The following is a 111,448-nucleotide window of genomic DNA, read 5'->3' as shown; positions in this document are numbered from 1 at the left end:
GGCCTAAAAAAAAAAAAAAAAAAAAGACAAAAAAAAGAAAAGAAAAGAAAATCAGTGCTTTGACATACCTTCCCTCGTTGAAAACAAAAGCACCTAGCTTGTTAAATAAGCTAATCTGTGGGCACTCCTCAGTGATCTCCACTGGTGTGTGTGTGTGTGTGTGTGTGTGTGTGTGTGTGTGTGTGTGTGTTTTGTTTGTGTTTTTGTGTGTGTGTGTGTGTGTGTGTGTGTGTGTGTGTGTGTGTGTGTGTGTGTGTGTGTGTGGGTGTGTGTGTGGGTGTGTGTGTGGGTGTGTGTGTGGGTGTGTGTGTGTGTGTGTGTGTGTGTCCCTTTTAGCCTTTTCAATCAGCATGGCGTTAGTGGTTCCCCAGACTCTGGAAGTCTGCAGCAACGCCACTTTTGCCTTGAAAATAAGGCACACGCGTGTGTGTGTTTTGTGCACAACATTCACACATACAAATATGACTGACATACAATCACTTGTTTGCTAAATCATAAGGGCTGGTTTTATTTAGCCCTTATCAGTGTAGTTTCTTGTCCAAATGTTGGGACATCTATCCAAGCAGAGTATGCTTCAAATATGGAAATATGGAGGAAAATGCCCAGTGAAATTGTTTGAATGTGCCATGGAGGTGACTGGGTCAACCACACATGCTCTATGCATTTCCTTACATAGATCATTTGTCTTTTTGTGCGCTTTTTGGCTAGTGTACCACACTATTTTCATATTTCAGCTTAGATCTAAATGTGTTCTTTGCCTGGAACTGTTGGTTGACAGATTGACATATAAGACGTAGCTGAGAGAGGCAACAACTTGCCTTACTAATAGCCTGTGGGTGCAGGGAGGCACTGTGAAGCCAGCCTTAACACAGCCCTGGGGTCTGAGAGACGTACCTGAACACTTGATCTGGGCCTTTCGGTGGCCACTGGAATCCCTCTGGTTTTCACTTTGCCTTTCCAAAAAGGCTTGTTAACTCCCAGGGTGTGTTAGCATATATATTCCCAGTTATTTTGTCTATTCCACTTATGTTTGTTTTATTGTGTTTGCCTCAAAAATGAACAGGTTGCTGGTATAATAATTACATTTAAGCACTCCAGATAACCCCCCCCCCACACACACACACACAAGTATTCAAAATGTTTCTGAATACTTACTTCTAGTAGGATTTGCATGTAGATTTGCAACTGTTTTGGCCCCATTGTGTGCACTATTATCATCACGTGTGTGGATAAAAATTCCACAATGAAATGTTGACATTCCATAAAATTTTACTCCGTTTTTCACATCAGGTGACTTTTCGAATGTTAAACCTGATATATTAGAGATTAGTTACATTTAGGGCTTTTGACACATCACTGCTATTTTACATTTGCATTTAGTAGAATCCCCTGCACCAACATATAGATGGAGCTTTGAATTGCAGGACAGATACACTTCATCTATCATGACTTATGTCATGGAATTGCCCTTTAATAAAATACTGATGTCAGCTCCACTGAAATGAGTTAAATATAATCATGGGACATTTTCCCAGTACTTATCATTAAAGGAAGGGGATTCCTGGATATTGAAAACATTGTTTGAATGCTCTGCTCTTTGTAGAGCCCTGACTTTTTCCTCTGAGTATCTGCATTTGAGAGTCTTCTGCTGAATCCCAGAGCTGTTTTCTTTTCCATCTGTGTTTTGCACTCTTTTCTGTGTCTTAGGAAACGTAACGTGGACATATCAGATTGTCAGATAAGTGGGATGGGCCCGGGATCATTTAATGGCGTCAAGATTACAAAGCACTTACTGTACTATACTGGAGTCTGCCTCTTTGTTTCGTAAAAAGGGGCATCTCCTCAGCTGAAGCTCTTGAGGTTATGAGTAAAAGCCGCACAGCTGTGTATCCCCCTTTCCTTCCATGTCCAGTTCTCCTACAACTTGACCTGTTTGTCCCTCGCATCTTTTTTTTTTTTTTTTTTTGTTCTTTTGCAATCTTTTATGCTGTCTTTGTTTATCTATCGTCAGTATCTCTTGTCGCCCTTCACATTTTGCAACTCCCTCCTCTCCCTCTCTTTTTGTGTGTCCTCTGTACCTTTTTATGTTAGACCTGTCGGTGCATATGGTCATCAAGAAGCTATTTTTTTTTTCTTTTGTTTTGTTTTTTAAGAGAAATGTTTTGGGGATAAAGAGGCTTGTGCCTTTGTAAAGACAGAATAATAAAGTTTGTACTTTGTTTTTTACACATTGGGTTCTATGTGTGTGTCTTTTCTGTTTTTGTTTCTTCAAAATGAGGACTAAATATTGACTATTTAAACATCTGAGAAGTGTAGTACTAATAATGGCATAACCAACTGAATTAGTTCCCCCCCCCCAGATCTGGTTGGCTGTCACTCAAGCAGTACAGTTGATGCACAAGTGTCTTCTCCTGATTGGTGGATGAGACTTTGAAACCCCCCTCCCTCCCCAACTCTGCAGCTCATTGCTAAATTAAGATCGACCACCTCCTCTGTGACGGTTAAAATGTACACCAGGGACAGAAGGTGGCATCTCTTGCCATCATCTCCTGATGCGCATTCATTCACTCCAAGCCTCTTGTTCACACCCTCACACGTTGCTTCAGAAATACCTCTGGTTTTGGTGTCAACTGAGGCTCAGTCAGTCAGTATATTATGGCAAAGTGAGCTGATTCTTTAATAAGCAAATTCAAATGTGTTAACATAAGATAACTGTTATCTTAACTTTGGGAACACAAAATTAAAAAAAATCTCAAATGGGAACGAAAGGAAAAACTCACAACAGACTCATTATATTATTCTTTTGAGGAAGCTCAAGTTTCAAGGGAAGCTATGGTCTGGTTTTTGCACATCATGGATGTGGAAAGTGTGCCAACTTTCTCTGTCACAGTTTGGTTTTGTAGACTACTGTTGAAATAATCAGAAGAAATCAGAGAAAATAGTGAAGAATCAGAAATAGTGAAGACTGCATTATTACTTCCAGTCTGTCTCGTCTCTCATTTTTTAATAGTTTAACTTCACCAAAAGGCTCCAAACATCATAAGGGATGAGTTTCACCCACCATCTCCACTTTTTAAAGAAATGCTCTCCGTGTTGCTCTGTAGACTACACTGTTTTAGGCTAAAGTTGCTAAAAAAGAGCTACATTCCTAAAGCTATTTGCCTCTGGAATGGTAAACCCCTTTTCTTTTGAAATTATGTTATTTTGTGAATTTGACTATGTTTAATATTGATATGTTCAATATGCAGCCTCATATGGCCTAAACTAGAGCCCTATACATGAATTACATGGGTTAAAATAAAACAGCAACAATGCAACTGGCATTTTAAATTTCATGCACTAGAACATGCATTTGTTGAATTTATCAAAATATGATTCTTACTAAGCTGCAAAAATTGGAAGTGGAACCTTTCTTCAAACTCTGGCTTGAATACAGTCTCTACACGTCTGAATAAACTGGCTGAAGGCTTTATAAACTATCAGTCTGTCATTTATGTGCTGCTTTTCCATGGCTAGTGACAGCAGCATCAAAGCTGCAGCAAACATTTTAAAGGCACACTTGGCAAAAGACTGACTGATGCCAGGGTTTGCAATCTGTAATTAACAAAGAATTAATGTTCACTAGAATTCAGAAAAGCTCATCAAAAGCACAGATTTTCTCATAAACAAATCATCATGCCTCTCAAGTAGATCCCACCACCAGTGAAGTTCCTCAGGATTAAGGCAGTTGTATGCATCAAAATGAACATGCTGTATTGTTTGGACACGCTTTCCAAGTCATTTGGGATGGACATGCTTGAGTAAGAAACTCCTGCCATATTTGGGGATTAATTTACAGTTGAGATGTTGATTCTCGAGGAATTGTGAGATTATGTTCACCACAGTGTGTCTGCTTGGGTGTGATAAAGCAGTAATCCGCCTAGCGTTTTGCTGTGTTAGGGATTCTAGGTTGACTCAGGGGTCTTAATGTTGCAGACATACCCTCTCTGCTCTCATCCTTCACTCTCTTACACACACAGTCAGTGCCGGCAAACTGAGAGCCTGCTTAGGGCCACCATGGCCACCAGAGGGCCCCCAAGAGAACTCGAAATGTCCCACAACTCTTTACCAACATGGCTGCCTAGTGAGCACTGTGTCTATCCAGGCCCTCATTTACACTTGGCACATTTACTGCAAATAGTTTGCGGAGAGAAGGCTGTAAATAATTTTTCAGTCATTTGACCATCATTCTTTGTTTTTAATTGAAGTAACTGAATGTTAAAATGTATTTGGACATTTTGGAAATTATATTTATTTGCTTTCTTCCTGAGTATTAGATGAGAAGATTGATACCACTCTTATATTTCTCCTGTAAATATAAGACTACAGCTAGCAGCCGGTTAGCTTATCTTACAGCACATAAGCCATAGCAACAGTTGCCGGACACATTTATAATATTGGCAACAGCATGTCAGCTAACATTATCATGCTCACTGTAGCCGGTCACTATTGAAAACAGATGTAACATTATGTAGCCATCAAGTTGCTTACACATGAAGGAGAACAAAAGCCAGTTCTGAGTCAAGCTGGAGCCCTTTAGCAGCTCGGTAAGACCAGTATTGGCTCCAGGGTCGGACTGGGAAAGAAACTCAGCCATGGAGTTTTCCACCAGTTGCAGGAATGACACTGTCTGAGCCAGTAAAAACTTTATGGATGTTCTGATGGTCCACCTGCTGACTGGGATTTGAGCCGGTAGTCCCCATGGCCAGCTCGCCTGTGCTCTGGTCTGATCTCTTTCTTTGTCAGAGGCCTTTTTAGACAAAAAACATGATTTCTTCAGTGGAGACAGACATGACAGTGGCATCTGCGTTCTCCTCTGATTCTTGTCAAGAAAGAGACTAAGCACATTTCCCAAAATGTAGAACTATTCCTTTAAAGTTATATCCCCATTTACTTAGAAGCAGGCGATTGTCCTTGAACCTGCCTCCTATCATCCATTAATACTACTCCTCTCAGAGTTAAACTGCTAATGTCAAATCAGTTTGCCTTTTCACTATCTTACATCTTATATCTTATTATGGCTCATATATTGTTAGAGATGTTATTTCTTATAAAACCTATTTTCAGTCTTTTGTAAAATGTAAAACTTTTTTTATAAAATAAACACCTATGAGAAGTTGAGTGATTCAAAACTTAAAGAAAGAGCCCGGTCTTCATGGATTGATGCTGAGGCCCAAGCTGTGACCTCTCTGAATAGCAGGGTCAGCTGCTTGTACACGTAGAGTCGCTGTGGCATGCTATGAGTCCTGCAACACCTCAAACACACAGATCTCAGCCCCTCTACCAGCTGGCTCTGTCTGTGCCCCGCCTCTTCTCTTTGCATGCCCTTTAACCTTTCTGCCTTGGTATATATAGTCTGTGTGACTATCAGAGTTCTCCTGGCAGCCATCATGAAGGGTTCAGTCTCATTCTGCTGTTTCCTCTCCCTGCTGCTTTTGCAGGCCACAGCAGGTAAGAAGCATTTAAATCAAATATTGGGTGGCTTCCTCACGTTTTATGTGAGGTGGTGCACTGTGGGCACAAGGTATGTTTTTTTTTTTTTTTTTTTTTTTTTTTTTTACAAGTGGGCCCAACAAATGAAACGGTGACGTGGTGTAAGTTTAGAGGTTGGTTTAATGAATGTGCTGCTGCCAGACTTGCTCTGATGGTCTGATCATACGGTGACAGTACAGATTCAGAGGTTGTTCAGTTTTCATACTGTTAAAATGATAATTATGTTATTATTATTATTAGTCATGGGGACACCAGCCGAGGATAGACAGAGACAGAGATAGAAATGTTACCACGGTCTTTCTTTGCCACCAAGCAGGACTATTTAAAATCTGTCCCAGTTTATAATTAAACTGTTGTCACCCAATACAAAATGATGGATTTAACTGGCTCTTTCTCATCTTTTTAATTATTAAAATCCACAAAAAAAAATCCACACTGTAATGCCTAACACTTTTGATGTATGAGCACATGTCATTTTGATGAGCTTCCAAAAGGAAAGCAGTTGAGGATTATTCAAGCTAGAGTTCAGCCTCTCCTGTGACAGCATGTCAGCTGTCCTAACGCGTGGCACCAGCTGATGGAAAGTCTTAGTCTAACCACAGAGAGGAGAAAAACCACGCTGAAGCTTAAATGGACACTGAGCTTGTCCTCTCTTTAACTTCAGCATCCATTGATTTGGATGGAATGGAATTTTATCTCATACAACTTGGTTTGGAAGAGTTACTCCAGAGCCGAAATTCCTATATTTCCTGTGATGATAATCCATAGTATCATAAAGTACAGTGATAACGTCAATCTCTCAATGAATCTGATTACATGGCACCCATGGAGTTGACTGTCATAGTGACAACTTCTCCCAGACTGCCTGTTCTAAAAAATGTGGACTGGTCTGTGGTTCTGAACTGCAGCGGTTGCCGTTACCCTTGTCTGTCACCCTTGCCCGTCCTTGGGGTGGCGTTCAGCTCCACTGCCCGGGGCCAGGCCTCCATATTCCAGGCTACTGTCAGGTGTCTAAGATTGGAAGGCCTCCTGAAACCCAACACTGTCCACTACAGTTCCTCCCTCCATTCGACTCCCCTCCCCTCACGACTCCTCACCCCTCCCAGCCCCGTGCTTCCCTTTAGATACACGGCACAGCTGCTGTCACTCTGCACTGTCACAATCGCAATTTATTCCCAGCAGTTGGCCTTATAGGGACATGCATTCTCCAGGTAGGAGGGGCTGTGGCTGCAACTCATGCCTTTATAGACCTCTTCTGCGGGCCCATGCAGGTGTCTTTTGGTGGCCTCTGTCTTTAAATCTACTACATGTGCATAATATGTATTGATTCTTTTCCCCCATACAGCATGCAGGAGTTTTGGTTCCAACAACCTGCAAGTTATGGCTAATTATGAGAATCATGAACTCTTTGCCTCAGTGTGTAATTATTTGCGTTATTGATTGGTTCGATCTCTGTCAGGAACGCCACTGAAGAAGCTAATTCCGCAGAGTGGAACAAAAAGGGTAATCTTCTTCTAAAGGAAGGTGAAATCGATTTGATATCATTTCATCATAGCTTGTCTAACAGCCCTGGGCAGAGCAGATCTATATTTCGAAAAGCAGAGACATCAACACTGTATCCTAACACTGTTGCTTAGTAGATTTGATGTACATTTTGTGAGAGAAAAAAAGCAGCAGCAAAGCTTACACGACGACATGACAATCTTGATGTTGTGAAATCTTACACTCCCCTCTGACACGTGTCTCTATTCCAAACAAATTTGGAGACTGAAGCCAGTTGATTATGTTACAGTTAGTGCATTGCATTAATTGAATGTTTAGAACTGTTTACATTTGGAAACAAGTAAGGACACCTTGACTTTGGACATTGTAGGCAGGATAGAAGTAATCTTTTTATGAAATAATGCTCAGCAGTCATCACTGTATGATTTGACATCGTTAGACTCATCATTAGGTGTAGCGATGTGAATGCACCTGGAACACAGTCATTTCTTTTACAGTTATTTACCTGCAGGTGTTAAATAGCTTCCTTTTTCTAAGCCAAAGCAGTGAAGTGTGAATTGGTATTTTACATGACCAACCTGGCTCCACGACGACGCTCGCTTCCAGGGTTTTACATGGGTCGGACACCGCTCAGAGCTGGCGTGTAATGGTAAACATAGGTTACTATAGTAACTATAGGGTTATTATAAGGTTGCTAGAAACCCTACACTAACTAGGTCTTGTGTGAATGGCTCTGACTGACCAAATGGGGATTGAAGCTGCGTTCAGTATCCGATGTCATTCAGAGGGTTTGAATGTGAAAGGGGCTTAAGACAACTACTAATATAATATATTAAAAAAATGTCATTAGCGCATATGTAATTACAGCATATTTCTAAAATGAAAGCTCTGCTCTTAGCACAGAAAACAGTGCTGTGTGTTGAGAATTTTGTCCAACTCCAAACAGATTTGGACTTTCTTGATATACAAATGTATCACAGCTTCTGTCAGGCCTTGATTAGTTCTTCACACAAGTGTGATGATACTTGAGTGGTAATACTATTCATCCTCGATACAGTAAAAACATCTTTGGCGTCCTCACTTTGCAGGGGGGGAGACATGGAAAGTTAAAGGCGCACTGTCTCCACGTGATCTCCTCTGAAGGCATGAGGCATGTCTGGGACATCCCTCTGATGGCAGTAGTAGAAGGGACACATCAGTCATACTTAACTGCCTTACTACACACCCCTCCTTCCTTAAGACTGCCCTCCCCCCCCAGTCCCAAGGGCACCTGACGTCCTTTCCTGGCTTTCGAACAGGAGAGCAGGGATAGAGGCATCAGATCAACACCTCTGCGTAAAGTGCCTTTGCCCTTGTGCCTTTCTTTGAGCCTGTCACTCCACTTCATGTCCTAGCTGTCAGTGACCCCTTAGAGGACTGAGAATCTGAAAGTGTCTCACATAAGATGGTCTGTAAGGGCCAGTGATAGTGATAGTCAGTGGTGTTTTTTGCTTGTTGAGTTGTTTCACTGTAAAACAAAACACACCAGCATTCGGATCTAGAAGGTAGTCTGTCTTTTCATGTCTGTCTGAAATGCATACCCACATTTACCAGACATAGTGTGAAAGTGATGTAGACAAACAGAGAGAATTATACTTGTGACTGGGCAGGATTTCTTGTGTAAAAGGCCAAAGATACAAGTAAAAGGATCATGTATTGTACATGAGCGGTCCTAGTGCACACGGCTAAGCTGTATATTACCCAGTCAGCTCCGTGGGATGTGGATGTCTGTGAGTCTCCAGACTGACCAACAGTCAAAGCCTTAAAATAGGAGGCAGCCATGCTGCCCCCACCGCTGTCCATTTTCTGACCCATTGTGGGGCTATTCCTGACTTTGAGGGAGCACTAGTTCCACAAGCTGTGCCACCTGTTGCCATCTGTGGCCTCTTCTCACCACGCCCTGCACAAGTTCTGCTGACTGCTCTCATACCTCTTGCCCTTGCTAGAAGAAGAATCACATGCATTTTTATGGTTATGGGTTTATTATTTATTTAAAAATCATTAGGCTTCATTTTCATAGAGATATATATGTAATGTCTGTATGGAGAGAAAAAGAAAACTGTCTTCTGTGTGTTACTGGCAATTAACGTCCTGGGTATTTTACAAACCAGTGGTCATGTAAAAATCTCCTTCTAGTCTGTTTAAATTTGAATAAATTCGATGCCTCTCCGCGGATCTTTCCAGTGGAACCCCTTGGCCTTCAGTTAAGGTTGCCTCAATCCCCCCGTGCTCAGGATAAATCCTCTGACTGGGGGTTCCAGGCCTGCTGCCCTCATCATGTTCAGTTTAATTCAATTTACCTCCACTGTGCTGCAAGCAGAATATGATCCTTGGGTTTTACACATGCACCTAATATATACAGTGTAAATGCACATGACTGCAGATACACAACAGCACACATGTATACCTACATAATACATGGGTTATTCCCTGGTGGTGTGCTGTTGAGTAGAGTAAATAATATATCTTTTTAGCTCAGTATAGTAGCTCTTTCAGCTATGACACTGGTTGCGATTTGTGCCTATGATTTGCCAAACCGTGGTTGTTCAGTGAAATTGAAATATTTGGGGAAGTAAAACAGAGGGGAATCCTTAAACTTTAGCAGCATATTTGCACAATAGTTTCACACTTGCAGTTGTTGTTTGACATTATTTCTGATGTTTGAATCGCCACTGCATAAGAATCTATAGTTGAGGCATGACTTATCCAGACACTGAGGCCGTGGTGGGCTTAAATCGCCGACATTCCTACTGGATGTGCTTTTGCCACCAGAATGTTTCTCCAAACTGAGGGAGGGTTGTGTGGCAACGGGCTCAGTGAGGACACATGGTCCTGGGTGCAGATGTCCGGGGTTCAACTCCCCTGGCGCCTGCAGGGTTAATTTTGAGCGCTGATGCAAGGCCCGCCGTCCGTGGGCAACACTACCTCTCTGATCTTTGCGGAGCTCTGTCCCAGGGCCTCCATCAGGGATTGACTGGATTGGAAGGTGTTAACAAGTTCACAGCAGTTAAGGCCCACTCAAGAGGCTGGTGTTAAAAGACAAGACTCTCCTGAGTGATGAGTCAAGTTACAGAAGCTTGAGTAAGCTCTGGGTACTGCAGGGACAGGCCCGGTGCATTGAGAAGATAGTTTTGTTCCTCAAAAGCCACCTGAGCGCTCTAGTTTAATCCTCCTCTGTGTCCTCCGATGGGAGAGCTCTCTCACACTGACAAAAAAACTTCTCTTCCTCTTCCTTTCGTAATTAATCGCATCCATTGCCAGTGTTTCTCCTTGGCTCAATTTCTCCTTGGCCCAGTTTGATATTCAGCTAACCTGTCCTGAGTGCCAGATTTACAAAATGGCAGCCATGTAGATCACAGATGGTGCTACACGAAGATGTGGCTTATTGTTATTTCTACAGGTCAACAAAAGCTAGCTGTCTTAATTAATGTCGTAATAAGTTTATTATTTATATTATTGTATGTTGTACCACTGCCTCATTACACAATACACTGAGTAGAGTAATACAGCAGAGACATGCACATGAGGTCACATGCAAAACACCCATTTATTTTTGCATCATTATCCTTGCCTCTTTGGAAGGACCCTTCTTGTGTTTCTACCACATTCACTGTCGCCTTCTTGAGAATAAAAACAAAACGCGCAGCCTATTAGGCTACATATCCAAATAAGTAGCAACATACATAGCTATGTATGTAGACCTTTTTAGGCATTGCAGCATTACTCATAGCCTTCTTTTATTCTGGCTGCTAACCTTTTGCTTTCTTTTGCTCTCGCACCGTGCTGGGAGCAACATTACACAGGTTTATTTTTAGCAGGTTGACTCGGGGAGAATCATCAGTGCTGCGCTGCTCCTCGACCATCAGTGTGTGTCACTGCTGCCACACTGCAAACGGGCAACTGTTGGGGTATGAGCCATATAGTGTGAGTGTGTGAGTGTGTGAGAGTATGCGTGTGTGCCCGTGTATGGGGTGGGGGTAGGTGAGGGGCACAGTTTGGAATATTCCTTCGAGCTTTCTGTGGTGTGATTCACAAATCATTCAAATCATTTGATTGATGGAACGTTCACCCTGGATTTCTCAGTTGGCAGACACCTTTATTGACTTAAATCAATATAAACGAGTTTGCGTCATGCTTGTAAACAAACAGGCCTTCAGATGACTTTACGTGACATTTGATGCACCGTTGGTTTTGGCCAACGCAACGTGCCATTCAGACTCCTGGCCAGAAACACTACAAGTCATTGACCACATGGCCAGTGGCTGTACTCCAGGTTACGGTGCAGGATGCCATGACACTGCTGCCCTCTGACAGGTTGCAGTCTTTTCACAGTGATATACAGTTTATTATTATGTAGAAAACAATGTCACCATCCAGCACTACTTTGTTGTGATACAGTTCTGTTCTCAGAAGCCTACAGTATTTGGTTATGGCGCCCAAAAATGAAAAAGAGACAATTTTGTCAATTCCTTTTGTGAAAGAAGTTTTTTTCAGCCTCAGTTAAAGTAGATCAGTATACAAGTGGTAAAGACAGCTGAGATGGAAACAGTCAGTGACAATCATTTTGAACTGAATTCATTAGATTTTATTTTCATAGAATGAACTAATGTTTACAAGGACGTACATTTTACCTGAGTACTGAAGCGGAACAAAATTTGTCTTGATGCCAGACAGTGGGGTTATTGCGAGTATGGCTGAATCACTTCATGACCACTTCTTTTTCTCTCCAAGCAGAACCTGCTGCTAATCAATATTTATGTGGAGAACACCCTCCTGCAACAAAGCAAATAACAATGTCAATAGTGTTGTTAGACCTTATGCTACACCAGAGTGGAGATATGTTAAGAAATTGTCACATCTATTGGACTTGTTCCAGCTCAATATGGTGTGAGAAACTGACTGAGGCGAGGCTGTGCCTGCCAGCAGTGTACATTTTTGGTCCTCTGGCCTGAGACATCTGCAGTTGAAACCTAATAAAAAAATATTTTACCTTCCCCCAGCAGGTGCTTCTGCTTTACACCAGTCAGCGTTTGATTTGTGATGAGTATTGCACAAATGCCCAGACAATAACCTGGGCTCAGCAGGTTCCTTGCCAGTCACCAGCTGAGATCAGAGGGTTGTGCCCTGGGCTGCAGCTCCAGCTTTTCATGCTTTCTGATCCTCCATGCAGGTCTCTTCATCTGAACATGGTCTATTAGTTTTATAAGACTGCAGTGTTGAAATGTTGTCGTTTTTTTTTTTTTTTTTGGCAGATTTTTGTAAAGGATTGATTGATTTTGAATTATGTTATGTTTCCTGCGCTAGTAAATTGAATTTAATAAGTCTGTGATGACATAAAGTAGTTTATATAACAATATCAATATTCAGATTATGCCATGTGTTTTCCCCAATCTGATTTACAATTAAATGACTACAATTAATCACTCTACATCTTCTATGATATCAGATTCAGTTTACCACTAGCATGCTGTAAATACTGTTAAAATTCCCTAACAACTCTATTAGGGGAGTGTCTGGTAGCCTGGGTACTAAGGCCCATAACCCCCCAGGGTATGGAAGTGTGAACACGGAAGACTTCCCAACTGCTCCTATATATAGCTCATAGCCGTAGCAGGTTTGTCTGAAACCAGCAGGGCCGTGTGGGAGGTGTTACAGGGAGGCCTGTTCTGAGACCTGGGCACACAAGGACAGGCCTCACAGTGTGATAAGTCTGTGATAGGTGGATAAATATAGAAGAGAAAAGAAAGAGGATTGCACATCATTGTCTCATGTATATTACTGATGAGAACAGTCGCTGAATTCGCCGCCTAGCCCGTTGTGAAACCTGGGGAAGTCCCTCTCTCTATCTCTCTTATCTTTGCTGTTGTTGTAAGCCCAGGGTGATGTCGAACAAATGTCTTTGTCTGTTTATTTTCGGCGTTTGCTTTCTAAATTAAGAGCTGATTGTACTAGCAGCTGTGATCTAAGCAATTTGATATGTTCAAAAGTGGACATGACACACTGGTGAGCAGATATGTTCTCTTGGATTCTCGCTCTCTCTCTCTCTCTCTGTTGCACACACACACTCAAACACATGGGGGGTGAGAAGAGTCATCAAAATACCACGCACATGTACAGTGTAGGGTGCAAAAATGTAAACCAAAAAATGAATGACTTTGTTCTACTTTAAAGCCCCAAAATTTCATGAAAGTACATTTTGATGAAAACTATAAGATTTTATCAACATTTTTGTTGATTTTTTTTTTTTGTGTCTTTTAAGAAAAATCATATTTAAAAATGAATGTCAAACAGATGGTTTTGTAGTGCGCACACAAGGTGAAGATAGTGTTATCATGTTCAGTGCTTGAAAGTAAAGATCTCAGGCTGGAGTGAAAATGATTGAGGGGATGATGAGCCTATCATGCAGTTAATACTGTAAACGTTTTTTTATTTACAAAGGTAACAGTAAGTGAGAGATAGGTGGAAGTGAAGACAGCAGAAAAGACAAGGTAGAAGAGGCAATTGGTGTAAGAAGGGTTACATATGAAATTGGGCTCAGTTTGCAAGCATTTGATCACGAAACAACTCAAATATCTGCCACGTGTGAAACTGATAATGGCATCCAATGCAAAACTGTTGTCCAGCTGTTATTATCAGTTATTTGTGCGTCACATTTAAATTCCCAGCAGTGGCGATACACATTGACACACAGGATGCAGTGATTGATGTGCATCCGGAAATAGCAGCATCATTGGCCTCAGTAGCAAATCTTTGTTGAAAAGGTATGATGGGCCATCAGCAGCCCCAGCGTGGGCTTCATGATGAAACTGTCACTGTGGATTGGTTTGCACCAAATCTGGCCACCTGGGTCCACTTCCATTACTCCTTCAACAGACCATTAAAAACATACGCTGAATTTTGTTAATGTTGTTTTTACAGAAGAAGAAGATATCATCTCTGTCCTCAGAGACAGATCTCACATCGACGAGACGTTCCGACTTGCAGCTGAGGAAAAAGCAGCAGACTATGCAGGTGAGGATCAAAGATAATTCAACAGATGTGGTTTTTTTGTAGAGCTTTGTGCTTGAACTGCATTTTACAGATTGAAGATAGCTCAATAAAACACAGTCATTTCCTTTGATTTCTTTTCACTGATTTCCTCTTAACTTGCAAATGTCTTAACACATCAGAGGGAGGAAGTGATGGTGAAAGATTAATAAGTGAAAAATGTCACAAGGCAAAAAGGCTGGGAACTAGACTGCTGCAAAATCTTTCATTTCACTTCATCTCCATCTGGCCTATCAAAATGTCCCTCAGTGCCTCTTTTTAAACATCTTTGCAACATCTTCATCATCCTTTCCTCTCGTCTTTATCTTGTCCTCCAGCGGCTATACAGAGGTTGCGGAAGATCTACCACACATCCATCAAGCCGATGGAGCAGGCCTACAAGTACAATGAGCTGAGGCAGCACGAGATCTCAGGTACCACAAAGGCTTCAGCTGTGCCTGCACTTTGTTCTGTTGTGTCGGTTCTCTGTTTTTGTTGCTTTGGTGACTGATTTGTTGACTTATTTGTACACACATATCATCTTCACACTATCAGTAGGCTATATATAGTGCAGTAGTGTCTTCTCTTACTTTTTCACCACTTGGGGCTTTTGGGTTTTATTTTTCTTTGTATGTTGGGCTGTAAAGCACAAAAACTGTAAAGAAACAATCATATCCTCTTCAGTTTACAGCCCAACCTTCACAGAAATCAGCTGTTAAAACATGGCAGGCTATTGTTGCCCCAGGGGAAAGGTGTACTATTGTCTAAATCACTCCATTAATGCTCCTTACCTAAATATTTCTTCCCCTTTTCTTCTATTCCTTACACATTTGTAATTTCCCTGTTTGATTTTTAAAAGATTCTGCACAATGTGCTGTTTCTTCACACTAAGCTCAACACTTTAAGCTGCACACTGAATTTGCAGTAACAGACTCTTCTTCCCCACAATGAAATAAATGAAATAAAGCTCGCCCTCTTGTGGATTTTCAGGCTTAGCATGCATGCAAACTTGTCAAATACCACTTGTGTCAAACACTATACAGACAAAAACGATTCACCTCATCGCTTGACTGCACAGACACACCATCCATTTTCAGACGGACATGTTTGACACATTAGGTCAAATATGGGACGATAGAATCCAGTGACCATCTCCCACCCATCCGTGCACATTGTTGTTCTACCGCTTCCCTGTTGCTTGTAGAAACCTCACTCCCTCACTGAGCTCTCCTCACTCTCCTCCACCTCCTGTTCCCTTCACTTTTCTGTACTCCACCCTCCCTGTCCTGTCCTCCCCCAACCCCATCCCCTTATCTAACAGCCTACCCCGGACGAACCCTGGGGGACTCTGCCACAGGTGGGTGTGGTCCGGGGCTTACTTGTGCATGGCACTGCCTGAAGTGCTCAGCCCCTTCCTTTCCCACCCCCCTTCATTTCTCCTCATACATTTGTAAGTCACTTGAGGCAGTATAAATACTGCACAGCTCTCTGTGGGTCAGAAATTTCAACACCTGGGTCAGTGTTACATCCAATGTAACACTGACTGGGGGGAGGGGGGGTGATCAAAGTGATCCACAGTGATGCACAGAGAGCAGCAGTTTTATACCTAATATGGATCAAAATTAATTCACTCTTTCTCAATTTCATTCATAATTCAAAATTTCAGCCAAAACTCCAAAATTCATTTCAATTCATCCATTTTAAAGAATGAAAAGGGAAGAAATGTAAATTTAAGAAAAAAATTGTGGGGAAACATAATAGACTTTCAGCTTGGCAGTGTTTAGCTAGCACGCTACATACAGTATTTACAGAAAGTACTGCTCATTAAGTTGTGTAGTTGGGCTGTAAAATGTCATATATGGATGGGGTTGCATGTGCAGTTCTGGCTTTAGGACACTTGAGAAGGGTGCACTGGTGGAAAAGGGTGGTCAGTGCAGCTGGGAGTGAATTGATTAGCTTTCTGTCACACTTTGTTCTTTTAATTTAAGAGCCACAATCATCAGGAGTGATTATTTTCTTTGAAATACTTTGTTTTCTTTTCTCTTTTTTTGTCTTCCTCTTTTTTGTGGATATTTTTATCCTCATCTTTTGTTGAATTCATTCAGATTTGCACCAGTAGGTCTCTAACAGAACTTTGCTGCTCCCTCCCACCCTGACACCATGTCCACTCACAACACACACTGCAGCTTGCTATGAGACACACAGTTTGCTCTGTTGAGTCACTACTTTGTCGCGTGCCAATATGAGTGGAGATATGGCTGCAGCATTTCATAGAAATTTTCCTTATGCCAATAAACAAGCCTAACAGCTTCAATGTGTTTCTTTGTCTATCTGTTTTTAATTTCCTTTCTAAGTCTTCAAAATCTTCCTCTGTGCTCTGGATTAAGAGTGACAGTGCTATTCTCACATGCTTCTTGGTGTCTCTGAGACTTGAAGTATAGTTCATCCCAAAAACAACCCCAGGATACATTTTGGATGGATCAGTGTTTTGGTTAAACTATCCCTTCCTGAGGCACAAAAGGAAACGGAGACTGTACCAAACATGGGTCAACAAAAGAACAACTCAAAGATCTCACACATTTTCTTATTTGCAACAAATACAAATCTCAGCATCGTTTTCGTAATTAAAAAATAATTTAAAAAATTTGGGATGAACTTGAGAGGTTCTTCGTCATCATTTAGCCCACCTCCTGAGATTTTAATCACTGTCTGTCTGTGTTTGCCAAACAGATGGGGAGATTACCTCCAAACCCATGGTGCTCTTCCTGGGACCCTGGAGTGTTGGCAAGTCCTCCATGATCAATTACCTCCTGGGCTTGAACGACAGCCCCTATCAGCTCTACACAGGTATGTTACATCCATTTAAAAAAAAAATCCAGTAAGGATGAAGCAACCTTAAAATGCCATCATAAATCTACAGAACTATTCGAGAAGCAGCTGCCTTATCTAAAAGCTGTAGTGTAGTGTGTGTGTGTGTAAGTGCAAGGATGTGATTGTGGGCAGATGGGCAGATACCTTCACAGAAATTTTGCTGAATTAGATCCATGACATTTTATGAAGGCTAAACAGTGATTTCTGACCTTTGCTAAATCCCAGTCTGTTTCTCCTGCTACTCATGCTCTTGCTCACGTCTCCCTCTGTTTCTCCCTTCATTTGCTTTCAGGAGCTGAGCCTACTACCTCTGAGTTCACTGTTATTATGCATGGGGAGAAGATCCGCTCCGTTGAAGGTATTGTAATGGCAGCAGACAGCTCTCGTTCTTTCTCGCCCCTGGAGAAGTTTGGACAAAACTTCCTGGAAAAGCTGATCGGTATTGAGATGCCCCACAAGCTGCTGGAGCGTGTGACCTTTGTGGACACACCAGGAATCATTGAGAACCGCAAGCAGCAGGAGAGAGGTGAAGCAGAAATGTTGACCTTCAGTTTGCAGATTTCCACATATCACAATTCAAATACAAAGCAGCTGGGTACAACTCAGTATTTAGTGGTAACAGTTATTTCTCTTCTTCTGCCCAGGCTATCCTTTCAATGATGTTTGCCAGTGGTTCATTGACCGCGCTGACCTGATCTTCGTGGTGTTCGACCCCACCAAGCTGGACGTTGGCCTGGAGCTGGAGATGCTCTTCCGGCAGTTGAAGGGTCGCGAGTCCCAGATCCGCATCATCCTAAACAAGGCTGACAACCTGGCCACCCAGGACTTGATGAGAGTCTATGGAGCACTCTTTTGGAGCTTGGCTCCCCTCATCAATGTGACTGAACCCCCCCGTGTCTACGTCAGCTCCTTCTGGCCATATGACTACGCACCTGACACCAGTCGTGAGCTCTTCAAGCGAGAGGAAATCTCCCTTCTGGAAGATCTGAACCAGGTGATTGAAAACCGCATGGAGAACAAGATTGCCTTCATCCGCCAGCATGGCATCCGTGTGCGCATCCACGGCCTGCTGGTGGACCGCTACGTCCAGACCTTTAAAGAGAAGATGAGCTTCTTCAGCGATCCTGAGCTAGTCTTCAAGGAGATTGTGGACGACCCAGACAAGTTCTACATTTTTAAATCAATCCTAGCCAAGACCAATGTCAGCAAGTTTGACCTGCCCAACCGTGATGCTTACCGTGACTTCTTTGGCATCAACCCGATCACCAATTTCAAGCCCCTGTCGGGTCAGTGCTCCTACATGGGAGGCTGTCTGCTGGAGAAGATTGAGAAGGCAATCACCAATGAGCTGCCCGCTCTTCTGAGCAGCATTAACTCTGGCAAACAGCCTGGCCTGTCCTCCTGCGAGGCTACCGGCTGTGGTGAGAAGCCAAAGAATCGCTACCGGAAGAACTGAGGAACACAAAATAACTTGAGTGGGGGAAGTAAGGAGAAAGAGGGGGTGAAGAGAAAGGGGTCTGGTAGATGCCAACCCTGCTTTTTTCAGAATGCCTGTATTGTTAAGGAGACAGAGGAGAGGAGATTAGTGTTTGTTTGTTTTTTTCCTCAGGAGAATATGGGGGGAGGTGCATTTAGGAACTGTGGAAATGAGGCAGATAGTGGGAGGGAAGAGTAATTGTTTGATTAGGCAGCTTAAGGACACAAGTGCTGAAGAAATGAGAACATGCCACTAATCACAGAGTTTGTTAAAATACACACCCTCCTCTCTCCCTTGCACAATCACAGTGGACTGTGTGGGATTTCTGGGTTTAAGGAAATAACCATGTAAAGAAAAACAGAAATGGAAAAAAAAGTAATATCAAATAAAAATTGAAAATCCTGAGACTGAAAACAGTCAAATACCAGCTCCCTTGTATGTGAATAAAATGGGAAAAGTGGAAATAGGAGTTGCGAATTTGTTTTGTAAAATCTTGAGAATTGCATTGCAACAGGTCAATTCCATATGCTTCAGAAGTTTTTTGAAGTAGCATTTTTGTGGGTGCTATACAAAGCCTTTGAGTTTGGGTGGTCCTCCAAGCTTTTGACATAGATTAACATTAACATTGCATGTTAGACGTCACATCTTATTTAACAGATGCATGTATTTTCCTTCTAACAAATTTAAGTAATAGTTCCTCATGATACTGACACCTGAACCAGCCCTGCCATGCAACAAATAAGGCCTTTTTTTCATAGTTTTAGATGCTCATCAGTCTTGGTTGTTGACAACCTGTGAAATGAGCACTGCGATGGAAGCAGAGGTCAGGGTTCACGGGTCAGAGTCTTCAGAGCAGGGTGGATATGTTCTTTCTGCTTCACTTCTTAACTGTTCTTGCTGTTTAATGTTTGCGTCTATAAATTTGCCAGTCTTTGGCAGAAATTCAGTACTATGTTATGAATAATTTTGTTCCTTCAACGATAAGCTTCCCAGCTTTTTCAGCTGAATGACCATAAAAAATGACACATGAGAATGTGTTTGAATTATAGCTGTCTTTATCCAGTTGTTCTGCCAGCTCTTTTCCAGGTTAGAAAGATATTTATTGATTTTTTTCTGTGTAAACTTTCCAAATGGGCATTGAAGTAAGCTGTGTCTGTGTACTGAGCAATCCTGCTGCAAAATTAGACAAACCTTTGGATTTCTCAGCTTGCAAAAAGCGGGGTGGAGGTGACAGAGAGGAAAAGGTGAAGTGGAGGACTCATGAGTTGACCCCTGACCTCTGTGGAAAGCCCCTACACCCACAATGGTTTGGAGTTATACATGTCAAATCTGCAATTCCTTATGTAAGCCTACCTCAGTGAACCTACCAGGAGTATGGCATGGCGAAATTGCTTAAAATAGTTTGACATTTTGGGGAGCATGCTTATTCGACACTATTTTTAAGCCGGGTGCAGTAACTTTTTGGAGTCTTGTTGTTATCATGAGGTTGCTAGGCAACCTGAAGAGTAAGTTTCTATGCCGGGCCAAGAAATAGTCAGGCACATGACCCCTTCGAAAACTGCACCGTGCCTCTTTTACACTGCAGTTTTTGTATGGTTTAAGCAAATAAAACATGATGTGTAACTGTTTCCCCTTTTTCAGACTTTATGCTAAGCTAAGCTAAACAGCTGCTGGCTCCAGCTACACATTCAGAGAACTCTATGAAAGTGGTATCAATCAACCAAAATATCAAACTAATGCTTAAAATGCAGGGTCCTAAATCTTCAAAGAACAGGTAGGTAGTAATAACTACAACTCAAACATATACCAAGTTAACTCATGGGCAAATGCACTTCCAGTTCTCTCTTTGTCCTCCCTCACTAACTCCATAGTGTTTTCCCCAACTAAAATCTGAAGCATAATGGAACAGGAAAGAAAACTAACTGATGACAAAAGCCTGATGAAACTGAATGTGTGTTTTCCACAGGATGTGTTTGGTATGTTTACACTGCAGATCCAGAACATGCCCACTAGAGAGTGCTGTGTAAAAGTGTAAAAAGTTATACAGACCACTAACTAAAACTCATGGTAGCAACAGTCTGTAGTGAGGTGATAGCTTGAGCTAATGACGTTGTGTGGTTGTACTTTTGGTATATTTCAGTATCAATTATCTTAATTTACCTGTGAATTAGATCTGGAATGGATGTGTGTCCCATTAAAGTAGTTGTTGGTTCACTTTTTTTTTGTTTTGGTATAAATTTTAAATTAATATTGGCCCAATTTTTGGAAGCTTGATCATGAAGAATAAAGATTTCTGATTGACTAGTGAGTGAAACTTTGTGGTTATTCTGATAAAATGATCAAACGTTAATCAGGAAGAAAACAGAGGGTTAAAACAGAGGGTTAAAACTATCAAGATTCTCAGCCTACCTTCTCAGACTCTTGTCAAGAGTCTGAGCACTCTGAAGGTCCAGTCTCTCACTTTTAGTTTTGAAAGGATGTTTTGTCCTGTAGCTGCATTGCACCAACAGTTTGTTGTGGCTGGAAGTGGAGAGGGGTGTGTGTGAGTATGTGTTTGATTGTGTATATGTTGGAAATCAGTGATAGTTTTGATAACTGTGCACAAAGATTCTTCTATAAACACAGGCCTGACGTGTGTCTCTCTGTGAGTGCATTTGAACATTTCCTGATTCCTCAACATTATTTTACAAAGATTCTGAAGAGACTAACTATCAAATGTAAAATACAATTTAAAGTTCATGATAAGTACTCAAACATTAAAGCAGCCTTTTTATGCGGCAGTCAGTGGTTCAATAGTGGTTCTTTTAAACACTAAACTTTTACCAAAAATCTGTGATTGATGAAAAAAAAATGCAAATTTAATTGATAAATAAATGCATTTTTATTGTGAAGATCAGATATTTGCAACAGACCATTTTAGAGATTTTAAACACATTTGCATCAATAAATACACAGCTCATAAGCATGTAGCATATGTGCAGGGCACATCCACACACACACTGGAACATGCACACATTAAATGTGGTATTGTGGCTTACTCAAAGTGAATCCCTCTTTTTTAAGTTTTTTTTACCTGTAGTAAATCTTGTGCTCTGAGACTTCTAATGTCTTCCTCATTTTCTATCCAATGCAAACAAGTTCTATTATAATGCTGACTGGACCTAAAAGTCAACATTATATACATAAATCACACACTGATGTGTAAATGTGGAGGAAGTCTTTTCATTCCTCTCATAAAGGACATGCTTTTGTCGTCCCTTAAATGCAGGTGGATTGCAAGAGGGCGTGCACAGTCCCTCCCAGGGATCCTCTTACAATACACTGTTCAAGGTGAAGCCTCAGTGCTGACTACAGGGCTACTGTTTAATATTTCTCTCAGGTTACTGAGAATAAAGACTTAAGCATTAGAGCTGGAGGTTCTTTATTCAAATATGCTGCACATATTGGGTTTATTATTTCTGAAAGGTCACTGTTTGTAATAATCTTGAATGTGCTGAAATATTAAAGTGTGCAAAACTGAATCTAGTCTACCTAAGTGCCTAAGTGTTGTCTTAATTAATTGAATATTTCAATCCCTCATAATAACCTATCATCCAACATTTCTATTAGCTACATTTATAGTGAGCATCTAGAGCAGGTTAGTTGCCTTCTATTTGGGGTTATTTTGTCTAATGTTATTATAGGCTATTCCATTTTCCTTCAATGACTTTTCGTTTTTCTTCTGCTCAGTCCAGAGCAGATGTTTACATGAAGCAGACTTTATTCTGAATCCAAAGGTTGCACTGGTGAAAAAGACAAAAAGGTTGATGGGGCTTCAGCGTTGTCTGGAGGACGGGGTGCACTCGTTGCGGTCAAACAAAAAAAAAGAGAAAGTACGTCCCCACCCTTCCCTGAAATACGTGCTCGATACCTAGAGTCTTTTTCTCTCTCCCAAGTGTGTGTGCGCCGCACGTACCTCCACAGTTACCCTCCCCTCCCGTCAGTAGTCAGCCCTTCCCCTCCCTTCTCTGCTCGCCAAACACAGACAATTGCACGACCACCAAGCCGGAAACAACTACTATTTCTTTTCAAAATAAACCACCCTGAAAAGTTTGTTTTTCATTGAAGCTCAAATTTTGAAGCATTTAAGAACTAATGCAGTATAGGGAAAGTTAATGTCGTTTAGAATACAAATGTCTACTCCATTGGATGCACCTTACAATCTGTAGCCTTATTACGGAGCTGTGCCACTGCTCTTGTGCAGGACATGTAATATTTTTCTTCAAACATTCGAACTTCTCTTCGAACATTTCTTGTAGACTACTTCAAAAAGATGCCAAACTACTTGTAGCGTTTAGCCAGTATCTTTGAGGGTCAGGTGTTCAGCCTGACCATGTAATCATCAAAAAGAAAGAACCAAATGTAAGAATGATTAGCAGCCTACATGAGAGTCCTTTGTATGTAGGTAGCAGAAATATAGACTAGCAATACGTAGCTAAAGGATCATGAGTGCCATAGTTTTAATTCAATGTTGCCTCAGTGGTAACACACCTTGTAGAAACATTGCATAGCTGTAGGCTATTATGGATTCATAGGGTTTTATTTTGAAAGATATGGCGGAAATGACTTTAATATCATTCTAGATTACTTCACACACTAGCACACGCACACACACACACACACACACACACACACACACACACACACACACACACACACACACACACACACACACAAGCGGGCATCTCTCGGCTGGACGGCTGTCAGCGCACAGAAGATGGTGGCGGCTGCGGCCACTGTGTTGCCCACCGCGCCTGGATAAGCGCACACAGCGTTTCATGCGGGTGTCGACGCTGCCGCGGCGCACAGAGAATGGTCAGGAAACGGAGATAAGACAATCTCAGCTCACTGTGGAGGTTGCAGGGAATGGAGAGGCTGGACAATGCAGCAGCCCTATTCCATCATATTTGCCTTGGATTAAAGGGCAGTTATTTGGAGGTATGAAGGTATTCTCTTGTGCATCACATGTAATTCAATTAAAGTGGCTGGATCAAGACAGCACTCTGCTTTGACCTGTGGGACTGTGGTGTGTGTGTGTGTGTGTGTGTGTGTGTGTGTGTGTGTGTGTGTGTGTGTGTGTGTGTGTGTGTTTGTGTGTGTGTGTGTGTGTGTGTGTGTGGGAGGTGGGGGCGTGGAGCGGAGGTGGAGACCTTTTAATTAGTCGACTCTCTTTGGGTTTTCGTCATCTGCCTTTTAGAGGGGGACCAAGCTGCCGTGGGCAAACTTTACTTCAGAGAGGAGGAAGGACTGGACGAGAGGCTACTCCATGTAGTGTGCTCAAGGCTTTATTTAAATTGCCCCCCTCCCGCCCCCCATCAACTGTCCGATTGACAGAATATAGCTCAGAGCCAGAAGAACCCGGCACGGTCAGGACATCTGGATATTCTCTTGGGGCGCACTGTGACGATGAATTGGCGACATTCGGTGTGTGAGTGGATACCAAGGTAATACCGGTGCAACACTGAGCCTAAACTGGTTGGCGCATAGCCTTGGAGGAGCGTGTTTACACACGAGTCACTGACAGCTAAGCTCGATAAAAACAGTTTAGTGTGTGTTCTGCGCACCGCCTCTCATGCATGTGTCTCCTGCAGACCTCCTGCACAAGATCCTCTCTGCTTTTGGAGACGCAGCGGCGGCGGAGACTCCGGAGTGGAAAGTCAGGAAAGGACGGGGCTGCGTCCACGGGAACTGTTGGGATTAGGCCCTGCAACACGGGGCATGTGGGTATTCGGTGGCAGTTTTTGCGCTCATGTTCCTGTTAGGCTATCTGGATCTGACCTGCGCCTTGAAATGAAAAGCTGACCTTTTTCGAACAACACGACAAACAGCAGAGTCATATCTTGCCACTTGTTGTCAGAGATACGAAAGCAAACGCTGCAGAGGATTTGTTTTGAATGAAGTTTTTTTCCCCCCTGTCCTGTAAACATCACTCTGCATTCCCGGTGGACCCGAGTTGCACGGAAAACTAAATGGATAAGTGATAATGGACATGCACCATTAATGAAAGTGCACTGGCTACCCTCCAAGAAATCATTCAGTTATACAGTTCAACTGGATTTTACCTCCTCATAGTGATCACAACTTCCCTAGAGCCCCATTAAACTCATTTCTTGACCTTTCTGGTTCTTCTGTTTCAACTTTTCCCCGTCATGCACAGTATTTTGTAATCCTGACTTTTCCTAAATATTTTTCCAATGAGTGAGACAGTGTGCAGGCAGCTGAGAGGACTGGAACAAAGCAGGCAGCGAGTGAACCTTGCAGTCTCAAGTGCGTCAAAACAGACGGGAACGTAGAGGAATGCAGGGACTGACGTCAAGGGTGGCAATAATGAACTACTCAAAATCTTTGGAAGGTCTGCTGGTGTTTCTACTGCCACTACACTGCTAACCGAGAGGAGTTTTCTCTGAACAGCCTTTTGTGTGCTCTCTTTTTTTTTCACATTTAAGATTGAACCACCATTACCCTGGCTGTTATACTGTGGCCCCATACTTTGCCTTACTGTTTCATCTATGTTTGAATTGACAGTACCTTCTGCATAGTTTTTGATTTTTGGATAGATTCAAAAGCGACATGGCATCGCCCCAACATCAACAACTGCTGCCTCACAACACAGAAGTGAGCTGTGACTCAAGTGGAGACGGAGGCGTCTCAGTGAGGATTGGCAGCAGTGTCAAACACAAGCATGGAGGCGGGCCGCTTGGTTCAATCGGGGGAGGCTTCATTGGGGGATCCAAGCACTGCAAGTACAGCATCTCCTCAAGCTGCAGCTCCGGGGAGTCCGGAGTCAGGAAGACAACAGTCAGGAGCTTTCGCACACAGAAGAAGATGCCTCAGCTTTTTGAGAGATCTGCAGGTCATTTCTGGGACCCAAAGTTTGACTCTTCAATCTTGGAGGAGGCCTGCAGAGAGCGATGTTTCCCTCAGACCCAGCGGCGTTTCCGCTATGTGCTCTTTTACCTGGTTGCCGCTGGCCTCCTCTGGGGATTGTACTTTGCTACCAACCCTTCCCGCTGTGATAGGACTGCCTTTCTCCTTCCCACCGCATCCTTCCTCATTTTCTGCCTCCTCCTCTTCCTCTTAACCTTTACTAAGCTCTACTCTCGCTGCTACAATCAAGCATCTCTGCTGCTCATTGTTGTAACCTTCATCCTCACCCTGGCCCCCCAGATCCAGACATCAGGCTTCAGGGAACCAGAATCTCCCACACCTACACTCGATGTGGAAGAGTTTAGTGGCATGGGGCCCATATACAACCTGTCTTATGACAAGCTTGTGGGAGGTAGCACCTGGTCCCCCTGTCTTTCGCCTGTAGGCACCTTCTCCCTCTGTATCGAGGTTCTTCTGTTGCTGTACAGTGTTCTCCATGTTCGACTCTATGCTTCTGTCTTGCTCGGGTTTCTCTACTCTGTCTTTTTTGAGAGTTTGGGCTGGCTGCACCTGACCCACTCAGGGGAGAGCTGGAGTATAGCCTCGCAATCAGACTGGGATACACTAAGTTGGCTGGGCCCAGGCAAAGCCTTGCTCCACCTCTGCGCCCACGCCATCGGCATTCATCTGTTCATCATGTCAGAGGTGCGGTCACGCAGCACCTTCCTTAAGGTGGGACAAGCTATAATGCATGGCAAAGATCTGGAGGTGGAGAAAGCCTTGAAGGAGCGAATGATCCACTCTGTCATGCCCAGAATCGTGGCCGATGAACTGATGAAGCAGGGTGACGAGGAGATTGGTGATAATTCTGTTAAACGATACTCCACCAGTGGTGCAGCGGCCGCCATCTCCAGCCCTAAAAACCATAAACGCAAGAAAACCTCCATCCCTCGAGGCCAGATAATTTTCAGACCCTTCAACATGAAACGGATGGAGCCCGTCAGCATCCTCTTTGCAGACATCGTGGGCTTCACAAAGATGTCTGCCAACAAATCTGCTCATGCCCTCGTGGGGCTTCTGAATGACTTGTTTGGACGTTTCGATAGACTGTGCGAGCTCACCGGCTGTGAAAAGATCAGTACTCTAGGAGACTGTTACTACTGCGTGGCTGGTTGTCCTGAACCTAGACCAGACCATGCCTATTGCTGTGTGGAGATGGGCCTGGGCATGATCCAAGCTATTGAACAGTTTTGCCAGGAGAAGAGGGAGATGGTGAACATGAGGGTGGGTGTCCACACTGGTACTGTGCTGTGTGGCATCCTGGGCATGAAACGCTTCAAGTTTGATGTTTGGTCAAATGACGTCAACCTGGCCAACCTAATGGAACAACTGGGAGTGGCTGGGAAGGTCCACTTATCACAGGCCACAGCTAACTTCCTGGATGACCGCTACCAGCATGAAGACGGACAGGTCACTGAGAGAATAGGACAGAGTGTGGTGGCTGATCAGCTCAAAGGTAGGTGTTTTAAGTTTTTTTTTTTTTCCAGTGTTATTTCATGTCTTAATGTTCTGTGCTTGCTTACAGTAAGAAAAGGGTAGAAGTTTCTTGGTTTAATTCCTAACAAGAATAATAAACACCAAGGTCACCAGAAATTGCTACAAATTTGCTGCAACAGTGAGTCTGTATCGCTGCGATTATTCCCCCATGGTCCCACAAACTTTTTTCCTTGGCATTTTAATGTGGTTTAAGTTTATGTCTAGTAATGCTTCTCTGCCATCCCCAGAGGAAATGGCTACTTATGCCAGCATATCAGCAGTTCAGCTCCCAGGTGGATCAAAACGGGGGAGCATTCGCATTGGTCAAGGTCGACACAGGGTTTTAGCATCATGTTATTGTACCCGGCGCAGATGAGCTGTGGTGTTGGCATTATTTGACTGTATCACAGACAGACCGCCATCTTCTTTCCCATCCTCCCTACCACCCTGTCTCTGCCCACTCTTTTGTTCCCTTATTCAGTTACGTGGCCTTCCAGACGTCCTCAGTGTGTCCCCTTCTCTTAACCTCGCTCTGAACCCCAGGGATTGCTTTACAACTTAATGTAACTGTCGCCTTCTCTGATAGAGATTTGCCTGTAGCTTTATCTTCACCTTTCTATCCTGTCCTCTCTTTTCCTTGCTGCGTGACTGCAGCTTTTATTTGATACATTTATGCAAATCGCCCATAGTGCAACTAAATGTTGGCTTAATGGCTCTTTTCTTCATTTTAAGGCTTGCTGATCCATTATCACCCAGTGTAAGTGAAGTGACAGTGTCTGACTACAGTATTGCAGATGGTGTTCATCTACCCTTTTGAATGAACTTTTGAGGTTTATTTTTGTTTTGGTAGATGCTAAATGTGTCTCCTTAGAAGCTGCATGACTGATTTTGTACAGGGCAATCTAGGTATTAATTATAAGAAACTGGTAATTCAAGTGTACATATTAATAACACACACACACACACACACACACACACACACACACACACACACACACTATCAAAAATGTTGGTACTCTACACAGATTGCTTTTATTTTCACCTTGAAATTGAGATCAGTGCTGTGACCAGTCAAGGAACAAGATTGAGCAAAAGTGTCTTTTTTTTTTCTTTTTTACCAGCCAACAGGAGTGACTTATGGGCCTGCATTTTCCCCCTCATCTCTTAGATTAATGAGTGACTACCGCTCTTGCTCGTGCTCCTCTTTCTTTTTTTCTTTTTTTTATCGCAAGGATAAATGTGTTACTCACAGTGTTATCACCCCTCCCCTTCCCTCTCAGCTCCTTTCTTGCCTCCATCATGTATTCAGCCCCCCTCCTAAGATTTATCCTCTCTCTGTAGATTTGCCGTGCCAGGGAGAGAGCTGGCTGTCGGGAGAGAGTTGTTCTCCAGTGCTGTAAAATATCCTCCACTGTCTAGTTCAGTCTGTGTAAATCACTTGGGTAGCGTTGCAGCCAGGCAGGCATGGTTCCTGGCTGGGGCTGGTCCCTGTTGCCTGGCTCAGACGTAAACTGCCCTGACCTATACACTGATCGCTGTGCAGCTGCCTTCTAGGAATTTCTGATGTCCCTTTTGAGTTAGTGTGTGTTTCACTTTCACACAAATAGTTTTTGGCTTATTTTGACACTTGAGGCTATAGAGTCATGTCTTTGTGTCATCATGTTGATACGCATGTTCATCAGTTTACACTGTCTAATTTAAAGCTTCTCACTGTAGATATAATCTATTCATTGTGGCAAAGGTTCATATAGGGTGCAACCACATTTGGTCAGCTGAGTGTTACAGCTGCATCCTGTTGGCTCCTCAGCACTGACCTGAGGCCTGTGGTTTAAGCAACAAATAATGATGTTGTGGCCCAGTTTCCATCCCTATATGAGGTTAAGTAAAACAGTTTGACAACATTGCGGTTAATTTTGAGGCTTTGACCAATGATTTTTTTTCATTTTTCTCAATAGAATGTCATAAAAACAGTGAAAACCCCAAAGGTACTTTATTTACTTGAATATAAGAACAGGAAAAAAACATAAAATAATAATTTCAGCACTAGTTAACTTGGAAAAAAAGTTGTCTGTTAATTTGCCAACTTTCTCTAGTAATCAATGAAAAATTTTAGCATAATTTCAGAAAATACTGAAAAATATTGGTTAATATTTGCTCATGCCCAAGGTGATGGATCCATATATCGAGTTTTGTCCAACTAAACTCAAAACATTCAGTTGGAGATGCTGGAACCATAAATATGTTGTTTTTTCTTAAACAACTTAATCAAGTAACTAATTATGTGATAATAGATTATGTTAGCTGTCTAAATGAGCTTTATTGACTTGACTATTCTTCATAGATAATTAAATGATGAATTAAATAACTGAGAAAATAATCAGCAGGATAATCAATACTGGGGGAAAAAAAAGGTTCATCTTAAACCACAACACATTTCACTGGAAAAGACGTAGTGAGATGATCCTTTTCAAAAGCCGTTGTGAATGGTGCACATTCCCAAAATGACTCGTGTGTGTGTGTGTGTGTGTGTGTGTGTGTGTGTGTGTGTGTGTGTGTGTGTGTGTGTGTGTGTGTGTGTGTGTGTGTGTGTGTGTGTGTGTGTGTGGCCTGCACTGAGGCCAGACCTCGTTGTGTTGTGTTTTTTCCTTACTGGAAGTGGGAGCTATATTTGGCTCTGTTTGCCTGGAAAGTACCTGTCTATGTCCTTCCTTTGTGCTTAATGCAGAATGATGGCACCTGCAGAAGATTATCCCTTCGGAGCAGACTGTCAGTGTGGCCCTATTATCTTTCTGCTGATGACAGAGGCAGCGTTGGTTCTTCTCTCCGTCAAGCAGCCATTGTTTTGGGGGAAATGGGGAATTGTTTGTTTGCTGATGTTGACAGAGAGTTGTGTGTTCCAATAAGAATGGAGCAAATGTAGTTGTTTAGCAGTTGTTGCCTTAATCCATAACACTACAGTAGTACGACAGGTTGATAATAGCTACTTCAAGTATTTTTGAGTACATCTTTGTGAACATAGTGAAGCTTTTAGCTCCCAAAGAGCCAGGTATTTCCCCCAGCAGCTGGTAGAGACCAGAAACAGAGCTAGAAGAGAGTGAATATCCAATTTAGATTTGCCAGGTGAACAGGCTCCAAATTAATGCTAATGTTGCTCTAATTGCTGGATCGCTTCCCCAACTGTGGGATCTCTTCTAGCTTTTTGAGAGTCTTCCTGTTTTGTATATGTCTTGCCTCTTCTTTCCTGCTGTGAATATTCCAGGTTGTTAAGTTGAATGAATTGAAAATAAGAGAGGCAACCCAAATTAACACTATATAGCTCCACTTTGGTGATCTAAAGAAACCTTTCACTAATTTGAGCCTCTGACAGCTCTTTCATAAAATTGCTCGGCCCCTTTGTATTATACTCATTATGTGCAGGGTTCTCAGTAACCATCTGCCTTGAGGTAAGGCGTGTTCTCAGATTCAGTTTGAAATTGTGAGCGTGACCTTTTCCAACTTAACTGCTGAGCGAAGCTGTGCCGGGCACCTGCGTACAGTATATCCCATCTCGCCCTGCTCTCTCCTCTCTTTGCCCTGTGGGAGATTTCTAATTAAGCAAGACTGGATAATCTCCTTGGCTAAAGTGATTAATGTTGGTAATTCTCCATCATCATATCTTCCCACACTGGCCTGGTGTTATCCAGCCCCCCGCCCCCCCCCCAAACATCAGCCGCTTGCCAGCCAGCTGTTTTTATCTCAGCGAAGAATATCGATTGCCTATAATGAGGTTGTCATGGCTGTGTTTATTAATGATGAGGCATCAAGAATGATTTTCATGTCATATGGATATCAAAGAGAATCAGCCAAGGCCATTATTTTGTTAGCTATAAAATGGGGGATAATTTGTATTCTGGTCCATGATATTAATTTGTCCCGATTCCTTGTCCACCTTTAAGCCTTCAGAACAATAATTGATTAGCTACATTAGGATTGATTTGAGCACAGAGCAGAAACTTAGCTGCAAATAGTCCTGGTGATGAATGTTCTGTGTCCCTTCACTCTGGCCCTATTACTTCTTGCTCTGCAGCAGGTATTAGTTATCGGGAGAGCCATTTGTGCTTTTGGGAGACTCACATGCGCACACACATATTCGCTTTCACACATCCCTGCCTCTGCACTGTGAAGGCTATTCCACAGGGATGCAAGTCACTCTGCAAAGTGTACAGCATTTGCCTGAGGCTCAGTGGAGAATTACTTATAATGGCTGCTACCTGTGACCTTGACCACGATAAATGAGGCTGATTTTGAGGTTGCACTTAAAGAGGCAGGTATAGAGAAATGCAAGCAAGAGACAACTTGACAAGTAGATGAAGTGCATTGACCTGTGGTCTGGTTCTACCATCTTAGACTCAGTTTTGGTCAAGTGGATGGTGGTACGAAGAATTGCAGCAGCTTAGCCTAAACACCACTACTTAAAGCTTACCATGTAACTGGACCTCAGTGTTGAGCTTTAGTGTGAACCACAAGCAGAGAAAGATAAGCTGTGCACATTTAAGCCTCCGGATTTCACACCTTAAGTGCTGTGTGTGTGTGTGTGTGTGTGTGTGTGTGTGTGTGTGTGTGTGTGTGTGTGTGTGTGTGTGTGTGTCTGTGTGCGTGTGTGCTCCTTCTACACACTGCTGCACTTGACAAAAAGGTAAACGCTTTGGCTTTTTCACCCTAATATATACACAGCTGTCTTCTCCCCCTGCCAGCAATCAAATACCTGGCATAATTTTCGTCTAGACTCTTGAGTCCAAATCAGTATGCACACACAGCATTCAGTCCTACTGTAGAGAGATGGGGGGGGGGTCCATGGTGAAGTGGGATGCTCTGAGTGGAGTGGCTTACTGTGAGTAGGGGTTAAGGAGGGGTAGACGTATAGAGCTAGTGTGGTTGGGCTGAGGTGGCCTCTGTTGGGATGGTTTATAAAAACAGTGGTAAATAGATCGCGATCCTGATTACTATTACACAGCATACTGCATTCAGTAGTGGCCCTTTCAGCTGAAGTTTGGGAGGGGGGATGTGACTCCTCAAAGGCTGCCAGGCAGGAGACTCTAAGCTGCTGTATTGTATTGCATTGACCGAGCCCTGCCTGGAACACCTTGGCTCTGCATGGTAGATTACAGCTCTGCCAAGAGAGTAATGGCATAATACATCACGCTGCATTGTTCAGTATCACCCTGGATTACGGATCATAGTTCAGCACAGCATGGCACTGCAGCCTGCAGCAACACTATCTCACCATTTTTCATCTTTGGCCTTTTCATACTGAGCAAGACTGCAGAGCTTTAGCATCCAGTGTCATGCTCTGCAAACATGGGGCCATTGTGGCAAGGTTATTGAAGGTCTACGATGTGGTGATTAGCTGAATTTTATAGCTGCAGTCATTTAGGCTATCCACTGTGTTACACTGTTACTCAGCAGGACTGCATTACCTGTACTTGTTCAGGAGGACTGTGCAGAAAAGGGTATTGCTTGCTGCTTCTACCCAGCAAGCAATAAAAGATTTGTACTCAAGGGGTGTAATGAGTTTCTGGATCAAAAGCAGAAAGCATATTATTCCAAAGAGCTGCAAATAATCTTATCTGCATGGCTCAGTGAGCTTTATATTGAACTCATGCTCTTGGTGATTTTGCTCTGAACATCCATGTATCCTGTTGTGCTCCACTTAATCCTGACAAGTGTCAGAGGACCCTGCAGACCCCTCTACCCTCCTATAGGGGACAGCTGTCCTATTGGCTCAATGCTAAAGTGTCCTGCCTCTATCTAGTCTGACAGAAATGACCCAGGGCGAGGTGGCTGAGAGAGCCCGATATCAGCGCCACCACTGTCTGTCTGATAAAGAGCCTCACATGCGAGTGGCTGACACAGCTGAGCCTGTAGAACAAACATAGGACATGTAGAATGTGGGGAATAACATGCTTCACAACATGTTGTCTAGTAAACACTTTTCACTTCGCTCAGTCTCTTGCCGTCTTAATTTAATCCAGTTTAAGGCACGGACATAAATCAATACCAGTGGAAATGCAAACAAAGGATAATGTTCAGGTGTCATGATTATGAGTTGGGAGGGGGACAATAGTCTGATTACCATTTTTAGGATGGAAGTTTTTAAAGCTGCTTGCAGATAGTGTTTGATAAAGCCACCAGCACAGCGTCATTACCAGATGTCATTATTATAGCATTGTGATATTGTAGGGATGAGTTTTTTGATATTCCAGTAAATGTATACTCTTGACTTTCCCAGGTTTTTTTTTTTTTTATGTGATGAATGAATGAATAAAATGTTTAAAGTGAAAATGTTTTCTGACCTTTTTAGACCATTTTAGCTGAGTGAAAGAACACATTCTCCTTTGTGTCAATATATTGTGAGAGCAGCTACAAACGCAGACACTGTATTCCATTAAATGTCCCAGAAAGCCACGACAGTGAGTCAGCTTGCACAATACCAGAAACCCGGAACTGGCTCATCTGAATAGAATGCAGCCATCGTTAATCTTATTAATTTCACCTGTGCTTTTCCTGGTTTGACGCCTGTGCTGTGAAAAGAGTCTGATCTATTTTAACTTGGAGCTGAAACAGTTTGTCATGTATATGTGGTAAGTATATTATGGATTTAAAAATGTGAATGATTGGATCATATGATCTGTAGTTGACCAATACCTGCTAAGACCCACATAAATCTTTTAGAGCACACACCTGTTGCCAATCATGTAATGAGCGAAAGTGTGATGCTAATCTAATTATGTACAATTTTTTATATTTTCTAGACGTCCCTTGTGTGTACTCCCACCGTATGCTTGTTGCTCCACAATTTGTTAAGTAGTCAGTTAGTTGATTTACAGATTCCCAGTTATGATATTGATAATTGATTGATTATTTAAATCATTTATGAAGCAAAAATGTGTATTTCTTGCATGAACATGAAGATTCTGAGGTTACAGCTGCTCTAATGTGAGAATTTCCTAATTTTCTCTGTTTTGGATTAGTGTAAATTGAGTCGCTTTGGGTGGTTGGCCTGACAAAGCAAGAGAAATCCTCTTCGACTCTATCAAAACCTTGTCATTCAGATTTTTCAACAAAATAATCATAAGATATATTGATAATTAAATCAATCAATGGTTTCTACCCCTGTTGATGTTGTATCAAAATATTCGATTTTGTACATTTTGTTAAAAAATTAAAATCGAGACTCAACCAAGACTTTATTAACACAAACTTTTCAACCTTTCACCATAAATCTCACCCTATGAACTGTGCATTTATACCCTGGGGAAACAGGAGAGTAATGTGCTTTGACTCCACGTTTTGAACCGCAGGTTTAATGCAGGTAAGCTAAAGTAGTGCAGCCATGCATTGGTCTGTTGTGCGGAGGCAGTCGCTGTAATGTGTCTTATCTCAAACGTGTACAGTTCAGAGTTTTTTTTTCTAGTATTTGCATTTATGTTTATAAGGCTCCTGAATAGAGAAGGTATGCAAACATGATTACCAGTAGAATTGGACCCCTTTCTTTACCACAGGGGACAAAACATCTAATTTACAGTGTCAGCGATACAGTTCAATCATGCTATCTTGATGCTCTTTAGCATAATGTTTATAAAGGCATCTTCTTGCTGCTCTCTCATTGACTACATGCAGCAGGCCAATCTGTTCCGAAACACCGTAGGAGTTTTCACATACATATGCAAATGTGCTGAGAAGATTGTGCTTGTGTGTGTCTTCCTGTGAACATAACTTTCCCTCCTGCAGACTGAGAAAACGATGATGAGAACCAAAAGAGAAAGCAGAAAAGAGGAAAGGGCATGCAAGAAAAAGGTTATGTAGAGAGAAAATAAACAGGTTAATACAGAGTGAGACAGAAAGATGAACAGAGTTGCCTCTTAAGGTTCATCTTGTTCAGGGTTTTTATGTGGCTCTAACTGGCTTGCAGTCATAACACCAGCCTCAGCACAACACATGGGATAGGCTTCCCATCTGTAGCAAAACACACACACACACACACTTACTCCAGCACTGCACCCTGGGCCCGCCAAGACTAATTGCCATGGCAATAACCTATTGTAAGGGCCGAGGGTCAGCTGGAAACTGGAGGCTCTCTTTAGATGGAAGGACTGGTGCTCTGACTGGGAGAACGAGCCCAAACTGACTTTATTCAGCTGAAGCTCTGGCTTTAGTATTGTGTTGAAGGCCGAGCGAATGCCTGTTTTTGAGTGAGCCCAGCAAGAATGAGCCGAACACGTGCAGTGATTCTTTGCTGCCGCCGCTCGAAAGGCCACCTACACGGATACAAATTGCACACTTTATGACTGGCAAAGATTTGTAAACCTTGAAAAAGTGGAAGAAATGCAAAAGCATCTTTGTGTGTCTCTCTCCTGCTGTTGCTCTCTCACTGTATATTTGGTACGTCATTTAGATCTGTGTTAGCACAGTGTGAGTTGAGCTGTGCGTGTGGCTAAGCTAGCTCTCCCCGCAGTCGTGCTGATGCTCGGGTGATACATGGCTATCATGAGTCATTGATGCATCCTAAGCTTTTCTCCTTTGTGATCAAGGGTACAGAAAATGCCAGCACTCCTCTCTAACAGACACACACTAGCCTTTACTGGCACTGATGGATGGAGCTCACTCTTGAGGTGACACTCGCAATAACCCTCCCCATCCACCCTCCTATACACACACAAACACACTTTCTGCGCTTTGCATTCAGGCACACTAAATATAAACACCCACGCATGCAGCCACACCCTGCCCGTGTTTGTGGGCTGTAGTGACTCGTTAGTGTGCACAGCAAGAACGTGTGTGTGATAAATGGCTGTGTGAATTATGAATGAGGGAAGATGACGGGGAGCCAGTCCACCATGAAGCCTGCTACTGCACTCAGCCAGCACGAACTGACTGTACATGTCTTGAGTGTGTAGGTAACCTAAAGTAAAAGTGTGTTTTCCCCTATGAATACTTTTGTGCATATTTTTGTATTTTATTATTAGCAGGGCAGGCTGGGAAATTAATTTTATATGTATGTAAGGCCAGTTTTAGCTCTCTTCTGTTTGAGGAGGAGGAAGCATCTATGTTGAAATGCTGGTCTCACACCCTTCCTGTGTTGCTCTGCTTTTCATACAGTAGACTACAGAAAGACTATTAGGCAATTTTCTTCACTTTCCCTCTGGCCCTCCCTTCTTTATGCCTCCGCTCCGGCTGCAGCCGTGGCCGCAGGCTGTCTGTTTTCAGATTGTCTGTAAGTGTCCCATTTTCATGAACGCAATATCTCAGGGACAGCTTGAGGGAATTTCAAGCTCCTGTCCCATTCTTGTGAGTGCGATGTATCAGGAATGCCTGGAGGGAATTTCATTCTGGCACAAACACCCACTTGGACTCAAGGTGAACTGATTAGATTTTGGTGGTGAAAGGTCAAAGGTCAAGTCTTACACATATAATATGAGTGTGGATAGATAAAGATGTAAACTGCAACTTGACTGAGGGGAGGGGGGCCTACAACCATGAGGCGGTAATTCTAGTTTTCCTCTGCAACCCTGTTTTCACTTTCCTATGATCTTTTCTGCACCCCTTTTTCTGTGGTATACGTATATTATATATATGTCTATACAATCCTCCTCTCTTTCATTTCTCATTATTTTCGAATGTTGTGTAACTGTGTAACACCTGTGTAATAGGTGTATTAATCAAAAAAATGATATTTTCCTCATTGGCAAAAAAATCCTTAACAAATGTGTTACTCCATTTCATCATGCTTATTGACTGAAGACATAAATCGTTAAAGACAGGTCACAAAGTGTTTTAGTTTTTAAAAAGGTAATTTCTCAAAACAACTGGGCACCATAGCTTTTAGCGAACACTGCTCTAACTGGAGTAAATATTGCTTTTGTTTTATTTTCAGCTGCTGATTAATGCACATTCGGTGAGTATTTACAGCACCGGCACTGTGTATGTAAGACTGACTCAGAATAAGCTACAGGACTCAGGTTCATGGCACGTGTCACCGCTGTGTGCCACCACCGCGTGGAACACTGATGTGTTTTTAATAGTTAGTGGATGGTCTGTAGCACAGAGGAATACAACATCAGGCTTTGGCTTCACATGCAGCACGAAAAATAAATTCAATTAGGCTCAAATGTTGGTTTTAATATTTTTGTGGGATTTGGTGACAATAACAAAAATCACCACTGGCCTTATCCGATTTACAGCCCCAGTATGTAGCTGGTGTAGCTGGTGCCTCTCTTGGATGAACTAAGCTCCCTGCCTCAGGCTCAGCTCCCTCCGTTGGCTTCAGTGGACCGCCCTCCTGTGTCCCTCCAGCTGTCACCTGCTCCTCCATTCTCATGCTTTATAGCCTCAGGAATCCCCCATGCTGTCATTCCTAAAGGTTTTTTTCTGATTTACTGCATGTATCTAATCGCGTGTGTGTGTGTTTGCTAAGTACCTGATATATTCCCAACAGAGGTCATTCCCCATCCTTTTATCACTTTCAATCTTTCTCCCTCTGCGTCTCCCCTTCTCTACCACGCTGTTTTTTTTCTGTTTGTGTGTCCTCCATCTTGCTGCTCTCTCATTCTGTAAGTGTTGAGTCAGAGTGCTGCCTCTGCTGTTTTTTTAAATGACACCTTGATCAACAAACATTACGACAATGCTTGTCTTAACAGTCTGCATATCAGATTGTTTCTGGCCCTTGTTTCCTTGCTTGACCATGAAATTTAATGAATCTGTCAATTCCGCTTTTGAAGTGGATGCAGGTCAACAGTGTAAACAAGCATCAGCAGTATTCAGACCCTGTCACTTTTTTTTTTACATTTTCTTATGTTGCATCCTTATGTTTAGATCATTTGAATTCATTTTTTCCCTCATCAGTGTACATTCATCATTCCATAATGAATTTCTAATTTCTTTTCAAATTTATTACAAAGGAAAAACTGAAATATCAGCAGATGGATGCATGACCTCAGTGAAAGACACATGATGTATGTCATAAGGTGCGTCTTTAGCTGCTTTTTCACCTAAAGGACTCTCAAACTGTGAGGGAACCAGGCACCGCTCATCACCTGAACCAATACCATCTCAACGGTGAAGCATGGTTGTGGCAGCATCATGCTGTGGAGGTGTTTTTCAGCGCAGGGACAGGGAGACCGGTCAGGGTTGAGGTAAAACTGAACGGAGCAAAGACGAGATATGCTTAATGAAAACCTGTTCCAGAGCAGCCAGGACCTCAGAATGGGCAGAAGATTCACCTTTCAACAGGGCAATGACTAAGCACACAGCCAAGAAAACGCAGGAGAGGCTCAGGCACAACTCTGTGAATGTCCTCGAGTAGCCCAGCCAGAGCTCTGACTTGAACCCAGTCTAACATCTCTGCAGAGACCTGAAAATGGCCGTCCACCAACGGTCCCCATCCAACCTGACAGAGCTTGAGAGGATCTGCAGAAAATAATGCTTGTAGTTACCGACCTCCTTTTCTCCTGCTGTATTAAGAGTCCTCAGGGAGTGGCACAGCGCTCAGCAGAAGATCCAGCACATTTACACTATCAGCCCCTCAGTGAAGTTGCCATTACGCAAAATGTTGAGTAAGCAAAGTCTGTGGTATTAGAGCAGAAGGCGAGATATGAGAGAGATGGAGCATGAGAGGGAGGGAGATGCTCGTGTCTGTAGTGGCTGTTTGCTTTGATCGTTCACCCAGAGCTGCAAACTCAGTCACTGATTAATCAATAAAGGAGCACTGCTCATACTTGTGGGTCAATAGTGTCTCAGGTGGAGATAATTCAGTGTTTGAAGCAAGACTGTCACAGTAAATATGTCTTTTAGTTTTGTTTCAACTCCTCACTCCATTTCCTTTTGTTTTATGTCATCATGAAGAGAAGAGTATTGTAAACTCTCTGCTCTCAAAATGTGTTTAATAATCATGAATTTATTCACACAATACCTTTCAGAACCAAGAGTTAAGGTGCTTGAGAGCTACTCTTTTTTTTTTTTTTCTACAGTTTTAGTAATGAACACATTAAATGCGTTAGTTTTCTAAAACTAAGTACAGAAAGAGAAGGCAGAGAACCCCAAGGTCAAGAGCGACAAGATAAAAAGGGAATTAAATAAGACATCTTACACAAGCCTGCTCATAAAAGTACATTTTTAGATTTAAACAATACATTTTGATGCCCTGGGCAGAGATATCCTGCCCCGACTGCTGTCCAGTGAAAACCATGTATCTCCAAATTTGGTGATTTTGAATTATTCAGGTAAAGGATTAAGTGTTCCTTTTTTGGTTTCTCCTATTCCTTAATCTAAAAAAACATTTCAAACCCCATTGTGTTATCTGTAAAATACATTTTTACAAAGCTAAAAAAACAGGGCTGTATTATGTATAGCTCATGAAAATCTAATGTTTAATTTTTGAGACAGTGACATCCTCAAGTCCAGACAGTTTTTTTTTCCTACTCTACCATTTCTGAAATCTTCCAATAAAGCAAGTGACAGAGTGAATGTGTTTGTAAAAAAGTTTAAACCTGCAAGTTTAACAGATGTGTTCATATTTCTGCCGCATGGACAGATGTGCTGAATGGCATAAGGTGCCATATGGTCACCATTACGTGAGAGATGAAAAGGGGGGGGTTAGTATTAGTATTCAGAAGAGCATGCATGGAGGAAGAAGGATTTGACAGAGGAGAGGAGGAGGGTGTAAAAAAAGATGAGATGGAAAGTGAGTCTGAGCTTTCGGGATGATGTCAGCCGGGGCAATTCTTCGCAGAGTGGAGCCCTTTAAGCCTATGTGGTGGATGAGGTAAACGGATATGGGCTTGGACACAAAGGAAAAGGGAGGATTGTTGGATTTGGGATGGAGAGAGCGAGAGGTGGAGAGAAAGACAGACAGGGAGTCACAGCGAGATTGACAAAAGAGGGAGAAAATACAGGCCACTAAGCAAGGGATGACGGGAGGGTTTAAAGATTTTGGATGGATGTCAACTGTATCTGTTGTTCTGCTAGCAGACCATGGCAGGCTGGGACTGTCAAGCATGGAGGGATCTGACGCACCGAATTCAAAACGAGCTCGAGAGAGTATGAGACGGACACAGCCAAGTGAGAGTTAAAGACTTTGGAGAGATGTCAAGTGTTTCTATTGTCGTTTTGAGTGAGCCATGGTGGGGCCGGTTGAAGCCAGGAAAGAACACACAGTCCAAATATGGAACTTTTGTTTTCGTGCCACCCCTGTTTACAGCAGTGGGGGCCAGAGAGAGGGGAAGGATATTGACAGATTTTGTTGATTGCAACAGGAAGAGAGAGACATCACTATGGCTTGTTTTGCTGGGACAGTGTGTTTGCGTGTAAGCAGAGAAGTACTCTGACGTAATTCACAGTTTAGAGACGTGTTTTTGTACCAAACCCGGAGAGCTAATGTGCTGAGAAAGCCCAGGTGGCGCGCAACACTTGCTGTTTCTTTTTTGTCAAATTGGGCTTATGCAACTTGGACGGAGAGGTCGCTGTGAGTTATCTGGGGTCTCTGAGTGTTTGAGAAGAACTCTGTTGGTTTAGCTGCACTTCTCACTTCTCTGAGTTTGACATGTACATACAGTATTAGGCATGGCTGAGGTTGTATCCGGTCTGTAATACCCTGTTTGTCATATGTCGGTCATGTTTAGTTACTTTACTTCTTGCAAAATGAAGCAACTCATTTCTATAGTCTTACCCACTTCAGTAGCATCATGTGGTTTAGCAAGGGCTCCGAATTTGCAAGATGTTTGTGTGTTACATTCTTAATGTGCAGGCAAGGGTCTTCCACTGCAGCGGATCCTGACCTTTTTGGATTGTCCCCCTTTAAAACAATACAGTCATACTTGCAAGCAAACAAGCAAAGCTTTGTGTTGTATAACTTTCTTCCTGCAACCCCTAAAATGTACAATTTTTTGGCCCCTTTGTTGACCTCTAGGTTGGGAAACTCTTCTGCACTAGAGGAACTCATGAACATTAGGCAGCAAACAAGTGTAATCACATGAAAAAGAAACAGGAACATTTAGAATAATACAGTATTTTGATATGGAAGCTGAAAACAGTTCTTGTAATAAAGTATGTTATTGCAAAATTGCTTGTTATTTATGTCAGCGTCATTGTTGCTTCATTTTGTGAGTGAAATGTCCCAATGTAAGCAAGATTGTTTGCAATGTTTTTGAAACAGTAGTCGTAGAGAACTCACTCTTAAGAGTGGAACATTTTTTACCTTGTATTTTAGTTTGAATTTTAGTTTTTAGTTTGACACCGTGAAGCACTCGGGGCAGCCATCCCCAAAGTAGTATTGATGTACTTTGGGGATGGCTGATATGGATAAACATTCTATCAGTGGATATGTAATTTTATATAGCAGCATCAGTCTGTGTTATGTAATAGTTGATGAAAATTCAACTGTAAAACCATTTATAGACAAGATAACAAGATGAGAATGTGTTCTTTTTTTCTTTTGGCTGGTCCAGTGAATGAGATACAAAAATGAAGGTACTTCATTACATTGATGCTAAAATGTTGTAAACAAAATATTTCTGTAGAGCATAAAACATTGCATGACAAAGACCTAATACAGCCAGAGATGTTCCAAGAATGCCTACTGTGATAGAAATAGTTTCAGAAAATCTCTTCAGGTCGACAGGGTTCTGTTGTTTGATGGTATTGTTATATTTCCCAACCCTAATCTACTGTAAATGCATCAGAGGCTTACTTTAATAAAACACAATGCCTGGCACTGATAAAGTGTGTTGTTGGATGCTAGCCCAGTGCATGTGTACACACAATCTGTAATAAAAAATAACCATCATTTTGCTCATCGTTCTTGTTTGTAGTATGTAGTAAATTAAACAAAGTGTGAAACATCCTCTCCCATATATTATTCAGAGGACAGAATTTTGTTAGACAGCATGTGAAACAGCACTCAGTGTTGATCTCTCTGACAGAGGAGACAGTTTGCCCTAATTTGAGATTGTGAATAATTAGGCCTCACCTTCTTAGATGCCCTTTAATGCCTCAGAAGTAACCTGGGCTCATCTGTAAAGAGGAAGGTCAACACTCACCCTCCCCCACTCCCACCCCGTCCACACACACACAGGCTCTCTGCCTCTCTTTTGCTGTCAGAAATGACAGTGTGAGTGCCTCTGTGAATCCTTATGAAAAATGCATATGTGTCTTTCATGTTTTCTGACTGAATGGGTTCACTCACAGACACCGCAAACATTTTCATTCTAGCACCACTACCAACCAACGCACAGACTCATTCTATCCATTGTCTTCCGCTCCTTTCCATGTATTTTTTTTTCTCTGCTCTAACTGTTCCTAAAATCTCTGCAATCTGTGCCTCTCATCTCTCCCTCCTCTCCTCTGCGAACCGTGCTGCAGTAATAAAGTCCTCTTAAACAGCCTGTCATGCTGGACAGGTTCCCTCCTGTCCCTCCTGCCCTCTTCCACCCCCGACGGGGACAGGATGTACAGTGTATATCCCAGTACAGAGGCGCAGTAGGGCGTAGGAAGGGGGGGACTGGTTGGCAATGCCAACTGGCAGAGAGAGCTGCCCAGCCTAGCAGTGCTACTTTTCTGCACCACCTGCTCCACTGCCCTCCTGCTCCACTACCTGGCCCTGGAAGGCAAACCTGTCAGTATGGGTAGATCAGGCGCATGATATGTTTGTGTTTGTTTGTTTTTGTGTCTGTGTGTACACTGATCCAAACATATCTTCCAACTCTCCTTTGCTCTCTGTTGCCATCTGTGTGCTGCTGCTTTTAGTAAACCTCCCTGGGACAGCAGTGTTGGCTGCTCAGTCCCACTTTGGGTGCAAATGGGCGCTTCCTTTTTTTTCTCATTATTTGTGTGCTTTGCTGTACAGACGGCAGTGTAAGGGTGTGGAGCATCCACGCTTTTTGAACCTGGTGATTTTCCCCGGGCCGATGAAGAGTTACTTTTAGAACGTCTGAAATGATCACTGCAGTCATGACGTGTGAGTTGCATCCACACGTTTTGAGTATGTTTGTTTGGCACACCCAGCCTCTAGCACCGAGCTACTCTTGGCATCATGGGGGGGGTTCAGGGACGGTCATTGTCCCAGAAGAGCATGGACGTGCTCTGACGAGGCGCGAGAAAGGGAGCAGCAGAGGATGTATTATTTGTTTGCAAAGAGCTTTTCTCATGTCGCTCTCCTCTGTCCTGAACAAAGGGGCTTGGAGAGGGAGATAATGTGACTGAGCTCTCATGGGGAAAGGTTATCTACTGTTCCCTGTCAGCTGATAGCACAGGACAGTACACTTGAAGTCCCATAATGCCCAGAGGCTGCCACTAAGGATGCTCTTCAATTACCCAGGGTCATCAGAGATGGAAAGAGGCCAGCACACGCATGTACCTGTATCACAGATCATCAAACAGATGTGCACAGACTGGCAGATGGATAGTCACACACTCACACTCACACACACACACGCACACGCAAGCACAGCTGGAAAGAAACAAGACACATCAATCGGAACACACAGCATGAAGTTCCCTGACCTTTTTCCCTGCGGCGAGGCCTTTAGAGCACAGCTGTATTCTGATGATGTTGGACCCTGTTGAAGTGGACAGTGGAGCCAGCTGCTGGTCAGACCAGTTAAACCGAGCCGCACTTTACTGCCTGACAACACTGCAATTCCAGCTGCCACGAGGTTGGATCGTAAAGACGAGAGATTTGTCCTCGAATGGCCAGGAACAGGCACACAAACATCTGCACACACTTGAACCCATGTAACCCCTCATACAAACACACACACACACACACACACACACACACACACACACACACGCACACATACACACACACACACACAGATAACATACTGTGCACTTTTTCAAGCCCCCGCAGTCGATTTATCCTGTGCTTCTCTGGCTGTCAGGACTCTGCGGTGTGAGGTGATTCCTTGAAACTAGCTGTCTTACAACAAGATGTGATTGATCGTACATACATCCACATTAACCTGTGGAAAGGATGGCCATGGATTCCTGTCCATAAGCTTGACCCATGTTTCTCTTCCTCGAAATACTGAAATGTCTGAAGTCAAGACAGCAACACAGTTATTTTGCTAGTCAAAATCTAACAGGAAGTGATGGAGAGGGCAGGCCACAGCTGATCTCACGTCACCTCCCTGAGCTATCAGCTTGTTACTGTCTCCTTCAGTTTTGAGAGTTTTATTTTTTACTTTTGACCCACTTTTTTCCTGTTGTGTTTACCTCTTGTCCAGGCTTGTGTTTAGCATCTTGTTTTTAATGTCTGTTATAAGTCTATTTTTTTAAGTTGTTATTCTTTAATCCATTATCAAATATTTTCTGCTCTGCCTTTCATCCATTCTCTCCAGCAATGTGTTGAAAAGCGTATTATCTAGCTTGAAACACTTCATTATCTTTAATAAGCTGTTACAGTATTGGGGAATAGTGGCTGAACGGTCCAGTGATTTCTGTTTAGGTGGATTTGGCTTGGTCCCCGTCATGCAGTTTTAACATTGCTCAGCAGTCACCAATGCTTTTACAGCAGATATCGGATTTGCATTAATCGTGACTCGAAATATATTAATAAATAATACATTATGACTCACATATGTTAGTAGTTTTGTGAAACAACGTGACTGTTTCTCTGACTCAAATGCTCGCAATCTGGCATGCAGAAATCTCGGTGAACGGACAAGAAAACAGTAAGACCTATATGCAAATGTCTGCCTACAGTCAGACATCTTTTTGCTGCCTTACCTGCATTATTTAAAGACATCTGTACCTGTGGTGCTTCCCCAAGTTGAGGGGAAGACTAAGAATAAGAGCAAAGAAACGGGGGGGGGGGTAACCTCAATGACCCATGAGCAGAAGTAGAAATCAGTGTATATCGTGCTGGGAGGCAGGGAAAGATTTCATTAGCTAACTAATGAAATCAGTCAACTCAGTGTGTGTGCGTTGTGCATGTTTGTGACTCTGGATCCGTCTTTGACGCACAGTCACACTCATGCGTTGTCATTCTCAGAGGCAGTCAAAAGCTCCCTTCAGTTTCCTGCTGCCTCTTCTCGTCTGCTGTGCCATTCTGCATCACTGGTGCAGGGAATGAGTTCTTTGTTACTGCTGTTTACTGCCTTCATTTCCCATCCCTGAATCCTCATCCACCTGGCTATCGATCCAGCTACAGCGAGGCTGTCCATCTACACCTCCGCTTGCTGTGTGTGTATATGTGTTTGACTGGGTGTGTGGGTGGTTGGAGGGGGTGTTTTTTTTTTTTTTGCAAGCATCTCATAATTGCTCTTGTATTTACATCTGTCTCTTTGTGTGCATGTTATTCTCTTTATTTTTTTTCCTCCTCAGCTACTTATCTCAGTATTTGTCCCATAAGTTTTGTTTGTGAATGTGTATCATTGCGGAAGAGACAGTGTACCCTTGTGTCATACGTGCATAAGTGCGCGCGCGTGTGTGTGTGTGTATATCTGTCAGAGAGTGCAGCCCCAGGGTGGCTCAGCAGAGGCAAGGCAGTGGCAGGCCTGTCTGAAGTACTTAGGGCAGACAATGCTCAGAGCCCGAGGCTGTGGCTTCACTGACAGTTGAATTATATGGCTAAGCACACGGTCACAGGCACTTACCTGTGCTACTGACAAACACACGCACACACACAGATACCGGTCACTGTGGTTGTGACTTGTCACAATACAGTCCTGCAGACAAAGGGTGTAGGAGTCAGTCCTGAACACTTGTTCTACTTATTCTCAGTGAAGTGGACTGAATAGCCTTGTTTTAAGGTGATAAACACTAAAGGTGTATCAGCTGTCTCTCTATCTGTCAAACTATCTATCGCTTTGTCTATGTATTTATCAGAGCAATAATGTTGGCACCAAAGAACGAAACAGGAAGTGAGCCATATGTCTGTGATTAAAATTGCTCAGCGGGAGCATCCTGGTGACCCAGTTGTCTAAGTTTGCTGAGAAGAAGGAAGAAATGTTACTGGGAGTGATGAATACTCAGTCCTGTGCATTTCAAGGCATCTATGTCTCAGCTAAGTAGGGGAAATACTTTGTGTCCAGCAGCACCAAATGTTTGTTTCCACATTTCCATGTTTTGTCATTGTTTTGGGGAAAATTGGTCAGTTCAGAAAGCTGAATTTTTTGGGCTAATGGTCGCAACACACACATGCACACACACCTTGCAGGCACAATGCAAATGATAACATGTTGAACATGTTGATAGACGAGGGAGGTAGCAGGTGTTCAAATATTTGGCCCTGGCCTGTTTTGACTGAAAGCTGAAACTGCCTCATGGTCATTGGATAATCATGCATGAACCCCACACAAAGATGCACACGTGTTTGTATGATACATACGTGACAGAGCGATGATCTCATAACAGAGAAAAATAGATCTTTGAAGGATGTATGGGTGGATTATGGACTTAGACACAGAAATTGTAGGTGTGATAAGTAGGGTGCAAAAGAATTGATAGTGGACAAAACTTGTCTCTTTTAAAGAAGCGTTAACTGCTCATGTCTTGGTGTTAGCCTCTCTAGCACCACACATTTCTCTCAGCCCATCTGTCTGACTTTAAATAAGAAAAAACGAAAAGAATCCTGCACAAATGCACCACACATCATGTTTATGTACTGTATACTGTGTATATATATATATATATATATATGGAAACAAGAATGACTTCTGTATGACTTTGGTGGTTCTTCCAAGTGGGAGAGATTGATATTCAGTGCTTCTCTCTCTCTCTCTCTCTCTCTCTCTCTCTCTCTCTCTCTCTCTCTGTCTTGGTTCCAGTTCTATGTCAGTGCCTGCTTATATAATTCACCAAGGGAATTCATTCTGCTGAGTACCGAGCCTCTGCTGAATCCTAAAACAACTCCACAACTATCAGTGCCTTCATCCACACAGGGATGACTAAACCCTACTCAAACCTGTTCTAATTACATCCCCCCTCTCTCTCTCTATCTCTTTTTCTGTCTCTGTCCAGGCCTGAAGACCTATCTGATCTCTGGCAGGAAGGTGGAGCCTCACTCTCACTGTAGCTGCTCCCAGTTGGGTTTGGCTGGAGCAGAGCATGCAGATCCTCGGTCTCCCACGCCCAGAGTGCACACACCTGATGGAGCCCCTTCGGCCTGCAACGTGGGTCCTGAGAGAGCCATGGTGAGTGCACACTATTTCTGAGAAAACTATTTGAAACATCAGCCATGTATGTTGAGGAAGTGAGTATATTTTCTGGATCATTTTTCATCGCGCTTCTTCATCGCCTGAGGAAGAACGCTGGGCTGCATGTTGTGCTACAGCCTCTTTGATGTTCATCTTTTTTGCTCTGTGTCTTTTTGTTTATGTGGGTGTATCAGAAGCTATAAAAAATTTTTTTTTCATTTTTTCCAATGCAAAAAGTTTCTTTTTGTCTTGTGATAAGGATGTGAGACAGAAAAAGGAGGATTACGTCCATATCGTCTGAATTTTTTTGTTCCGTGTTTTTTTGTTCCATGTAATTACATGATTTAACATTTGGGAACCCTGCGTAGTTAGAACGTCTTTGTTGATTTCCGTCTTCACTTTCATTGCACCTGTACGCATGCACTCACATACATGCCCTCATGCACCATTTGTGTAGTACCCCAGTCCTCATTAAATCCTTATTAATAAGGAACAAAGAGGACAAAACAGTGAGATCTTATTAATTAGGCTTTAGAAAGTACCGTTCTCCCCAGCAGGACATCTCCATAATAACTGACCCTTAATGCTCATCAGCTCAGATCATGTCCATCCATTATGTCCTCCTTAGCTCTGCCTTCAAGGGAAATTTCTCATTTTCTTTTAAATTGTACCACTAGGTCACAGACTCACCAAAACAGTGCAACACATTATTCTCTTATAATTGCCCTCAAAACCATGCACCACTGTGCCCTACATTCACCCTAATTAATCCTCCTTTCTCTGCACACATGTGCTCCCCATGATCCCTGCACAGATCTTTCTGCCAGGCCAGGTGGAGGAGGGGGAGGGGTAGTAGCTGGTTAAAAAGGGTTAGGAAGAGGATAGAGGATGATGTGGGGAAGGAGAATCAGTGGGGGGCGTTTCACTGTACCGGCCGTGTGTACTTACAAAAAAAAAAAAATCTCAATGACATTTGTGTTTGTGCATTATATAGGGTGAGTGTGTGTGTGTGCGTGTGTGTTTTTGCTTCTCAGTACTTAACAACATTTTGCACATCACTGTCACGGTCATTTATAGTGCAGTACATCACACTGATCTCATTCTCATATACACACACTCACACTTTGCATTGTGTTTAAAGGGGACGAGTGGGTTGAAAATAAAGACCTTGATCTCGTCGAGACCACCTCTACGCCTCTCGTTTATTATCTATCTCCCTTTCGGTTTCTCATTGGCTACTGCTGCTCTTGTAAACACAATCCTCACAAAAATAAATGATATTAAGTTGCTCAAATTGGAATCAATGGAAGACTTGTTGACTTTTTGAGTTTAAATGTCAGGTTTTGTGTTTTTGTTTTGTGTTTTTGCTGCTGCAGCACTGTTGTGATCACAGCTGATGCGTGTGTTTTTGTCGTCTCTTTTGTGCCATTTTGTCGTGCCCCGTGCCATCTTTTCATGTTGTACTCTGCTCATATGCCCTCCTTGATCTGTATCTCTCAATTTATTAATTCTCTTGCTTCCCATATGCTGCATCTCCCTTCCATACTGCCCCCTCCCCAACTCTTTACCCCAATCCAGTCTCCCTGTCTGTCCTGCAGTGTGGTCCTGATACCAGGGGAGGATCAAGTTGTGGAGGAAACAGCGGTGCTCAATGGGTGCCATGACGACCAGAAGACCAACAGCAGCAAGGTTAGCCTATTGTTGTTAACTGAACCAAACACACGAGACAGTTTACGTTCTGTTTAAAATGTTAAATGTCTGACTTTTTAGTTTCTAAAGGGTTTGTCGCTATCATCATGTGCCTTATCCAGTATAGTAGATTTTATGTCATTGTTTTCCCATGAAATACTGGGGCATCGTGAACTACTCTACTCTTACATTTACTCAGGCCCAGCAACAAAAAGAAGGACTCAAAACTAGTTCAAAGAAATAGAACTCCATGAGTCCCAGTTAAAGTGTGCCACAGAGACATGCTTTGAAATTGATTTGAATATAGCACACTCTTAAGCTTTATATTTCATATTTACACTCCTTCATATTATTTCTGACCTGTTTCCATAGCAAAGAGCCATCATCACACCTTCTGTCTCGGGCTTCTCCTTCCCTTCTTTTCTCCTCAGGACTCTTCAAATCTGAAGCGCTCCCCAGTGGTTTCTGCAGGGCGCACCCCCAAGGCTCTGAACGGCCTGCTCAGTCCCCGGCTGGAAGCCTTGAACAACAGCCAAACGTCGCTGTGCGAGATGCTGCAGGAGAAGGAGAAGAAGACGTGGAGCGGAGGATCTATGGGCATGGACCACTCAGCGCTCATCCCCCTGCGATCCAAGAACTTCAGGGAGAGGAGCGATGCCCACTTTGTGGACGTTATCAAAGAAGACAGGTGAGAATGAATAAATGTATCAACCAAATCACTGCATATAATGTACAATTGATCAGTCGGTCAATCTCAGTTGTTAATGAGAAATTGTGATTGGATTTTCGGTAGGTAACTGATTATAACATTTAAAATCCTAACTGTATAACATTTCTACTGACTCTTTGCCTGTGACAGCCTCATGAAGGACTATTTCTACAAACCTCCCATAAACAAGCTGAGCCTCACCTTCCTGGAGAAGAGCCTGGAGTCTGCTTACCGGATAAGCTACCAGGAGGAGGTGTGTGTTCGTGTGTGTGTGTGTGTGTGTGTAGGAGCTATGTTTGGTTGTGACATAATGGTGCCTGCATGCCTGTTTGTGTAGTGAATGTACATGTATACTTGTGCGTTTGTTTATTTTTGAGAGTTTTTCAAACCAGTGCCTTCTTGTGATTCCACTCATCCAACCTCTGCTCTCTTGATACGTGAGCATATCTGCTTGTATTTGTGTGTGTTGGTCTTTTTGCTGGTTTGTGTTTTTTTTTTTTTTTTTTTTTTTTTTTTTTTTGTGTCTGGTTCTCGTCTAGGAAACCTGTTAGAACTGCGTTATGACCAGATCGGTCAAGACTGCGGCAAAGAGAAATCACTGCAGGACCTTAAAAGTAGTTTTGTGTTAGGTTGTGATGCCCTCTGCTGGTGTAACCTCAGAAGTGCATTTTCTGTCTCAAACTGTTGCTACATTGTTGAGTCTGGTGTCACAGTCACTGACATAGGAAGTGGGATAGATTTTTAGACTTACATAAATCATTCAGTTTGTTGATTGTTTGATAAATAAACTCATCTTGAATGGAGACTTTTTCAGTTTTTGTTTTTGTTTTTTTTTTCTTTTTTTAATTCTATTTCATTTCATCATCCTTATACCCCCCCCCCACCCCCCCCAGGTGGAGACCCAAGCAGCGGTACAGACTTTTGCCAGTCCAACATTCAGTTCTTTCCTGGACATGCTGCTGTGCTCTGCAGTGTTTCTGGCTCTCTCACTGGCTTGTTTCCTTCGACCGCTTGTCACCCAGCAGAGTTTATCCACACCAGCACTCATTCTGACAGCTGTAGCCGCCCTGCTGGAGGCTCTAGCTCTGCTGTTTTCTATACGGTGAGCTACTGAATACAGATTAGAGGTCTTAAACTACTGGCCAGATCCAGCCTGTGAGACATGTAAAAAAAAAAAATGTATTGTTACATCCAGCTGGGAAATCATTATTGAAATTATTTTTTTAGGCAAACTCACAACATACAAATTGACTTTTCGCAGGCTGCTCATATCTGTGCAACTTGCCAACATTAACACCTCAGCTATGACAAACTGCACTCTGACGGGTGGCACCTGACACCAAAATGTCCATCACTTAATCTAAAAGAATGGAGGCTTTGGAACTGTCTGGAGGATAGACAGTTTCAAGAGGGATAATGAATTACTTTTTGTGGAGCTGAATGTGACAGCTTCCTGTTTCTCCTGGAATACAATCTCAAGGAGAGAGGAAAGACGAGTAGCTCGACTGTTTTTCCTCTACCTTCAACGGAGTAATATTACTTGCTTACTGATCCTTGGTTTGAGCCACGTAGTTAGAGACAACCATGTGTGCAGTCAGTTTTTTATTCAAGGTGGGATCAGGCTGGGGTCAAACACGACACTCAAGTATCAGATAAACACTTTGTTTACAACATCTCTAATCCATCACAGTTACCCGTATCAATCACTGCCTCTTGTTTTTCCTCTCCAGTATGGCTTTCTACCTGGAGAGTACACTGAATTGCACTCGGATGCTGATGAGGGCGATCTCAGGCTGGATAGCTCGTCACTTTATAGGAGCTGTTCTGGTGTCCCTGCCCACTGTGGCCGTCTTCTCCCACATCACCTGTGATATGCATCTCTCCATCCAGGTGGACTTTGAGTTTGGCAGCTGTCTTATATAGCAGAGTTATTCTTTCTTATTTGTGGACGTGAGCCTTGCCTCTGACCAGTAAAGCATGGTACCTGTAGGGCTACCTGTAGTATTTCCATCACTGAATTGTTATCAATTGTATTCAACATATGTCTTTTAGCTGTACATCATGTTAACATAGTTTGAAGTCAGTATAATTTACAGTATGTGTTAATCTTCTGCTGGCGTCTTTTGACAAATGAATATTGCTCTCTCTGCCCCTTATCTTCCGCAGTTCACCACGTTCATCTGCTGTGCTGTCATCATAGCTATCATTCAGTATTGTAATTTCTGCCAGCTCAGCTACTGGATGCGCTCAACTCTAGCAACATTGGTGGGACTAGGACTGCTTGTCTTGCTCTTCAGCTCCCCCTGCAGGTACAACAGATTTGTGAAGATGTGAATAAAATGTTATAACATAATTTAACGTCCAAAAAAAAAATATATATATATATATATATATAAAAAACATGATATAATTAAATTGTGTGTTGAATAATAGTGTAGAGATAATGTGATGATACTGGGTCCCTCATTGAAATTTCAAGATAAGAAGTATACATGGGATTATGTCGGATGTATGGATGTACTTGTTGCATTAATTAGTGACACTTGTTTTTTTATCTCTTCCAGCGTTGCTAAGAGTCTGTTTTTCTGGTAAGCACAATGGTTATTAATAGAATTGCTTTTGTCACAGTTTTTTTTGTTTTTTTTTAAAAAGCAAAGGGCTTTAATGCCTTTATCAGAGATGCAACAAAGGGCCTTGGCCAAACTTGAACTTTGGATGTTGCAGTTTATAGTTGGCATCCCAAGCCGCAAGCCACTGGGGTGTTTGGAGTTTACTTTTTTTTGTTCAATTCTTGCCTGCATGAAAAAATTGCCTTAGGTGAGGTGTACGCAGCTTATGCCAAAAGGTTCTGTAGTTGTGATTAATTAGTTGCAGCTATAGAACCTGCTAGTTTATTTTGACAAAAAAAAATGTTTATTCCAACCTTCTGTTTTCTATTTCCCTGCATTTTTTTCTTCCTCTTTATGTCTCTCTCTCTACCAGGACTGATAGGCAGAACAACAACAGTAACAGCTCAATTGTCATGTCTGACAGCCGAGTAAACCATGACACACAGCCCTACTCACAGGAGATGCTGGGCCCTGAGGCCTGCGTGGCCTTTTTCCTGCTGCTTCTCCTGGTCTGGTTCCTTAACCGTGAATTTGAGGTCAGTCACCGCCTGCATTACCATGGCAATGTGGAAGCTGATCAACACCGCATCAAGATCCAGAACATGAGGGACCAGGCCGACTGGCTGCTTCGCAATATCATCCCCATCCATGTAGCAGAGCAGCTAAAGGTCACCCAGAGCTACTCCAAGAACCACGACAATGTGGGGGTAATATTTGCTAGTATTGTTAATTTCAGTGAATTTTATGAGGAAAGCTATGAGGGAGGTAAGGAGTGCTACCGTGTCCTCAATGAGCTAATTGGCGACTTTGATGAGCTGTTACGGAAGCCTGCCTTCTCAAACATCGAAAAGATCAAGACCATCGGTGCCACGTACATGGCAGCAGCCGGTCTCAATGCGCAGCAATGTGCAGACGCGGCACATCCTCATGCCCACCTCCGTGCTCTTTTCGAATTTGCCCTAGAAATGATGCACGTGGTGGATGACTTCAACAAGAACATGCTGGGCTTCGGCTTCAAGCTCCGCATTGGATTCAATCATGGTCCTCTGACAGCAGGCGTGATTGGCACTACTAAGCTTCTCTACGATATCTGGGGCGACACAGTCAACATTGCCAGTCGCATGGATACGACAGGTGTGGAGTGTCGCGTCCAGGTCAGCGAGGAGAGCTACTGTGTGCTCAGTAGCATGGATTATGATTTTGATTACCGTGGCACAGTTAATGTCAAAGGCAAAGGTCAGATGAAGACCTTCCTTTACCCTAAGAGCAGTGACAGCGGCCCTGTGCCTCAGTACCAACTCTCAGTTTCACCAGAGATCCGGGCACAAGTAGATGGTAGCATTGGGCGCTCGCCCACTGATGAAATTGCCAGCATGGTGCCCACAACCGGCATGACTGCAAGCATTACCAACACTATGGTGCCCAGTGCCAGCGCTGGTTCCTCGACTACCACAGGGCTTGGTCATGAGAAAGAGGCAGGCAGCCGCGAAAGACGCCCCTCCGCAGAGATTTCTCATGCCAGACGATCCATGTCTCACAGTGGCCTGACATCTATACCTGTTACAAATCTAGAAGGACCTCCTCCCTCTGCAAATAACAAACAGCTCATCGGCTCACCCTCAGTCCAGCAAGGTACACCCCAAAATCCAACAAAGTCCCTGAAAGACATCAAGAAGGACAAATATGAGGATGAGAGTAATATTGGAGAGTTTACCAGACTGTAAGAATATGCTACAGTAAATTATCTACCCTTTAAGCTCTTGTTCCTGCCAGTTGGCATTTGTAGAATTGCTGTATATTTGGTCCTATCAAAACACCCACAGGCTTCTTCTCTGCATCAGCCGGGCAGCAGGTTGTTTTAGTGTAAATCTGATTGGCTGATATAATCAGTGGAGGGTGCTGGGTGGACCACAAAGAGAGTGTCAGGCAGGAACAGAGAGAATATGGGAAGATGTGATGGCTGACTCTGAATCTTCTCTTGCCTGCTACAGATCCCATCGTCTCCCATTAACTTACTTGATTATCTTTACACCTTTAATCTTGATTATTTCTTTCATATGTCTTTAAGTGCCTTTAGAATAGAATAATGTGTAGACTAAGCCTTTTTGAGTAAGGGAAGAAGAACATAAAGGGAAAACTGTAAATTAGCAAACTTTTTGGGGAAAAAAATGCTTTGCTTTTTCTTTTTTCTTATTTTTACAATTTTACTTTGTAAACTATGTTTTGCTATGATATTTTGCCTTTTATCAATGAAAAGTTAAGAAAGCTGACTCATAATGTATGCTGAGTGGAGGGAAATGAGATATCACTCCAAGATATCTAATAGTAAAATCTGCACTAAAATGCAGCAGAGCCTGTTTCCATGTTCTTCATGGAAGCCAGAAAACTCATCATTTAAGGCACAGCAGAGACTAATCAATACAGGCTAAGGGCAGATGACGGCCAAGCTGTGTGTCGTGCGACTGTTTTTGCATGTATGCAGTGTGTGTGTGTGTGTGTGTGTGTGTGTGTGTGTGTGTGTGTGTGTGTGTGTGTGTGTGTGCGCGCGTGTGTGTGTGAGTGTGTGTTGGTATGTATCTGTGTAGTGAGATCATACAGGGTTTAATGAGGAGAGGTGCCTATGAGTTACTTGACTGATTTTGTGAAACTGCAGGATGACAAACAATTTAGGAACGCAGTTGAAAAAAAAAAAATCTTGTTTGCTGATGTGGCAGCTTTTTCTCTGGCCTCAGTTAAGATCTTTGTATTGCCTCAGGACTGAGGCATAATGGTGGCTACGCATGCTTGCAACAGCAACACCATAGATGAGGCTAACTGCTACTAATGTTTGTGCCCTCCCCCATGATCCAGGCTCTGGTGGGAAGTCAGGTTGTGTTTAGTGCTGATGAGTATTTCAATGGATCCTACAAGGCACTGCTGTACCTGTAGAGTGTCTAGTCGTGACTTTAGATCAATTAGACAAAACAACTGCCTAGGTTTGCAATGGATTACACTGTGTGTTAGTTAATAGTGCTTTTAAGACATGGATAATCAAAGTGGAATGTCACAAATCAAAACTAAATGTGTTTTATTGTATTTATTGTTACGCAAAACTTGAACCATTCATGTGAAGCTGCCCTCTCAAATTTTTTTTTGCGATTTGATAGACATTACTGAATGCAAACAGCTGGATGCATTAGCTGCTTCAGTCTCGCAATGGCATGAAACGTAATGTAATAGCACTGTAAAAGCAAAGCCAGTGCACCAAATGTATTTCATATGAAGCCCTAAGTGTTTTTACTCCCTTTCCTTTTTGACTTAAATGATTCCATGTTGTTATATTAGATTATTAAGGAAATCAAACTGATTAAACTATACATCTCTCGCTGTGACATTTTCTCTCTGTTACTGTTTCTTAGCAAAAAAGGATTGTGTGCTCAGAGGCAAAAAAAGTATTACCATGAAATCCACTTTAATGTCTTATTTTTGGCATTTAAATATCCTGTATAGCAGATTAACAACCTCATTTCTTTATATTACCACTTCATAATCACTACTTTTAAGTAACAAAGCAAATAAGACAAATATTGCAGAATAACAAAGAATCAGTTTGTCTTCTTTTGTCATGCCGCTTTTAAGATGACCCTAACAGTGAAATAATTAGTTTTCTTTGTTGTCCATGTGTGAAATTAGGGTAGCTTGTGCCTTTTAACTTTGAACTTGATTTCTCTTATCTTTTTTTCAGTGTCAAGTTGGTTTAACTTTTTAAGACACTCAAAAGGTTATGGTATGGGAATATTTACTTTAGTGCTTGAAGGTCATAAAATTTGAGCAGTGCCTTTTCTTAAAATATACAATTAAATATAAATGTACCAAACATATTTTTACATTAGTTGACCTTATTGCAGAATTTGGATTTCTTTGTCCATTTTGTATTTATTCCTCAGATGGAGGTGTGGTTGTGTTAAATGCAATAAGAGCTAAACATCACTTGTTTAAAAGGGAAAATAAGCTTCTTTTCGCTTATGAGCACACAACTCTTGCACCAGCCCAAAATTTGTGTTTGTTTTACTACAATAAAGGGATGCTTATAATAATTATTAAGAATAATTATTGTTGTTATTATCCAAAGTTAAGTGCTTAATAGAGGATATGATACTTGAGTGTCAGGTAAAGCGCATAAGCTAGATTGTTTTTTCCTCGATAATTTTGATAAGCTCTTTTGAATATTGTGTTTTTTTTCTAAACTGAAAGTTTTTCGTGGATTAGTGTTGTTTGCGATAAATGTAACATTAAGACAAAGGTGTCAACTCACAGATCTGGTTGCCACTTGTTTTTTTTGTTTTGTTTTTTCTTTCACTGCAGAAATGAGCATATCTGTCGATTTGGTTGGATTTATTGAGATGTAAGTGACATTCTGAACCAGGAGAATGACACACGGGGAAAACTTTGATGCCAAAGAGTGTCATTACCATCTCATGAATTTCTCCTTTGTATGTTATGTCTTATCTCCTTCTTAATTTGCAGGTTGTGTTGTGCACGTTTAAGAAAGTTCATTTATATGCTCACTGTTAAAACACATTTGCACAAGGCACTCACTTTTTATGTACAGTATGCCTTTATATTGTATAGTATCTGAGCATTTTCTATTATTTATATAAGTGCATGTACTAGAGTATTAAGTAGTCTAAAGAACTGGGTAATTTTAACAATGTTGGAATAATATTTGTGTGTTCTGTTGGCCTGCATGTGTGTAAAAATGTACGAGTGTTTGTAAAACTGTGTGGTTGTGCGTGTTTTGGAAGGGATGCTCTAATCTTAGCAGGAATGTGACCTGGACATTTTAGTCAGCTTTGTCATCTTGAAAAGTATGACATGCTCGGACAGCAAGGCTTCAATCAATACAGATTTCCTTGTTTTTCAATTCAAACTGGCCAAATAAAATGGATGAGGCACTACAAGATGTCTGCAGGTAGGTAGTATCTCAGTCGCCTTCTACAGGCAGGTTTTAATGAATTGTTGCTTTCTCTGGAATGTTTTTGTATATAGCACGCTAATAGGTATGCAAGTGAAGGTTAAAACTGAATAAAGTCAGTTGCTGGTAAATGTTGTCCGATTGAATTAATAGCCTGTGCACTACATCTACTGTATGTTGTGGGTTAACCAGTGCTGGACTGTAATTAAGTGCATGTTCTCAAGTAATTAAGAATGTTGAGTTACTTGTACTTAACTTGATTATTCCTGCGTTATGCTGTTTTATATTGTATGTTTTATAATGTATTCTCCATTGCCTTACAATGTTACTTTTGAGGATTAAGATTTTATATAAAACATTAGATCAGTTTATACAAAATGAAACTACCCAACATAATATAAAATAGTTTAAATTAACTGCACTCCAAACCAGATACAGCATTAAACATTTATTTATAATTTAAGTAGGAACATATTTTGCTTATATTAGTATGCTTTCATTTTAATAAACTATGGATTAAAGTTTTTTTTTTTCTTCTAATGGAGTTTTTTTTTAATTTTTATTTTTTTTTAGTGACTGGTATTTCTACTCAAATAAAGGATCTGTATACTTCTACAGGGTATGACAAATACTCCTTTAAAAGTATGACTCCTTCATTTAAAATTATACAAAAATGTATTATCAAAAAGCTGATTATTACCAATACATTTCAATGTTGAGACAATCAAAATATACTATTAAGTAGTCTAATATAGCAATGAATCACATTTTACAACATGTTTATTTATTTGAGAGTTATAGTTTTTGTTTTTCATTCAAAACATATAAAGTGAGATTAAATGTAAAAATATTTTCCTGTAAAAATAATCTATAAAATAGTATAAAACCGCAGTATTTTACTATCCTAATAATACTACCTCAAAATGACTTGAATAAATGCACTTTTTTACTTTTCACCATGAGTAATATGATAGGAATAAAGGGATTGTAAAGTATTGTTTGCATTCTAACTTCGAGAATGCATTATTATTTTCTTTTCAAATTAGTATTTTTTTATTTTTAGTCATTATTTTTTTGTAAAGTTTAAAACAGGTGGAGCACAGAAAATGTCAATTTTTTCTTATTTTGTGGGTTATTCCACCTCTAGAGGCAACTTCGCGTACGTACACATGACGCACGGTGGGACACACAGGTTTACGTCAGGGCGTCATAGCACGACACCTCCCCCTCCTCCCCCCTCAGTCTAGCTGGGAAGAAAAAAAAACTTTTTTTTGTATCGGAGGAATCAACAGCCGCCATCTTGACGCGGCTCAGAATCGGGATTTCGGGGGGAGCATTAATTTTAAAAACCGATCGGAGCTACCTAGACCGGGCTCAAACGGCTTTTTTCGTGCAGAAAATCGAAGTGTTAGTTCTTCCGATGAGAATTAATGCAAACATGTGAGGATTACATGGGTTTTTATCGTCTCGAAAGCCCACTGTATATTTGATTTCCCTTTTAGAGAGCGCCGCTTCTCGCCGTATCTCCGTCCCGAGACGCTGTATTTACCGGGAGACAGCGACGAGAAAAAAAATCCACCTCATAGAAAATATTTTTTGAATTTTGCTCTTTTTATTTAAGCCCAAAGTAGATTTTATGGCTGCTCGTTTCGACTGCGAAAAAAATGATTCTGTACAGACGTGAAACCGGCGATCTGCGGAGAAAGGGATTTTCTTACGCTTTGTTTAATATTTTATGAATGATTTTTATTTATTTTTCTCGAACTGAAATAATTTTTGGACGTAATTATTAAGGATAATTATGTGGGTGTTGGGTGTTGGATTATCATGGGGTGATCTTCGGCGGCGAAGCGTGGCGCTGTTGCCTTTCTTTTGAAACCTTTTTCTCCAGGCAGCATTTCGCCAGTCTGCCAGTCAAGAAAAAAAAAAAAAAAAAAAAACAGTTAAATTGCTCTTTTACGCCCAACGTTAGGAAAAGTTAGTCGTAATTACGAGCCAGAGGCCGACAAGTTGGACTGATCCTGCTGTTATTTTCTTGCATCATCATCATCCATTCATAACATTTGCCGACCAGGATGGCTGACAATCTGCTGGATGTCGGACCCCCCACTGCAAAGCGACCCAAGCTTAATTCACCTCTCTCGGGATCAGACGGCCCAGGTAAGGACGGGACATAGAGAGGATTTGTCAACTTGCAATAAAATGCATGTCTATTTAGGCTTCACTCTACACAGTCTTTGCTGCTTCAAGAGGATGGATACATGAGGTAAAGATCTACAGTGGTAGACATCAGTCACTTCAGTGGGAGTCATATCGCAGGAAAACTGTACATTAAGTTCCTGTAAGATTATTTGATTATTTCCATAGGTGACCATAAAAATACCATAAGCTGCAATTAGTGTAAGAGAAAAAAACTGCAAACTCACTGCCTCTGTATCACACGAGAGATACAGAGCTTAGTGGAGTGCTTAGTACTCAACAGGGAGAGTTTACTCGCAACTTTTCTGTTTTGTAGGGTTAAAAGTAAACTTAAAAAACATAATAATGCTTACCCGTTATAACACCTCAGAGATACAGGTGAATGAAAGGTTTACCGTGTATCTCCAGGGGTCGTATAGTGATGATTTGTCCCTCTTACCTCTTGGGTTGTTTCTTGAGTAAACTCAAGACCCCTGCACATTTATAAACCTGGCATTATACAAATATTGTGATCTGATCCCCTCAGAGCAATTCGTCCTTGCAGAGAGAACTGCTACCTCTGTATCATTGGAGTTGGATTGGATTTAGTGCCTTGCTCATTGACACTTAAGCAGTTCAGATTTTTGACAGCACAAGCATTTCAACCTGTGTTGTCAGACTGAAAAGATAATCTCTCACCACTAGGTCAGGTTCAGCCCTTCTCTCATTCAGCAACATGCTTGAATGGTTCATATTAAAAGTTATCTGACAAAATATTGTGGAAGATTTGTTTTGCTCCAACATCCAGCCTCTCTGCTGCAAATTCATTGTCTGGTAAATGTGCATAACATAGCTTAAAAGCTGAGAAAAACTGCTGCCATGGTAGGGCTGAGTATTAGGAACTAGCCCCAAGGGTCTGCCTCTTCCCCAGTCTTACCTGCAGAGCAACTTTGCACCATTATATGAACAAGTTGGACTGTTTAACAGGAATTCAACGTAAGTTATCAGATGATGGCACACCACCCTCTCATTACACCTGTAAGGTTTTATATATATTCTGCAAACATGTGTCCCAATGTTGTTCAAGCTCTGATTTGTGTATGTGGTTAGTGGTTGACAGAGAAATCTAGGCATTTGCTGGATGGTTGTTTGATGTGATGAGTTGAATTGTATTTATAATTGATGTATTCTTCAAGATAGAGTTTTATAGATCCCAAGTCCAAGAAAATATTTTATAGTGGTCATCAATTATTATAGTTATCAACTATTAGGACTGTCTGGAAGCACGCCAGCCCCCTGGGTATGTAACAGGTACATTTCGGGAAGACTACAGCTCTAATATAAGCCATTTTCACTTCTATAAATTTGCTGTGACATTCCTAACCACTGGATTGTAGTTGAGAACAAAAAGTTTCTACCTCATAAAAAAGGATTTCTTGAAAGACACCAAGAATTTGGAACTGCTACCCGTCTTATTGGAGGTCAAAATTAATCATAGCGTGAATAATAATAATTTGATATACTTGGCACCAGGGCTAAACAGTTGCCATTAATCTAAAACTACCCAGTGACTTCTGTAAATTTGCAAAACCTTCGGCATCTAATCAGGACCTATCATATCTATAAGCCTATTTTAAATGGACAATGGACTTGCACATTGGAGAGGGAAAACTGCAGATACTGCCTAAAAAGTCAATCAAATTGGGTTGACATGAGCAAGAGGCTTTTATGTATCTCTCAGAAGAAAGCATGGAAAGGTGTTGAGTAGCTGTGTCTCACCACTAGCTGTCAGTGTGTGATGTTTGCAGGCAAGACAAAATGCCAGCTTACTGTCTGAAGAGTAATAATGCAAGTGACTATTGGTTTTAGTTTTGATTAATGTGCTGATTATTACCTCCACCAAGGAGGTTATGTTTTCACCAGTGTTTGTGTAATTGTCAGCAGGATTACACAAAAAGTACTGAACCGATTTGCCCAGAATTTGGTGGGGGGATGGGGCATTGGGCAGGGAAGATCTTTTTTACATTTTGGGGCAGATCCAGATCCAGTCAGAAAATTTTAGAAACGTCCATTACACTCTCTCCGAGTCATGGATTTTGTTCCATCTTACCAGTAGTAGTAAGTAGTAGTAGTAGTAGTCCAAAATCCAAAGAAACTCAGTTTACAATGCCATAACAGATAAAAGCAAAAATCTGAGGCATTAGGGAAACAGACACCAGGAAGCAAGTCAGCATATTTGCATGAAAAAAAAAATGTTAGTCAACCTTTTCTGGTCATTATGAATTATGAGTATTCATTGCAGCCCCTCTTACTTCTCTGTGGGTTCCCTCCACTTTTACTCCATGATAGGGTTGCAAAATTAATCAAAATATTTTTGAAATCACAATGTGGCTAAGTGCACTATCCAAAAGGCAGGAGCTGCAATTTTTTGATAAAGGTAAAATGTGTCAACAGACCGTAAATGAAGCATTGTTGTGCTCCAGAGATATCCTCTGCCTACAAATCATATTCTCCAGACATAAAGGAACATGCTTGTTCGATACACATCTGAACAAAAATAACACCATCATCATTTTTATAATCAAAAATTTTAAATTGTGACTCATATCGCAATCACAATATCTACCAAACTAATCACAATATGATTTTTTTGCATATTGTTTAGCCGTACTCCATGAGAATATTTTTTACTTCAACTGTTTTTTTTAATTTTTTTCTAATTACAAAGACTGAAAGGCAATGGTGTGGAAACTGCTGGGCACCATTTTCACTATTCTTAAAGGCAAGAAGTAAACGTACTGCTTGTATCCTTATCAGCCACCCAGTTTAGGTGCCATTCAGCAATATTATTGGCACATCCTAGTTATGCATGTTTATATTGCTGATATTTGTTGTGCAGTCACTAGCGCCAAGCATTGAAAAAGCGTGGACCGTCTCATTGCAGCCACCTCTTAACTCTCATCTTCTAGAGAGTACATGAAGAGTACAGTTTCTTAATTTAAATTGTAGTGGAGACTGGAAACATCTGCCTGCCATTTGGAAACAGCTGAGAAGTTTCTTTGTTTGGTATGTCTTCTTTTCTGCAGATGGCTACATTATCTAGCTCTCTGACAGAACTCGGTCTTCAGCCAAGGTAGCGCATCCTTTCAGAGGGGTGACAGGACCTTTCGCTGGGCAATAAAGCAGCCTGACACTAGGCCTCCTCCCCCACTGCTGCCAGGAGCCCTTTCTCTCTCTCAGTTGACACATGCACACACACGCACACACACACTCACACAAACACATGTATTCAGTATGACATTGCACAGTGTCTCTTGTAGACCTGCTCTCTTTGAAGTCCTGGACGCGGCTCAGGATCTTAAGTAGTCTGAGAAGATTTTAAGTGCCAGGCTGCAGATGGGAGGATAAGCACAGTTTTTTTTTCTTGAGATCAAAAAGCCCTAATTCTGAGAAAATTGGGAGGCAGATAGTTTGCAGCCTAACACTTTTTTTTAATAGTCCGCCTACAGTTTACAGAGTATTTCTAACATTTTAACAGGTTACTAGTTGAGATTCCTAATCCATACCATTAAATGGTTTACTAATTGTTGGTTTAATTTTTTATACATTGTTGAACATTAGTTGAGCATTTGAATGTCAAACAAAGATCAGGGAAATGTTAGAAAATACTCTGTAAACAGTCTGTGGGCGACCAACCCAATAAAGACTACGTCCACACTTGCTTTTAGTTTTCAAACGCATCACTTTTGCTACATTTTCGCCTGAATTGCCTAAAACAGAGACAGTTGGAAAACACCGCTGGCCCCATTTTTGTTTTAAAACTCTGGGGTTGCGTTGTAGTCTGGATGGGCAAAAATGGAGACCTTTGGAAACATTGATATAGACACGCATGGTTGCTCGTTGATTGGGTCTTATCAGCCTTGACTACAAGTGGTGAAAGCAACATGAATGACGAAATACAAGTGTTACTGGCCAGGTTGTCATTGCTAGCAGCTGTTGTGGAGTTAAATTCAGCACTTAAATGCTACAACTGTCTTTACTGTTCCTTGTTTGTAGTGCTTTGTGCAGCTTATAAAGTGCATAGTAGACTATCTGCTGAACGTGATTGCTCATGTATGTATGCGTTTTCACGTGTGCTGTATGGACGGAGATCGTTTTCGTTTTAAAATGAAAACGTAGTGTGGATGTAACCAAAGGGAAACCCTGCACCCTTCTATTGTGAAATTGTGTTCTTTCTTAAATTTACTTGTTTAAAAAAAAAAAAAAAAAAAAAAAATCTGTGTGTAGAACTTAAATTTACAAAACAAAAATAATGCAGATTATTTTTTTCATTGATTTCAGATAGCGCATGGTTATTGGTATTTACCTTTCCCACATTTCATCCAGGTATGATTGCTTATGCTGGGTACCCCTGATGTTCAGATCTGAATTTCACATCTTGAACCCCCAAAAACAGATGTACTGGAAATAATTTTTTTGAAATTACACAACTTGAAATTGACAAAAAAAACATCAGACCTTTTAGAAAGATGGTTTTCAAAGTAAAATATTTCTGTGCCAAATAATTCATTTTGATAATGAAATGATAGAATGAAATGACAGAATTTCAAAATTCTGTTGCTAAGATTTAAATCAATACGGCAATTCCTCCCTTCAGTGATACGTTGCAAAGTAGTACAATGTACCTGAATGGGTTTGACTTACTGAGTCAAGTTTATTATTAGTAAAGCCTTTCCATTATTGGTTGTCTAACAGATAGCAAAGACATGTCTGTTTGCTCACATCCAACCCAGTGCACACGGAGCTGTCGCTCACAGCCACAGATTAGCGACTAGTCTTTGATGTTCATGTTAATGTGTGTCAGTTTTTACGGTTCTCTGGTCTCATGTCGGTATGTGTTTAGCCCTGTGGCCAAAGGCAAGTGTCAGGCTTGTTTTCATTTGTAAGGCTGAGTGGGCGTGTCAGCGCTAGGGGTGAGAAACAGGCAGCCATTCTCCAATGCCAGTGCTCACCTACCCACCTCCTCCTCTTGTCTAGCCTGTGTGTATGATCACTAACCGCAGGCTGAGTATTGTTAAGCTACTTAAGCATTAGCACATGTAAAATAATGGTCAACTGTTAAAATTTTCAGTTTAAAAATTTTGCCTTTCACCAGCATGGCAAAGCATTGGCACAAGATACTCTGGATCTGCTGGCTAATATCTCAGCTGAGGTGGAACTGATTGAGATGACGAGAAGGGTGGGCGGTCCTGGACGCCAGTCAGCCAACCCAAACAGTCCTGCCCCATATCCCTCTGCACGTCTACCTCGTCCCTCCCACTTCATATCTCACACATCCACAGCATGCTAATATTGTCTGGAACAAGGCTATGAGCCATTTCATTCATTTACATTTTTGTGTTTGTCTACAAAATCTGAATAAAACGCTTTCTCGCTTTCTGAGATTGTGTTGTGAATTGCCCAAATTTGTTTTTTGTGATTTTCTCTGAATGGCTGTGGTTTTCATAAACACAGTGCAGCAAATGACTGCAGCCCCAGCTTTACAAGAGTAGTGTGCTGCTAATTTTGCACATCTTGAAGTCATCACAACTTTTCTTATAAAGCACCACTAAAGGTTTAACAAATGTTCTGCCAATCAAATGTGTGCAAAAACTAGCTCATGATTCCTCAGTTTTCTTCAGTTCCTTCTGCTAAATGTATTAGTATGATTTAAAAAAAAAATAAAAAATTAAGGTATTTGTTCCTAATTCTAAGGTGCCCCATCTATACTTTTTAACTCAATTCATTCAACCTAGATGGGAAGTGCTGAACACTGAGGCCACATCTACACTAAGACAGATCATTTTGAAAGCTAAGATTGTGCGCTTCAAATAAGCTTGAAACTGAAAATAAAAAATGGAATTTAGATTGAGGATTTACAAAGGTCCTCAATCCACACTCACAGGCCAAAACAATGGAACAAAAAGGAAAATGTTGTCTTTCTCCACATTCTTTGGTTGGCATGCAATGAGACTTTACAGCCATCATCTAGTAAAGAGTGGGAGGACACAGTTTTGTTACAGCACCTAGTCTCAGATGGTTAACACTCCGCTGAAGGTCGTGTATTTTTTGTATAGCTGGATGTATAATGTAGTTGTTGTCGCCGACCTATGTTTCTATTGTTAAAAAAGTTATAAAATTTGATTGTGGCTCATAAATGTTTTCCAAGGCAAAGAGTATTTTAGATATAACTGTATTGAATCACTCTTTTCTGCTCACAAAGTTGTCTGACGCAAACACCAGTGTTGTGTGATACATAGCAGGGGTACTTAATGTTTTTGGACATTTCTTTTTTTTATTCCCCTCTGCATTTTCAGATTATTCCACATTGGTTTGTATTTTAAATCCAATTTTCACATGTGAAAAAGGCTAGTTTAGGGGTGGAGGTTGCATCTCAACCTGTTAAAGCCTTCCAGTGGTGAGACTTGTGTATAATGAGAAAATATAAACCAAAATCTTTTTTTCTTGTCTTAATAAACAAATCAAAAAAGTCTGGATGCATGTTAAGCAGTCTAAAGACACGCCAGAAAACTCTGGAAGTAAGTAAGCGAGTAGCCATCATTATTCTATCTGACAATATGCAGATATATATAATGATTTTAATTTATTTGTCTTTTATAAAGGTCCTAAATTTGTTGTGGCCGTTGTCCAGCTTTGTAGTGTTTGGGTTTGGCCCAAGAGTTTTTTTTGGTTCGAGACTTTGACATACAGACACGCGAGGAGAACACTGGTAATAATAACATGAAATATAAATATAAATACCTGCATGAATACCTTTTTGTGTGTATTTTCATTGTTTTACTTTGTCCATATTTTTAGTCTGGTTCTTTATAAATCTAATGTCCCTTTAGCACTTCTATGATTGGTTAGCAACTTTGCTCCCTCTTTGCTGAAAGAGAGGGGGAGCATCTTACTCTTTCCATCTACATACCATCTCTCTCTGGCTCTGCTATGGCAGCAACAGCCAGCCGCATAGCCTCGTATTATCTCCCTGAAGAGTCTAATTGTCGATTTTCACATGGCTGCTGAAAAGCTTTGGTGAATTACACCTAGCGGCAGCAAACTCCTCTTCAGGTGAGAATAGGGCGACTCCAGTGTTGGGATTCTCTGGTTAGTAGATGCTTCTGTTGTCCCTGCTTGGCATATGTTTGCTGCTGGGTATGCCCATCACTTCTTTGTTGTATAATGAGCGTTTTCAAATCATATTCTCAGCCTTTTGTAAAGAATCACCATGCTGAAGGCACTTTGTCTCCTTCAGCTAGGTTTTTGGCTCCAGTGTATCCTCTCCCTCTGAAATTTGTGAGTGCTCAATCTTGTTGCCGAATTGGCCTCAGGCAAGGCACAGGTGCTTGCCCTCAACTATACACCATCCATGTCTCTTGCTGTGCTCTGAGACTTGTTACTTTAACCTTAAGCGCTAACAGCTCAAGCATTACATGGACAGCCCATGGCTGTAATATTAAAGCTCATAATAATTGCCACCATATTTCATTGAGAAAGAGGGTTGAATTTCTCTCCTTACAAACCCAGTGGCTTCAGACACTGAGCTAGGCGTGTGTGGGGTTGTGGCTGTGGTGCTGGTAAAATCTTTATTGGCTGACACAGAGGCAAGCTTGCACCTGCACATGAAGAACCTTGGCACAGACGCGTGATTTGAACTATGACCTTCATTACTGTGCTATTATTGTGCATAGCTTTCATGTTTACTTAAACAAATTTAAGGGAACTTAAACAGTTTTGCCCCAGAATTGTGGTGGGCAGGACATTTAATGTTTTCTTTTCTTCAGTTTCTTTTTATTTATTGGCAGGCATGTATGCAGATGCAATATAACAGCAATTCGCTAATAGTGTCCAATTTATCTGCCTGGTTGCTCAGGCTCTACCATGTACTGTGTTGGGAAAATGCAAACATATGCTTACTTAGCTCTACTTTTATATGGTGAGCAAGATCAGCAGGTCAGATCTTGCTCTTTAAGACACCATCACAAAAACATCAATTTTGTGGTCGACAGATGGGTTTGACACATCACTAAACTGATTTAAACAATATGTACATTTGGCAATTTGGGATGCTTTCACACCTAATCTGTTTGGTTCAGTTCAAACAGACCTTGGTGCCTTTGCCTGTACAGTGTGGTTCATTTGTGTTGTGTGAGCAAGGTAGGCTAACCACGGAATTTGGTCATATAGGAAATGTGATTTTTAGCATAATTTCAGAAGCTGAACTACAACTAAATCCTTCAATTTATCATGGGACCTGTCAAGTAAACAATCTGTAAAAATTATCTATATAATTATGCATAATTGGTAACCATGGTAACACATAAGGTTGTCATCTTGTGAATGAGGGGGTTCTCCCTGATCAATGAGAAGTGACTTTAACTTGAATTTAATTTGAATTTAACTGATGCCAAAAAGCGAATTGAATTTTGCAATAACTGGCAACTGAACTTTTACGTAAAGTCCAATCCTGACTCAGGTCTGTGTAATTATTATTATTTTGATAATTAATTAATCTGGTTGGAATGATAGTTGAATAAACTTTAAAATCTCTACCTAAGACAAATGCCTTAGTATCTCAGTGCTTGTGGTTAGCAGCTTGTTGTGTCAGTGATGATGACTAATTCTTATTTCCCCTTCTCTCTTTTCTTTAGATCTTGTGTCTCTGTTTGACCTGGAAAATGACCTTCCAGATGAGCTCATTCCCAATGGAGACTTGGGAATGGGAATGTCCTCTAATGGTGGCCCAGGTGGAGGGGGTCCCAGTCTCAATTCCCTTGTTCCTGATGCTGCTGCCAAACACAAGCAGCTGTCTGAGCTCCTGCGACCGGGAAGTTCCTCCATCTTGGGAGGTGGCCTCAACTCTGCCAGCCCCCAACAGGGAGGAATGGTGGGAAGCCAGCTGGGCGCTGTGCTTGGTAAAAGTCCACTGGGGCAGGGCTCCCCCAATCATCAGTCTCCCCAGGCCCAGAAAGGAGGTGCTGCAGTTGCACAAGGCAATGGAAGCACAGGCATGGGCTTCAACCAGGCCATGTTGAACAGTGGGCAGGGTCATGGGGTCATGGGCCAGACAGGACAGGTGATGAATGGGGCTCTAGGACCGGCTGGTCGGGGGAGACCTGGGCCTGGCATGCAGTACCAGGGCCAAGGAATGCAGGGGGCACAAGTGGGTACTGGACCTGGTGTTGGAGGCAGTGTGCTGGCAGAGACACTCACTCAAGGAGGGCCACAGTTGGGTGCACACAATGCGATGAATGCTCAGCAAGCTGGAAACATGAATAAGGTGAGGTCTTAAACTCTGCTTAATTAATGACACAAGCGAGCAGTTTTTTATGCAGCAAGTACAAGTACACGAAGGCACAAAGCATGACGGATCATAATCTGGTGAGCACATAAAATATTAACTAGTGTTCATCAGAAGACAGTTGCAGTTGTAAATATATCAAAAGTTGACATGTCAAGGTTTGTCAAGTTTATCCAATAGTCACTTGCATTTATGATATGTAGTCACAGCATCATGATGGCAGCAGTGATGAGTGCTACTCTCAACATCATTGAAAATGAGGGCATGCCCTCTGTGATTCCTTGAGATTTAAATAAAGGTTGAATGATTGAATATTAAAAAACCCTAATTGCCACACCACCAACATCTTTTGACCGTATTTATCCACAACAGTTTCCTTATTGTCATTGTTGCTTTATTTGCCAACACTTGTTCTGTAGAAGGGCTTGCTGTCTTTATCTGTTTTACTTTCAACATCAAACAAAAGCAAATGGTGAGTTAAGCAAACTTAACCAACCTCATTGTGCATTTTTTTAGGAAATGTGCAGTGCTTTACTAATGGACTGCCAATGTAAAAAGCTGTTGTTGTCAAGCGATAGATCTTATGGATAGTATTTAAGAGTTTCCCTTTTTTTTTGACCGGCTGAGTGTATGCAATACATTATTTTTATCGCCTAGCCCTATTGCTGGCTTGTCGTCAGTTATCTCCCCCTTACCATGTATTGATCCGTTGTTCTTCCTGGGTCTGCTGGAGGAAGCAGACAATCAGTTGATAGGCTTGAATCTGCAATCAAGTGCATCAATGTCTGTGGGTCTAACTTGGCCCAACAAGACCAACATGTTTATTACTGCATTCCTATGCGTCACTAATCCGAGAATCAGTACAAACAATATAAATGCAACAAGAGCTGCAGTTGTGTCATGATGCTACTACACAGTGAAACTATATCATTGATGTTTGTGAATGAAGAATGATTTCCATGATGTGCTGCTGGTTTTATTACGACGCAAATGTCTTTATTTTCACACACTTTGAAGTGCTCAGTGTGAGAAAAATGTTTCCCCTCGTCTCTGAGAGTCTCGGGTCTTTGTGGTTTGATAGGAAACCAGAGCTAAACCAGCGCGCTAGCTCTCACTGACATTATTTCAACAGACGTTGCCACATGAAACAAGCCCCACCTTCCCTCATTTCCCATAATGATATATACACCTTAATGGCTGACTATATTTTCTTACTTTATGGCACAAAATCTAATTGCTTGGTGTTGTGTCGATGAGTTATATCATATTTGTGCAATACTGAAACAAACGCCCTTACATCACATTGAGAGGTCAGGTCAGTGTTTGAGAGGAGGAGATGGGGAGAGAGGAAGATACAGATTTGAACCTGGTTGTGCGTTGTATGTATGTGTAGTTTGTGGTTGGAGGACCTTCACCATGCCTAGCTGCCATCAGAGAAATGTGTTGCTGACATGTAGTGAGTGATGTGTTAGCCTTTCTGTTCAGAACAGAAGAAATATAACTGGCTTCATTGTCTCTCAGCCATATTATGAATAAAACTGAGCATTATTTCTATTATGCACATGGGAAATGTATCACTGAAATATTAATGTTTGGATGATATTTCTGTCTCTGGTCAGATATGAATCTGTTCCACTCTGAGTTCAGTACTTTGACAAAGTTAAAATTAAAAACAGAAGCTGCAGAGGAATGCTCATAGTAAATTGCTTGATCTGTTGATGACTTGCAGGCCAAGACCTTGCATTACTAGTAGTGTTATTAATTTTTTCTTGTTCCGTGTTTTGTCTCTGTCCATATCAGCCAAGATAAGCACAGGGGATGTGGATGGAATGGTCCATTTTTCCAAGTTTCCATCTGTAGCCTGAGGAAGAATCATGGCTTCACTGTTGAGATCACTTTGAAATGAAAAATCAAGTGGAAATTTAGTTATTATAGGTTTCATTGTATTTTTTATAGTGGAAGTAATATTATTATAAGTATTAGAGTAAGTATTAGACTTGATAGTGGCCAACCTTTTGAACTACAAATACAATACTGCCATGTGGCAGCAAATGGTCTGTCAATCCGTACCATTCTCGTCAGTGCGATGTCTCAGTAAGGCCTTGAGGGAATTTCATCAAATTTGGTACAAACATTCACTTAAACTCAAAGATGAACTGATTCGATTTTGGTGGTCAAAGGTCATGGTCACTGTGACTTCATAAAACATGCTGTTGGCCACAACTCAGGAATTCATACGCTAAGACAAATGTCTAACAGGATAAAATGATGAAGTGATGACATTTTATATCCAAACGGACAAAGGTCAACTTCACTGTGACATCATAATCTTCTGTAAGAACACCTTTCTGGCCATTACTCAACACTGTAACTCAGGAACAGAAGGGGAGATTGTGACCATATTTACTCCAACTTGACTGGTTGGTGGAGGCATACAACCGCAAGGTGGTAATTCTAGTTCTCTCTCTCTCTCTCTCACTCTCTCTGGCATATGCCGTCTCTCTCTGGGCTCTCTGGATAATGGAGCTGTAAATCATGTTTAGAGTCGGTTTGTGTGTTGTTTTTGAGCTGGGGTGGCAGGGTAGAGAGGGTGGAACAGAGGAGGAGAAAAGAGGACATGCCAAGAGGACGGGGATACACTAGAGGCTTCTTGCGCGACAGTGCTGTCCTCTAGGCTGGTGACACAACTCGCGCACATCATCAAGTGGGAGAGCCTGTGTGTGAGAGTAGGATGAGTCTGTGTGAATGGGAGGCAGGCAGCAGGCAAGCATCTGTGTATTTCTGTGCAGCAGAGGGGGAGGGGCAGGCAGCAGTGCAGTGCTCTGCTCAGCTGTTGAGCAAGCTGGTCTTTCTTTCTGTGCTTCTCCTCCCGTTTCTCTCTCTCTCTGGGGCTGGGCTCGATCTGTCTGCCTCAACACTGCTGGCAGTGAGGGACCTACACGGAGCAGAGCAGGCTGCTGCTTTGGCCACCGTGAAGAAAGGCAGGCAGGCGCAGAAGACGCATGAAGACGGCTGTTAAGAGATAGGAATAAATTACTTTTGGAGGACCTGGCAGGAAAGCTAACCCTTCACTTTCTGAGACAAATAATAAAATAAAAAAAAGATGCATTTCTTCTGATTTTATAACAACTTCTTCATTTGTTTTACTTTTAGTGATCGATTCAGTTTCAAGGGATGTTGGAGAGAGTAGTTTTATGCTTTTTTTGTTTTTGGCTGGACTGCAATAAACTGGAATGTCTGTCGCTGACTGACTGAGTGAAGTTACACCATTGGTCAGCCGACTGCCGTGTGAGTGCTGAAGTTAAACCACATTTATAGGCAGTTGTTTACAGCGATCCCACAACATTTTCAGCAATGTCCTCGATTTCGCACATTGACCATACACTCAGTTTTGACGTAGTCTTGTTAATGTGGTTTCTCTAAGGCATTCTGTACCCTTATTAAATGACGACAGTAGAGAGGTGTCAGGAAATGGAGGGAGAGAAAGATGGGGAATTGACATGCAACAAAAGTACCTGACTGGACACGATATTTCAGTTCATGGTCGCTGCCTTGACTTCTACGGTTTCCCCCAAGTTTTTGACAGCAGTGCCTCAGTGTTTGCTTAAACTTGAGGCACCAGATCACACTGATGAATTCACAATAGATGAAAACATTCGTGGAATAAAGCATACTGTAGGGGAGTAGAGTTAAAAGCTGTACACCGACACACACACTCTCAGTGCAGATGTAAAAAGATTGATCTGCTGTGATGGTATGCTGCAAGATATACCTCTGACCACCCTCTGTCCTGTCTGCTCACTATAGATGGGGATGTCAGGGGCTCCATTTGGCCAGCAGTATGGTGGGGCTGGAGTGCAGCAGATGGGGGCAGCGGGGGTCAACGCCCAACAACTCCAGAACAAGACAGCCCTTTCAAACAACCTGCCCCAATTCCCTGCTGAACTGAAGGGAGCTGGGAGTGTGCCAAACATGGTGAGTGTCACTCATATCTTAAAAAATGGTGGAGATTTGTTCCAGCCTCTGTTTTTTAGTCAGGGGAAAATGTATTCTGTAGGTTCATCTGTATCCACAATATCAGCATGTTGCACGTAGCAGGGAAGGGAAGATAAAATATATAATAAAAGTATAAATGTGCACAGAGGCATTGGTATTGCTATACAATATATATTTATGGTGTGCATGTTCTTGTTTTGGTTGGACTTGGTTTATGCTTCATCTGATGCTTCACTTACCATGTAGTCTAAAACATGAGGACACAGTCTGCAGCCATTGAAGTATGAACACTAGATTCGCTCTTGGCCTTGCACTTCCATGAGGAGAGTTGCCAGAGAAGTCTTAAAGAAACATTGACATGCTGCCATAAAGGACTCTTTGTTTTCTATTTGTAGTGTTAATTGTTGGAAATAAAGCATGGTTAATACTTTTTCAATATAGGAGTAGTTTAGTTTTGTATTTTGCTTTGTCAGTGAGGTTTACTCTAGTTACTGTCTAGACTTGATGGTTTACACTTTACTGGCTGCATAGTGAAAACAGCAGCAGCAGCTGCACATCTATGTGCTCAGGCACACAATACCCAAAATGTAGTTATGCACACACTTTTTAAGGAAATAGACTTTAGGTTCCAGTAAAACAAGAGCATGCTCAGTGTGCACAGCTGTATTGAAAAAAAGTATTGGGGAAAAAAAGTGTAATTGTTTTGTCAGATGAGTATGAAACAGGCAACTGAAAACTGGCGGAAGCTCATGTGGGGTTGACTAAATCATGGATAATTTACATCCTGACAGAGATTTTAAAAAATTGCTACTCGGGCTGGGCAGGTACCCTAAAAACTATATACATCAACATTTAGCACTTCTTACCAACTTCATCTTGCTCATGTAGGTTAATTCAGTTAATACTTTCCCCAATGCACTGTCCCCTTAAAGAAATACTACCTTGTGTTCAGTCACGGGCCTCCCCCTCGTTCAACTAAAGTTAGCCATGTTCATTCAAATCGAAGCTGGTGACACAGGCCTCACTCTTTGTCAGCATACAGCTTGTTCAGATATTGCTGCAAGTACATTGCTTTCTTGCTTTGAAGCAAAACTAAAAATGAAAATTGCATTAAGGGCAACATAATTGTTAAAAGCTGTCCACTCTGACATGTTAACTGTTACAGAGTGAGATTCTTTCAAGGAACAAAGTAAAGAGATCTCAGTGCTATGCAAATCTGTTTGAGGAACAGGAAATTAATTTTATACAGTAGATTTCCTTGTTTTCTTGTTCACTCACATTCACTGTAGTTTCATTCACATTTTCTTTTAATTTTTTAGTTTTTACATCCCCTGTCTTGCCTCATCTTTCTTTTCTGATGCCATATTTTCTTTCTAGTTTCTACCTTTACCCTTTACCCCTATTGTACATCAAGTTATTGTGATTTGTAGTATTTATTAGTTTCTCTTTGGCTTTAACTTAAAAGCTATAAGTCTAAAATGAGGAAAGTCCGATATTTGTGCCTAATCTGTGTGTGTATTGGCACTCCTTTGCAGTCCCAGATGCAGCATCAAGTAGCATCGGTGGGCATGGTCTCTGGGGCTGGAGGCGTGTCAGCAGGCCCAACGGCCGACCCCGAGAAGCGCAAACTCATTCAGCAGCAGCTGGTCCTGCTGCTCCATGCACATAAGTGCCAGCGGCGGGAGCAGGCCAATGGGGAGGTTAGGGCCTGCGCCTTGCCTCACTGCCGCACCATGAAGAACGTCCTCAACCACATGACCCACTGCCAGGCTGGCAAGTCCTGCCAGGGTGAGTGAAAGTGATGTGCTTTCAGAGCACTGGGTCAAATCTAGTTTGGATCCAAATTTCTCACTGGCTGACTCCTGCTTGTGACCACAAGGTGTTAAATGTATATACTAATGTGCTAACTGTTGTCTGAGCTTTTTTGTGACTGTGATGTTACTGATTAATCTTTGATCCATTAATGAAGAATTTGATCAATGGGATTAGTTAGAATTTACATACAGATGCGATAGCTGCACCATGCATGTCGTGAGAAACTGTTATCAGAGCCTGTAATACAGCGCCAGTTGCTTTACATATCAGAGGAACAACACAGTAAAAGGTGCTGATGAGGTGTTGTAGGTTTGAGGTTACCCAAACTTCAATAAGCAGCTGTTGTCTTCAGCTCCTCACCAATATTGTCCTTGGCAAAATTGTTTATCGATCTGTATGTGGCTGTGAATGATTGAGGGAGTTTCATGAAATTTGCATCCCTATATAACCGTAAACAACCAAATTGCTTGGTTATTGACCAACAAGACCGACAGCTCAAGAGGAGTTATTATAATTAAATAGCATTGATTTAAAATAAAAAAAATAAAAATAAATGCTTCTTGACTATATTTAACCAATGTTTTAAAATAACAGTTAAATCCTGCACTGTGCTGTTTAATTACTAAAGTTGTTATGCACAATGTAAAGCACTTAGCTCTCGTTGGCTCTGTTTTATTTCTTAAATAAGCCACTCCACACCCTTGACTTGCTAAACCCCAAATACTGCAGTGACTGACAACATCAGCAAACATAAATTTAATCTCTTTTAAACTGTCTGTCACAGTGGTTATACTTCATTATGTCATCTACCCTGATGGACAGCAGCTTCCATCTGACAGCTGTGGGTTGTAAGGAGCTCACCCAAGGTTTATGAACTTTGAACTCTGATATTTCTACTGTTTAAACTCTTTAAGTAAATGCTAGGATGTGTTTATGGTTTTACAATGTGTAGATTAATTGCTTTTGCATTGTTGTTTGCCCATTGTACTCTTGCAGAGGGGGGTCTTCACTCTTCTGTACTGTAACTTGACATGGTGCCAGGTTTGATCACATTATCTAACCATTTCATAGCCCAAGTCTTTCTTTGGTGTGTCAGTAACCATTTTGTTCGTGTTCACTGTGGTGATGTATGAATTCAATGTGTTTTCATAATTCTTACCTTGTACATCTCTCTGTTATTTCTCTCCAGTGGCTCACTGTGCATCGTCCAGACAGATCATCTCCCACTGGAAGAACTGTACGCGGCACGACTGTCCGGTCTGCCTGCCTTTGAAGAATGCGAGTGACAAGAGGAACCAGCAGCGTGAGTGACTCCAGAAGCTCCTCTTCTCTTGTCTTCATTCATTCATTTTTGAATCCATGTAAAAATGCACACAGGATGCATTTAAAGAGAACACACAACCATAGTATATAATTCCAGAAGGATGCCTCAATATCCTCATGGTCATATTGATAGAAAGAAACTTCGAAACCTTGTAAACTGTTCAACTAAGCAGTTGTCACTCAGCAGAGCGCCTCAAGTCAGTGTATGTGTAGTATGAAGCAGTGCCACCTGCAGGTTGTGTTTCCACGCCACAGCTCTGTGCTGGCTCGCTGACTGCGAGAGCTTGCACAGGGAGAGGATTCCTCTAGAAAGGCTGGGCCTGTAATGTGACACCCAGGGGAGGGGCGCTGTGGCTCTGCTATCAGTGGGGGCAGGGTCTTGGGACTACATGCTCTCTGATTGGTTGAAAGGCTCTATGACAGGTTTAAATCCCCCACAGAGGCAGCGTGCTTCCTGTCAGCAATCAACACAGCAGGGAGCACTGGCAGGGATTTTAGATGGAGGCTCAAGAAGATGGTTTTTTTTTTCTTTACACAGAAAACAGTTATTACAGTTATTTTTTTATAGCTAATTATTTTTCATGTTAAAATTTTTTTTTTTAACCCTGATAAGATGGCAGTTTACTAATGTTAATTATTTGGGTTTAAAAATGTACATACATATACGTTTTGATATTAAGATAATGTGATTCCAGAAGCAGCTATTACTCCTTTGCTATTACAGGGTATTCATTAAATGCTTTGTTTTGTTTTCCAAGTCCCTTATTTATTTTGTCTTCTCCCTCCAGCCATGCTAAGTTCCCCTGGGGCTGGCCTGCAGAACGCCATCAGCACAGTTGGACCTGGCCAGCCTAGCGCTACAGCCATCAACAGTGCTGCCACGCACATCGACCCCAGCTCCATGCAGAGGGCCTATGCTGCCCTGGGCCTGCCGTATGGGAACCAGTCCCCTGCTCAGGTCCAGGGACAGGGCCAGGGTCCAGCTCAGCAAAACCCCCAGGGTCCCCAGCACCAGCAGCTGCGAAATATGAACCCACTAGGTAAGGAATGGATGGGACTTCAGTAACATTTTGGAGGCTTGCGTGTAAGTTGTAACAATACTACAAATCTGTTGCTAAGCCATTTTATTGTAAACCCTTGTAAATGATGTTTACAGGCACTAATCAGATGAACCAGATGGCAGGAGGTATGGGTGTCCCCTCTTCAGACCAGACTGGCATGCACTCCGACTCCTCTCTAGCCTCGACACTCAACAAGTGAGCACTCTCATCCTTAACACGTACACAGAACCAGACCTTTGCAGCCTGTATTGTGAATGCCCTTCCCAAGAAATGTATGCTTCAACAGTCAGTGTCATCTTGTAAATAATGACATGATCTTAAGATGTAGGTGTCATTTAATTCATAGACTGTGAATTAGTTAAGATAATGAGTCACTCATTTCTTTTTGTCAGCAGTGCTTCTCCTGTTGACAAATAATCATCCATGAACTGATGTATGATGTATTACATTTTAAAATGTATGTGGAGGGGAATTTTTTCTAACAATGCAAATTGCAAAGTATGTTCAGACTGTTATTTGTGAAACCTTTTCTGGAATTATCAATAATGATTACTTTGAAAGTAATAGTTCCTTTCTCTGCTCTACAGTCAGCTGATGCCAGATGGGTCAGTAGCAGGAGGCCTGGGAAACCTGCCCACTGCCACCCCGCTCTCTGCTTCGGGGGTAAGGAAGGCCTGGCATGAACACGTCACTCAGGACCTGCGCACCCACCTGGTGCACAAACTGTAAGTCCAACAATAAAGCCAATTTATTACAATTACTCAAATTCTATTCATATGCAAATAGAATAAAACATGGGGCACCAGGTTGTTTCTGAGTTTTGTTGGTTTTTTTCAACTCTTTCATCAGAGTACAAGCCATATTCCCCACCCCAGACCCCGCAGCACTGAAGGACCGGCGAATGGAGAACCTGGTGGCATACGCACGCAAGGTTGAGGGTGACATGTATGAGTCAGCTAACAGCAGGGTAACTAATATAATACACACTTCACACCATAATGACTGAGACCTTTTTGTTTTCCCTGTAGAAAATTAAAATCAGATCCAGAGACTAAGAGACACAATCATTATTCTTTTAAAAATGTCTTGTTTGTCTTTTGTTCCCTCTCGTCCTCTCACTAGGATGAGTATTACCACTTCCTGGCAGAAAAAATTTACAAGATCCAGAAGGAACTGGAGGAGAAGAGGCGCTCACGGCTCCAGAAACAGCCTGGCATGGTGGGCACAGCTGGGCCTCAGCAGCCTGGTATGGGTCAGCCCAACGCCATGGGCCCAGGACAGGCTGTCCGACCTCCCAGTTAGTAGCTTAACTTCTTTCACTCTGGTTGATACAAGTAATCATATATTATAACTAGAAGGATGCCTATTCAAATATATGTCTGTAACTGAGAGCACTGCGCTATCCTGTCGTCTCATAGATGGACCTGTGCCTATGCCCAACATGCCAAATCAGATAATGAACCGTATGCAGGTGCCCCAAGGTATGTGTTCACTCTTTGCACTCTTAGCAGTTATTTTCCTGGGAAAATTAGTTCATATTTCCCTTTTCAGCTAATATTCCTAGATATGCATTCTAAGTATACTTATGGTTTTGCTTTTAAATATTGTTTCCTGTGTGTTCCTGATCGTTTAACCCGTTAACAAATACATTTCTGATGTTAGCCCATGTCTAGCCCAGTAGGACATGGAATATTGAATTACAACAACTCCCAAGAATAATAAACAGGGATATAATTGTGTGTGTATCTATCCCCACAGGAATCAATCAATTTAACCCAATGGCAATGCAGAATGCGCAGATGTCTCAGGCACCCATGGGAGCACGTGCTCCCTCCCCCATGAACCATCCACAGCAGATGAACATGAGCTCCGTCCCACCGGTTCGACCTTTCTCCTGTGTTTGCCTATTTTCTTCTTTTTCCTCTCTCTGTCTTTCAATCTGTGATTTCTCAGAGCACAGTTTCTCTTTAACCTGCTCCTCTTGGAATATTTCAGTTTCTGTTACCATGTTTGTCCTGTCCCCAGTTGTTCAGTTCACCTTGCTCCACTTTTCTATCATTCTTTGCCTCTTTCCTTTTTGTTTTTTTTTTCTCATCACTGTGAGATGCCCTACTGTCTTTGATTGATCGTTTATTTCTTACTCTGTTACCATTTTGACACTAAAGCAGCAATTATACACAGGCTGCCTGTGGTTGACATAGGTCCTGATCTGTTTACATCCAGCCGCCTAGCTGCCAAAAAGTAATCTTATATGGAACCATGAAAGAGGCTAGGGCCTGGCTTAAAGCCATTAAATGTTCCTCCTTGGTCTTTAGATCTGGTTTTGATTGAGCACGCTGTTTATTTGTAATTAACAACATAAACCTTTATGCAGACTGTTGTAGTGGTAGTAAGCATGTTTGCAGCATTCCATTCACTTTGTTAATTTTACCTGGCAGGTTCTAGATTTGTCCGTTTCATCTCTTCTCTGTTTTTCAGATGGGCATGTCCCCGTCAAGGATGCCTCAGACTCAAGGAATGATGGGTGGTCATGCGAATAACATGGTTGCTCAGTCAGCCAACCAGGGCCAGTTCCTGCCACAGGGCCAGTTTCCTGCAGGTGGAGCAATGAATGTGAATGTAGGCTTGGGCCAGCCTATAACACAGGCTGCTGTCACACAGGTGAGAAGTCTTAAGACTTAAATTTTGTATGTTCCTAGTGTGTTCAGTGCTCCTTGTGTTGTCGGCAAGTGCCAGCATGTAGGCTGCTGTATGAATGGTGTGCCTTGGTGTGCTAACTCTGCATCCCTCTATTCCAGCAGCCGCAGAACTCTAACCTCCCTTTGAATGCACTGGGCTCCCTTGGCCCCCAGCTGCCCTGTGGCCCTGTAGCCCAGCCCAGCCTGGGTGCCACCCCTCCACCCAATGCCTCTGCCAACCTGCAGCCTCAGCAGCAGCAGCAGCAGCCGCCTCAGCAGCAGCTGCAGCAGCAGCAGCAGCAGCAGTTGCAGCAGCAACACCATGCTCCCCCACACGCCCAGGTGCCACCGCGGCCCTCCACCCCTGCTTCCACGGGTGGGCCCTCCTCCACCCCAACCCACATACCTAGTAACCTCCCTGGTCCACCCTCAGCCATGGGCACACCCCCTGACCCATCCCAGCCGCACACACCCCTGCAGCCCCAACCTGAACCCCCCAGCCAGATGCAGCAGCCCAACTCAGTGCAGCCACAGCACCCCAGTACACCGGTGAGCAACTGTAGCACTTGTCAGCTACGTCTCTGCCACCTTCTGTTGAATCCAACATGTCTTTTGAACAAACATTTATTTTTTTCAGTTATGTTAAAGGGAAATTTGTCTATATTTTGTTCAGAGAGGATCACAGACAGTTCATTCTTAGTGATCCCCAGTATTAAAGTCAGTACAACTTTATTTATAAATGATCAATATTGTGACCAAAATGTCCTCTGCTTCCTATGCTTTAAGTTGTCCCAGGCAGCAGCCAGTATAGATAACAGAGTGCCCACCCCAGGCTCTGTGGCTGAGCTGAGCTCTCAGCAGACCCTGCCTGACGTGAGCGGCACTGAAGCCAAACCTGAAGTAAAAGATGAAGAAGATGACAGCAACTCTGGGAAGAAGCAGACTGGTGTAAAAATGGAGGTATGCACATAGTTGTACAGGGTTATTTAATAATCATTAGGGTAAGAAAGGCATTGTTGAGGCAAGAGATAGAAAGAAGCACATTTCTGTCTGCTGTAGATAAGACTCGAAGTCTTTTGCTGTTTGAACCCCTGGTTACTACTCATTCTACTTGGAACACTTTCCTATAGTAAATGTATTAACTACTTAATGGTTTCCTGACTCAGCACCGTTGTATAGCTGGTTAACCATGGTTGTGTTCATGTAGCAGGATGATGAAACCAAACCCCCACTGGTGAAGAAAGAGGAGCCAGATGCAGCAGAGCCAAAGCAGGAACCAATGGAAACTGAGGAGAAGAAGCCGGAGATGAAGACAGAACCCAAAGAAGAGGAGGACAGTGGTGCCAACAGCACATCAAACACCTCCACCACGCAGAACCGCAAAAAAAGTAAGTACACACATCTCATCCGTACATACTGAGTGACTAGCAATATATTGTGGCATGACATTTTGGGATGAAAAAATGTATCTAAATGTGGATCATAGTATCAAGTAAATATATTGTATTTGTTCATATACATATTCATTTCAGCACATATACATGTATCCTGTAATGGCATTTTTTTCTTGATGCATTCACCAGTGTACAGTTTGCAGTCACAGGGCATTTGCATAGTTAACAGTTAAGTTGAATTCAAATCTTGTTCTTGTAGTATGCTGTTAGTGTATGGATTCTTATAACACTATTATTGTCTGTGTAGTTTTCAAGCCAGAGGAGCTGAGACAAGCCCTAATGCCGACACTTGAGGCCCTCTACAGGCAAGACCCAGAGTCACTGCCGTTCAGACAACCTGTAGACCCCATGCTACTGGGCATCCCTGTGAGTGTCCAAAATTATATATACAGATATATTTATTTCAGTGTTTCAGGACCAGCAGAAAACACTGTTAACCACGATTAACTCGTTTCCTGCAAATGTCTCTCCTGCTCTACAGGACTACTTTGACATTGTGAAGAATCCCATCGACTTATCCACTATCAAGCGTAAGCTGGATACGGGTCAATACCAAGAGCCGTGGCAGTACGTGGACGATGTGTGGCTCATGTTCAACAATGCGTGGCTGTACAACCGTAAAACATCCCGTGTCTACAAGTACTGCACCAAGCTGGCAGAAGTATTCGAAGCAGAGATAGACCCCGTCATGCAGGGCCTGGGCTACTGCTGCGGCAGGAAGGTGAGACGATACAGGATCGGAACTGAACAGAAAAACACTGAGGCACAGAGCTGTTATTTATAAGTTTTTTACTCCATTCATCTTGTCAGTTTATCTTTACCTATATTTGGCTGTTGGCTTGAGTGCAACCTTATTGTCACAACGACATGGTTTGTTAATGTCTATATGGTGTTTCCACAGTTTGAGTTCTCACCCCAGACACTGTGTTGCTATGGCAAACAGTTGTGTACCATCTCCAGGGATGGCACCTACTACAGCTACCAGAACAGGTAAAAGTGCATGCTGACTCTGCTAAAGGGTAGAGATGGGTAAAAATGTGAGGGAGGGGTAGTAAAGAGAAGGCTTGCAGCTGCATCTTCAAAGATAAAACATGGCTGGCGATATCACACACACCTGTCCACAAAGCTGGGACTTTATCCACATAATCTTTCCTTTACAGGGGTGTCACAGACACCACTGAGAGTTGTATGTTGTGGCCAAGCAGAATGTGCATGATTGGGTTTGGTGTTGTCCTCACAAGTCTGTTATGCCCAAGAACCAGCACCAAAGCTCCCCCTGCTGTGCAGAAAGTGCTACTGCACCTCAATATCATTCCAATGCAACACCATTCAATTATTGCAGATACATGCTACTAAATGCTGTGAGGTTTACCAACTTAGCATTCAAAACTTCCAACAAAAAGTCTGTGTTTATGAGAATGTAATGTTGTCCTCATATTATCTAAGAAGCTCTAAGCAAGGTTTTACCACTAGCCCAAATCTTGATCTCAATAACTTAAATATTAGAGCTAAAAATACCCTTCACTTACAATAATACAACTAATTTAGTCAGTTTCCCTAAAAGACCTGCACATTTGTATTTGTATAAGCACCCATCCTGTCTCCTGGCATGACCATATCATTCTAATGCATGTTGCTGACGTTATCCATGAATGTAGTTTTGTTTTGTTGTTTTCGTATTCCAGCATGCAGTCAGTTGGTGTTGCCAAACATTTGTTTGTAGCTGACATTCATTTACCGTCATTAACATAGCATTTTAGCATGTTTACCCCATTTCTGTTCCACTTTGAATGAGAGTGGCTGGATCATGACCATTACCTCTGACTAACATGTACCTCTGCCTGTGTGTGTGTGTGTGTATGTGTGTGTTTGTTTGTGTCCTTCCGTCTATCCACTGCCCATGCTCCGTCCTCGGTTGTTGCCGCGTGCTCCGTTCACTCTACATTCTACCACCTGTACGCCGGTTTGCCTGTGCTGCTACTGTGTGTGCTGGCTGCAGTTCACCCAAATATGGCCTTATTGCCGACAGGTATCACTTCTGTGAGAAGTGCTTCAACGAGATCCAGGGCAACAGTGTGACCCTGGGGGACGACCCGGCACAGCCACAGACGTAAGTTACCAGGCCTGGGTGGCTGAATGCTACCTGGTGATCATCTTGCGAGATTATCAGGCTGTTGTGTCTCTGGACTTATTCTGTGGAAAGGAATTTCAATCACAGGAGCCAACATGAACTTGGTTGTCTCTTTATGTCTTTTTCATGCAGCATGATATTAAAAGATCAGTTTGAAAAGAAGAAAAATGATATGTTGGACCCTGAACCGTGAGTACTGTCTGGCCAGTAGCTTCAGTTCAACTCTTATTGTTGTGATGTTTCTTCACTGGTTTTTGTAAGGAAAGCACAGAAAAAGCAAATATTTTTCCTTGGCAGGTTTGTTGAATGTAAAGACTGTGGACGAAAGATGCATCAGATCTGCGCCCTGCACTATGAAGTCATTTGGCCATCAGGGTAAGTCTTGCTCTGGCTGTTGGACAACGGACCAGTCAGTTAAGCATATACAGTCCATGATTCACTTTAATAGAATTCTTACTATCAGGAATTTCTATTTGCTGGAGTTAATGTATGGTGACACTAAAGAACGTTTTGATCTTTCATCCTCTAGCTTTATCTGTGACAACTGTCTGAAGAAGTCTGGCAAAACAAGAAAGGAAAACAAGTTTTCAGCCAAACGTAAGTGACATGTAATAGTAAAACAACAGTTACATTTCATTTTGTTTTCCTTTGTTTAATCATGGAAAAGTTTTGATGTTTAGAAATTAATCCTATATGTGTTTGTGTTTGTGCTTGTAAAGGGTTGCAGTCTACAAGGTTGGGGACGTACATTGAGGACAGAGTGAATAAGTACTTGAAAAGGCAGAACCACCCAGAGGCTGGTGAGGTGTTTGTGCGAGTGGTGGCCAGCTCAGACAAAACTGTGGAGATTAAGCCTGGCATGAAGTCTAGGTAAGGTTCTCACCCACTGATGAAGTGTGTCTCCCCTGATTTGCAAAAAACATTTGTTAAATTTTCATTGAATAAAAAGGTAGTTTTCATCGTGTGCCTGCTCTCTCACTGCAAACCCAGCTGGAAGCTACGCCTCACACAACTTCTCTCATTGAAAAAAACAAACCACAAGAGAAGTTTACGATTAATTAAGCACTTTTTGGAAACTGCTCATTGATTACTGTGTATGTGATGTGTTATGAATTTTATTTGTGCTTTTGTCTACAAAAGCATCATTCACTTAAGTGAATGAAGATGTTTGAGCTTGAATTAGTGACAGAAAGAACTGAAAAGCATCAGTAGAACTCTGCACATCACAAGCAATCTTTTCACTTAAAATTGGCATTTTTTTTTTGGATATCTTTTTTTCTTAATTTGATAAAGGCTGTGGAGGTGACTGAAAAGGGGAAAAGAGGAGAGAGAAGGGATGATATTGAACAAAGGTCCCCAGATGGACTTGAACCAGAGACACAATTTTATAATCAACATCTTACTTTTGGAAACGTTGCTGGCCCCGTTTTAGGTTGAAAACTACGGGGTTGCATTTTTAGTGTGGACGGGCAAAAACGGAGACCTTTGGAAACAATGACGTAGACACCCATGGTCCCTGATTGGTTCTATCAGCCTCGACTACCAGTGGTGAAAGCAACATGGATAACGAAATACAAGCGTTACTGACCTTGTTGTATTTGCTTGCAGCTGTTGTGCAGTTGAATTCTGCATTTTAACGCTACAACTGTCTTTGCTGTTCCTCGTTCATAGTATTTTCTGCTGCAACTACCCAACTGCAGAGTAGACGACCTGCTTCCTGTTCCCACCGGCTCGCGCATGTCCAGTGGATGTGAATGATCATCTGATAAGCGTTTTCAGGCGTGATAGTATGGATGGAGATTATTTATTTGATGCGGAGCTTAAATGGTCGTCTGGATGGAGATTTGTTTTTTTTGTTTTTTTAAATGCCGTTTTAAAGTGAAAATGTAGTAGTGTGTACGTAGCCTAAGAGAAATACACAGAAAATATACCTTGTGCTGTAATTGGGAGAACAGGCTGAGCAAGAAAACCACAAGAGTCCATATGAAGTATAAATATAAATCTCCATATGAAAGTGTTCCTACTATGCATGAAAGAACTGACTGTGGAACTGATTCAGAAGCCCACTTGAGTCTAGGGCCCATAATGAAAATGAGTGGACTACTGACATAAAAAAAAAAAATGCAATTTACAGTTTAATTCTCTGTAGAAATGCTCTGTTTGTAACTTTACTTGTGCTTCTCTTTTACCACAGGTTTGTAGAGTCAGGCGAAATGGTGGAGAGCTTCCCTTACAGAACCAAAGCACTTTTTGCATTTGAGGAAATAGACGGGGTGGACGTTTGTTTCTTTGGCATGCACGTCCAGGAGTACGGGTCAGAGTGCCCCTTTCCAAATACCAGGTAAAGCTACAGCAGAAAATAACACTAATATATCTGTTTCCTCTCAGTTTAGTTTGTATTTTTGAGTGCATTTGTCTTTAATCAAATTCTCCATATTTGTTTTGCAGACGGGTTTACATATCATACCTTGACAGTATTCACTTCTTCAGACCACGGTTGCTAAGGACTGCAGTGTACCATGAGATCCTAATAGGCTACCTGGAGTATGTGAAGAAGCTGGGGTGGGTGAAGAGTAACTTTACTCTGTGTAGTGTTTTACATTTTTTTTCAGTTAATACAACTGTATTAAATAATGTATTGTTCCTGCAAGTGCTAAGTGGCTAATACCTTGTGTCCTGATCAGGTATGTGATGGGTCACATCTGGGCCTGCCCACCCAGTGAGGGAGATGACTACATTTTCCACTGCCACCCTCCCGACCAGAAGATCCCCAAGCCCAAGAGGCTTCAAGAGTGGTACAGAAAAATGCTGGACAAGGCTTTTGCTGAGAGGATCATACACGACTACAAGGTCAGAAAGTTCTCACAATAATCACATCTTCTGACTACAATGGGACATTAAGATCTTGTCATAATTAACAATTTTGCCACCAGTTGTTACTGTACAGTGAGTAAATCTGGTTGTCTGATTAGACGCAGTCAGATGTTAAGGCATATTGCTGTATGGATTATATTTATTTCTAAAATAAAAAGCAATGATTTCTAATACTGTAAGGCATCAAGATATCAAATAATTTTGTTATAATATTATGTATGTGGTGTAGTCTTGATAATTATTGTTAAATATGAACTGGTTTTAACTTTGTATTAACTTAAGTGTCCCTATTTACTGTATATTTATATAATCAAATTGCAACAAGACTCTTCATATGGAGAGATGGTGGTTAGCAGACGCACGTCTGAATGATAAGTAGGATTTAACATCATCTGTCTTTATTACAAATATTTTGTAAATGTATTTTGTACAAAATGAGATCAACAGGAATTTAAACTTTTTACCATGTTTAAAATTCAGAAAAAGAAAAACCTTCAGTTATTGAGTGTGATTATTAACCCCACATTAAAGCTGTCCATATTACCCACAGCTATTTTTAAGCAGTTTTGAAATCCCTAAATGCAACTGAACTGTTCTTTGTTTCCCTTCTAATGAGGCAAGCGTATATTTCTTTATAAGCCACTGTTTCTAGCATTAGAGGGGCTCCCCCTTCTGTTTGGTATATGTTATTATAAAAATTTGGTAACAAAAACTACTATACTACATTTTAGACAATGTATTAACATAGATAGATAGACAAATATTTAAAGTCAACATCCTAACATCCTCGTTAGAAACTTTATAACTATATCACTTGACAAGAGTCTTGTGTGTCTGTGTTCAGGACATTTTCAAGCAGGCAACAGAAGACAGGCTGACCAGTGCCTACGAGTTGCCGTACTTTGAGGGTGACTTTTGGCCTAATGTACTGGAGGAGAGCATCAAGGAGCTGGAGCAAGAGGAGGAGGAGAGGAAGAAGGAGGAGAACACGGCCTCCTCTGAGACAACAGAGGTGAGTTGGATAGTGAGATGGATAGGTGTTCTGAGCGTTTAGAAATAGGATTTACAAAAAGGAACGCTCATTTCATGCCAAAATCAACAGCCTGATGTTTAAGCCTCTGTCTCACCCCAGATTTTATCATCCTCAAGTTCTCATTATATAAAAGCTTTCAGTGGCCACTCAGGCATTGTATAACCACTCAGCTTAATTGCATAACCTCATCTTGCCTGTTGTGCAATATTTGCTTGTCTGAACGTTCATGTTTCTCTATTTCAAGGGAGCCCACACTGACAGCAAGAATGCCAAAAAGAAGAATAACAAGAAAACCAACAAAAACAAGAGCAGCGTCAGCCGAGCCAATAAGAAAAAGCCTGGGATGCCGAATGTAGCCAATGATCTGTCCCAGAAGCTCTACGCCACAATGGAAAAGCATAAGGAGGTGGGAAATCCTACTAAATGTGTTTTGAAATGTGACATAAAAAAAAGCAAGCAAAGCAAAACACTGCAGCAATTGAGTTTTTAAATTTTTTTGGTATTTTCAGGTTGTCATGAGTGATGTACAATTGTGCCAAATAGATTCTTTTTCTTATTGCACATGGCTTACAGCATGTCTTATTGGCACATTCTAGGCTTATGAGTACACAAGCGCACAACAGGACCAGTTCTCTTTAGAGAGAAGTTGAGATGCTTAAATCCCATGTAAGGAACTGTCTCCTACATGGGATGGATTTGGAGCTGTAATCTTTTCCTGTCCTTACAACTAACTAACTGTCTCCCCTCCTTTCTACTGCCAGGTATTTTTTGTTATCCACCTCCATGCCGGGCCAGTCATTAACACTCTGCCACCCATAATGGACCCCGACCCTCTGTTGACCTGTGACCTAATGGATGGCCGTGATGCCTTTCTGACTTTGGCCAGGGACAAGCACTGGGAGTTCAGTTCTCTGAGAAGGTGCAAATGGAGCACGATGTGCATGCTGGTGGAGCTACATAACCAGGGCCAGGACCGCTTTGTGTACACTTGCAATGAGTGCAAACACCATGTGGAGACTCGCTGGCACTGCACCGTCTGTGAGGTAGGAAATAGTGGCACTGTACTAAAACGTTTTGCAATCTACTCTTTCAGTTTTGAATTCATTTTAAATCTTGACATAATCTTAATTTGGTCTTCTTTACTTGTGATCAGGACTACGACCTATGCATTAACTGCTACAACACTAAGGGCCATGAGCACCAGATGGTGAAGTGGGGCCTGGGTATAGACGACGACAGCAACAGTCAGGGTGGAGAGGCCTCGAAGAGCCCCCAGGAGAGCCGACGTCTCAGCATCCAGCGCTGCATCCAGTCCCTGGTCCACGCCTGTCAATGCCGCAATGCCAACTGCTCTCTGCCTTCATGCCAGAAGATGAAGAGGGTGGTTCAACACACCAAGGGCTGCAAGCGCAAGACCAATGGTGGCTGCCCTGTCTGCAAGCAGCTTATCGCTTTATGTTGTTATCACGCCAAGCACTGTCAGGAGAACAAGTGTCCTGTTCCGTTCTGTCTCAACATCAAGCACAAACTCCGTCAGCAGCAGCTGCAGCACAGGCTCCAGCAGGCTCAAATGATGCGGCGCAGAATGGCCACCATGGCTGGAAGGGGTATGCCCCTGCCATCCCCACCTACCTCAGCAGCCCCCGACACCCCTAACTCTGTACAGCAGCCTAATACTCCCCAGACCCCCCAGCCCATGCCCAACCAGCCCCAACAACAGCAGCCACCAAATCCTGCCAATATTGCACCAGGCTTCCCCAACAATGGCCGCAACAGCCAGCCCCCAACCCCGGTCCCACAGGGCAAACCAGGGCCTCAGTCATCCCCTCTCCATCAGCAGCAGTCACCTCTGCCTAACATGCCACACCAACAGCAGCCTCAGCCACCGCAGCAGCAGCAGCAGCAGCAGCAGCAACAACAACAGCAGCAGCAACAGCAGCAGCAGCAGCAGCAGCAGCAGCAGCAGCAGCAACAACAACAACAACCACTGCTGGCAGCCCTGAAGGTGGCCAGACAGATAGAGATGGCAGCCAAGGCAAAGCAACAGCAGCAGCAGCAGAATTATGCCATGAATGGGATGCCCATGAACCACCCACGAATGATGGGCCCCATGCAGGGCCAGATGCAGATGATGCAGGGGCCACGAGGTCCCCAGGTGATGCAGGCTATGCAGCAGGGCCAGTGGGGTCCTGGAATGCAGAATCCCATGCAGAATCCCCAGGCACATCAGCCACAGGTCCCTCCTCAACAAGGCCCCATGGCCCCTCAGCAGGCTCAGGGAACCCCCATGCCCCAGCAGGGCCAGCTCATGCAGAGGCCCATGCTGCCTCAGCAACAGGGTCTCCAAATGCAGGGGGTCATGCCTCCCCAGGGGCCCTCACAGCAGGGCATGACACCACAGCAGCAAAACATGCCCCGTGGGATGCCTGGTAACATTGCTCCGAGTGCCCTGCAGGACTTACTGCGCACCCTCAAATCTCCCAGCTCCCCCCAGCAACAACAGCAGGTCCTCAACATTCTCAAGTCCAACCCCCACCTCATGGCTGCCTTCATTAAACAGAGGACAGCGAAGTACCAGGCCAACCAGCCACAGCAACAGCAGCAGGGCCAGCAGCAGAACCCTCAGGCCATGCTGGGGTCCCAGGCAGGAATACAGGCCATGGCAGCCATGGCAAACCAGGTGCAGAGACCAGGGATGGCGCCTCAGCAGCAGCCTCCTCAGCAGGCAGGGCCCCAGGGCATGGCACCCATGGGGCCTCAAGGCCAGATGATGAATGCTGCTCAAAATGGCAATCCCCAGCTGTACCGTAGACAGCAGCTGCTCAGGATGCAGCAGATGCAGCAGGCGCAGCAGCAGCAGCAGCAGCAGCAGCAACAACAACAGGGAGGCATGCCTCAGGGCCACGGTCAGTTCCCCCAGCAGCAGCCGGGGCCAGCGAGCTACTCCCAGCTTCGTATGCAGCAGCAAATGGCTATGCAAGGAGGTGGGGGGCCCATGGGCCAGCTCCCTCCCACATCCCAAATGGGCCAACCTGGAATGGGCATGGATGGGCCCCAGAACCTCCTCCAGCAGCGCATGCTTCAGCAGCAACAGCAACAGCAGATGTTGAAGCAGCAGATGGGCTCCCCAGCACAGGCTAACTCGATGAGTCCACAACCCCACATGCTCCAAGGCCAAGCCCAGGGAGGAGCTCACTTACCTGGCCAGACAATGGCAAATACCCTGGGAAACCAAGTACGTTCCCCAGCCCCAGTGCAGTCGCCCCGTCCTCCTTCACAGCAGCCCCCGCATTCCAGTCCCTCCCCACGGATACAGCCCCAGCCCTCACCCCAGCACGGCGCCCTCCACTCCAGCTCTCCTCACCCCAGCCTTGGAGGCCCCATGTCTGGCTCCATGGAGCAGGGACACATGGGAACACCAGAGCAGAGTGCCATGCTCCCACAACTTAACACACCAAACCGAGGGGGGTTAAGTAATGACATGGGTATGACAGGTGATACGACTGGAGACACGCTAGAGAAATTTGTTGAAGGATTGTAGCATTTCATGACAGAAGAAAGGCCTTGTTCTGTTTTCAGCTGAGAATTTTTTGTACTTGCTGGTGTAAAAAGCTAAAAGAAAAACAAACAAATGAGTCATATGAGGCCTACAGACTGTGAACTTTCCTTAAACCAAGGGACTGCTTTTTCTTCCAACACAGAGTGATTTAATAATTGCTGTTGAAAAGAAGACAACAAAGACACAAAGAATATATTTTTGGTTCAGACCAGCAATGCAAGAATTTGCCCTGGTCTTTGTGTTGTTTTAATTTGTTTTTCATTTGTTATGCTCTGGTATTGACTTTTTTAACAAAACTTCTCAAAACAAAAAATATTTCACTTTATTATTCTTTTTTTTTTTATTTTGTACCTTTGCAAATTAATATCGTATTTGTGTTGAGAAGACTGTAAAATTATTTGTCTGGGAATTTTTTGCCAGGTTTCACCTCTTGCTCAGTTTCTCTGTTCCTGGCTAATTTATTCTAATATGCCATTTTTCAAAAGGACTGCCTTTGGGAAAGCCTTAATTTCTTTCCTGTTTGCAGAGTCTATGGGAGATTAACGTATTTGTATAGATCTAGGAACTATTGCACACACCCAAACACAACATGCAGGTGTAAGACAAACCTGCAGTGAAGCTTGTTAATGTTCACAGGTGCCAGAATGTTCTTTTTACTGGCCTGGGCCCAGTATTTGTCTTGCAGATGTTTCAAAAATTGCTTTCTCTCCTTCAGTCTAAAGAAATTCTCATTAAGTACTGAACCTCTTTTGCCTGTGGTGGGAAATTAACTTGTTTGACTGCTGATTTGTATTCAGAGAGTTTTGCGCATCATTTTCTCTCTTGCATTAAACTTGAATTGATGATGAACTGTTCTCTAATGTAAATCATGCAGCTAGACAGTACTGTAAATATGCAGAAAAATAAGAATGAAATCACTGTACAAAATGGTTCAAATGGCTCATTTCGTACTTATATACCATATTGTTAAATAAACCTGTGTGCCACAGACTCTGCTTCTAATCTTTCTGTTTGGAGAAAACTTTGATGGGATCAGCATTAATGTAATTAATATTAATCAACTGCTTTTTATTTTCTCAAATTCAAAGAGATTCAGTTTACTATTATGCAAAACAAGGGAAAGCGCTAAATCCTCACGTTTGAGAAGCTAGAACCATCAAATTGTTAAGCATTTTGCTTGAAATCTGACATAAATGATCAATGATCAAAATAGTTGCATATTATTGCAAACGTGTTTTAGCTCTAATTAGCATCAACATGACAAAACTTAGTTACATCATTTGAAACATGTAAATTTGTTAATCTTACGATATGTTATGTGATCACTGTTTGACCTTGAAGGGCAAATTTAGAGCTAAAAAAATTAAATTATGAAGGGATTAAGACGGATAACCGACGGATAAATTTACATACAGATAAGACTACTACTGTTTTTGATATGTCATTAATATGAAATCGTGCACTTGAATGCATTTTAGAAAAAAAAAATCGTGTATCGATAAAATAATTTCCACTTCTCATCAGGCAGCGCGATGGAACGCCTGCTGACGTCATCAAGAGGGACGGGGTCCTGTCTGTGCGATCTCGTTCAGCGTGTGTCCCTCGGTCGGTTGACCTGTTCTCGTATCCTTGTCTGCCCCCTCGTCTGTCATCATGTCCCGTTGTCTTGCCCTGGCTCGGTTCGCACTCGGTTCCTCTCAGAGGACCAGCTCACGGCTAATGACATGTGCGCGAGGGCTGAGCAGCAGAACTGTTTCGCGCTCCTTGACTGCAGGTGAGCTGTGGGAGGGGGCTCTGGTAGCTTTAGCCAAGTTAGCCTAGCCTTGGCATAAGATGAGAGTCAGGTAAACTCTGCTGTGGCAAAATGTTTAATTTACCAATCCTAGTTTAATACTGTGAACTGGTTTGTCAGTCCGATACCCCACTTAGAAGCTACAGAACAGCTACAGGTGAATTTAAATCGATAAGTTGCTGCAAATGCTCAGCTATTACATCATTATATCAGATTGAAAACTCTGTGGACTGAACTGGTGTTTTTAATTTCATCGCCCAAATAGACGCATCTGTTGTTTAATAACGGAGGAGAGGTTCTTGTAAAGTTAGATAGGTTGTACAGTAACATTCCCTCAGGGTATCTGGAGGTCTTTTAATCTTACAAAACAGATTTTAATTTCCTTATAAAAAGGCCTTGTAGTATTAGGTATTATGAATTAAAAGAGATATTAAATGTATTAAAAAGTCATAAGATTAATTAAGAGATGTCTTGAATATCTTTTCTAGCCTGCTCTACTACATTACTTGCTGTAGGCAGCAATGTTAATCGTCATATGTTTTGTATGTGATATTAGTAAACACTGAAAACTGGAAAATCTCCACTGCTGTTCCTCTGGACATCTGAACTTATGTAAAATTTATATGTGGAGCGTAATTAATTTAATTTGTGTATCCATAAATCGCTTTCTCCTCATTAGCAAGGTCATCAATGATTAATTAATGATGTCATTATGAATGACCGATATCATTAGGAATTACTGTTGCACACCGCTGAGAGTTAATGACTTTTATATTGATGTTAATAAATTTGTGCACTTTATAGTTAACTCTAGGCCTTATCATCCCTACTGGTTTTCATTGATGCCTTGCAAAACTTAGCAAGTATGAACATGAAACAGGTATTAAATTGTTTTCTGTGTGGTATTAAAAATGTCTTAAAAGGGGCAGAAACCCTGCACTTGCATGTATGCCACCATCTACCCAAAGTCACCTGCAGAAAAATGCAAGCTTTTCTAATAGCCAAAGCTAATATGAGGTTTTAGCAGTGAGGGGTTTTGTGCTAATTAACCAAAAACTTTGGGAAATGTCTACGTCAGGGCTATTTTTGTTCTATTAAGATAGACTTGAAAAAATCTGGATCAATTATCCAAGTGAAAGGTTAAGGTAAAAGTCATTTGCTTTAACTTTTTGTGCATAAATGTAAGAATACTCTTTTTGTTTTTTTAAATCAAATTTCTTTTTACTCATACTCGAATTTTGATTTAAGAGACACCCAGAAGCCTCTTAATTTGGTTGAGAGTATCCTGATTTGGTGTTTTGATAGCTGCAGTACAGAGATGAGCAAACTCCTTCTTAGACATGTTTTGGAATGATTTGAACAGAAACTTGATTAATCTGTTTAATATTATCTTGGTTTACTGATTGATTATTTCTTTAAAAAAAAAAAAAAATGCCTGGAGATGGTAAAGAAAAAAATTTCACATACACAGTCTAAATGCAAACATATTCAGTTTACTGTCATAGAAGATGAAGCAAACTAGAAAAATACACATTTGAAATGACTCAAAATGATGAACTGATTATCAAAGTAGTTGCTGATTAACATTCTGTTGATCAACAAACAGATTAAGCAACTAATCATTGCAGCTCTAGAATGAACAAATGTTTCATATTCCAAATTCTGCTAGGATAGAGTAGTATTAGCTCTACAGCTGCTGATTTCTCGCAAGTCGTCATCTCTAAATGCACTTTGGACTGCAAGTTTCAGCACTGAAAATGACAAGGCCAAAGCTGATGCTGATCGCTTTCCATACATTGTTTTTGTCTACACTTGCCAGTGTGGTTCTGATGACCTGTTCTTCTCTTAACATACATGTAATTAATAAGTGATCACCCAAGATCTGCTCCTAAAGGTTTCTTCCTACACTTTGCTGTAAATAAGAGCCAGTCATCTGATAAATAGGTTTTATTCTTCATTTTCAGTTAACAACCTTTTTCCACCTAAGTTGGTTCTTAAGATTATAATGTAACTGTCAGGCATTTGATAAATACAGGCCCTGATTAGTAAGCTCTGTGCAAGACACTAAAAATTCCTGTCATCAGATTTGCAGGTTGGACAGCAGCAGAGGTGGAGCACTCTGCCCAAAGTGTGGAGCGCTCAGCGGTCCTGCCTCAACTTCTGCCAGCAGTCTTACTACAGCACCCAGGAGGCAGAGAAAGAGCCTGAGGAAGAGCCCCTGCACACCATCATCAGTGACACAGAGTCTGTGCAAGGTGCTGCAACAGCTGGAGACATAACCACTGTTGAACGTCATGGCTCATAGCTAATCATTTCTTAATTTTAAGATGATCTGAATGTTGTTCTGCCTCTGATTTATCCAGGTAGCTTCTCCAAACATGAATTTCAGGCTGAAACAAAAAAGCTGCTGGACATTGTTGCCAGGTCCTTGTACTCAGAGAAAGAGGTAAGAAGGTTTGTTTTTGGAGAGAGGAACGTTCAACATAGCTAGACTGACATTTAAGTTTATTAACTATAACTGCTCTTTTCTGACTGATTCCCTGCCTCCTCCACATCCCACCAGGTGTTCATCAGGGAGCTGATCTCCAATGGTAGTGACGCTCTGGAAAAACTGCGTCACAAACTGATCACAGCAGGAGGTGAAACAGCTCCCATGGAGATCCACCTGCAGTCTGACGCTGCCAAGGGCACCTTCACCATCCAGGTACACCCACATCTGTGGAAGATGTGCAGCCTGCAGGAGTTTATAATGACTGGTATTATTACTTTGGAGAACTCTGTGTGTTGTTGTTCTTCCAGCTCCGTGTTGATTTTTTTGTTAGACATACAACGTTATTACCCTTTTCCACTGCATGAACGAAGGGTAATGTTTACATTTTTTACGTGTTCTGCTGTTGGTTCCGCTGGTCTCAGCCCACTTTGGGGATGAGTTCTTGGAGTAAGATTTTGGCACTGCTTAGGAGGTGGTGCTAAATGATAAAAGTTCCAGATGCTGGCATATTCCAATAAGAATGACTGCAACAAACACAACAAACAACACATTTTTACCACTGGATCTCTATCAACCAGGACAACCAATATTTAAGAATATGTACTATGGAGAGCATTTGATGGACAAAGATATCCAAGCCTTCATTAGTATTTGGGGAGAGGAAGTCATCCAGAGGAAGCTGTCAGCAATGGGAAATGAAAGGCCTGTTTCTGTGTCAGTACATGTAAAAACATTAAACAAGATTATAGAAATGAATCACAATGTGAAGACTACGAAGTGATTTGATGCTCTTGAAGCCATTTTGTGTCACTGAGTTGCTTGTGTCGGCCCCAGCTATGTCCTGGATTCGGCATTCATGTCAAAGAAATTAGTAACAGAATCAGTGCCACTCCTTTCATTGTTTGCCCTTATTTTAATCTCCTGCTCAACAGTGTGTTAAAATTATATTGATGGTCCCACTGTTAAAAAAAAGAAATATATCTGAAACACTTCAGATTGTGAAACACAAGAAAAAATCATGTTGAGGGTCGTTAAGCTCCTGCAGTGTTTAAGAGCTAATAAGGGTCACTGTCACAAAGAACGTTACAGGGAATCATGTTCACCATAACGCTGTACAACACCTCACCTCTGTGTGAGAGGTGAACACACTGCTGCATTACAATCTGCACTAATACATCATACAGTTGCTGCATTTATTATACACTGCCATTTTGCACAGTTCTTATTGCACTCCAACCTTTCTTGCACACTATATTTCTGATTAATGCTGTGTCTGATTTTATTTATATTTAAATTTTTATTTTCAATATCTGGTTCTGCAGTTCAGCAGTTGTGGTTTTAATTTTTGATTCAGCTGTTAACTGCAGTCTGCTGTGACATTTCCTCACGGGCTAAATTAAGTGCTATTTGTCTATCTACTGTATCTATCCATACTGTACTGTTTCCTGGTCTGTTTTTGAGCAGCATTGCCACCTGGTGGATCAATATTGAACAACAACTGACAGTGACTTCTTTTTGAATGACTGGGAATCTCTATACTCCTAACAGGACACTGGAGTGGGCATGAACCAAGAGGAGCTGGTGGCCAACCTGGGGACCATCGCCCGCTCCGGTTCAAAGGTGATTGTTGTTGTAGATCTTCTTCCATTTGTCCTGTTCTACCACCTTTCCTTTCTTCCTCATATAATGTATTCATGTATGGGTATGTCTGTCCTGTAATGTCTGCCAGTTCAGCTTTAAACTTCAGGTTTGTGCATCTAATTTGTTCATTGAGTAAACAGTAAGTTCACACTCGTATATTTGATGTATCCTGCTGATCATGCTTTCTTCCAGACTAATCATCTCTTCTACACACTACAGGCATTTTTGGACGCTCTGCAGAACCAGGCGGAGGCCAGCAGCACCATCATTGGTCAGTTTGGGGTTGGATTCTACTCTGCCTTCATGGTAGCTGACCGTGTGGACGTGTACTCCCGCTCTGCTGAGCCCGGGGCACCTGGATACAAGTGGTCCTCAGACGGGTGAGAGCAATAGAGGGAAGTGTTTCATTTCAACATCAAGAGGAGGGACAGAAAAATATCCTGGGCGTGATTCTGTTCTACAGCAGAACAAAGCATGCAAATATACATATGTGAAATGATTATAACCGAATGTGATCCTCAGACGTTCTCTGTCATGGTCATCTCCCTCAGCTCTGGTGCTTTTGAGATCGCTGAAGCCAGTGGTGTTCAACAGGGGACAAAGATTGTGCTGCACCTCAAGGACGACTGCAAGGAGTTTTCCGCTGAGGACAGAGTTAAAGGTAAAACTGCTGAAGCTTCATCAGGGAGCTAAAATCAACTGCAGAGAGCATATTCATTACTACATCACTCCATGTGATGACAAGCTGTTGTATCTCTTTCAGAGGTCGTAACAAAGTACAGCAACTTTGTGAGCTTCCCCATCTTTCTGAATGGACGGAGGCTCAACACTCTACAGGTGAGCTGCTCTGGCTCTGCTGTTCCCTCGCTTCTTAAACCAAAGACTCAATGAACGGGTGCAAAGATTCACAAAATTCACGGTACTACAATTCTAGATGTTATGATTCAGTACATTTAGTAACATTTGAAACATAGTGATAATACAGTGTTTTCTCAGTAGCATGTACTGTACAGCACAGAAGATGCACTGCTTTACTGTATCACACATAACAAAAGCAACCAAACTGCTGACAAAAACAGGAAATATCTACTCATCAACACCCACAGCATGATATTTTTACATTTACGGTTTCAACTATAAATGTCAAATACATTCAGTCTATCATGTATTCATCAACATTAACAGATCTGGCTCAGGGGTGCTTCTTGTAAACGTGCATCTGTTTCTAAAAAGTGAGTCACCCACAGAATTTAAATAAGGAAATAGGAACTGACTTAGACATTTCAGTGGTCATGAATTGGGGCAGTGGTATCTTTTTTTCTATCTCTAAATATTAGCAGATATATTTGACATTAGAATTTCATTCCCAAACACAAATATTTTCCATAATGAAATGAAAATAAAGATTTTACGATTTGCCAACATGCCAATATTGTGCATCGTCTGAGCTGGAGAACAAGTAAGGTTTCGCTGTAATTGTTTTTATACTAATTATTGTTTGACCGCTGTCTCCCTTCAGGCCTTGTGGATGATGGAGCCTAAGGAGATTAGTGACTGGCAGCATGAGGAATTCTACCGCTACGTGGCCCAGGCCTACGACAAACCCCGCTACACGCTGCACTACCGCGCTGACGCCCCGCTCAACATCCGAAGCATCTTCTACGTCCCTGATGCGGTGAGGCACTCAGGACTTCACAACTGACACTGTTAACTTTATTTCAGTAGAGTTTTCACTGGCAAGCTCAGAGAAAATCTTACAGTTCAAAGGGGAATGTTACTCTTTGACATTTGAAAATCAAACCAGCAGCTTTCCAGGCACAAATCTGGTTCCACAAGCCCTTAAACAATACCAACCTGTGTTTAAATGTCTTAGATTGTGCTAATTTAAGTAGTTCTCTCTCAAGAGAGAACATTTTTTCAGTGGCTATGAGTAAGATGAAGTTGGATTTGGTCAAACTGATGTATGACAAAATTTATGCATCAACAGAAGCCGAGCATGTTTGACGTGAGCAGAGAGATGGGCTCCAGCGTGGCTCTGTACAGCAGGAAGGTCCTGATCCAGACCAAAGCGACTGAAATCCTCCCCAAGTGGCTGCGCTTCCTCCGAGGTCAGGATCCTCCCAACCGCCTCCACCTGCTCCCAGTGGAGCTGCTTGTTTTTACATTCATGATTTTTATAGATTGAAGGAGCAAATATTGAGTGCTGAGCTAATTACTGTGTGTGTGTGTTTGTGTGTGTGTATAGGTGTGGTGGACAGTGAGGACATCCCTCTGAATCTGAGCAGAGAGCTGCTGCAGGAGAGCGCCCTCATCAGGTATAACACCAGGCTTACACCTTAGTTCTCTTTGATGAAGATGGAATAACTTCCCTTTCATTTCTCAGTTTTTTACTTTTCCTCCAATATTGATCCACGGATGATTCATATTTCTACCATCACCTCTGGCTTCAGGAAGCTTCGTGACGTTTTGCAGCAGAGGGTGATCCGCTTCCTGCTGGACCAGAGCAAGAAGGAGCCAGAGAAGTACAGCAAGTTCTTTGAGGACTATGGCCTCTTCATGAGGGAGGGCATCGTCACCACCCAGGAACAAGATGTCAAGGTGACACAGTCTTTGGTTTTTAAAGGGGAAAAGTAATAAAGATGCAAGAGACCAGCGCTGAAAGCAGCAGAGAAATGTTGTCTCCAAGTATTGTCTCCCTTACGTGCTCTGTGTTTATAGGAGGATATTGCGAAGCTGTTGAGGTATGAGTCGTCTGCTCTCCCAGCGGGTCAGCAGACCAATCTGATGGAGTACGCCTCTCGAATGAAGGCTGGCACACGCAACATCTACTATCTGTGCTCCCCCAACCGCCATCTTGCAGAGCACTCCCCCTACTATGAGGCCATGAAACAGAAAGACATGGAGGTGAGAGGCTGACATGACTGATAGTGATGATTAAATTATGTTTATTTGATTTTAATTTTTTTTTAAAGGGCTCTGTTGCTGTTACTGAGAAGCTGATAAAAAAAATACCCTGTTCAATCCAGTTAAAAGGTGTCTTTTACTCTCTGCGTGTGTGCAGGTGCTCTTCTGCTACGAGCAGTTTGATGAGCTGACGCTGCTCCACCTCAGGGAGTTTGACAAGAAGAAGCTGATCTCAGTGGAGACAGACATTGTGGTGGATCACTACAAGGAGGAGAAGTTTGAGGACATCAAACCAGGTCTGGTTCTCTATCATATCTCAATATAGTTGTAGCAGGACGCCTCTTGCTGTCATGGCCTGTAATCCTAACCCGTGTTTAAAATCCTTTCTCTGCAGCGTCTGAGCGTCTGACACAGGAGCAGGCCGACGACCTGATGGCCTGGATGAAGAACGCCCTGGGTCCACGAGTCACTAACATAAAGGTAAAGATAAGAGTCGTGTGTGTCTATGATTCTGAATTTCATAGGGTGGTTTCTAGTTTTTAAAGTCTTGTTTGTATAGGTGTATAAACTCAAGCCCTCAAATCAGTTAGATTTCTTCAAGTTTTAAAGTTCAGTCTCATGTTTCTTCCTAACTGGCCTGAAAAATATCTTGAAAGTAACTTCTTACAGACATGCTGTGTAATGCATTTTCTCTCCGGTCCCCCAGCTTACTCCTCGTCTGGACACCCACCCAGCTATGATCACCGTGCTGGAAATGGGTGCTGCTCGCCACTTCCTCCGCACCCAGCAGCTAGCCCGCACCGCTGAGGAGAGAGCTCAGATACTGCAGCCCACATTGGAGATCAATGCTGGGTAAGGGATGGATGGATTTTACTAGATGAAATTTAAGAAAAAAAAAAAAACGATGGTATAACTTTAAATAATGAGGGTTCTTTGTCCAGCTCTCACTGTTTTGTACTTTTTCCATCATCTGATAGACACGATCTGATCAAGAAGTTGCACAGTCTGAAAGACACAGACTCTGACCTGGCTGGACTGCTACTGGAGCAGGTACTGTTTTGTCATATTTTAGTAAGAAGCCTCCTTGTTTTCTGATCTGCTCCTGTTTTAATTTGCTGTTTATACAAACTCAAAACTTTCTCAGTGCTCACCTGTTGACTTGCACATTTTCTACAGCACAAATTCCTCCAGTTTAACAAGATCATGTCCTAGTTTAACAGGACAATATTAGCTATACAAATAACAACAACAAAAAAAAGAAAGATCCAAAAACAACTAGTCTCCCTATGTTGAGAATAACACACAATTAAATGACAGAACAAGCCTGCTATATTGCAGTGGACCCTTTATAATACTAATACCTAATTGTGGGAGTGAACTGCAAAGATTTTGTTTCTATTTTTCAACAGAGATACAGTTTTCATTCACCAATAATCACCAGTTACATTTGCTGTATTTAAGTTACTTGCAATGAAACTCGATACTTCCTGCACTGACGTTTTACATTAAAAGCCTTTCAGTAGCTCCCATTCCTGGTAGGCTTTTACTTTGAAACATCTGCAGGAAACGTTGAGTTTTATTAACAGTAACTTAAAGGCACTCAATTACTGAAAGTGACTGGAGTAAATATTTCTGTTCAGCAGCAGATAGATGAGTATGAAGTGACTCTTGTATCGAGGGAATCAGAGCTGTAGCTGTAGAATCTTAATCTGACTTTACCATGCAAGTTTCTAAAATACAGGTGATTGCAACTCCCTCAATGTTTACCTTGCCTTTATTAACAATCAGCCTTTATTTGTTTGTGCTGGTTGTTACTGAGACTGGGCTGTTACTTTAGGACAAGCTTATTTTGAGAATTAGTGGTTTGTTTTTCATTATTTTCTCAAGAAATCGTTGTGGGATTAATAAAAATGAAATATGATTACAGTGATAAATGATAATTAAATATTGTTAACGTTGCCCAGTCTCTACAATCTGTATTTACTGGATTTACATCTTTTTATCTAAATTTCTCAGATCTATGACAACGCCATGATCACAGCAGGCCTGAATGATGATCCCCGACCAATGATTTCCCGCTTGAACGATCTACTGACTAAAGCTTTGGGGAAGCACTGAGAGCTACATACAGACATGAACTTGGTTTTGATGACTGAAGCATTTACAGCAGCCGATGGGCCTACAAAGCTGGAGAACTGCAGTTTCTAAAGAGCACTACAGGCCTTATCTGTCTCTTTCCCCTCTGGCGTACTTCATTTCCCCCTGGAGGAGAGCACATACGGGCTGGGGAAAGATGAACTGCTAGCAGCATCTGAGAGAGCTTTTCCATAAACATTTCTATGTCGTCACGCTCTTTGTTCAGCACTATTTCATCAGGAGTTTCAAATTTTGTGCATATAATTTAAAAGATTGTGCTGTACACCTGTCTTTTCAGTGTGACGTTCACACTCCGATGTAAAAAAATTGATTTTTTCTGACATTGGCATCTGGTTTTCACGGCCACAAACAATGCAAAGATGAAGGGAGAAAGAAGTGGTGGAGACGCATTAAAAAAAGATTCAGTTCAAAAGTGTGGAAGTAAGAAAATCTGGTTTCTCGAATCTCATTTCAAAATCCTGTTGAAATGCCATGTGTAATAACAACTAACCGTTGTTAGTGTGCGTTCGGTAAGCTGTAAGAGACAGATGACAGTTCATTTACAAATGCAAAATGTCCTGCTGAAAAGAGCAGTTTTCTATTTTTCTGTTTTCAATTTTTCATCTTTTCTTTCCACATTTAATAGTTTATGTTCACTTTTTTTTTCTTTTTCTTTTTTTTTTTTTTTTAAATAGGAGCTGAATACCTTGCAATACTACTTGCAAATGCAACTTGTTAACCGTCAGTGGTCAAATGTGGATCCTTATCAGGTTCCATTTGTATTATGTACCTACCTGTAGTAGGTGCATAATACAAATGGAACTTGTTAGGAATATATTATTACCCAATGTAAATTTGATTCAAAATACTGTATATGCATTTATGGAGCTGTTACTGGTGGCTTTGCATCAAAACACACAATTATGGATCCATTCTTGTGACAATAAAAAAACATGCCAATGTAGAGAATTCTTGAAAAGACAATTTTACTGCATTATGACATCTCTGTTGTCAGGGTGGCAAGATGAGAAAACCTCAACTTCAAGACATTGTCCTTCTGTGTGCCATCTGTGTCAGACTGACTGTTTAGTGTTGGATGGGTTGGGGTTAAAAGGCTTAGAGTTCAAGTGAGGTGATTCTCTGTGGTTTCTATGTCAGCGTCCCAGCGCTGTCCATCCCTTTGAATCACTTCAGGGCACTTTGACCCATCACACCTGCTGCTCCCAGGTATCCTCTCTTCAGTGAGCCGTTCTGCTTCAGGTCTCACCTCCTGACCGCCTGTCAAGATCCATAAATCCCAGAAGAGTGTCAGGACAGCTTGTCTATGTTGGCTAGGAAGCGCTGGGCCCACCATTCATCCAGGTCAATGGGCACAAAGTCTAGAAGGTAAGCAATTAAGTCATTTGCACCACAATGCAACATTAAAAGTGTATAACAATGCAAGTAGAGTGTAAGGATGAAATATAAAAACAAAACTTACTCTATTACCACTACTAGAAATCTGAAAATAGGTCATAAATGAATGCAGTTGATGTTAAATAAAACTACATTTTTCAGTTTTTATAGATTTTTTTTAAAGTCAACTTCTGTAATTATGTCCTTATCTCTCGTTGTAGTTTCTGCCTTAACGTAAACACTAAGCAAGGGGGGGATAACATCAATTTTGAAAACAACTGTATTAATTAACATCTGTTTGAGAAAGTTTTGTGGCGCGTAGTAAATGCTAGCGATGTACATAGCAGGCAGACGTTAGCATGTTAGCACCTTTCATATTTTTTCTCAATAAGGTAACCAAATTGAAGCACAACGAAACATACTACAACACATAATAGCGGCCACACTTACTAATTAAAGACGCCACATTCTTTGATAAGGCTAACACATAATCACATTGTGGATCAGGGAATTGTGAGTGCTCATTGCCCTCTTGTGGCCGCAATGAGGAACTGCAACATTTACATCTTAGGTTATAACTCCACACTTCTTTCTAAATCTATTTGTCACACACCAAAGTGTCTCAATGACTGTACATAACTTACTTAAAATCACTACTTTGTCTGTTTATTGGACATCATATAACTATATATATATAATAACTTGTCATATTGGCTTCACATTTTATTTTACTGTAAACTACAGCACAATTTTGACTTATCTGCATATTCAAATAAGAAAAATAATCAAAAATTAAAAACTACACTCCACACACAAATTTCTTTATGATGCATGACGTGTTGTATGTTATGTTTTAAATTCTTACAAATACTCGTCAGCTTTGATGACATGGCAATAAAGTATGAAACTTGAATTAATATTTCTAAATGTGTTAACAGAGTTGGAATTTGAACAATGAGGAGAGACAGGCCTGTGACCTCTGCAAGTTTCCTTCCAGCTGGAAGGATCAGAGGCAGTTCCATTAATCCTTTGTTGGCTGGCTGTAATAAACCAATACAACCTGCTGTGCAGGGTAGACTAACTATAGATGTATGGGGCTGTTTTCATAAAACACGAACAACAAAAAATATTTAAAAGTCCTATTATTTTTAATTGTTGTAAACAGGCCTATTTAGCTTTAAAACAGGCATAAATAATTTGTACTCAGTCCACCCTTAAAATGAAAGTTATAAACTGAAAACATGAGCAGCTTGGGGAGAATGGTGCAGTGTGAGGAGAAGCTGTACTCACTGTCCATGTGTGGGCTGGGAGTGGTCTCTTTATAGTGGACTGCTCCCTGGGCTTCCTCTGACCCCTGGCTGGGCCTCTGCTCCTGCTGCACCACCTCCTCCCAGGCTGAAAACACAACTCAGTCAGTCCAACCACAATTAACACCTACAAACTACTGCAGGTCCATAATGTGTTTTATTAGTCCTACATATTCCTATATAGTCCTATAATAATATTCCTAACAATTTCCTGATCAACTTTCAGAGCTCACATACAGGATTTAATACAGTTATATTTCTGGTAGTTCGGGAAACAAAATTAAATGTAATCTTTTAAGAATGTAATTAGTTGGTAACAGAAAATGATCTTATACTATATGTCCAGGTTTTAAAAAAGTCCTGCACCCCAGTGTCACACCCACAGTGTCAAACAAGTAAAGTCCACAAGGGCAACTGCTTCAAAGGCCTGCCACTCCTGGCACACATTTGTATTTCAAATAATGCTGCATGTGGACTTGTCACACATAGTTTGTGTGTGTGTGAGCATGCATGCATATGAACTATAACTGATGTTATCTCTGTGACTTTGAGTTTGTTTATAGTATTTCAAAGAGTGAAAGAGAAAGAATCAGCCCTGAACAGGGGGCAGGGGGCGGGCCTACTTTGTGTCCTTGTTCACTCAATGACAAGGTTACTGAAGTTGTTTATGAGCTGCAGTGGCTAACTTCAACACCAACAACTCAGAGGACATAGACAACATGAGCTTAAGCCAAATGAAGTCTCCTGGAGACTGAATGAGTCTGTGAATGTTAAAAAGAGGCACGCGCACACACACTTAAGAACTGGGTCACTGTGTAGAGTTTCACCCAGAGCCCACAAAAGCCTTTATCCTGTCAGGAGCTTTTGTTGCCTTTCCTCAAAGCAGACAACAAGTCTCTTTCCCCGAGTGGCTTTTGGGTTTAAGCCAAAGCCAAAGCCAAAAAAACACTGTTTCCCGCAGGACGTGGGTGCCAGCGCAGGTCACGGGGACCGTGATATGTGGGTGTGAGAGCATTTTACTTCTGGGCGCCTATCATGGCTATCAGTGTCAGAGCAGCTGTGTGGGTGAGGTCTGGGAAGGGGAGGGGCGGCTGGGTAGCAGCTCTTATAAACTATGATAGTAAAACAATGTCATTCACAAAACAGCCGTTGGGGGACTAGTGAAGACAATGAAAAGTCTTGTCTAGTGTCATCTTCTCGTATTTCCAGTCAGACTACTCATTCATTTCCTCACCGTCGTAGACAAACTTGACGTTTTCCTCATGTGCAGCGGTGAAAGTCTCTTCCTGATGGTTGTCTGCAGGGAGAGCCGGAGCGGGATGATGATACTTTTTACCATTCAGGCGGTTGAAAACTATCTTAGGTGCAGGAAGGCTGATTGATGGGTATAAGGAGGAAGAGAACCATGTCACAGGTAGTCTGGGGAATTTTTTCATACACAGCACATGATTTGATAACTCTCATTTCTCAGCAGGACGTTTCTTAAAATTGTCTGCCTTTGCCTTAAAGTCAAGCAAGGTTGGTTGTGTAGGAGTCAGAGATTGCAACAGCTGAATGAAGGACCATGTGCCACCTCGCCTTCCCACAAGGTCACACTCACACTAGTTCAAAGGCATGAAAACAGCCCAGCAGGCAGATTGAGCCACAGTGTGGAGGTGTGTTATAAATCATTCAGGCCTGTGCTTATGAACTAACGCTGCCTGTCTCGAGATGATGACGTCCACTGCTGCCAGGACACTGTCACTCACTAACACACACTCTAACCTAGGATGTCATGTCTGATCTCTGCAAACACGAGCCAAACTATTGAGATTTTTTACATGGAGACACACAAAAAAGCATTACAGGACTGAGAGCATCAAAGAGATTTTTCATTACGTCTATTTTCACTTACTTAGGCAGACTCCAGGACGTTTGTTTGTGCTTGAAGTCGTTTATTTTGTTGTCCAGCTGCTGTGTGGGCCCTAGAAAGTAAAAGAAAGCGCACATTCTGCTTTAAAAAAACGGCTGATCATTAGTTTTCCAAAATCAATGTCTGATGAATCTCTGGAAGTGTGTCTGACATAGTTGAAAGTTGGTTATTAAAGTCCAGAGTCTCACCTGTGCGTCGCTGGGTGACCAGTTTGCTGGGACCTCTTGTAATTGTGTACATCATGCGCAGGAAAAGTCGCCTGTAAACTTCAAGTTTGGCACTTTGACGTAAGAAGAAGCAGCGTCCCAGATTGAGCAGACAGGTGGAGCAGGCCTACTTATAAAGGCACGTTAACACATTCCTCCAGGATCCTGTCGGTGTAAAGAAAGTATCTTAATGTGAGGAGCGTCAGTCCTACCCTCAGCTGATCAGGCTAAATTCCGCTCACAGGCTGAGACACTGAAGCCAACGCAAACCCACGGAGCTGACATGAGACTGGACTGGACAGAGCTCCCAGGAAACAGAACCATGAGCAGCGCTCCTACACCGCGTAAAAACCAGAAGCCGGGGCACATCTCAGCCAGCGACCCTCCCCCCTTTCACCTGTCTCCGTCCCCGAGCTCAGACATATAGCTACTGTAAGTCACTTTGGTGCTGAGGTGTCCTGCACTGCCACAATGTCACGCAACCTGAAACAGCGGCTGTCATTCATAAGACATAGGACGCACGCAGTCAAAGCTCACCACTTCTCGACGTGCCCACACGCCTCCTTCGGCGCTTTAAAGAGACAGTGTCCCAGGATTGTAACAAATCTGTATCAGGGGAGGGGGTGAGAGAACTCCAAAGGCCACCGCGTTGAGACTGAAATCCCCTTCATGTGAGGGAATTGTGTGATCACACATTTTCTTCCCTGATCTGAATTATTCTAGAAATGTCCAGTAAGTCAAGTATAAATCCCCTCCCCATAGCTACATCACTGTTTACAGAAACAGTTAATTAAATAAACTTAATCCTCTCAGATGAGTTAAATTTCTTCCAGGATTCATTCAACAGGGCCTATGTTATCTGCTCCTCCAATAATCCCCTATGTGGCCAACGTTTCTGAGTTTACAGTACACACAGGTGAGCTCAGAGGCACAACGCAGTTTTACTATACACACAAATAAGGGCGAAGGTTTACATATGGACAATAGGTACATGTGCCTACCAATATTTTGGGAGGACAGAATTGTCCCCACCAATATTTGAGTGAACTTGTTTGCCTGGTGCCTTTCTGTGGGGAGTTTTGTTGTCTTTTATGCCTCACTATACTATGTCTTTTTTGCCTTACTATACTATGTCTTTGTTTTGCCTTACTGTACTGTCTTTTTTTGCCTTACTATACTGTCTTTTTTTTTGCCTTACTATACTGTCTCTTTTTTTTGCCTTACTATACTGTCTCTTTTTTTTGCCTTACTATACTATGACGTTTTTTGTGCCTTACTATTCTATGACGTTTTTATGCCTATGACTTATTATGCTTAAATGTACTATAATGTTTTTATACCTTACTGTACTATCACTTCTCCAGGCCTTTGTCCTTTCTGTGTGGAGTTTATGCCTTACTATATAACACAGGTGGTGGACTTTTGCAGGTGGAAACACGATCCTTTCACACCAGTGAACATCGAGGGAATGGACATTGAAATAGTGGACTCTTATAAGTACCTGAGTTTTCATCTGAACAATTTACTGAACTGGAGACACAACACTAGTGCACTGTACAAAACAGGACAGGTCTTTTGGAGTGCAGGGGGCACTCCTGAGGACCTTTTATGACTCTGTAGTGGCATCAGCCATCTTCTATCGTGTGGTCTGCTGGGGCAGCAGCATCTCCGCTGCTGACAGGAAGACACTGAATAGAATGATCAGGAAGGCCAGTTCTGTTGTGGGATGCCCCCTTTGACCCGGTGGAGGTACTGGGCGACAGGAAGATGGTGGCGAAGTTATCATACCTGTTTGAAAACATCTTCCACCCCATGCAGGACACTCTGACAGCACTGAGCAGCTTGTTCAACAACAGGCTGCTGCATCCACGGTGTGTGAAGGAGAGATACTGCAGGTCTTTCCTTCCTGCTGCTGCTATACTGTACAACAAATTGTCTTGTGTTTTGTTTGTTTTGTATTTAATGTCAAATTGTAAGTATTATATTATTATATTATTTAGTGGTTTTTAGTACTTGGTACTAACATTTCAGTTTTTTTCTTTCTAGTGCTGTCACATTGCTGCTGTAATACTGCAAATTTCCCCACTGTGTGACGAATAAAGCAATATCTTTTCTTTTCTTTTCTTTTTCCTTCTTATCTTATACGATATACTAAAGGCTAGCATAGACTTTTCTTATTCCTTACTATACTATGGCGTTTTTTCATGACTTACTAAACTATGACTTTTTATGCCTGATTATACTATGACTTTTTATGACTAAGTATAATATGATGTTTTTATGACTTTTCATGCCTTACTATATTATGATTTTTTTATGACTATTTGTGCCTTACTACACTATGGTGTTTTTATGACTTGCTATACTATGACGTTTTTTTTTACTTTTTATGCCTTACTATAATATGACATTTTATGACTCTTTATGCCTTACTATCAAATGACGTTCTTATGCCTTAGTATACTATGACGTTCTTATGAATTTTTATGCCTTAATATACTATGACGTTCTGATGACTTTTTATGCCTTACTATACTATGAAATTTTATGATTTTGTATGCCTTACTATGAAAATACCTTCTTATGCCTTACTGTAGTATGACAATTTAAAAAATTTTGTGCATTAATAAACTAGTTTTTATCACTTTTTATATTTTGTTATACTATGACGTTTTTTAGGACTTTTTATGCCTTACTATACTAAGACACTTTCATGACTATGTATGCCTTCATATCCTATGACGTTTTTTAAACTATTTAAGCCTTATTATACTATGGCATTTTCATGACTTTTTATGACTTACTATACTATGAAATTTTTATGACTTTTTATGCCTTAATATACTATAACGTTTTTATAACTCTTCATGCATTACTATACTATGACATTTTATGACTTTTTATACATTAATATATGATGACATTTTTATGACTTTTCATGCCTTACTATACTATGACTTTTTGTGACTTTTTATGCCTTAATATACTATGACATTTGATTACTTTTCATGCCTTACTATAAAATTACCTTTTTACGCCTTATTATACTATGGTGTTTTTATCACTTTTTATGCCTTAATATACGATGAAGTTTTTATGACTTTTTATGCCTTACTATACTATGACATTTTTATGGCTTACTATGGAATGATGATTTTGTAACTTTTTATGCCTTAATATACTATGACGTTTTTATGACCTTTTGTGCCATACTTTACTATGATGTTTTTTGGCATTTTTGTGCTATACTATATTTTGAGGTTTTTTGGCATTATTATGCCTCACTATATTATTTTGTCTTAGGCTTTGCCATACTATGACCTTTTTATGACCTTTTATGCCTTAATATACTATGATGTTTTTTTGAAGTTAAAAAACATCTGAGTATATCAAGGCATAAAAGGTCATATAAATGTCATAGTATGGCGAGGCATGAGACAAAATAATATAATATAGCATAATAATGCCAAAAAACGTCAAAATATAGTATGGCACAAAAATGCCAAAAAACGCCATAGTATAGTATGGCATAAAACTTCAAAAAAACATCATAGTATATTAAGGCATAAAAGGTCATATAAACGTCATAGTATGGCAAAGCATAAGACAAAATAATATAGTAAGGCATAAAAACGCCAAAAAACATGAAAATATAGTATGGCACAAAAATGCCAAAAAACGCCATAGTATAGTATGGCATAAAACGTCAAAAAAACATCTTAGTATATTAAGGCATGAAAGGTCATATAAATGTCGTAGTATGGCGAGGCATGAGACGAAATAATATAATATGGCATAATAATGCCAAAAAACGTCAAAATATAGTATGGCACAAAAATGCCAAAAAACGCCATAGTATAGTATGGCAAAAAACTTCAAAAAAACATCATAGTATATTAAGGCATAAAAGGTCATATAAACGTCATAGTATGGCAAAGCATAAGACAAAATAATATAGTAAGGCATAAAAACGCCAAAAAACATGAAAATATAGTATGGCACAAAAATGCCAAAAAACGCCATAGTATAGTATGGCATAAAACTTCAAAAAAACATCATAGTATATTAAGGCATGAAAGGTCATATAAACGTCATAGTATGGCAAGGCATGGGACGAAATAATATAATATGGCATAATAATGCTAAAAAACATCAAAGTATACTATGGCACAAAAATGCCAAAAAACGCCATAGTATAGTATGGCATAAAACTTCAAAAAAACATCATAGTATATTAAGGCATGAAAGGTCATATAAACGTCATAGTATGGCAAGGCATGGGACGAAATAATATAATATGGCATAATAATGCTAAAAAACATCAAAGTATACTATGGCACAAAAATGCCAAAAAACGCCATAGTATAGTATGGCATAAAACTTCAAAAAAACATCATAGTATATTAAGGCATGAAAGGTCATATAAACGTCATAGTATGGCAAGGCATGGGACGAAATAATATAATATGGCATAATAATGCTAAAAAACATCAAAGTATACTATGGCACAAAAATGCCAAAAAACGCCATAGTATAGTATGGCATAAAACTTCAAAAAAACATCATAGTATATTAAGGCATGAAAGGTCATATAAACGTCATAGTATGGCAAGGCATGGGACGAAATAATATAATATGGCATAATAATGCTAAAAAACATCAAAGTATACTATGGCACAAAAATGCCAAAAAACGCCATAGTATAGTATGGCATAAAACTTCAAAAAAACATCATAGTATATTAAGGCATAAAAGGTCATATAAACGTCATAGTATGGCAAAGCATAAGACAAAATAATATAGTAAGGCATAAAAACGCCAAAAAACATGAAAATATAGTATGGCATAAAAATGCCAAAAAACGTCATAGTATAGTATGGCATAAAACTTCAAAAAAACATCATAGTATATTAAGGCATAAAAGGTCATATAAACGTCATAGTATGGCAAGGCATGGGACGAAATAATATAATATGGCATAATATGGCATAATAATGCTAAAAAACATCAAAGTATACTATGGCACAAAAATGCCAAAAAACGCCATAGTATAGTATGGCATAAAACTTCAAAAAAACATCATAGTATATTAAGGCATAAAAGGTCATATAAACGTCATAGTATGGCAAAGCATAAGACAAAATAATATAGTAAGGCATAAAAACGCCAAAAAACATGAAAATATAGTATGGCATAA

The 111,448-nt window shown here is 41.7% G+C and overlaps 5 protein-coding genes across 8 annotated transcripts; 4 read left to right on the top strand and 1 right to left on the bottom strand.

The window, feature by feature from the left end:
• The first annotated feature begins 5,423 nt into the window (after positions 1–5,423).
• srl (sarcalumenin) lies at positions 5,424–20,749 on the top strand. The gene is made up of 6 exons (XM_022752577.1): positions 5,424–5,490; positions 13,993–14,085; positions 14,439–14,534; positions 16,831–16,947; positions 17,264–17,497; positions 17,616–20,749. The coding sequence occupies exons 1-6, from the start codon at positions 5,430–5,432 to the stop codon at positions 18,425–18,427; spliced, it is 1,413 nt and encodes a 470-aa protein (XP_022608298.1). The 5' UTR covers positions 5,424–5,429; the 3' UTR covers positions 18,428–20,749.
• Positions 20,750–23,191: 2,442 nt separating this feature from the next.
• adcy9 (adenylate cyclase 9) lies at positions 23,192–57,396 on the top strand. Its single transcript, XM_022752346.1, has 11 exons — positions 23,192–23,425; positions 23,685–26,870; positions 46,886–47,058; positions 48,640–48,750; positions 49,182–49,438; positions 49,610–49,712; positions 50,353–50,561; positions 51,190–51,349; positions 51,626–51,768; positions 52,024–52,047; positions 52,442–57,396. The coding sequence occupies exons 2-11, from the start codon at positions 25,058–25,060 to the stop codon at positions 53,790–53,792; spliced, it is 4,344 nt and encodes a 1,447-aa protein (XP_022608067.1). The 5' UTR covers positions 23,192–23,425; positions 23,685–25,057; the 3' UTR covers positions 53,793–57,396.
• A 1,603-nt stretch (positions 57,397–58,999) lies between these two features.
• On the top strand, positions 59,000–91,457 carry crebbp (CREB binding protein). Of its 3 annotated transcripts, none has more exons than XM_022752344.1 (31): positions 59,000–59,182; positions 67,894–68,522; positions 72,351–72,518; positions 74,075–74,327; positions 75,544–75,657; positions 76,466–76,717; positions 76,834–76,933; positions 77,326–77,463; positions 77,588–77,705; positions 77,861–78,035; positions 78,157–78,219; positions 78,497–78,618; positions 79,217–79,399; positions 79,540–79,965; positions 80,203–80,376; positions 80,624–80,804; positions 81,118–81,236; positions 81,352–81,591; positions 81,772–81,860; positions 82,900–82,980; positions 83,134–83,190; positions 83,299–83,376; positions 83,531–83,598; positions 83,721–83,871; positions 85,196–85,342; positions 85,450–85,563; positions 85,686–85,851; positions 86,720–86,887; positions 87,153–87,314; positions 87,670–87,951; positions 88,062–91,457. In XM_022752344.1, the coding sequence occupies exons 1-31, from the start codon at positions 59,098–59,100 to the stop codon at positions 90,447–90,449; spliced, it is 7,491 nt and encodes a 2,496-aa protein (XP_022608065.1). In that variant the 5' UTR covers positions 59,000–59,097; the 3' UTR covers positions 90,450–91,457. The 3 variants fall into 3 exon arrangements, with proteins under 3 accessions (XP_022608065.1, XP_022608066.1, XP_022608063.1); XM_022752345.1 differs by having other exon boundaries at positions 79,537–79,965; positions 80,212–80,376; XM_022752342.1 differs by having other exon boundaries at positions 79,537–79,965.
• Positions 91,458–92,058: 601 nt separating this feature from the next.
• On the top strand, positions 92,059–102,063 carry trap1 (TNF receptor associated protein 1). Its single transcript, XM_022752529.1, has 18 exons — positions 92,059–92,241; positions 94,344–94,514; positions 94,623–94,705; positions 94,823–94,963; positions 96,299–96,370; positions 96,611–96,771; positions 96,943–97,052; positions 97,155–97,228; positions 97,911–98,066; positions 98,379–98,499; positions 98,637–98,706; positions 98,842–98,989; positions 99,110–99,295; positions 99,453–99,591; positions 99,690–99,775; positions 100,002–100,147; positions 100,273–100,345; positions 101,312–102,063. The coding sequence occupies exons 1-18, from the start codon at positions 92,121–92,123 to the stop codon at positions 101,411–101,413; spliced, it is 2,160 nt and encodes a 719-aa protein (XP_022608250.1). The 5' UTR covers positions 92,059–92,120; the 3' UTR covers positions 101,414–102,063.
• Positions 102,064–102,104: 41 nt separating this feature from the next.
• Positions 102,105–106,753, bottom strand: LOC111227120 (MAPK regulated corepressor interacting protein 2-like). Of its 2 annotated transcripts, none has more exons than XM_022752527.1 (5): positions 106,234–106,753; positions 106,028–106,097; positions 105,368–105,507; positions 104,117–104,221; positions 102,105–102,709 (listed from the first exon to the last, which is right to left on the bottom strand). In XM_022752527.1, the coding sequence occupies exons 1-5, from the start codon at positions 106,286–106,288 to the stop codon at positions 102,555–102,557; spliced, it is 525 nt and encodes a 174-aa protein (XP_022608248.1). In that variant the 5' UTR covers positions 106,289–106,753; the 3' UTR covers positions 102,105–102,554. The 2 variants fall into 2 exon arrangements, with proteins under 2 accessions (XP_022608248.1, XP_022608249.1); XM_022752528.1 differs by having other exon boundaries at positions 102,616–102,810.
• Positions 106,754–111,448: the final 4,695 nt, after the last annotated feature.

This window comes from Seriola dumerili, unplaced genomic scaffold (assembly GCF_002260705.1).
Source record: "Seriola dumerili isolate Sdu_G_001 unplaced genomic scaffold, Sdu_1.0 BDQW01000169.1, whole genome shotgun sequence".
NCBI classification, from domain to species: domain Eukaryota; kingdom Metazoa; phylum Chordata; class Actinopteri; order Carangiformes; family Carangidae; genus Seriola; species Seriola dumerili.
Note: the sequence above shows the minus strand (reverse complement) of the source record. Positions and strands in the feature narration are given on the sequence as shown.

Excerpts from the sequence above, each read along its gene's own strand:
- adcy9 (XM_022752346.1), top strand. The coding sequence starts at position 25,058 with ATGGCATCGCCCCAACATCAACAACTGCTGCCTCACAACACAGAAGTG. Across the intron at positions 26,871-46,885 it reads GGTGGCTGATCAGCTCAAAG|GCCTGAAGACCTATCTGATC; the intron begins GTAGGTGTTTTA and ends GTCTCTGTCCAG. Across the intron at positions 49,439-49,609 it reads GACGTTATCAAAGAAGACAG|CCTCATGAAGGACTATTTCT; the intron begins GTGAGAATGAAT and ends TGCCTGTGACAG.
- srl (XM_022752577.1), top strand. The coding sequence starts at position 5,430 with ATGAAGGGTTCAGTCTCATTCTGCTGTTTCCTCTCCCTGCTGCTTTTG. Across the intron at positions 14,535-16,830 it reads GAGGCAGCACGAGATCTCAG|ATGGGGAGATTACCTCCAAA; the intron begins GTACCACAAAGG and ends TTTGCCAAACAG. Across the intron at positions 16,948-17,263 it reads CCCCTATCAGCTCTACACAG|GAGCTGAGCCTACTACCTCT; the intron begins GTATGTTACATC and ends ATTTGCTTTCAG.
- crebbp (XM_022752342.1), top strand. The coding sequence starts at position 59,098 with ATGGCTGACAATCTGCTGGATGTCGGACCCCCCACTGCAAAGCGACCC. Across the intron at positions 76,934-77,325 it reads CTAGCCTCGACACTCAACAA|TCAGCTGATGCCAGATGGGT; the intron begins GTGAGCACTCTC and ends TCTGCTCTACAG. Across the intron at positions 78,220-78,496 it reads CCGTATGCAGGTGCCCCAAG|GAATCAATCAATTTAACCCA; the intron begins GTATGTGTTCAC and ends CTATCCCCACAG.
- trap1 (XM_022752529.1), top strand. The coding sequence starts at position 92,121 with ATGTCCCGTTGTCTTGCCCTGGCTCGGTTCGCACTCGGTTCCTCTCAG. Across the intron at positions 92,242-94,343 it reads TTCGCGCTCCTTGACTGCAG|ATTTGCAGGTTGGACAGCAG; the intron begins GTGAGCTGTGGG and ends TCCTGTCATCAG. Across the intron at positions 96,772-96,942 it reads TACAAGTGGTCCTCAGACGG|CTCTGGTGCTTTTGAGATCG; the intron begins GTGAGAGCAATA and ends CATCTCCCTCAG.
- LOC111227120 (XM_022752527.1), bottom strand. The coding sequence starts at position 106,288 with ATGATGTACACAATTACAAGAGGTCCCAGCAAACTGGTCACCCAGCGA. Across the intron at positions 106,098-106,233 it reads GGTCACCCAGCGACGCACAG|GGCCCACACAGCAGCTGGAC; the intron begins GTGAGACTCTGG and ends TTTACTTTCTAG. Across the intron at positions 104,222-105,367 it reads CGTCAAGTTTGTCTACGACG|CCTGGGAGGAGGTGGTGCAG; the intron begins GTGAGGAAATGA and ends TTGTGTTTTCAG.